This window comes from Cyclopterus lumpus, chromosome 24 (genome assembly GCF_009769545.1).
Source record: "Cyclopterus lumpus isolate fCycLum1 chromosome 24, fCycLum1.pri, whole genome shotgun sequence".
Taxonomy (NCBI): domain Eukaryota; kingdom Metazoa; phylum Chordata; class Actinopteri; order Perciformes; family Cyclopteridae; genus Cyclopterus; species Cyclopterus lumpus.
Window position 1 is genome coordinate 9,730,568 of NC_046989.1, and position 144,179 is coordinate 9,874,746.

At 39.6% G+C, this 144,179-nt stretch overlaps 7 protein-coding genes across 11 annotated transcripts in view; 5 read left to right on the forward strand and 2 right to left on the reverse strand.

The window, feature by feature from the left end:
* The first annotated feature begins 1,962 nt into the window (after window positions 1-1,962).
* Window positions 1,963-6,386, forward strand: rsph3 (radial spoke head 3). 2 transcript variants are annotated; one of them, XM_034528473.1, is made up of 8 exons: window positions 1,963-2,151; window positions 2,847-2,928; window positions 3,030-3,171; window positions 3,286-3,431; window positions 3,638-3,841; window positions 4,411-4,573; window positions 4,752-4,838; window positions 5,381-6,386. In XM_034528473.1, the coding sequence occupies exons 1-8, from the start codon at window positions 2,042-2,044 to the stop codon at window positions 5,434-5,436; spliced, it is 990 nt and encodes a 329-aa protein (XP_034384364.1). In that variant the 5' UTR covers window positions 1,963-2,041; the 3' UTR covers window positions 5,437-6,386. The 2 variants fall into 2 exon arrangements, with proteins under 2 accessions (XP_034384364.1, XP_034384365.1); XM_034528474.1 differs by having other exon boundaries at window positions 3,319-3,431.
* Window positions 6,387-7,592: 1,206 nt separating this feature from the next.
* Window positions 7,593-35,750, forward strand: ezrb (ezrin b). Of its 2 annotated transcripts, XM_034527326.1 has the most exons (14): window positions 7,593-7,757; window positions 9,259-9,362; window positions 15,295-15,378; window positions 21,013-21,108; window positions 23,217-23,491; window positions 24,645-24,728; window positions 24,822-24,968; window positions 27,594-27,690; window positions 28,198-28,361; window positions 29,634-29,764; window positions 31,452-31,612; window positions 32,658-32,750; window positions 33,120-33,359; window positions 33,690-35,750. In XM_034527326.1, the coding sequence occupies exons 2-14, from the start codon at window positions 9,351-9,353 to the stop codon at window positions 33,852-33,854; spliced, it is 1,749 nt and encodes a 582-aa protein (XP_034383217.1). In that variant the 5' UTR covers window positions 7,593-7,757; window positions 9,259-9,350; the 3' UTR covers window positions 33,855-35,750. The 2 variants fall into 2 exon arrangements, with proteins under 2 accessions (XP_034383217.1, XP_034383218.1); XM_034527327.1 differs by lacking the exons at window positions 7,593-7,757; window positions 9,259-9,362; window positions 21,013-21,108; window positions 23,217-23,491 and having other exon boundaries at window positions 15,320-15,378.
* A 174-nt stretch (window positions 35,751-35,924) lies between these two features.
* sytl3 (synaptotagmin-like 3) lies at window positions 35,925-47,954 on the reverse strand. Of its 2 annotated transcripts, none has more exons than XM_034527948.1 (14): window positions 47,881-47,954; window positions 45,523-45,789; window positions 44,788-45,003; window positions 43,853-43,920; window positions 43,296-43,347; window positions 43,134-43,200; window positions 42,966-43,038; window positions 42,473-42,600; window positions 42,105-42,227; window positions 41,657-41,829; window positions 41,469-41,565; window positions 41,217-41,387; window positions 40,021-40,102; window positions 35,925-35,974 (listed from the first exon to the last, which is right to left on the reverse strand). In XM_034527948.1, the coding sequence occupies exons 2-14, from the start codon at window positions 45,618-45,620 to the stop codon at window positions 35,937-35,939; spliced, it is 1,386 nt and encodes a 461-aa protein (XP_034383839.1). In that variant the 5' UTR covers window positions 45,621-45,789; window positions 47,881-47,954; the 3' UTR covers window positions 35,925-35,936. The 2 variants fall into 2 exon arrangements, with proteins under 2 accessions (XP_034383839.1, XP_034383840.1); XM_034527949.1 differs by lacking the exon at window positions 35,925-35,974 and adding exons at window positions 36,866-37,442; window positions 38,587-38,723 and having other exon boundaries at window positions 45,523-47,907.
* A 147-nt stretch (window positions 47,955-48,101) lies between these two features.
* enpp1 (ectonucleotide pyrophosphatase/phosphodiesterase 1) lies at window positions 48,102-73,699 on the reverse strand. The gene is made up of 23 exons (XM_034527652.1): window positions 73,395-73,699; window positions 69,716-69,788; window positions 66,436-66,499; window positions 65,227-65,324; window positions 65,065-65,144; window positions 64,170-64,289; window positions 62,923-63,032; window positions 62,758-62,823; window positions 62,585-62,657; window positions 62,175-62,283; window positions 61,122-61,253; window positions 60,974-61,005; window positions 60,712-60,839; window positions 59,304-59,373; window positions 58,310-58,397; window positions 56,866-57,050; window positions 56,350-56,389; window positions 56,112-56,272; window positions 54,561-54,696; window positions 53,788-53,862; window positions 52,818-52,950; window positions 52,233-52,377; window positions 48,102-49,157 (listed from the first exon to the last, which is right to left on the reverse strand). Exons 1-23 carry the CDS (start codon window positions 73,527-73,529, stop codon window positions 49,005-49,007), a joined length of 2,406 nt encoding a protein of 801 aa, XP_034383543.1. The 5' UTR covers window positions 73,530-73,699; the 3' UTR covers window positions 48,102-49,004.
* Window positions 73,700-84,021: 10,322 nt separating this feature from the next.
* On the forward strand, window positions 84,022-112,570 carry kcnk3a (potassium channel, subfamily K, member 3a). The gene is made up of 2 exons (XM_034527872.1): window positions 84,022-84,304; window positions 111,651-112,570. The coding sequence occupies exons 1-2, from the start codon at window positions 84,022-84,024 to the stop codon at window positions 112,568-112,570; spliced, it is 1,203 nt and encodes a 400-aa protein (XP_034383763.1).
* A 16,910-nt stretch (window positions 112,571-129,480) lies between these two features.
* On the forward strand, window positions 129,481-135,609 carry slc35f6 (solute carrier family 35 member F6). Its single transcript, XM_034528097.1, has 6 exons — window positions 129,481-129,713; window positions 131,571-131,643; window positions 132,534-132,705; window positions 132,970-133,185; window positions 133,414-133,524; window positions 133,983-135,609. The coding sequence occupies exons 1-6, from the start codon at window positions 129,637-129,639 to the stop codon at window positions 134,471-134,473; spliced, it is 1,140 nt and encodes a 379-aa protein (XP_034383988.1). The 5' UTR covers window positions 129,481-129,636; the 3' UTR covers window positions 134,474-135,609.
* Window positions 135,610-143,077: 7,468 nt separating this feature from the next.
* hlx1 (H2.0-like homeo box 1 (Drosophila)) overlaps window positions 143,078-144,179 on the forward strand; it is a 3,989-nt gene continuing 2,887 nt past the window's right edge. For both annotated transcript variants that reach the window (XM_034528366.1, XM_034528368.1), the window contains exon 1: window positions 143,078-143,706. In XM_034528366.1, coding sequence (XP_034384257.1) covers window positions 143,268-143,706 — 439 coding nt within the window. In that variant the 5' untranslated portion in view covers window positions 143,078-143,267. The remainder of the gene's footprint in view (window positions 143,707-144,179) is intronic.

Sequence of the window (144,179 nt, forward strand, 5' to 3'; positions counted from 1 at the left end):
GTTACCCCTTGCTGTTCCAAAGGCAGAGCAAGCGAGATAACTCAATGAGGATGGCTTTACACTATGACGTTGGTGCTTGTTCCTCGTCTACATTGTGTTTGATTACGAATGCCAGAAATATTTTTATATATTATATAAGTGTGGAAAAAATGAAAAGAAAAAGATTCTGTTGTAAGTCCATTTCTGCACTGAAAAGAGATCAATGTGTACCCTGCTGGTTGCGTAATCTTGTGGCTTACACTCAACACTAATGAGAGGAGGCTATAACAGTGGCAGGCTGAACAGTTTACCCTTTAATATTGCATAATGATTTGTGACAGCTGAAACATAAACAATAAACCATGCCGCGAGAAGAGCAAATCCCAGTCCTTCACGACACAGAAACCTACGCACTCGGTTGAACATACATTCATAATTCCTTTTGAAAAAAGATCAAAAACACATGATGTGGCTCCAACATGGTTTTCGCCTATATTTAGCTGTTTGTGTTGTGAATACAATAACATTTTCATAGAAATATTACATAATGATGCTTCACTTGGCACAATCATCATAGTAGCACTAGTAGTAGTAGTGTAGTCGTAATAGTGGTAGTGGTGTGGGCAATAATAATAGTATTAGCAATAGCAATAATGGTAGTAGTGGTGGTGGTACAAGAGTGCCAGTTCAGTCGTCACTTTGACCAAAGAGCTTTAACCTTTGTACTCACAAAAACAGTGGTGCCATATTTTTCTTTGAAGCTTTTAGACTTTCGTAGAGATGCAAATGCTTCCTGTGGTTAACATCATCTCGAGTTGAGTTTCTGCTTTCCTTTTCCAAATGCCTCATGCCGCCCACATTTCAGGGTTGCCTCTGAGCAAAACAAATGTTTTCAAGCGCGCTGTTTTGTTTTGCTTGAAAGTATAGAGAACATGTAGAGGTCGCAGGAGATTTCAAGCCTGCCCTGCAACTCACAATACTATTTTATCTTGTTACTTCTAACTATGTAATCACCCCTTAAAAAATCAGGAGAAAATGTACAAATTAAATACCAGTTCAAAAACTTTTAAACTCATGTATGAGTGACTTACAAAATGTACTTTGTTTTTCAGCTTTTGACTTGTCTGTACAGGAAATGGTCCTTGCATCAACATGTTATACTATGTGTTGAAACAGAACAAGAAAAGCCAAATCAAGCTTTATAATTATTACAATACTTCATATTGACAGTTCATTCTTGACATGGCATAAAAAAAGCCTCACCACAAAGTCCAATTAGCTCCATCCATCCATCCATCCATTTTCAATACCGCTTATCCTCATTAGGGTCGCGGGGGCACTGGAGCCTATCCCAGCTGACATAGGGCGAAGGCAGGGGACACCCTGGACAGGCCGCCAGTCCATCGAGGGCACATGTAGGGACATACAACCATTCACTCTCACATTCACACCTATGGGCAATTTAGAGATCAATTAACCTGCATCATGTCTTTGGACTGTGGGAGGAAGCCGGAGAGCGGCCCTCTTGCTGTGAGGCGACAGTGCTAGCCACTACACCACCGTGCAGCCCAGCCAATTAGCTCGTGATTATATAATGTCTTACACCAACATGAATGAGAAGTTCTCAATATATAAATAAATCTACACAGCCACAACAGGGTAAACTCCATCTGCAGAACAGAACAGCTTCTATGGCCCTTTTAGTTTGATTTAAAATAGATACTTTTATTATTATCATTAGTAGTAGTTGGATGAGTAATAGTAGCAGAAGTAGTTTAGGTAATTATAGAACGAGCAGTTGTAGAAACAGTAGTTGTAATAGGAACAGTTTTGGTAGTGTTAGTGGTAGAAGTAGTAATAATACAAATACTAGAAATACTACTAGTAGGAGCAGTTGTCGTATTAGCTCTTTATACCGTCTGTTTTTAAAGGAAGTGACGTACCGGCAGCTCCGTTAACGTTACACTTCCTGGAGACGGTTGCTACGGTGATTGTGTCTGTGTCGTGTAGTGTCGCCTTTAACGTTGACCTGCGGATTATCACAACTAACGTGACGGTAGAAATGGCCGTTGTCTCGCAAAGCCAAAGAGATCCGAACGGAAACTACATCTTCTCCAGTCGGCCCAGACCGGTGGAGACCCGCTCCAAGTTCAGAGAGCCTCCGTCTGACCAGTACGTGCTTCATCGTGCCTCTAAACAGCGACCATAACTAACACGAGCTACATCACACGTGCATCTAATTAAACATATTACGACAGTTCAGAGGGACATATGATATTGTATTAGAAAGTAAATAACGCTAATACCTTATTATGGAGCTATTAGCGAAGTTAAAGTTACCTCAACTAACGTTAGTTACATCATTAAAGTGGACATACGGTGGTTGTTTAGGTTAAATCAGTGATGCTTGGTGCTCAACAATAGTCAAAGTTGGTGGACAATGTTGTGACAATTGTTTTTGTTGCTTCTGTTTACATTCATTCTGCTGAAAGTGAAGGAAAAAAATGCATTTCTGTTTTTTTTAAATGTAATTAAATTCCAATAATATACTTTTATATAATATGTCACAATCTGCACAGTGAGTACTTCTACTTTTGATTATACAATTTTGAATGAGGTACTTTTACTTGTATTTTAGCATTTTTATACCGTAGTATCATTATTTTTCTTTAGATATTCCCTGTACTTCCTCCACCACTGTGTTACCAGACAGAAAGAAAATCCCTGAACAAATATCTCCAATGGCATTTTATTAAACTGTCTGATACAGCCCAGCATGGATCAGCATGTCCCCTCTGAAGCAAACAAGGTGAGCTACTAAATGAGTGGACTGTATGACTGCGCTGTGTTTTTTCTTCACAATGTAGGACACCCGGTACTTATGGAAACATTATGTATGACCGTCGTGTTGTCAGAGGAAACACTTATGCCCAACAGATCATACCAACTGTAAGTATGAAACAACCATCTTAATGTGTTTCATGTCTAGGATGTTTGCCTTTGTTTCTGCCATTTTATCTGAAATTTTTTTTATTTTCCACCTTTGACAGATGCCTCTGCCGGACCCCGTCGAGGTACAAAGACAACATGACAATAGGAGGAGAGCCATTGCTCGAAAACGCGCCAGGGAACAGTTAAGAACCAGGACGGCAGAGGCCCTGCAGGGCAGAAAACACATCGATGTACAAACAGGTACGGTATGTCTCTGGGCATCTTCAGAACGTCTGTACTATATTCAATTCATTATGAGTGTGTCAAACGTGCTGCTTTAAACAAAGGCTGTTTTGTAATGCTCTTGACCTTCAGAGCATTATCTCGAAGAATTGAGTGATGTTATAGTGGCTACAGATATCGAGTGCCAGACTGACGCTTTCCTGGACAGACCAGCAACCCCACTCTTCATACCTGCCAAATCTGGTAAAGATGTTGAAACCCAGATAGAGGAGGGAGAGGTAGGTAATCCAAGTGGGAGGTCTGGCCACACTTTACACACTTATATAGTTTAAGTAAAACGTAATAGACCTGTTTTCTTTAAAGAGGAAACTCCTCTGAGGCGCTTCTAAAAAAAAAAAAGCCCAGTTTATTGTTGTATAATGTCAAACCTATAATGTTTTCCATTTCACAATGTCAAACCACGAGTTACTTCTTTCCTCTGCAGTTGTTTGACTTCAACAGGGAGGTGCAGCCAGTGTTGGAGGTCCTGGTTGGTAAGACAATAGAACAGTGTCTCCTGGAGGTGATGGAGGAGGAGGAGCTGGCCTGTCTGAGGGCCCAGCAGAGGGCCTTCGAAGAGCTCCGAAATAATGAGCTGGCAGAGGTGTTGAGGCTTCAGGAGCAGGAGAGACGCCACAGGGAGGAGAAAGTATGTCACATTTAGAAAGTTCCTTTCAAATCACTTTATAGGAACTTTAACAAGCATTGTGACCCTACATAGCCACAGGGAGACAGGAACAGTTAAGTAATGTTCAACAAGAGAGTATTTTTTTATTAATGTGTTTTCCTTTCACTGGTGTAGGGTTGTGTTGGGAAAAGGTCATACGAGGTGTACCAATCAGAATTTAACAGCATAAGTATCAGACTTATAATACCAGTCGATTGGCTGTTTATGTTGCCAGGGTGACACAGGCTGTGGCTCGGTGAGCGGGTTGTCCTTCAATCCGATGGGCGTCTGTGTTGATGTGTCCTTGAGCTGTGTATGAATGGGTATGAACGATTAGATAGTTCTGATGAGCTTTGCATGGTAGCCTCTGCCGTCCTAAAACGCATCTGGCGCTGTGTGCTTTGGATTGGTTGTTAAAGAAGAGCGACCACACACCAAATGTTTAGGACAGCAGATGTAGCAGCATCAATGAAATGAAGAGTGGATCCTATGATCCAATGTGTGCTGGTTTAAAAAAAAGAATTAAAAAAAAATCTTTCTTCTGATTTCAGGAGCGTAGAATTGCCCAGCAGAAGGAGGTTCTGAAGAAAGAAAAAGAGATTGCTGAGAAGATTGCTGCACGGGCGTACACAAAGCAGTACTTTTCTGACCTCCTGCCGGCCGTCTTTACCTCACTGAGAAGCCACGGCTACTTTTACGACCCTGTGGAGAAAGGTCAGCCTTTGCTGCACTGCATTCCAGCATCAACTTCCATTCAAACGCAGCTTCCCACCTTACTGCATTGTATCAAATCTGGAGGGAGATCGGGACTAGTGATAAAAATAATCTTAATGCTACTCGGTACATGATTTTGATATGTGTGTGTCACCTTTTTTTGTTTGCTAATTTCCAGATATTGAGACAAATTTCATCCCATGGCTGATGGTTGAAGTTAATAACAGTTTGGAAAGGAGATACACAGCAAGACACCTCCTGGACAGTAAGGGAATACAATATATTATTCTCTATTTTCACTAGGTTAGATTTTTTGGCAAAGTACAAATCCTACGCAGCAACCAGCAGACTTCTCACTAGCAATAAAGCGCCATTACTCTGCAGTAGTATTTATTTTAGTGTACACTACCAGCACACAACTGTACACAAACGGTGTAAGCCTCAATCTATCACAACACAACATTTGATCGAAATGAGCAACAAAAATAAAATACCTACCTGTCCTCATAGTTTTGGATAAACCCAATATATGGGTCACCACACATTCTTATCCAATTAGTTACAATTAGTTATTACAGATATAAACGTAATCTTCTTATAAGTTGTTGGTCATCAACATGTTATCGAGGCTGAAGTTATTATCCCTGACAGCTGAAAGGTATTTCACAAATCTTCCTTTAGGGGTCATCAGGTCATAGACATTATTGGAGTGCCCTCTAGTGGTTCTTTTTAAACACAACAGACATCATTCATGTCAAACATATGGCCCAGAGAAACGTCCTCATCCTGTCTCTCTCTTTCCTTCAGATATCATCCACGATGTCGTGCAGAAGAGACTGGAGATGTGCAAAGAGACAAAATGACTCACTGAGCAAGGTCAAGGACATGAAGGCATTCTCAAAACTAACATGTTTTTTACTGACTAAACTACCGCACAAGTCATTTGTTTCAATCTTAAAATGTGTTATTATTAGTAATTATATATAATTATTATTATTATTCTAATGACAAGTAGGGAATTTGTGAAATAGATGAAAATTCAATGCAATGTTGTATTATCCTTTCCTATTAAGTTATTTGTTTATTTGAGATCTTTCTCACAGGACGCAAAGCCACCTCTTATTTTCTTCAACTAAATATCTAGATCATACAGCAGTGAGAAGTTCCAGTTATTGCAAAACCATTAAAACTGGGATGAAAAGATTAGGTATGCATTGCATGCAGAGATTTGTTGTAAGTCTACAATTTGCTGCCGATGAAAGATCTGACATTCTTAAACGCAAAAATGTTGCTGTTCCTTAGTTTATTTGCTGCAACTTTGAATGAACTTTATTGTCTTTTATTGACTTCATTTGTGTGAAGTACAAACATCCTTTTTCTTTCAGACATGCAGCATATTTGTCAATTTTACCAGATATCAGAAAAAAGTTCCTGGTAGTTTTCAAAACAACTAAACACAGCAAATCATACAAATACTTAAAAAGAAAGAATCAATGAAGGAGATACAGTATAAGTCAAACATAGTTGTTGTTGTTGTGTAAGTAGTTGTTGCTTATATAACCTGCTGTAAGCAAAAGGTTATATAAATGTTAACTATTTAGAGGATCATTCAAAGTGCCGTTCTGTGAATATTATCTATTTGCACCTGGCATTGCTCTGCAAACACTTCATTCAGTTGCTGTAACAGGCAAATTCGACAATGTTTTGCATCGCTCTCCCATGTCTGCTAAATTTAGCTCACCACGCAAACAAAACAAGTTTTTTTTTAAGTTGATGGCTGTTATTTCATCCTCATTTAAAAAATAAATCGTATTGTGACATTTTGTGTGTGTTTACTTATCTAATAAATTACTCTTCATCATAGCTATTATTTCTAAAATATCCAACAGATGTATTAAGGACATCCCCTAACATATTTTCTTTATTACAATGGGCTCACAAAGTTATTTATGATTTATGATGACAATGGAAGTGGTGACAATGGCTGTTGAGCTCGTACACCGTGGTCGTCACGTCACCTTGATTTCGTATTATGAGGAGAAGTAGGTCTATCCCCCGATATATACGGCTCTATTTTAATCCCGCCACCTCATTGGCCAGCTCACCTATAGCGCCACGCCTCCTCTTTTGGCACCACTTCCTGTGGGCGGATGACGAACACTTTCCCAGTTAACTACTGTGAAACCAAAATAAGTTAGTGCTGCATCAGAGCTCTGGTGACAGGTGACACCTCATTCTTTACAAAGGTGATGCATGATGTGTCAATGTATTTATCTGGGCTTGTGGATTCTATTAATAGTTAGTATTCAAATAATGGTATTGAGATTAATGTAGTTATCTCAGCTAAACTGACTTAAAAAACACAAACCATTTTCAGCCCAGTCGGCTAATTTAAAATATTCGAAAATCTGTGTGATTGATAGACATAGAATATAGTTTATGATATGATTTGATTGATGAAGAATGATATAGACTTTAGGCCGACATGTACTTTGCGTTTTAAATTTAAATCTTGAGATAAACTCCATAATAACAAAGAACACATAATACAATATAGTCTAATGATGAAGAATGTAATTATTAGATAATGATTTGATCCATTATTCATTTTAAGCTATAAAAATAAATTCAGATGACCATACAGATAGCTATTTGTTTACTGTCGGTAATACTACTAGTTGGGGTAATTATAAGCCAGATATCAGTGAAAATAGTAATATTTACAACGTTGTATGACTATTGTATGTTGATCATTAATGTATATTACACACAAACACATAGATAGTCCACATTTATTACCATAGATTAGCCATAGCTTTACAGAAGGTTTTCATGATAGCAATCTTGACCTCTTTGTGTTTCGGACTTTTTGTTTCCATGCCAAAGACCCCCTAAATATTATAGTTCTGATGTGGTTCTCGATTCAAAACTACGAAATCCCCTCCTACAGGCAGGGAAATGTCCAATTTAAAATGTGCCTCACTTAGCCCGGGACTTAATGTCCCCGGCAGGACCCCGGACCCGGGATTGAACCCGCGTTCCTCCAGTCTGTCGGGGCCAGACGCAACAGGATCGCCACAGCAGGCTGATGAGCGCCATGTTGCGCCGGTCTGGACAGAGGAAAGAGCAATCAGCTGCTCTGGGTTTCTGGCAGGGGGCTCATCGCTCACCCTCATCGGTTCCGGTAAGAACACCACCCCGCTGCCTCTACGGACCGCAGCTTGCGGCAAAGCGAGTGTGAAAACACACTTTTCATACTTTTTTTTCCGGCGCACTTTCTGCTTCTCTGCACAAAGCAGACACATCTCACAACAGGTGTCTGCGGGATTACAGTGAGGAGGACTGCCGCACAGAGGAAGCGCCTGCACAAAGGGCACCATTATTATTATTATTACAGCCGGGGGTTGAATCTGCGAACAGTCTTGAACGATTTTTTTAAATTGTGAAATATGATGTGTCCTCTGTCGTTGCTGATCAAAGAGGTGGAATTTCTCGTTTGCTGAGCTTCAATCGCTCCACTGTCGCTGTGGGTGTGTGCACCCATAACATATAGACGTAATAACCCTCCGGTGGGTATTATACAGTTGTTAGCAACGGAAGGCGTGAAAATAAAAGACACAAATAGGGCAGGGTGGGGACTCTAACTTTTATCATAGCTAGTGGGTGAGGCACTTTGAGTACCTTAACCTCCTTGGTGTGGAGGTGAGTCGACAGTGTCAAGGTAAAATAGAACTGCAGGTCCTCCGGTGTGAAACTTCAGAATAAAATCATTTAAAGTAAAGAGGCGGGGCTGAAACATACACAAGTAAAATAGATAGTGATACATAAATGATGCTTTATGGACATCATTTGTTTTTTCAGAGAGACACACAGTAAGTCTTTTATTATTGAACATGTATGCAAGTACTGTGGCCAAACTTTTTTCTATTGATTTGTAGATCAATTGATTAGTCAATCGACCGAAAACTATTTCTAATTTAATCATGTAAGTCATACATTGAGTAAAAATGTCTAAATAAATAATAATACAAATGTGTTTCTCTGTTAATAAATAAGTATCCTGGCATTTTGGACTGTTGATTGGACCAAACACAACATTTGAATTTCATTATGAGTTCCGAGAAGTCATATTTCAACCAAACAAGTCCAACTCTCTCTTGTTCCAGCTTCTAAAATGTTAGGACCGGCTCCTTTTCTCTGTTTTATATCAACTAAAATGTAATATCTTTGCCTTTTTACACAATAAGCAATTCAATATGTCTTTTTGAGCTCTGCTGTTACCTCAAGTTGATTAATAAAATGTATGTATTATACAACATTGAACATATTACTGTGTGATTCCCCCCTTGGATTAGTTGGTTTTATGTATCAAACATACTTTTTTATAGCAATGAAATTGTTACGGCTAAATTGAAAACGTTCAAGTTTAAAATCAAATATTGGCTGTGGTCAAGGTTCGGGTAAGAATCTCGGCAGGACTTGACTGGGCAGAAATGATCAAAAGGGAGAAGACTCTTATTCTGAAGGTGACCGGGTCGCTTCCCGTGATACGTGGGCTCGCGCTGTTAACTTGTGTGTGATTCACCCCGATGACTGTCGCCCGCAGGAGTGCCGAGCTGCTCTCACGCGGGTTTAAGTAACGCCGAAGTGTCTGAAACTCGTTTCTCTTCTTTCTCTTCTTTCAGGAAGGCGCACGGAGCACAGCTCTCTTCTTCGGAAACACTTTTTTTTTTAATTTAACAGCTCCTCGCACAGAGCAAGGAAAAGAACAGAGAAAATGCCCAAAGCGGTAAGTAGTCCTTTTGATTGATATATTTCCAGTCGCCACTTGTTTTATCACTTTATAGGTGGCCACGCTTCACTGAGACCAGACAGGTGACGTTAATGGAGGAACATCTGAAACTCAGTGTAATCTTCTGTTTGCCGACGGATTGTCATCTTTTCTCTCACAGTAATCAATTCAATGTAAAGAGCAATAAGTCACTTCTGTGTGTGGTAAACTGTAGAATATGTGACACAGTGAATGGAGGCACTGGTGCTGAGCGAGTCTTTAAATCAGATTTGATTTTTTTTCTGAGAGGTGATGGGTTAATTAAATCACCTTCTTGGAGTGACAGACGTTACAGTATAATGCCATCAGAGTAGTTTCTGTAACTTCCAGGCTGAGTTATGATCACTGTAAAACATTTGTCCATTTAATTACATGTATTTAACTTGTCATTCCTCTTTTAAACTCTCAGTCAATGAGCCAGGGACAACACACACATGAACTAAATATTTATAGGTTTAATCACAACCAGAACGGTGTGGTTTGTACAGTCTCAGTGAGGTCTGTGTTAAAGGGGAATCACATGCTCTGTCCCATATGATTTAGTGAACATCATCCATGATTTATATATCGAGACGTGGACAGTTAAATACTGTTTTAATGTGCTCACAGTCTTAGTCACAGGATCCGTATCATTGACGTCATTCTGTATAATGTTGTGCACTAGTGCAACATCATAATCAAAGGGGGTGGAACATGTATTGTTTATTTAGTTTGTGATGAATACAGGGCTCTCTCTCTTGGTCTCGATATTTTCCAGGCTGAAATGTGGGGCTGCGTCCCACTTAAATCGTTGTCTTGGAGTCTTGGAAAAAATGGCAAATTGTGACCAACAGTTAAGGGTATTAATGACTTTACATCAGTAAAAAGGCAAAACAAAAGACAAAAAGAGACATTATTTGATGAAGCTGCTCTATATTTGAACAGCTTTTGCCCACAAGTATTCTTGACTCATTTTGCCACACCCCAGCTATGACATATACTGTACAGAGGTATACCGTATTAAGGAAAATATGATGGAAATGTTCTGTACATGGATACTGTACTGTTCTGTACTTAAAAGGGAGAATAGAAAGTCCCGAAAATGCCCAAATTTAATAAGTTTGATAAGCCACAAAAGTAAAACAGGATTCAAATGTGAAAGATAAGACCAACAAAGAAGCATTAATTGCTGTTTAAATGCAGCTCAGATCCTGACAGAGTCCGCTCGCTGCTGGACAGAGCAGTGCAAAGGATGACAATGACTAAAGCCCTGGTTAGTGTCATAAAGTGTGTTGTTGGTTTGTTTAGAAAGGCCTCATGGTTGTCATGAGCGTCACCGTGGACATTACATCATTACTGTCTGATAGCAGCAGCACACCGAGTCCAGCTGCCACAAAACAGACGTTTTGGACATTAATGCCAGACTGTTTTCATTTCCATGATATCAAGAGAAGAATACAAGCCTTGCTTTTTTTTAAATGTTGTCCTCTGGTTTACTGTTCAATATGTGGCCCTGTGACTGACACAGCCTTTTCATCATAGCTTGAATAATACCACAGGACACTCGGTCCCAAAGTACATTTAAATGAAGGTGCTCCATTGATGCGGTTTCCACAAATATGCAACATCCTCTCAAATGAATCCCACAAATGCTGGGATTCCCTTTTAGTCATGGTGAGATATGTAAATAAGGGTTTAGGTTTTGTGTTCTGCAAAAAGTGTGTAATGAGATAAGTTTGAGTGTCAGTGGCTCAAGTCTGTAGCCGAAACGTATTACAAGTGTGGGGGGCAGGGAATGGTGAGACGACTCCCAAAGCTACAGTTTATTTTCAGTATCGATTAATCTGCTGATCATTTCCTTGATTAATTTGTCTTGTAGTCTATACATTGTAAAAAACAAACAAAAAATAAACAATTTCTCCAAGCCCACAGTGGTTTGGGTCTACGATTTACTTTGTCATATGACAAAAAAGCAGCAAATTATCAGAAATATTGTTGAGTGTTTGTTTGAAAAATGAACAATGAATCGATTGTCTCTTTCTCCTGACCTTCTCTCTCTGTCTTCAGGATGTATTGTTATCTAATACAATAAAATGCCCTCCAAATATCTGTAAAACAAAATTCCAGTGAGAACACATTTTAAATGTCGTAACCTTAAAATGAGGTTGAGTAGTTTTGAAAACCTATTACAAGTTTATGGACAAGATTAGGAAATTATTGGTAACGTAGCTGTTGTGCCGAAAAAGCAAAAATCAAAGAGGATAAAAATTGTACGATAACTGTGACTGAAGTATTTCAGCTCAGATAGATATCTGGCATGAAAATCAAACATTCCAACATTGTTTTGAAAACAGAAACTTTATGACAGAGGACCAAGACACAGAGCCGCAGGACGTTTGACCAGATTTGAGGAGTCGGTGAAGCTTATGTATTGGTGTTTGTGTTACTAATGTTTGACTCATCTGAATGACACATTGTCAGAAGTAAAGGACGGCATTCTCCTTGGCTCTCCCAGAATCCTGTTCCCTTGCCGTCACAGCCCAATGACATAAACCTCACAAGGCGTGAACACGATCAAAATGGATGGGTGTTTCCCTTCAATGTCCAGTCCCATTGTTAGTATTTGTTCCTTTTAAATAATTGATAACTCAATCATGCCTGAAAACGCCCTCAAGACCTGATTCACAAATCCAAACATGGCTACAAGTCCTATAACGCTCCTTCTTAAACGTCAGCACGTACGTATGACGGACACAACCTGTGAGAATACTCTCTCGACACAATACAGGACACAATGTTCTCTCTCTCATTAGTAGCCGTCGTTTATGGTTATTTTACTCTAAAAACATTTCAGTGGTGTCTCCATGGTGACTCCTGTTGCAAAAGGCTCTTGTAGAGCCATGCAGAGGGTTAGACATTGAATGGTCTTCACTGAACCTGTTCGTAGTTTAACTACCGAGGTGACGACCACCTCATTTTTTTAACGTGACCCGTAGAGTGTGAAGGAACGCTATCCAGGTCATGATCGTGTGCAACAGGCAAGGGCAGGTTAAGGAAGTAGGACATATTTGGCTTGATTGATTACTTATCAATCAGTCCCCTTTTTCTGTCAGTTGACTTATTGTTGCATTGATTAATTGTCTCAGCTCTAAATGTAAAGGTGTCCACTGGATTGTCTCAGGGAGGTAGATCTGGGATCTGTTGCGAGAGGTCCTTGATCTTTGCCTTGTTTTATTTCCTTGTGTCCCTTTTCTTTTGTATACATATATTTTGGACCTTGATGCTAAAGGGGAAAGGGTTAATGTGATGAAGTTTCTTTCTTTTATTGTGATCTGTTTTTTATAGAGTTTAGAAGATCGATATAGGAGATGGATAGCCTAGCTTCAGCATAAAGACTGGAAACAGAAGTAAACATTTTGTGTCCAAAGGTAACGAGGAACTGTTGAGCTCACTAATTTAAACACACGCTACGATCCCTTATGAATCGGCACATTGTCATCTTTAGTGTTTTTACAACTTAAATAAATGAGTTCAGGTTTTGTTTTGTCCGTTTTCGTTACCAGAGCCACGCTAGCTGCTTCCAGTCTATACCCTAAGATCGTCGACGGTTGGCTATAGCTATACTGTACACAGAGTATCTTCCATATAGACAGGAGATTGGTATCAATCTTCTCACCTGACTCTCTGCAATAACTACTATATAAATATGTTTTTTCTAATATATCAAAAAGTATTAAGAAGTAAGTGTTTCACCAAAAAAATCCATGAAATCCACTCTTGATCATGCTTCAATACCTAATACTATAATCTATGTTTACGCTTGAGTTACCTTTGAGCTTGTCCTACATGTTGTTTCTGTTTCTTGGAAACAAAATGTTGCACCTTCCACCAAGAGTGTAAACATGTGCATAAACTCAAGTTTGATTTGGGAACCCCTGTTCCTGTAGCTGAAATGATTGAGTCAGTTATTACTGTTATGACTTGTGAGGCGAGGGTTCATACGGTTAATATGAACGCCTGTGCTTTCCTCTGACTGAAGTTGCTCATTGTGGAACTCTGTGTCCTTGCCCGGTATATTTTTAGCATATGTGTCATATTTTCTTTACTGCTTTGAATGGCTTCAGTTATTGTGAGTTACCACTGGAGGACTTACTTTGAGATCAGATATCACTCACTCAGTGGTTTCTGTTGGTTTGTCAGCTCCATATATTCACATATTCCATTCTGTGCTGGTTATGGTATGTTTTTCTAGTTGCTCCATCTATAACTGCTGTAAATATAGACTGTGATGTTGAGAGAAGCATCCTAGATCTGTCAGAGCTGCTGATAGCAAATCATCAAATCACTTTTAAACAAGAGGGGATTGAAACAATCACAGATTGGAGCAGTTTCTGAACACTTCTTCATTTAGTTTTTGCTCACCCGGCTCCACTAGGCAGTAGCTGATGATAGCGAGGCCCTCCTGGGGCACTGCAGCTGAAAGGGGATCTTTGTTTTTGCTGTGTAAAGTAAATGCAGTGCTTCCCCTCCTTCCCCTGCGTTTTAGCTGTGACTTGAAGCCAGTATAAGCTTCCCTGTTGGAGTCAAAAGGTTCTACAGTGTATGCACATATGGCTCTACGGGACAGATACAAACTCTACGTGGCTCTGAGTTTTGGTGAAGCAAAGTTTGCCTCGCCGCAAAAAATGGGACATCCTTGAAAATCCAGTGTCTAGACTACTGTGTTCTCACAATATCCTGGACAGCACTGTGGTGAGGCGCTTTCCATCCACTGCTGTGATTGGATTTGTCCTCTCTGTTGGATTTAAGCCTGTCAGTTAGTTGCTCAGCCTGTGTAGCTTCATAGGAATCAGTGTAGCTCTGAATCACTCGACTCAACACTGCTGCAGGCCAGACATCCCTTTTCCAGTGGGCGTCATTGAATTTGTCCAGTGCTGCTCACAATGGGCCGGAGATGAAAGATGTCACTGGAGAGCTCTGTTATCAGTCTCTCTCTCTCTTCACTCTGTGTCCACTAACCTTTGTGTCGTTTTCACTGAGCATTAATAACTTCAGTCAATACATTGAGGGTCTTTTCATAACCCTCGCAAATACCAGAGACATTTGACATTGTACCCACAGAGGTGAGAGTCGCTATGTGCATTACCTCAAAGCAGCTATTGTAAATATTTGTGCATTGTTGCATGGCCTTTGTGTAAAATAGAAATAACTTTCGCTGATTACTAATCACACTTACAATACAGATTATTGTTTCCCTCCATTATGGGTCACAGTTTCTCATTACTCATGTCTCATTATTCCGTGGAACGCAACAGTCGTGCTATATGTAATGGGTTTGAAATCACACATTAATCACTGGGGTGGATCGCCTGCAAGTGCACAAGACATTCTCTGGAAGTCGACAATACATTCTCTGCTCATGAAGCAGGTTTCAGTTCGATGAACCACCTCTTTTTTTGTAGACACAGGCTACTCTGATCGATCATTAACCAGAGAACTGAAAGACATGCCTTTTTTCTGTGAATTTCTGCCTTATTTTACCCCACCTCTCTTCAGTTTATCCATTCTCCTTTTAGCTTGATAACTTATAAGGGAAGCTAGCGTTGGATATTGCGGTTCATAGCACTCGTATGTTCCTTAAAATCAAAAGTTAGAGAACTATCACTGAGAAAGCAGAGATAAACACATGGGCCCCATGTGTTTACTCTGCAAATACACCCCCTTACCAAACACACACACACACAGACACACACACACACACACAACACACACACACACACACACACACACACACACACACCAAAGCAGTGTTCTGCAGACTGGCATGCTTTACCACGTATAAGCCCTGAGCTATGAGTACCTCTGTGTTGCTCTGGTCCACTTCTGAACTCATGCTCATGTTTTCCCACAGGTCAATGTTCGCGTCATCACCATGGATGCTGAGCTGGAGTTTGCCATCCAGCACAGCACCACCGGCAAGCAGCTGTTTGACCAGGTACAGTGCAAATCAGTTCCTTGTTGACCTCCACCATCAGTATTGACTTATCAATGGGTTGTCGATATCACTTAAAAAAGGTTTGGGAAACAAAACGATGTGGACATAATGTACAATTGTTGTAATTAAGTCATATTTATAGAAACGGTCAATACAAGGCAGATAATCGTGGTCTAGCGGTGTTTATAAAGCAGATATACTTATGCAATGCATATGCATTACATTATTTGTAGAGTTTAAGGAACAGTTACACATTTTGGGAAAAGTGCATTTATGCTTTCTTGACGGTTAGCTGAGACGGTTCATACCACTCTCATGTCTGTATGAAGCTGCAGCCAGAATCTTGTCAGCTTAGCTTAGCTTAGCACAAAGACTGGAAACGAGAAAACCGTCCAAAGTTAAATATGTCCGCTTTGTATTCGCATCCTACATTTTTACAGCTCAGTAATTAACACACCTTGTTTGTTTAATCCCTACAAAAAACTAAAATATTGTGCTGTTATGTGCTGGACTATTTCTCAGACAAGATCATTTACCTCCATTTAGACTCCAGGAAGTTACTTCCCCCAGCCAAATAATAGTCCATAAAACAGCAAATTGTCATTTTGTCATTTTTGTTTGGACAGATTGAACAAACAAGTTATATTGTGTTAATCTGTGAGCTTTAGAGGTGCTGGTCGGTGGATCTAGTTACCTTTGGACAGAGACGGGCTAGCTGTTTACCTCTGTTTCCAGTCTTTATGCTAAGCTAAGCTAACCAATCATTTAATGCAGACATAACAGTGGTATCTATCTTTTCATTTAACTCTCAGCCAGGAAAGCACATTTCCCAAAGTGTGGTCATATTTGTTCAAAGTTGATCACAAATGAACTTATTTATACATCTGTGTTTTACGTCCAGCTATACTTTGCTGTTGCTTTATATCTCCACCTCCGCTGTTTCTGTTTCCAAACTTCTACAACCTTCATCATTGACGTCACTAACGGAGGTCTGTGGTAGGAAAGAAGAAAGTGTCTGCCCTCATTATCACCCCTCCAAAGCTCTTTCCATTCATTACCTCCAGGTCTGAAAAGTTATCTACTACAGACCAGATTACAGGAGCTTTTGGCTTCAAGTCTCCTTATCAGTCTCTGTCTTCGCGCTGAGGTTCAGGGATTATTGTAAATGGTTTACTGTCGGCAGAAATTGCAGCTTAATGTCGGTGAACATGGAGGACATGAGACATTTATTAAACTAACGATTAATAGCATTAGTGAAGAGTAAAAGGTACACAATGACGGAAACTATAAATGAATCCCTATGGTGTTGGGCACTTTTTTAGGAAATCTCACTCACATGTTCCTATTATATTTGTTTATTTAGAAAAATTATGTCTTAATCACAGGAAGTTAGGGTTAGGGAATTCTGTTTTAATTTGCATGTTTCCTCTTGTTGTACAACTCTATTGTGAAGCTCAGTACCTAAATGTAGATGACTTATCGTTAGTGTGAGCTATATGACAGCACCGGGGGAGGAAATGCATTGTTTTAACCACTTCCTGTATAACTTGTTTTTCAATGGCTAGTGTAGCCGACTGTGTGTATTGCGGCTGCATGTCAGGGGTTTTTAGTAATAAAAGACATTTGAAGAACAGTCCTGCTAAAATCCCTTGAGGTCAACTCGTATTACAGCCATATTCATATTTAGAATAACAGCCATATTCAGATGTGGATGTGTGATATTGATGTCACTGCTTGTGTATGGCTGTCTTTTGGCTAAGTCAGCACTTCTGACACTTATGTTTAATAAACCAGCGGAGGCCTCAAATTTACAGCTCTAAATGTGTCGTTTTGCTTTAGAAAGGCACAGCTGATCACCCAGATATTCGTCTTTGACATCTCCCTGTTGAAGGTGTTGGTGAATTCCTCCGCCTACTTGTTAGAATGGCTGTTAGTGAGCGGGGTGTGCCACAGATAATCACTCACTCAGTCAGTTCAGTGCACTATTCTAGTGCAAAGACACCATTTAGGTATTTGAGCATGGGAACTGTCTACAAAGCTTCACACCTCTGTCTAAAGTGACATTTAATCTGCCAGCAGCCTGATTTAGTTTTAAACGGGTGCTTTGTACTTGTGTCGTCACATCCGATTACTGCCTCTCGCATCGTTTTCAACAGGTTCTGTTGAAATGCTGAGTAGCAGCATTGAGCTCATTTCTCGGGTGAGTGTGAAGACTGGAGTGGCCCGTGTGGTCTGCACTGATCATAACCTTAGTCCCTATCATGCTGCTCCTAAAGAGAAACCTCTACCACTCCCCTACATACCCCCGCACAGTTTCACTCACATATGCTCATTTTCGTTTTGACTTAACCCTTAATTAGAAAGACTCCCAGCAGTCCTGGATTACAGTAGCTTTACTGGTTAGTTCCATCTGTCCTCGGTGTGTTTGCCATGATCATCTCCAGATGACATCTCCTCGATTCATACGGTCTCAAAAGCTTCCAGCTTCAGCTCATGATAACTGGTTTGGATTGGGTGAAAGCAGAAGGAGGGTTGATGTTAATCAGCTGAAAACTGTCTTGAACCGAAGTCTGAATAATCTGGCTGACGGGTTCAAAAAATTGCTAAATATGAAACTAGTTCACTTATACAGCCAACCCACACGTCGTAGGCACATTCAGAAATGGCTGCAAAGCTGTTCCAAATCCAGAGAGGGAACATCCTGTAGATGCATGATGGCTTTTCTTCTGTGCTGTAGCATAACTATTCTTAGATATTAAACTCTTTGGAAAACTCCCAGGTCCCTTTTCTATTCAGTCAGAATGACAGCAATAGACCCATTTGTTTTGGACCGGGACCCACTCCCTCTTCACCCCCACCAAACACGCCCCCTTATCCTTTGTGCTGGTCTCTGTTTGGGGTCTGCCTGGGTGTATCCCTCGCTTCCCCTCTCAAGTCACTGGAGGCTCCACGTTCGACCACCCAGAGGATGTAGTGAGTAATGCTGTTTCAGCCCAGTGGCATTCCTCTCTCTCACCACAGGGCCCGAGGTCCCATGAACCCTCTCTGTCTGTCAGATCGCTGCAGACTGAAGCCATGACACCTGTTCCCATGCAGTAATTAAATAGTTTATCGTCGCTACTGGTTTACTGTCACTTTCATTGAGAAACTGTTATTACATTATATTTTCTGTGGTATAGAAAAGGTCCCTAAAAGTAAAAAATGTAACTTACTAACCTAAATCTTACTTCAAATGAATATCTTAGTGTCGTCCGACATTGAAGCGACCTAGCAACTCATTAAAGTCGAGGCATTCTGCCAAAGCAACCTGCTGCGATGTCAGTTTACTAAACCTGCGTTCCCAGATTCAGATTTAATCCTCCTCTAATGAACTGTACTATTTTCGGTTACCTTTGCCAACAGGTGTTCATAACATGTACAGTGTGTTATTAAAGCTGGTTCATCTATTTGTCAAGTGAAATACAATGTTGTTAACGGTTAAAATTGTGATTTCCTGTCTGTGCAAAGGTTGCACTAAGCTGCTCTACTGGAGCGGATACCCTGAGAGAACGCTTCATTTAGATGTCTGAACGGTAGCCCGCTCTGTTTCCTTGCCTCTCACTCTGTGGACCCTAAAGCAAAACCACCATGAAAGGGCTGATTGTTTTCTGAGGCCTTTATGAGTTTCATTACAGGTGAGATGCAGCCGCTCTCATTTCAGGCCACCTTCCAGGGCTTGTTGTTGTTGTTGTTGCAATCCATCAGAAAAGATCCCTCAATGAAAGCCATTAACTTATCCTCCTAGGTCAGCCTGCCCTGTATCTTGTCGTCTCCTAAAAGATGTCAGTTTGAGTTTAATTTTAACCTTGGCTGGAGCTTATCATTGGGAATGAGTGCCAATGTGTTGCAACTTAACATCACGCCTGGTGAACGGGTGGAGAATTTGACAATGATGAATTCAAAAAGGAGCCGGCACAGAGTTTTTCTCACATACAACGTCACACACATAAAAAAACATGAATTCTACAAGTGCTGTTGGAAAATTGCTCTGCCACTCTGCCATAAAAGGCCTTTTTTCCCCTCAGAAGCTCAGTGGAAAATAGTTACTCCTTCTGCAGCACAAGTTATTATTCCAGAACTATGACTGTTTTTTTCACTTTTTGCCTCAGTTGCACAAAGATTGGTTGAAAACAATCTTCAAATTGCTAATCTGAGGACATTCCATCAGTGTGAAAATCAAACCAGACTCATAATCGTTCTTTTCAACGTTAATAATGAGGAGCTTTTGACAGAAAGTAGCAGCAGACTTGCTCCAGCCGTCTCAGTCGGTTCTTTGAGTCAGAGACAGGATGTTGGTCATGCAGCACGCCCTCGTTATACAGTATCACTCCTCCTCGCCAGTCAAACAATAGGATCACTTTGTGACCAGTCCTCGTTTTGCACATGTGTGCTGTGGAATATTGCAACAGCCAGAGAGATGTGAGCAAAGGGTTTCTTTGCCAGAAAGCACTCATAATTTAGTATTGTGTTGTTGAAAAATCAGTAGGTAGTTAGTAGGAATTACCCCAAGTAGCTGTAGCTTTTGATATTGCATCAAAAGACTCATTATTGTTTCCAGTTAGAGTGGAAATGATAAATGGATAACCCGATTAGCAGAAAAGTTATCTGCACTATTTTGATTATTGTTTTCGTGGCAAGCGTCATGATTTACTCATTTTCTCTGTCTTACATAAACCAGTACTACAAGGATTGGTTGAGCTTCAGAAACAAACATGTAGTGTTTTAGAGTGTACTTTTATTTTTCTTGGCAGTAGTTGACTGAATCGTTACCGTAGCCAGACTCAGGCCTGGGAATGTGTAATTCTATGAGGGTTGTTCAGCAGATTAGGTACCTGAGTATGTCACCTTAAGGTTAGATTCCTCAGGCCTTGCCAGCGTCTGTAAAGCCTTCAAAGGCCTTTTCATAACTTCTCGCTGTGCTGGAAAGAAACCATCAGTGATTCATTTAAATTTATTGGAAAAATTACCTCATTGATTTCTGAGGTGCGATCTCATCATCATCTCAAAGTTGCTTTTCCTTGAAGAGCCGTTCGTGCATTCTTTCGAGTAATGTTACCTTAATCTGGTCGAATGTAGTGAAGTGCCTGCATCGCCTTTCTTAGTTGATATTGTATCATATGTCTGCCACGACAAACTGTTTCCACTGTACGCTTCTTGCCTTCTGTCTGTGAAGAAGGTGATGGAAAATAATATTATCTGGAATATGTGTCTTGACTTTTTAAATTCATCTTTGTATCCAGGTGACGTGGAAAACTAACACGAAGGCTTCTCCATGTGTGTTTTTGAGAGACGAAACAATGAAGAAAATAAAAAAACATTGTTTGAATTTCTCCGGTTGCAGTTCATAAAATGTGAAGTTTTACTGCAACTCTTTGTCACATATCATAATAAATTGAGTACCTTTTGGACTTTTGGTGAGATAAAACAACAATGCCACCTCGGGCTTTGGGAAGTTGCGATTTCATAGATTACGTGAATAATGGCTTCCTCAGCAAAAAAAAAAAGAAATCAGCCGATTAATTTATGATGAACATAATTATGTGTTGCAGTCTTACTATATGTTAAGACTTTGTTGTTTCTTTCTTCTCTGTGCAGGTGGTGAAAACCGTCGGTATACGTGAAGTGTGGTACTTTGGACTTCAGTACATGGATGGCAAAGGTTACTACACTTGGCTAAAACTGGAAAAAAAGGTAAGACCCACCTTGAAAAACACATGTTTTTATTTGATAATTTTCAGATTCTTGAATTCTTTTTTTTTGTTGCATAAATAAATACACACATACATACATAGTCATTTCACTCAGTATCTGTCCCCCTCTCAAATTGTATAAACAATAAAGAAAGAATGCATTCTTTCTTTGAGCTCCAGTGTTTACTTTTCAGTCAATCAGTAGCCACCGTATTAACCTACGTATATTCTCAATGTTCTCTTGGGGTTCCACTTCCAACGTAGCAGCTTATTTTGTCTGGTTTCTGTCTTCTTGGGGGTCAGAGCTCATGAACGCTGCTGAGGGTGGATTATTTGACAAGAGCGTGAACTCTTCGTTAACCAGAACTGATTTGGTTCTTCTCTGTTGTCCCTGAGTAAACACAGGTTACTGTACCTTCACTAACTGTTTCTCCTGAGCGGCTCACAATCTAAACGTTAACGTTTTTATGCGAAAAGCAAATCAACCGAAGGAATGAAGTCAAGTCTGCAAATGAGCAGAACTCCAGATGTTTAAGTTTGTTTTCATATCACAATTTCTATATTATCTACTAACCCCTGCAGCCGTTTTAGACCAGTTAGTTCTGCACTAATAGTCTCTTGTAGAAAAGCTCCACTGATTTTAAACATCAAAGTCTATTTCTGGGTCTTGAGGAATGTTGTTAATATGTGAAATAATGTATAAGCTGCTTGAGGCTCCACAGGGTGCTGCGCAAAATCTGATAAACTGCGGCAAGTGATGTCACTTGAGTCAAAGTTTGAACTTTGTAAAATAACTCTGACCTGATCGACTCTGTAGCTCAATATTTGCTTAAAGCGAAAAGCTCGAGGCTACATTAGCCGCTACTGGCATAACAAATCGGAATCTCAATAAATAACTGGCGGTCAAGTTGCATTGTGGGTAACGTAGGCACTAGGTATTGACAAGGAGGACAAATGTGTGGAAGGAAAACAACAACATCTCTGATTGTGATGCATCATTTTTGCACTTTTTACTTTTAAACATGTTTTAAACATTGTGAGTTTGACAATGTGACAGGAGTGCAATGCTAACTTACTTATTTTTAAATGCACACATGATTACTAGCACTTATGGCTGCACTACTACAGACTGTATAACATATAATGGATAGATTAAGATCTAGTCTGATGTATGGTTTCCTGATTGAAACCAAACTAATCTATCTAGGAAACTTCAAAAGTTGCCTATTTGAAGTTTATAATCATAAACAACGGCTCCTGTGAGAGAGTGAATGGGCCTCAGGCAGCAGCAGTAAACTGTACACTGTGTGCTGACACCGCGCTGCAGCTGACCAGCACAAGGCCTCGCTTAAACTGGAATATTCCCTGCCCCATTCTCTCCATTAAGACTGCTTAGTTCCTGTTTTGAAATTAGAGGAAGAGGGTATTCTGTAAACATGTACTGTAGCTTGGAGTTATTTAACTGTATTTCCACTACATGAGAGCGGTAGATCCCCTTTCTGTCAGTGCCCTCGAACTGCGGAACTGTAAGCTGTTTCCTAATCTAGGAAATGGTTTTAAAAAGACATGATTTTTACTTATTTATGATTCATACTATATTAAAAAAGATTTTTAAACCATCAGAATTCCCAGATGATCACATCCTAGTCTTAATATTTACCCATTTAGACTTGATAATAAGACTTGTACTTGCAAGTACAATCACAATCCAGCTTGTTCAGCTGGTTCTCTTCTTTCCCAGAGTTAGATGACTAGATTGACGCCAGTGTCACGTCTGTATGTTGCTGGAGCCAGCAGCAGGTTAACTTAGCATAAAGACTGGATACAGGGCCAAACAGCTGGCCTGGCTCTGTCGAGGACCAGCTGCAAAGCAACAAGCGGAGAAGAGCGGAAAGGCACTGCTACCGGCAGCAAATAGCCGCGCTGTACACACACACACAAAAATGAGATGCGACTTGTTGGGGAGCTTCAGAAACAAGAAAGTGGTATAAATATTCTCATCTAATCATTGGCAAGATACTTTTAATTTGCCTATTTCCCAAGATGTCCGACTATTGTTTTACTGCTCACGCGGTACTGTGTGTTAACTATGTTGTAATTCTTCTCCAGGTGTCGTCCCAGGACGTGAAGAAGGAGAACCCGCTGCAGTTCAAGTTTCGGGCCAAGTTCTTCCCAGAGGATGTGTCTGAGGAGCTGATCCAGGACATCACCCAGAAGCTTTTCTTCCTGCAGGTGAAGGAGGGTATCCTGAGTGACGAGGTTTACTGTCCACCAGAGACCGCCGTGCTGCTCGCCTCCTACTCTGTTCAGGCCAAGTTTGGAGACCACAACAAAGAAGTAAACCAGCCTGGATACCTGCTGTCTGAACGCCTGCTGCCACACAGGTGAGATATGCCAGTAGCTGTGCAACAATAAGTTAAGCTTTCTGTTGTTGCAGAAAGCAAGATGCTATGTAGTGATAGCCTTGGCTTATTAGAGGAGGAAGATCTCCAATCTGGAAGACAAAGAAACAAACAAGCAGATTAAGTTTCATTTTTAAAAACATCTAAAACATTTGAATCCTTTGTGTGGGTGTTTGTGTGACATATTGGTCCATTGCCAGTGAATACATTTGTCAATTGAGCTTTCGAGGCATCCACAACCTAAACCACATTTAAGATATCAGAGTATCTCATTGTTTGCTTCAGAGCAATTAAGAGATTTAGATTGAGGTTTTATTAGATGATGTCACAGGCTTCAAAGACTCCAATGAACACTGTGCCAAGACGGTGGCTGTGTTCTTTGCATTTCTCACTGTTGAAGCAGGTGATTATTTGGGTGGTTGTGTCTGTGACTGGTGACAAGCATGTACAATTGTATCTCTTGTCATCGCCTGAAAAGGTCAGGAACATCCAATGAGTTTGAAGTGTTAAAAGAAACAGCAGCTCGAATATGCCATCAAGTACATGATGACGTCTCTTTTTAATTCCTGTGTGACCTGTGTCTCAGTCAGTGCTGTTGATTTGTGCTGCACAAATTAAAAAACGGTGTAGTTGGATATGAAAAAGAATACAGAAGTGTATGTGTTTATTGTAGACCCACCATCGGCTTAATAAAAAAGTCATACTTTTCAATATCAGATATTATTAACGCTGCCTTGCCAGAATTATGACCATGATCAGACTTTCTGTTCATTTGAGAGTGTATAATGAACGTAACACACAAAACAAGAATAACATGGGTTTATGGGTCTTTAGAATGGGTCATGAGGGTGTCCAAGGGTGCACACAATGCATCAATCTTGACTTTGAGTCGCAGTGTGCTGCTGGAATGCCAGCAGCACACACCCTATTGTGCCTTTCCTCTCAATCTGATGCACTGCAAGTCACAGTGGGGGAAACGCACGCTTACACAAAGCTGGACTTTGCACAATTCAATGCTTCCATGATAACGGAGACCATGATGTTATTCCTCAAACCAAAGCCAAAGATACTCGGCTGTCTTGTCTGCTCGTGGTCATGTAGCTGATCTTTGCTGCTTTCTTCTCCCTTTCTGCAGAGTTCAGGAGCAGCACAAGTTATCCAGAGAGCAGTGGGAGGAGAGGATTCAGGTGTGGCACGAGGAGCACCGTGGGATGTTGAAGTGAGTGTGTGTTTTTTATGTAATCTCCCTCAGTGATTTAATAAGAATACATTGAAAGACTAACTTGCTGTTGTCCTCTGTTGATTCTTGCAGGGAGGACGCGATGCTGGAGTACCTGAAGATCGCCCAAGACCTGGAAATGTACGGAGTTAACTACTTTGACATCAAGAACAAGAAAGGGACAGAGCTGTGGCTGGGAGTGGACGCCCTGGGACTCAACGTTTACGAGAAGGACGACAAGTAAGCACTGTATTTTGAAACAGCCCTGCTGTGTCTGTCCTGTCTGTTTCTGAATGAATGCTGTTACAGAAGCTGCCGCTCTGAGAGACAGAGTTAAACCAGCTGAGCCGGGTCTACCTCTGTACTTATTCACTATTCCTGTTTCTCTGCAGACAGTACGACAGGAATAACGAGCACTGACAAATGAATTCAGTCTTTGGGAGGAGTATCTCCAAAGACAGATTGCTTTTATGTGTCTTTATTATCTAAAATCTAAACTTTGGCCAGTTTGAACAGTTCTTATCTTGAGGTTTCTGGACACAAGGATTTCCGTCTATGCTGTATAGAATTGTGCTTGCATCATATATATGGAAATATATAGAATACATAATTTGTTCACACCACTGCTGATACAGATACAATTGCTACTCTACTAAGCTACTTATGGATAACAACTTACCCTTTGACGCATAAAGTAAACTTTTTGTGCCATTTATACTGACGATCATTTATATGAAAGCCTTTCGATACATTTACAGAACATATCTTCTTTATTTTATATTTATTTAATTTCCCCCCTAAATTAGGGCTGACTCTAACCCCAGACTTGTCCAGGTTCACGTCTGTAGTTAATCACCCCCCCATTTCTGTTTAGCCACAGACAGTAAGACAGAGAAGAGTAAATATTCCCCTTTTGTATTTGTTTGTTTTGATGACTCTTTCTTTGGCATCGTGCTTCACGGAAAACCTTCTTTTGAGGATCTGTGAAAGGGTGTTGCCAGGCTCTGGTTTATAGGGCAGGACAGTTTGGGAGGTAATCACCCTCTATTTGGTGAAATGAGTACTGAGATCTTCTGTGGCTGCTGGCCTTGTCTGTGGGGTTACTGGAGTTCTTGAAGTGTGTTAAAGGAGCACTTCATCCCAGGTGCCTCTGTGCTGGAAATCCTTCCACGTCACGTCTCTAATTGAACCTTTACTGGCTAATTCTTTGTCATGTATCAGAAGTCTAAATTATTTTGTTACTGTAACTGCTTTTTTTGGTAACGTTCATCCAGTCTCTCATGAGACAATAGTAAGTAAGTAACTGTAGTAACATTTAGAGGCTGCACCGGGTCCTTGTGTCCCCGTGAGAGTCGGTCTCTTTATGTGCTCCCTGGGATCAGGAGAGAAATGCCTCTCCTCCACGGTGCACTCTGCTGTAACCATGGCTACGCCGACTGGTTTTTCAAGCTGTGCGGCACTTAAGAATGTGAGGCTAACCTACAACACTGTCTCTCCAAAGAGGGCAGCTGGCCCACAATGCAGCAGTGCAGCCGAGGCTTTGCTCAGACACAGCCTGTTGCTGGTTTAACTCCTTCGGCTCTCCTGCTCTCCGAACCACAGCACTGCTCATTTTAAAGTACGAGGTTTCCTGGAGACAAGGTGTTGTCGTAGTTTTTGGAGTTAAAATGGAAAACATTTATAAATTTAAGCTTCACTGAGAGGATTGGCTGCTTTTAAAAAAAATATTGTGTGATAACTAAATATATTTGGGTTTTTGATGACACTTAGTATAGTTTTTAGTTATACTTTAGTTAGACTCAGTTGTAACCAGACTGAACCTGAAAATATTTGTGTTAATGGTCCCATTAACTGCTAATAATCCTGACTGGTTTATTCTCATACGTTAGTATGAGACTTACCAATGAAATCCAGCTACATTTTCACCAACCTTTCCCAAATCACTGCAAACTGCAACATTTCAAATACAGCATCACTACGACATACATTTCAACAAAGAAGGAATCCATTGAGAAAGCACGCCTCAATAACCAATACAAATAGTCAATCGCTGAGATAACTTCCACATTGTTCTCTCAATTCCATAAGCATGTGTCAGGGTGAGTAATTGAGTGCCATTCCTGTTTAGGCAGTACGGTTTCGCAGCAGAGTTTCGGATGGCTGCCTTTCTAGATTACCACACTATTGGCTTGTCAATGTTTACTGTGCTACTTTGTATTGTGCTGAATGAGATTGGCTTCCGTTCACTTTGTCTGGCACAATAGATCGGCAGGCCACACCCCAGATTCATCCCATACTCAAACACTGGATTCATAAATCCATCCCGAGAGTTTTATCAACACCACAGTATGAAGGATTTGTCTGAAATTGTCTGGTATTTGATTATGTCCACACAACACTTTAACTACATGCGTTACTATAATAAATAGAGCTACAACTAATTATCATAATCGATCAATTTAAGGTGCAACTTCTCGATGAATCAATTCATATTTTATTTTATATAATGTGAAAAATTAAACAATGAACCGGCAAACGGGTCAAAACCCAAAGATATTAAATTAGTTGTGCTATATGGAAAATGAATATAGTAAATGATCTCATTAGAGAAAAAAAAAGCAAGATATTTTCTAACATTTGCAATATTTTTCAAGCAGAAAGAATTTGTAATTAAATTAGTGTATAATTACACCAAAGCTTTTTGCCTCAGATTAATAAGATTAGCCTTTATTTGTAAAAATGTGTCTTGATAATACGGGTGACAGAGCAGTGGGTCGTGCCAGTTAACATCATTATTACATTGTGGCCATACAAGCAAGTGAGTATCACAGTCTAACGTCCGTGTACATGTGATCACTTCCTCAGACTGACCCCGAAGATTGGCTTCCCCTGGAGTGAGATCAGAAACATTTCCTTCAACGATAAGAAGTTCATCATCAAGCCCATTGACAAAAAATCTCCGGTGAGTAATACTTCTGCAGTTTTTCGTTCTCAGACACGCTGACACTTTGAAAATACTTCTCTGAAAAGTCTCCTTTAAAATCTCCTCCATTTTAAGAATGTTTCTCTTCAGATAAAATGAAGCTTTCAGCATATTAAGTTTCAGTGTGCGTCTATTCTTTAGCTCTCTTTGTACCTGTGGCATCATGTTTCTCTGTAGAGGGACATTAGACATATCCTCAGTCTGATCTAGCATACTAAATCAGCTGCCTTCCAAATAATGCTCATAGTGAAGGATTCCCAACACTCACAAAAGTAAGTGTTATATACGTTATCTCTGTAGCTCAGGCTATCCTATCTTTTACTGAGTGGAGCAGTCGCTACTGTTTGTTGCAGTGATCTGTATTAAAAGCCTCCCAGCATCTGATCAGTAATGCAAAATAACAGGCAGCTAAACACTTGATTCCATCTGATGTTTGATCACTTTTTCTCTCTTTCATATTACTCATGTCTGTTTCTTCTTCCCCAGGACTTTGTGTTTTATGCAGCAAGACTGAGGATAAATAAACGCATCCTGCAGCTGTGCATGGGCAACCACGAGCTGTACATGCGTCGCCGCAAGCCAGACACGATTGAGGTGCAGCAGATGAAGGCCCAGGCCCGAGAGGAGAAGCAACAGAGACAGATGGAGAGGTACCAGACCACTTTGACTAAAGGAAAAGTGTCCCACGATCACAAACACTATTCAAAATAATAGAAACTCTTCTTTTAACCCTTTAAGACTTTATAATCTATTTGACAAGGATAAATAATTCAGTATTATCTTATAGGGTTTTAGCTTATATTATATATATTATTTATATTATCATTCTTCAAATACCTGGTGTCAAATAATTAATTCTGAGAAAACTTACAGTTGTCTAAGATTTAGTTCACAATGTGCGCATTTATGTTGTGATAGTGAATCTTTATTTCAGTCTTTGAAAAATGTGTGTGTGCATATGTATGTATATGTCTATATATATTTATATGTATGTGATATGATATGTTGGACAAATTATTTTTCAAAATGGGTAAGGCTGCAAGAGTTTAAGGCTGCATCTACAATTATGTTCATTATTGATTAATCTATTCATTATTTGGTTTATAAAAAGTCAGATAATAGTTATGAACTGCCTGTCAAACCCAAGGTGACGTTTTGTCCAAACAATACTCCAAACACAAATATATTCAGTTTATAATCGTATAAAACAGAAAAAGGTGGTGCTCCATGAAGTATATATTAAGACCAGCAGTGCACTTCTGAGCACTTTGACCTTGAGTTCTTCTGTCTGAACCAGCTTTACCAATGGCAGGTCCTCTTCACATGTAATGCTGTTCAACATGTATATATAATGTAAATTCATGGGGCAATAACCCACCGTTCTCTTTTCAAGTATGGGAAATGTGCTTCCCAAATGATCTGAACTGAAAGTGGACGGATGTTGACGCTGGTCTCGGCTACAGCTGTCTGTCCCGTGCAGCTGTTCAAACATGGTGATGTAAAGCCGGGAGACAACCCAGTGAAGACCAGTGGGTGAACCATTTGGTCCCCAGCAGACTGAGTTAGGGTTCGGACACAGAAGGTCACAGTGACAGAGGCTGATGTCCAAACTAGTAACTAGATAGTTACTAGTCTCCTATGATGGCTGATTTTAACACAATTAAACCCTCAGGGAGATGTCTGGAGTATAAATTGGACAATGAGGGCCACCATTTCTTTTGGCCCTCCAAAAGAAATATTTGGCCTCTTGAAAACAGTGGTCAGCTGCAGCCCTAAAAACCTTTATAGAATCCCTGTTATTCACATCTTGCAGCTGTTACAGGATCTTATTGAAGCCATGTCAAGGCCTCGCTGACTGTCATTTGTCAGCCGTAACTATGCATCCACCATGTCAGCTAACGACGGCTGTGTCTTATCTGCAGGGGACAGCTGGAGAAAGAGAAGCTGAGGAGGGAGGCCATCGAGAGAGAGAAGGAGCAGATGGAGCGAGAGAAGCAGGATCTGGTGATGAGGCTCTATCAGTTTGAGGAGAAGACCAAGAAGGCGGAGAAAGGTGAGGGGTGTGTGTGTGTGTGTGTGTGTGTGTGTGAAAATAGTTTGAATATGAGCGTTCATGCGGGTAGGTGAACGCCAGGCTAACAGGCTAACACGGAAGAAGAAGTCGACTCTATTAAAGCATCTGTTATTTACTTTAGCAGTGATGTCATCCGTGTGTACAGTATGATACCTGATGGCTTGTGTATTTTGATTATATATTGTCCAAACCAGAAAAAAAACATTTGGGTTTTTACATCTAGTTAATGATTAACAAGTATTCTGCTCATAAATTAGTGCCAAATTATTGAGTGTTTGAATGTTGAATTCCAGTTAATTGTAGTTTCTCACCCTGAATAGTTACAGACATTTGCATATAAATAGACCGTTGTCTGTCTATCTTCTGTTCACTACGGTATCTCCATTTTAACACCAGGGATACCCCTCAGTAGAAGGATCAAATTGGGCATATTTAGTTTTTGTAATTACGATTTTCTTTCATCCGTGATAAGACTTGAGAAACACTCTGGTTTCTACATCACTGCACCCATGACGGAAAAAGTAATGTGCGCTAAAGCACACAATGCTCAGATGTTTTCGGGATCATGTAGCCTCTTTTCAAAATGAAACCATACATTTGTGATTTGTGAAGATTTACAAACAATGTGCTAGAAACCTGGCTTTAAATAGTATTGAAAATGTAATAATATTTAATAATGCCAGCCGTAGCCTTTACAATAGAGAGAAAAACACTTTGGGTTACTTAAGGTAATGCCCGGTTCTTTGATAACAGAGAGAGGCATTTCACCACCACATCCCTGCTGACGGGGATGTGACGTCACTGACAGACATCGGGAAACACAGAACGGCGTCATGGTTCTTGTTTTAAAAGAATTGTAGTTAAAAAAAACGGCTTTCCTTGACGTGCTAGTAAGGTAAAGATGTTTATTGTCATTGTAAAAACATACAACGAAATTAAGTTGACGACTCATCAGTCAGTACAGCAGTAACAGGTAAAAACATGTATAACAACATGTCTGGGTTTTAAAAGTCCTGAATCTTCTTCCTGATGGCAGTGGAACAAACAGAGAGTACCCCGGGTGTGTGATGTCTTTGTAGATGTTTCTGGCTTTCTTCTACACGGTGTCCAGGTCAGAGAGGGTAACTCCCATAATCCTCTGTGCGGTTCGAACCACCCGGGCCAGGTCCCTCCTGTTCTTTGCTGTGCAGCTGGAGCACCACACAGTAAAGCACTGGCAGGGGATGCTTTCTATCACACTTAACCAGAAGTTCAGGGGGCAGGCCAGCTTGTTTTCGCTTCCTCAGGAAGAAGAGCCTCTGCTGGGCTTTCTTCAGCAGGTGTGATGTGTTCAGGGCCCAAGTGAGGTTTTTAGTAATGTGGAGTCCCAGGAATTTGATGCTGTCCGCCCTCTCCACCTCCTCCCCACTTATGTAGAGTGGAGAGGATGTGGTCATCCTGGATCTCCTGAAGTCCACTATGACTTCCTTGGTCTTGGTGGTGTTCAGGACCAGGATGTTGTCCGAGCACCACTCAGCCAGATGTTGGACCTCCTGTCTGTAGTGTGTCTCATCATTGTTGGAGATGAGTCCCACCACAGTGGTGTCGTCGGCAAACTTCACTATTACTATTACTAGTACTGTAGCTGTGAGCTTTGTCTCATATCTCTTCCATGTCTTTATGGTAGATCTGCAGGACCAGCGCCAGAGAGCCATAATGCTGGACCAGGAGCGAAGGAGAGCCGAGGAGGAGGCGGCTCGTCTGGAGGCCGAACGCCAGGCAGCTCTGCTGGCTAAAGAGGAGCTTGCCCGCCATGCTGAGGACCAGCAGAAGAGTCAGGATCAGCTGGTCGGTATTTGTAACAAACGTGTGCAATTCTTTTGAAACTTTCAACCAGGTTGCAAATACTCTGTGGGTATATGATTAGCTTGGTGTAGTGTGTTGTAGGTATGTTAAGAAAACCTGTCTGGTTGTTTTCTCTTTTAATGAGAACATGTGCCTCACATGTCCATCAACGAAATCTTGACATTTTGTTTACAATATCAGATCAGTTAAAACATGCTCTTACTATATTCAGCTCCTTTATACTTGAACCCCATTAAGACGCTTGTGCAATGGATTAAGTCTGAAAAAGACATGTGAGAGTTGTGTCATCAACGTTTTAAATGTGTGAACTGCGCCCCTGTGTTTCACTGAGGGACCAGTTTGTCAGCTGAACACCTTTAACACAACAATGTAAAGCCATGTCACAGGCTGGAATGTGTGCAGTACTTTACAAGCTGAGCCTCCAGTTAGTTCAGTTCCAAACTGCTCACGTTGTTGTGATGATGACAAAAAATTCGCCACAACACCTGCCGGGTCTTGTTGGCTTTCAGCAGGCAGCTCTGCTCCAAGGAACTATTGAGTTGCCCTTTTATGATAGTCCTGTGATCATAAGTACAGTAACTTAGAGTAGCAATAGGACTTGATGCCTTTTTTAAGATGTTGAGAAGGTGTTTTTTGTGCCTGGCTGAGCGCAAAGAAAATGTGGCAAAGTTCAATAGATACAGACTTGATCAAGTTCAAGATTGAAGAAGGCGACTTAAACGTCCACTGAAGCTTTTGCACTGAAGAGACTGAAGAGAAAATTGTGGCAGATGAAAACATCATATCTGTGTGGACTATAACAAATCCTCAAATTAAGACATGAAACAAACATCAGGTTTTACAGGCGCTCCTTTAATTCCATTATCTCGTCGCGCCCTCTTCCTCGACTATGGTTAATGGTGCCTTAATGGAATCAACTCCTAATATTCGCATAATGAGATTACCTGATTTTAAAATAAATAATATGTTTGTATCCACGTATTAAGTCTGGACTCTTCAATAAGTGTCTGCTTTTGTTTTGTATCAGGCTGCAGAGCTGGCGGAGCACTCAGCCAAGATCAGCCTGCTGGAGGAGGCCAAGAGATGCAAGGAGGAGGAGGCCGAATCATGGCAGCTCAGGGTGAGAGCTTCAACTGAGGGTACCTGCGGTGTACAATGTACTGCACAATATATAAGTACATCACATTATACCTACAAGGACCGGCATTAGATTTGTTCAGACTCTTTCTCCGCTTTGACCAATTCTCTAATCTGCCAAAAGTTGTGCTAATAATCTTAAACCTAAAAAAAATAATATATATTTTTTTAAACGGAACCGCATGAGGTAGGGAGTTTATGTTTGTGTGTGTAATTAATATATTTTCGTGTATGTACTTTATATATTTTGTTACATTTAAATGTGAAAATAAAAAATAAATCAGATTTCCTACCACATTCAGAGACAAAGAAGAGTAAACTGACTCTGTGTGTTACAAATTCTTCATCCCAGGCCAGGGAGGCCCAGGACGATCTGTTAAAGACCAAGGAGGAGCTGCACCTGGTGATGACGGCGCCCCCCCCGCCTCCACCTCCCCCCATGTACGAACCCATGTACGACAACAGCGACAGCGAAGAGAACGCCAGCACAAACAGCGCCGACCTGCAGACTGACGACATCAATGACCACCGCATTGAGGAGGATCGCCTGACAGAGGCCGAGAAGAACGAGCGCGTCCAGAAACAGCTGAAGGTGAGGACAGTGCGATCTGCAGAGATAATTAAATCAACACCTCACACAGTCAATCGTGCAAAAGGTCCAGATGCATTATTCAATTCATTTTGGGTTATATGACCAATATCTTTCCTTCCAAAATGAACTTTTTTAGTAACGCGTAAACTACTGAGAGCCAGTTACATAGCGAGAAGTGAACGAGGCAGCAATGCACACAGTGAAGGGTCGCTAGAGTTACACGGCGGCAGTCCTATGGTGTGATTTTATGATATTGATAATATTTGTTTAAGAAGTTGTGTTTGCTCAAGGTTTCCTCTCATGCCTCCTCTCCTTTTTCTGCCCCCTCAGGCCCTGACCTCCGAGCTGGCTCATGCACGTGACGAATCCAAGAATACCCAGAACGACCTTCTTCACAGCGAGAACGTCCGGGCCGGCCGAGACAAATACAAGACCCTGCGACAGATCCGGCAGGGCAACACCAAGCAGAGGATCGATGAGTTTGAGTCCTTATAAAAAAAGCCCCTCACCTTTTCTGAATGGTCACTCCATCTCGGCCGTCACACACATGGACACACACAAACACGCTTAAAGTCATGTATAACACACATTTGTTGCAGACTAAACTGGAGCAGTATAAGCATCACGTACAGAAAGAGACGCTCCAGTTTTGAGCGTGCAGCGCTTTGCAAATCCCTCGAAGAAAACTTAGTGCCAAAACCTTTCTCTTTTTAGTGTTTCAGATCTTATTTGTGTATTTGATTGTGTGTCATTTGATCAAATTCAGACCAAATCATTATTGTTTTTATCCAGAGGTGTGATGAAGTAGTGGGACTAGCCTAATTTTATTATTATTACATGATGTGCACATATGATATGTAATCAAAGCCTCGCTTCTTTTAGATGTCTGTCAATCGTCGTGTAGGAAGAAAAGTAGAGTTTGTCGTTTATAGCGACAACTCGGAAAGGGGGAAAACAGTGAAAGCAAGAACATGTTTTTGTTTTACATTATATTTGAACACTTCCATTTATGTTTAATATTGCTATACAGTAGATTAAAATCATGCTTAGTTTGATATTTATGCTGTATATGGGACATTGAAAAGGGTATTTCATCTTGGTTTGTATATTTATCTACTAATGATAATAAAAACATTCAAAGATTTTATTTATTCACCATATATTTTCCTTTAGATCACTAAATTATAGAAATTAAGTGATCTAAAGGCTGCATGTTATTAAATCAGTTCAGGACCTCGGTACTTTTCAAGAGCTTTATTTTGCAGAGCAGTTCAGGGCACACTGAGTAATGTCTTTATCCTCAAAGTCACTGTGTTGACTGGGACGTTTAGGTTTGATATATTTTATTTCTCCGTGTCATGTTGCTGTTGAGTGGGAGACGGCCATGTGTGCTTTTAGCCTTTTAAGTGGCTTTTCTCTCTGGCTGCTCCTCTGCAGGAATCGGTGCTAGACAGTTTGTTTTCACTTTGTAGCCAAGCTGCTTCGTCACAAAATATATGTAAGCCTTTAATTCAGGGGGGGTCAAACTAATTTAAGTCAATGGGCCACATACAGCAAACTTGGATCTCCAGTGGGTCAACAACATCTCCAAATTTCTTTACATTTTTGATAACGTCCCTTATTAATGAGCAGTCCATCTACAAAACAGCCTGAGACGTCTCACTGACACCTGGGCTATGACTAAAGACAGCCTGCTGTTTACTGAAAACTTCCATCAAGTCTTCTCTGTTCTCAGTTGTCCTTGCAAGTTATTGTATTTTTCTCCGTGGTGAGTCTGATAGTGGGGCAGAATATTATATTCCTTTGCACTGAAAATGCCAAGCACAATGGCCTCCTATTTACCTGTACGGAGAAATTGGAAATTGGATCTGTTCCATTTTTCTTTGAAAACCCGACACTATGTGTGCACTTTTCTCCTTTCCGACAGACATTTTTCACCCGGGGCTCCCTCATGTAGCTACGCGTGACAGTGTTTCATGTAGCCAGTACGTAAGCACGTAGGATCTATAGCAGGGCATCCAGTATCGGGCCGGCTACTCGTATTAGGACAGCACGGCAGCGGTGGACAGAGAGGAATAGCAGTGCATTTAATTGTAAAGTGTTAAAATTGCAGAGATGTAACTCATTTCAATTTTCAAAGTCATCCTGTGGTCCGAATTGGACTCTTTGGCGGGCTGGTTCTGGCGCCCATGCCGTATGTTTGACACTCCTTCTTTAGTTTGAGGTGAACGTTGCAAAGAGCTTTCGTGTTGCAGCTCGGTCACAATGACGGACCCTGACAGTAGCACACCAACATCTCACTGACACTGTAATGGAAACACTTTGTATATGAACAGGATTTTATAATGAGGTGTCCAACATATTGCCAATAAAGACAATGATTATCCATAAGTGTGTTTTTACTTTATACTTTGACCAAAACACCCTGGTGCAGAGACGCCGTTCGGTTTTGGTATATTATATACTATATATATATATATATATATATATATATATATATATATATATGCATTTTATATTACTATATACTGCCCTCGATGGACTGGCGGCCTGTCCAGGGTGTCCCCTGCCTTCGCCCTATGTCAGCTGGGATAGGCTCCAGCGCCCCCGCGACCCTAATGAGGATAAGCGGTATTGAAAATGGATGGATGGATTACTATATACTACTAGGATTTTTAAAAATACTTATATATGACTCACTATAATATGATAAAATATATATATTTTTTAAACATACCGTACTATGACTTTGTAATGACATTTTTTGCTTTACAAGTCAGTCCTCAATAGGTTAGTAGACCCACGTGGACCAATCAGGCCACATTACAAAATGACATCACTCAAAACTAATGCAATCCAGTTTCAAACCTTTGGGGGACCCGGTCTGTGGAGTGAAGATCTAAAACACTTCATGTTGCTTTAACAGCAGGTAACAAGGCTTTTGTGTTCACTTACATTTCACTTGAGCTTTCTGGTAGTTTTACCTACATGCATAAGTCCACATAGACTATGCAGCATGTACACAACATGTGTGTAAAACACTTTTTATTCAAAATACTTTGTTGGTGCACCATCATGGAAGTATTTTTAATAAAAAAGTGTTGTCACTTGTGCCTCCACACATGTTGTGTACATGTAAGGATGATACAAAATGTGGGTTTTATGTGTTTTTACACTGAGCAGCTACAACAACTGTAGTTGCCATTGTTTAGGGGGCTGAGCAGCCCAGTTTACAGGCAGATCTTTACAACTCTGGGATAGTTCAGGGTGTGATATTAAAATATGCCAGTGATTTCTAAAAACAGATTTTATGACATGCGAGTGAAGAGAATAAGAAGTAATTCTATTACGAAGTCTCCACACTTATTCAATGACATACTGTACTATTACTTACATAAATAAGCCTAAATATAGCCTATAGTTAGCAATGTTATGATTATCTAATAAAACATGTTTTGTTAAGCATTTGTGTATATGAACGGTGCCATAAAGATAAAGTTCATTCATTTAGTCAATCATTCATTTATTCAAAATATAACGCATGTATTTCATGTCACATTCAGGGACCGCACGATGCATCCCCACATCCCCACATCCCCACATCCACACATCCCCGTTCGCCTCAGCTGTGCTTTGTGTTTCTTGATAAAACGCTAACAATCTAAACTAAGATGGTGAACATGGTGAACATTATACCTGCTAGTATCAGCTAGTTAGCATTCTCACTTTGAGCACGAGTCAAAATATTACTAAAATAAAATAAATAGTTTCTGCATAGTTATACACACTTTGTTAGTTTAAGAAAAGGGATAATAAAGTTTCAGACTTAAATACTTTTAATTATAAATTAATTTTGTTTGATAGATAAATAAATAACAAATATGTCTTTCTATGTTAAATGAATGAATGATGGCTTCCAGTTCATACAATATAAATACTGCAAGGTGCACATGTTGACGTGCCGAGTCTGTTGTCGGGCAGAGACGTTGAATGTCATCACGTTCTCCAGATGTTGATGTTGGTGAGAGGAAGCTGACCTCACTACACCTGTTGGGGTGTCCAACTCCAGTTGCCATGGTGACCCTGGAGAAGACAGGGTTAACAGAGAAATCCAGATCAATGACATCACTCCTGCTTTTCTGAAACCAGAGACGGACTATGTCTTTCACACCCTGCTTACACTGAGACAAGGAAGGCTTTGTTGTGAACAAGGAAGAGCTGAAGAGTGACTCTTCAGCTCTTCCTTGTCAAACCACTTTTTGTGAATTGGCTCCAGATGACATTTGTGAGACATACCATCTCAGTGTCTTCGAGTGATTTAATTTGCATGGATGTTTAGCTGCTTGACTCCTCTAAAAGAGCTTCACCCGAAGGAGAAATTAGATTTGAAATATATATTGGATGCTGCAGAGCAGTAGCCTCAGCTGGTAACACCTTCATCCCATCTTACTTTGCATTTATAAACAGATTAAAGATGAGCAATAAATTGTTTTTAACATGCTAAAATGTAGTTGTACAGTAAGAATGACATTTCTGTGTGAATATTGAAGCTGAAAAAGGCTCTTTGACAATGTGTACTTTTACTTTGAAGCAACAGGTGTATAAAGACTTAACACATTCTTCATATTTAAAAGGAATAGTTAAGATATTCTGGGCAATACTTGTTGAGAGTGAGATGAGAAGATTGATATCACCTGCAAAGTAAATACACAGCTGAAGCCAGTTAGCTTAGCTTAGCATAAACAGAAAGAAAGCGAATTGGTGTATTTCCCAAAACTATGCTTTTAATAATATGTGCTTGCAGACATGAACCATGAATCCAAATTAGTATTTTAAAGCTGCTGTAATATCACTTAGCTCTGCGCAAAAATGGTACAACAGAATAGAACTGCAACGTTCAATTGATTAGGCAATAAAAAGCAAATCGATAACATTTTTTTAAGCAAAAATGCCAAACATGTAATGGTTCGGGGTTTTTCTGCTTCTCTTGGTCTCAGATTAGAGTCATTTGAATATTTGAATATATAATGAGCTATAATTATTGCAATATATTCATTGTTTTTACATTTTATAAACAATATAGCAATTATTAATTAATCAAGACAACTTATGTCAGCTTACACCTAAGTTAAAGTGTGATATAAACGTATGTTATGTACACTTATGTCATGTGACATAGGTTGGCTAGAGTCACCAGAGTGATCGTAGGTGTGATAAAGGACGTTACCGGGGTCTGTCTGAGCCCCTCCTCAGGGGGCCCTCAAAGGCCCTCAGGGGCCACAGCTCTGGGATCAGAGAGCCTTCTCACCCTCAGAAATGAGCGTTGTCTGGATGAGCTCTCTGCCTGCTCCCAGAGTCAGACACCTAAACACGTAAAACATACACACACAGTTATATAAACACACGTTCATGCCTATTAAACACGGACACTTTATAATACATTCATAAACACACACCAGAACACACACAACACACCTTTCAGGTCTGCACACACTGAAACACACACACACAGAGAGAGAGCCACGTAGGGCCACAATGAGGCGTATTTACTCTCTGACGCATGTGTTCTGGCCTGTGTTTGCATTAATGGGAAGGTGTTTGGCACCTTTGATAAGGACAGTCAGTTGATCATTGCTATGTGGCACAGGGTTAGACCTATGAAAAGATATGTTCTTCTGACCTCTAGTGCTGGAACGTGGTGCCGACAGAAGTGTTAATAAGTAACCTAGCGCATTTACACTTACGGTACTTAAATACAATATTTAGGTACTTTTACTTTTGTACTTTGTACTGTATTTTATACTTTTACTCATCCTCATTTCAGAGGGAATTATTGTTCTTACTCGACCACATGTATCTAACAGCTGGAGTTATTAGTTACCTTGCAGATTAAGATTTTACAAACAAAACAAATGTAACATTTTTAAAATATGATACTGTACTACAAATTAAACTATTCAACAGTTTAAAGTAGTTCAAATGACTGCAGTAATTAGCATTAACATTCAACTCATATGATATACATAATAATATAACTCTCTGTAAGGGACCATTCTCCCTAACAAGTACTTTTACTTTAAGTGCATTTTTCTGTAAATACTGTTGTACTTTTGTGAAATAAAATCTTTAATGTAGAACTTTTACTTCTAACTGTAATTTTGCATAGCGGTTTTGCTACTTTTACTTAAGTACTAAAATATCTTTCATGAGTATGTCTACTACCACTGGTTTTGAACGTGTGTCTTTATCTGTAAAAGCTAATTTTATCGTTGTGAAGTGTTAAATGTCTACTCTTGAATTGTTGGATATCACTTATTCATCAGCTGATATATACTATGAGGTGTGGGATTCTTATTAGAAAAAAATATAATTGTTTGTGGGCGTATGAAAAGTTTAACCAGTTTCATTTGTAAAACCCAAAAAGACAAAAAGATGTATCGTGTGGTTTGAGAAAATACATTTTTAAATAAACCAAAAAGGCATTTTCTTTCACGAAAGGCGACATTATCTAGTGTTTTTGTGCATACCATGAACTACAATACCATCTATTTTCAAATTTAAACAAACATTTTCTTGAGTTTGAAAGCAGATATGTTATTACAACAATAATTTATTATTAAATCTTTTTTTTTTTTAAAGTAGCTGAGCTGTAGGAGCTCACCCTGGTTCTTGGAGCTGAACTTGACTCTGACCAGCAGATCTCCAACATCTTGCTCCACAGCGCCCCCCTCTGGACACTCAGCCTGGTGAACACAGAAATACAAGAAGAGAGACGGAAATAAACTCAAATGTAGCCTTGAAAAAAAACAATCCCTCAGAAAACGATGGACACATACTGTGTTCAATATTATAACAATAAAATACTGCTAATAATGATTAACAAATTGTAAAGTAATCCAATATCTTTCCAAATGTTATTGCATCCTGCTTCATTTCATCATAACAGAGTTTCTTGCTGGTCATTTGTAGTCGATATTCCTGCGTTTTGTATTTTAAAATGCCTGTTTTTCTTTTAGCTTCAGTCTGAATGAGCAGACAGTCGAGTGACGTTATTCCTTGTTTGTCTTGATCAACAAATGTGATGGGAAAAGGCGTTACGAATAAGCAAATGTAATGGTCATGAGGAAAAATGTAAAAATAAAAACTTTTGAAAAAGGACATTTTGATAAAGAAACAGCTGGAATCAAATAAAAATGACCTGCAATAAATAATGTTACCGTGACAAAAATAATAAAATAACTTTCTAGAATAATGAGTTAAAAGTTGTATTATTTGTTCATATGCTTTATTGATTTCATAATATTTTTTATGAAAGGAATAGTCAGACATTTTGACAAATGTTTTTATTTGCTTTTATTGAGAGAGCTTGATTGATACCAATCCCATATGTCTGTACGTTAAATATGAAACTACAGCCGGAAGCCACTTAATTTAGCTAAGCAGAAAGACTGGAAACACGGGGAAAGAGCTAGCCTGGCTCTGCCCATAGGAAACACATTGACCTATGCAATATTAATATCAATACACTCTGGACATTGCCATATTTATTCTGCCTGAGTGTATATATTATTGTATATATTATTCAGTTACCGTATTGTTTACTGTTTTATTTACTGCCTATTGTTATATTTGATCTTACTATGCCTTGTGTGCACTTTTCCCCTTTGCTGCTGTAATCCTATACATTTCCCCACTGTGGGACTAATACAGGATTATCTTATCTTATCTTACCAGAAAAATGTAGAAATCAAAATTTCTGATTCTACTATTTATTTAATATTGAACACGTTGGCTGTCAACGGAACCTTGAATGCGTTCCCCCTCAACTATACACCATCAGAGCTGAACCTGTTTTACCTTTGGACAAAGTGGGTACCAGTTGAAGCACTGGGAGTCTTTGTCCTCGAATCTCCAGCCGTCCAGCGGGACGAGGACCTCCCCGAGGAACACCTTCCTTCTCAGGGTTCCTGAATGCCACACAGACGCCTGCAGTCTCTTGCCAAACAGCAGGTTGCGCTCTATGTCATACTTTCAAGAATAAGACAGAGACCTCTGTTTAATTTGAGCATATGACACAAACAGCTGAAGTATAACAACTTTAATCTTTACCTTTAAAACTTCATTATAAACGGGATCCGTCGTGTTTTTCTTGACCGTCGTCTTCATTTTACCGCTCTTCCCCGGCCGCATGTAGAGTTTGACATATCTACACAAAGAAATAACACAATGCTGAGGTTCCCTCAACAAAATAAGGTCATACTGAACATGACGCAGAGAGTTATGTTTATTATCCTTACGGATGACACTTCTTCCTCTTGGTGTCTCCGTAGGAGAGATTTCTGCAGGCGCCGACAGTGATTTCCAGACAGGACGTGTCGGTGTTGAAGGCCAGAGCCAGTTCCAGCTCTCCTACTATGCTGATGCTCTCGATGAACCCGCAGTCTGTGCTGATGCTGCTGCTGCTGCTGCCCTGAAGGGGTGAACGGTACAATTAGATTTCTAAAAGGGCAGACAGACACTATCTGATGGACATTAACAGGAGGTCAGAACAGAAAAAGAGATTTGGTCTTTGAGCTCAGAGGTGTGATAACAAGTGACATAGTATGGGTATTCTTTAAAAAAATGGTTTAGTACTTAATGATATACTCAATTGACTTTCTTTTACACAAGTGTGATATTTCACAGCTCAGAGGATGTTGCTTGGGGACTTTTCTTTTGTTTATCTCATAATCAGCTTCCTCTTACCCTCTTTCCTCCAGAGTACTCAGAACCACAGGAAGTTTCTTCTTCCGCCCCGGTGGAGAAGCCTTCCTGGTCGCTGTCTTTGTTTTTCTTGAACAGGTTTGGAAGACTGGGTCCTTTGAAGAGCTGAAAAAAAGGAGGATTATTTATTTACTGATTTCCTCTAAGCACCAGTAGGGATCAATATAGTTCTTAGATTACTTTAAGGTCCTTTGATGGCCTTGTTCAGTGGTCTCATCGGCCTATTTGGCGAGGGATTTAGGCCGTGTTTGTTGCAACTGCCTGTTCTTAACAATATTTGTTGGCCAGTAAAGGAAGAAAGGCATCTTTAAGAGCTGAGTGCTGAATGATTTATTTTGCAGCTGACTTACATGACTAGATTTCTTGATGTCAGTGTCAGAGAGGCTCTTTTGGGTGCTGTAGTCGAAGCCCGACCCTCTCTGGTGGGTGTCAACTCTCAGCAGGTCTCCTCGCACATCGCTCTGAGACGTGGAAATCTCTGCATTGAGAAAAGAGAAGTCAAAGGCTATTCTCAGAGGGAAAAAACACAAACATCTATTTAGAGAAAGAAATTCTGTCCACTGCCTGGACAATTTTAATAGCTCCAAAAGTTCTGTTTGTGCAATGACTACAACAAGTGGTTGCTATCTGTGCCAATCATCTTGCAACATCTGATGGTGCAGTTAGGGTGATTAACTGGTACATTTCCACTGTGGTTATTACTGTGTGTATAATAACCACATCATATAGGAGGACGTGATGCTGATTCTTGTGAAAATGTCTCACCAAGATGCACGCAGGTGTTGTGTTGTTACTAATCAAAGTTGATCATAACTGATAAGAGAACATGATGCATGAACTTACTTTTAATGTGACTGGTGAAGTACATTATTAGATTTTCCATAGATTTGGTTAAAGTTTTTGAGTTTTTCAAATCCTGCAGATTAAAACACAGAATTAATTAAAGCTCAGTTCATATGTTTTACTCTTTTTTTACTATAATAATGGTGCTGGATACATTAAATTATTTACCCCAGATCTGCTCAGATACTGAAAATCCAAGTATGGTGGAGGAGTGGGAGGCACAACTGATATATAACTGGAAGATATGAGGACAAATTATTGTTTTGAACGTTTGAATGAGATACTTGTACATAAAACACAAAGTAACAAACATTTTAAGATTACCCGTACCTCAGCACGTTGTAGGTCTTTAATATTTTCTCCCCAACCATCTCATATGTGTCTGTAAAGAACATTGACATAATGAATAATGAATAAAACACACGTGAAAAACAAATGTTTACAAACTGTCAAAGAGAGTGGAAGACAATTCACACGGGGACATTAAATATAACTTCTCTGTAACTGTGAAGTCTGAAAGTCTTTAAATTCTCTTATGTATCCAACTTTGACACAATTAGCAATGATGTAAAGATTTTAAAAAAACATTTGAGCATTTAAATATCCTTATCGGTCCAAGACTTCCACACACAAAAAATATATATTATGTATGAATTTTACAAAATTGCTTCTTATAATAATTTACCACACTGTAAATACTAAATAATTCAGTAACTTGTCAACCCCAAATATAAAGCATATGGCTTCAACAAACACCAACCGGATCATCCATATTTTATGAACAAATATAGTTGAACTGGATAATATCAAGGGAGCATCAATAATTAATAACGATGAATTGACAAAAAGGAAACCTAAAGCAAATACACGCAGTATTGTAAACAAACCCGTGGTGGCTGGAAACTTCTTTGCCCTCTGCTCTAAGAACCACTCTCCAGACCTGAACTTCACGTCCCTGTGAAGAAGAAAAACACATGATTACATATTTACATTATTATCACTCATACTTACTTATTCATAGTAACTGACTAAATGATCATGTTATGGTTATGGTATCATTGCTGCCTCTTCTTACTTAAGTGTTCTTTCTATTAGAGATATTCTATGTCATTTGAGAAAGGGGACTGATTTATAAAGAAATATTAAACTTGCAATAACTTGTTGTTTTGGCCAGTTGGGGCAGCAGAAACAAGTTATAAACACAACATTAACTATATTATCGTTTTAAGTTGATATGGTTAACATATTAATAAACAGTTGCTTATTTACACCAGTAGCAGTTATGGAGCAACATTATCACTCATTTGAAGTTAAGATGATTCTGAGTATATTATTTACTTTCTTTTAGCTCTGTTTTTAGTCTCCACCAACACCTGATAACATGTCTGGCTCTTTAGCTGCTAAATGCTCCATTATGCTCACCAGTCTCTAACTGTGCCTGTCTGCTGTTTGGTGCCAGTGTATAGATTGTTTGTTGTTGTTGCTGAAAACAGCTGTTTACTACATTGGAAAAGCTGTGAGAGCAGTGAGACTGAACCAAAACATTCAAAGTGTTGGGCCAGACAGTTAAACAACAAGCTGAGCTACACAAATGAATAAAGCCATATGGAGCCTCAGCTTCAGGTAATATACTTCTCTGAGGGTTTCACATTTGATACATCGTTCTAATAAAAATATTGACTATATATCCACTCCAAAGAAAGCGAGTTTAAAGTGTAAATGAATACATTAAACACAGCAAAAGCCAGAAAGTGTGTTTCAGAGAAGTCAACTGACAACAGTCATTATGAGCGCCATTGAGTCACATATTGCTTTACGGCACCTGTAGGCGTGGCACACCGTGCACTTCCAGCCCGCCGCTCCCACGCCCACGCGGCACCTGCTGCAGATGCGGTGGCTGCAGCCGTGACACACCGCGCCGCAGTTCCACAGCTTCCCCAGCGGCCTCTGGCAGCGGGCGCAGGTCCGCTCGCTGTACTGCCGGGAGAAACTCTTTGCGCCTCTCCTGCGCAGCTCCTGGAGCTCATATCTCATCCTCCTGAGATGGAGGTGGAGGGAAGCATGTTCAAGATATTTTAGTGTCAAAGTGTCAACACTTATTTTCAGTTTATTTGCAAAAATCCTGTCTTTACAATTTGACATACCGACATAAGGCAAGGCAAGTTTATTTACAGAGCACAATTCATACACAAGGCAATTCAAAGTGCTTTACAGCTACATACAATTACAAAAAGGCAAATAAAATCATTCCATAAAAACATGAAAATAATAATATATTAATTATATTAAAAGCGAAGAGTGCATATAAAATACTTTCAGTTGTCAAATAGAACCGTTTTCAGCCTGGATTTAAACATTGTCAGAATTGAGGCCTGTCTCACATCTTTTGGTAGACTGTTCCAGATTTTACCATAAAACTGAAATAATATATACTGAAATGCTTTTGGTAACGAAAAAACTTTGTAATTTTCTCATGATGATTAATTGAAAGAAGGTAGTCCAGCCTCTCATCAGTGAGAAGTACTTATGAACATGGTAAAAAAAAAAAAAGACTCACCTTATCCTGTCCTCTTCAATAGTACGCAGCTGTTTGTCTCTCCGAAGAACATCCAGTACTCTTTCTCTCTCCAGAGCTTCAAGCGAACTTAAATCCATCTTTAGGAAACCAGTCTCAGTCTGATCATCTATACCACTCTCACAGGTCCTTCTCTCTGTCTCTCTCTGCTTCACAGTCTTGTTTTTGGTTCCTGTCTCCGCCTCCTGTCCTTTAACCCTCCCCTCCTCTGGACTCAGACCTCCTCTTTAGTCCTCTGGAGCTGAATGACTAAACATACAAATAAGTGAGATAGTGGTTGGAGATGATGCCCCTTTGATCCACGTCAGAGCCGGATATAGACCTCCCAAGAAGATAGTTGTACCAAACTGTGGAAAAACCCTCTTGTGATATTCTTTTCTCCCGAGGCGAGTTCAAAACTACAAGTTTGCGACCCGATGACGCAGACAGTTAATCTGATAAGAGTAACCTCAGACCCTCTACAATACAAGTTTGATGACATTTGAAACAATCTACACTACTTCTGGACAATATTTTATGCTCCAAATCCTGATTTGCTCAAACTGCTCATGTCCTCATGTTGACTTTTTATGCCAGCGTCACAAGGGTGTTTCCCCCTATTATTCAACCCCTCTCCTGGCAAATCCCCAGATTCCTCAGCTGCAAGAGGAGCAGTGATGCTTCACTGATGGCAGAGCTGCTCACCAAACCAAAGGCCAAGCCTTGCATTATTGATGGATGACGCACGTCTGTGTTCTAGTTTCCGCCTTTCCTTTTTTGCAGGTCACTACACTTCAATTCTTATTTGGCTTGATATCAATTTTAAAAAGAAAGTCGTCACCTGAAGCCTGACATTTTGTGAAAACAAAATTAGGTCTGTTTTTGTCAAATGTAAATCCAGACCTGGATACTTTAGATGTTAGTTTGACATTTTGGGATGCACAATATTAACATTTTTACCAGGAATTAGAAGAGAAAATTAAGCCCCACTCTCATATGTAAGAGTGGCATCAACCTTTCCTTTCCACTTGGCAAGAAAGCGAATAAACGTGTTTCCCAACATGTCAATCTACTCCTTTAATGTCTCATTGACGTCATAAGAGGGACTCATTCTCAAACATTTCAATTGGGACCACACGGCTTTCCCTTATAGCAGACAAGTGGAGCGTGGGGAGGCGAGAGGAAGCGGCCAGTTGAATAGCTGGATGCCAGCCTGTGTTGATAGATAAGACCCTGTCCTTGTTACTATCCAGAGCAGCCGGGAGGCTGGAGAAAACAATCAGCGTCAGCTGTAATTAGGCCTCATGGCTCACAGAGGGACACAGCTGTTATCTGTCCTCTGCCGACGTGCAGCATGCCTCTCAAGTTGTAAATATAAATGAGCGAAGATGTGAAATATGCTCACGAAGGAAGGCTGTGATGCAGTGGGCATTTTATTTAAGTTTCCTTTGAAGTAGCAATGGCTCTCAGTTTGACAGTTCGATCAGAGGTTTTCATTCTCTAGAAAATCATCATCGTCCCATCAGTGCAAGTCATTTCACACACTCCTGTGTATGCAGAGGACTGTGATAATACAGGCTGACCGGGGTTCAGTGGTGACTGGGTTCACATCCGAGAAGCGAGGGTGGGAGGCCATATCAGCTCATCACCGCAGTGACAGCAATAGACACCTGACTGATGATTACATTGGGACCCAAATACGGAGACTGAAAGCCGTGAGAAAGAAACAAACCAGTCACGAGGTCTCTGGTTCGTTTCCCACCCAGAGCGGTTGCTTCCTGGAAGACCTGTGTGAGCGGCTGCAGGCCTTGAGTCAGCTCTGGCAGCGCGTCTACGCTCACAACCAGACTCATCACCACAAGCAACTTCCAGTAGTTCTCCAGAGCTCATCACCAACATTTCCCGTCAGCTAAAGATGAAGCATTTTTTTTCATTTTCACTGTAGTGTTGAAAGACGTGTGCAATCACAGATTACACATGAAACAAATAAAGAGATCAAACAAGACCTCACGTATTCCTCTACATGCCCAGATGTATATGCATCAGTCCACATGTGACAGAACAATGCAGAATGTCAATACACCTCACACACCACAGAGAAGAGGGGCTTCCACTGAAACGCGGTTTACTCATTACAGCAACAGTCACTGTGGATTTTTCCTTTGACGCTAACTTAACTGTGAGCTGCGATTTCAGAACATTTGCTCAACACTTCCACGTCGTTGCTAAATCTCAACTGGCACATCACTTTGACTACAAAAACAAAAGGAAAGTCAAAAGGAAGGTAATCTCAAGTTTGTGACCTGAGAACTATCACGACAGAGTTAAAGTGTTGCAGAGCAAAGAGCTGCAAGATCTTACCTCCTGGCTGCACTGTGAAAGTGGTCAGTCGGAGGAAGTATACACAGAGGAACCCATCTAGAGCTCGGTTTCCTTCCTTTTTGAGTTCACGATACGGCTGAAATCTAGGGCGGGGTTATTTTTCACATTTTGTTAAGATTCTTTATGCAGAAAATGTTTTTGTGCAGCCTGGATCTCTTTGTGTATATTGGGTAAGGAATAAAGAATACAAGTCCACAAGGTCAGTGTAGAAGAGTTTTTATATGAAATTGTGTATTTGACCGTGGTTTCCACTTATGACAATAACAAAAACAAACCTGGAATACATGATGGAGATGACAAAATCATTTGAACTTTTCTCATTTTCTTCAAACTACCTGCTGACCTTTGTTGTAAAGAGCAAAGATAAAAAGACTGAACAGAAATTGTGTTGATCCCAGAAATAATTTCAGCTACACAAACACACGCACACACACACACACACACACACACACACATACACTGTCAAAACTGTATAATCATCTCCAAAATGGCATTAAGCAAAGATAAAAATTAACAAAATCACAAAATACTAAAAAACTACATTGTTGCTGGTGTATAAAGGAAATACAAAAATAACAGCCATGAACATACGATGACAACATCTGGCAGGCTTCCTTTTGTACAGCAAATTCGTGGGTGTTTTTAAGGCTGCTACAGGCAGCTGTCCAGATGTGTGCCAGCAGAATCAACTGTTTCCAGATTGTCATATGTTTATTGATGTGCCCCTGCCAATAAAAGCAACTATAAATAGATTTGTCTTTCATCAAAACAAGTTTCTTTTCCCTTTTATTTTGTTCCCATCTGAGGAAATACTTTGGAGCCACTCAGCAGAAGTAACGCCGTCTTTGGTTAAGAGCTGCGGAGCTCTCAAGCTATAAAATCATCCATAAAAATACATCCTCAAAAACAAATATACAGCTTTCACACATTGACTAATTATACATTTTGGGGGGAATCAGACATATCACAGAAAAAAAACAGATGGACTGGATTTTGGTTTGAACAGAGGGAACTTTTACAAGTTAGTGTGGACTGAGGCCTGCGGTGCAGACCAATATGGCTTCCATTGGAAATGAAAGCTTCATTTGATAATGTCTCAGATTTCACACAGTCTGTAGCAACGTCTTGAGCTGTAGTGTCTCTTCCACTGATAACCTGTCGTGGTAGAAGCTAAGTCCCGCCAGGAGCTCGATGTCTCGGACCCGCGCTGTGTGAAACTGCAGCCAATCTTCCACCCACTTCAAGTCTGACCCGCTCTGAGGGGGAAACAGAACAGAAAAAAAGAACAGAGTGTTTTTTCCACTGCAGGATCTGTCAGTAGGTTTCTACAGAGTAGGATATGTGGATATTGATAATGATTGCCTTAGTACTGCATTTATCTCATTGTTGGACTCGATTGGCTTCTGTCAGAGAGTACAGAAACCCACTCACTGCTTTGGCCACACCCTCGACCTTGTTCTTGCATATGGCATTGACATTGAGCATTTGGAGGTCTTCCCACAGAACCCTCTTCTGTCAGACCATTACCTCATAACTTTTGAGTTTATACTCCCGGAGTATACACCGTTAGTCAAATGTTTCTACACCAGATGTCTAACTGACAGTGCTGTAGCTAAATTTAAAGAAGCGATTCCTTCTGCATTTGATTCAATACCACGTCTCAATGTGACGGAGGACTCCTGTGCTAACTTTAGTCCGTCCCAGATTGATCATATTGTCGATAGTGCTACAGGCTCACTGAGAATAAGACAGTGAGGCAAAGAAGGTTTGCTCCCTGGTATAACCCTCAGACCCGCGACCTAAAGCAAACTTCACGAAAGCTCGAAAGTATATGGCGTTCCACCAATCTGGAAGAATCACGCTTAGTTTGGCGAGATAGCCTTGAAAAATATAAAAAGGCTCTCAGTAATGCCAGAGCAGCCTATTACTCATCAGTAATAGAGAAAAATAAGAACAACCCCAGGGTTCTCTTTAGCACTGTAGCCAGGCTGACAGAGAGTCACAGCTCTGTGGAGCCGTGTATTCCAATAGACCTCAGTAGTAATGACTTCATGAACTTCTTCAATGAAAAGATTTGAACTATTAGAGGCAAGATTGATGATCTCTTGCCCTCAACTACTGCCGATCTGTCATCAAGAGGAGTGGCCTTGGAAACGGCTGTATGCCCTGGTGTATATTTGGATAGCTCCTCCTCAACGGTTTCTACTTCTAAACCGCCTGTCTCTTGGACCCCATCCCAACGAGGCTGCTTAAAGACGTGTTGCCTTTAATTGGCACCTCTCTGCTGGATATTGTTAATGTGTCTTTGCTAACAGGCCATGTACCACATTCCTTCAAAGTAGCTGTAATTAAACCTCTCCTGAAAAAGCCCACTCTTAATCCAGAGGTGTTGGCTAACTACAGACCGATCTCTAACCTTCCCTTCCTCTCTAAGATCCTTGAGAAAGTAGTCGCAAATCAGTTGTGCGACTTCCTACATCAGAATAGTTTCAGTCAGGATTTAGAAAACACCACAGCACAGAGACAGCACTGGTGAAAATTACAAATGACCTCCTAATTGCATCAGATAAAGGACTCATCTCCGTACTGGTATTATTAGACCTTAGTGCTGCGTTCGACACCATTGATCATGACATCCTATTACAGAGACTGGATCAGTCGATTGGCATTTCAGGTACCGCACTAAGTTGGTTTAAATCCTATTTATCAGATCGATCTAAATTTGTATTTGTAAACGATGAAGCCTCAATGACCACCAACGTTAATCACGGAGTTCCACAAGGTTCTGTGCTTGGACCAATTTTATTTACCTTATATATGCTTCCTTTGGGCAATATTATCAGGAAACACTGCATAAACTTTCATTGCTATGCAGACGATACTCAATTATATCTATCGATCAAACCAGAGGAGACCAACCAGCTTGCTAAAATTCAAGAATGTCTTAAAGACATAAAAATATGGATGACCTGCAACTTCCTGACGTTAAACTCAGACAAAACTGAAGTTATTTTACTGGGCCCTGAACACCTCAGAGATCAATTATCTGGTGATGTGGTTTCTGTAGATGGCATTTCCCTGGCATCCAACACCACTGTAAAGAATCTCGGCGTTATCTTTGACCGAGACTTGTCCTTTAACTCCCACGTTAAGCAAATCTCAAGAATTGCATTTTTTCATCTACGTAACAGTTCAAAAATCAGGCACATCTTGTCTCAAAAAGATGCAGAAAAGCTGGTTCACGCGTTTGTTACTTCCAGACTAGATTACTGCAACTCCTTATTATCAGGCTGCTCTAATAAGTCTCTTAAATCCCTCAAGTTGATCCAGAATGCTGCAGCTCGTGTACTCACAAAAACTAAGAAAAGAGATCACATTACTCCTGTATTAGCTGCTCTGCACTGGCTCCCTGTAAAATCAAGAATCACATTTAAAATTCTTCTCCTCACCTACAAAACCTTGATTGGTGATGCACCATCATATCTTAAGGAGCTTGTAGTACCATATTGCCCCACTAGAGAGCTGCGCTCACTAAATGCGGGGCTACTTGTGGTTCCTAGAGTACTAAAAAGTAGGATGGGAGCAAGAGCCTTCAGTTATCAAGCTCCTCTTTTTTGGAACCAGCTTCCATTTTCAGTCCGGGAGGCAGACACAGTCACCTCATTCAAGAATAGACTTTAGACTTTCCTGTTTGATAGTGCTTATAGTTAGGGCTGAATCAGGTTTGCCCTGGTCGAGCCCCTTGATATACTACTATAGGCTTATAGGCTGCTGGGGGATGTTTTAGGATACAATGAGCACCTATCTCCTCTTCTCTCTCTCCTTATGGATGAATTTACATCTCTCCATTGCACCTTATTAACTCTGCTTCCTCCCCGGAGTCGTTGTGACTTCACGTCTCATAGGGTCCATTGGACCTGGAGGTGTCTGATGCCTGGTGAGCCGGCCTCCCGCGTTGCCCCCCCCCTCCCCCCTCTCTACCTCCTTCTGTTTCATGGATTGGAGTTCCATTCATACATTGTCATATTCATGTAATGTGTTTATGTAACTTTGTAAATGCTGTTCATTCTGTACACATGACATCTATTGCTTCTGTCCATCCGGGGAGAGGGATCCTCCTCTGTTGCTCTCCTGAAGGTTTCTTCCCTTTTTTCCCTGTCAAAGGTTATTTTTGGGGAGTTTTTCCTGATCCGATGTGAGGTCCTGGGACAGGGATGTCGTATGTGTACAGATTGTAAAGCCCTCTGAGGCAAATTTGTAATTTGTGATATTGGGCTATATAAAATAAACTGAATTGAATTAAATTGAGAGGAGTCAGTGGTGTAACTCACAGCACAGCTCTCAGTGTGGTCAGGTCTGTGGGGCAGGATGAAGGACTTGGCCTGCAGGGGACCCTCACAGTCAACAGGGCCCACGGTCGAGTTCCCACAGCTGGTCAGGATCAGGAAGAAATGTGTCGGGATGGGAGCTTCATTCCTGGAGACACACGAGATCGCAGGTTATTAAAAACGGCTGCCTCCTTTATAGAAAATATTAATTAGAACTCATGTGTGAGCTCCAGTGGTGCAATTGGTCAGTGCACGGTACTTATAAGATAAGTGCAGAGCCATGCCGAAGGTTGTGAGTTCAAGCCTCACCTGGAGCATTTATATCATTTGTCGAAGTATACAGTGTTAATGTGGTGGAAATTAATGTTCCGTTTCCTTGTGAGAAATCAAAAGTACTTTCTGCGGGCGACTGTGGTCCTGACGTCCTTTATGTCAGCTGTAATGTAATGTGTGCTTTTATATGAAGCTTAAGCGGAAGTTCAGTCAGGAAGACTCTCTTTACACTCCTTTTTATTCATAATCATCATCAAAGAGTCATCATTTTTGGATGCAGCCCTAATCGATTACCTGAATGTGTGTGCTGCTTACCCTGAGATTGCTCTGAGCGCATCAACGTTTCCATCATAGTCTTCATCAAATATAGGCCCACTCATGACGTTAACTCCGTTCAGCTGTTGTGAATATTTTGGAAGAAGGACATCATGGACATGGATCCAAACATCTGTGGGTAAGGAAATTACACACAAGAGCCTTTTAGTTTTCCAAAGTCGCCACACAACAGGTGTGGGCACAGGGGATGTGCCACCAGGGGGCAGCATCTCCTAGCTGATTCATACAAACATACACAACAGTACATGGAGTGGGTTTTCCTTCCAGTTGGACCTCATAGTGGTGAGAGATAGTTTCCATTTATAGTGTGGGTGGCCCCAGTGGAAACCCAGCAAGAGCTATGTTGTCTGAAACACTCAAATGTTCAATATATTAATCACCCAACACGATCTACAAGTCATGAAATCAGACCACCTTAAAAGTGAATCTTAATGTGAAGAAAACGTCAGTGCTTACAGGATGTGGCAGGAGGATTAACTCTGGAAATGTTCCTCCAAACAAAACCTCTGATTATGCTTTCGATAAAGAGCTTGACTAAATTAAAGTACAGTAGTCCCATATAATCACAGTGGTTAGATCTTTGGACTCATGGTGTGTCTATTTAAGAACCAAAAGTATAGCCTGTTCTTTGGAAAAAAGTATATTCGCAATAAAAATGGCTCACGAGAACAAACTAACCACACTACCTGCACTTGGAAAACAAGAGTGTTTAACTCACTAAGCAGAGCATGACATAATGTCTAGTATGATCCAGAGTATCTCTTCAGCTTACTCCTTAATTAAATTGTTCAGCTCTCATTCAGCTCAAAAGCTCCCATTCAGTTGGCAAATGAACCCTTCTGACAACTCTGGAATTCAATATTAACTTGTGCATCACCATAATTCTCATCTAGAGCTTTGGGTGCATCTAGAAACCAGGAGCAGATAGATATTTGGAAGATTGACTCACCTTTAAATGCAGGGAACATTGGTGCCATGTTGCTCGTGATTAGAGAGTCTGCCTCGGGTCCGTCGGCACTTAGATCTAAAGGAGAGAGAACGAGAAGGAAAGTAAAATATAATGTGTTTGCAATTTGGGTAAAGACTTAAAACATTAAGTGCATGTTATACAAGTCTGATGTGTGAAAAGAAGTAATAAAGAACTGGATGAGACAACAGACTCTTCACGTGTTGGTGGAGATAAATACAAAGAAGTAAAGTAATTTACAGCTGCAACTAACGTTTTTTTTCTTTAAGCAATAACCTGCCTGATTTTATGCAATATTTTTTTATATTAATGTTTTTTTCTCAATATGTCAGGAAATATTGGAAAATGACATTCATTTCCTGTCAATTGACTTATTGATTAAGCAAGTAATCGTCACAGCTCAATTCATTTCATTTAACTGCACAAATCTGAACCATGATGAAAATAAAATGTCTAATTTTGGTAAGTCCAGAGCTTTTACTTCTCTCTTTCAGGTAGTCACTTCCTTTTGTAGAGCTACCTGAAGCCTGAATTACTTAAAAAAATACAGTTAATCTACAGTGTCTCGATAAGGCGATAAGAGGGGATGGGACACTCTTTACTGTTGCAGACAAAAAGAACGGGTGCTTTTTTACATGAGAATGTGGCTCTGAAACACATGAACTTGAATTCAACACCCTGCTGGGGACAGTGTGGTATGACCCCAATACTTGACATAGTCTCTCACACACACACACACACACACACAAACTCACTGGGGGGGTGCAGCAGGCCGAAGGACAGAACGGGGTGGTTTCTGTGGCGTAGACACAGCTGGCTGGTGGCCGGTGGGATGCGCACGTCTGCACGAACACACTCCTCCATCTCTGGGCTGAGGGGTCGGACTCTGGTCTGAGAGAGAGGATCAAGTAGCGGTTGACAAATTGGAGCGGGACACTTGCGTGTTGCGCGAGATCACTTGGCTCGGTTTTGCTTTGTCAGTGTCAGCGAGGACACGGCTCTGTGTCTGTTTACAGAGCTTTCTAAAGACAATCTCAGCTCACTGCCCTCCCCTGTTCGTGGAAGAAAATTACATTTTTAATAAATACAATTTCCAAGAAGTTTCCCAGTAAGGACGATAAAACTTGGTGCTCATTGTAGCTAAACAGTAACACTGTTCAATTTGTAAAATTACAGTAAATCTCTCTTATTCCAATTAACTGCTAGAGTAACGTAAAGAAAGTCAGCAAACAGCTGTTCCTTTTGCTAAATGCTAACATCTGCATGGTAACAGCTTGCAATGAAAGTATTTACATTTTCTATGTTTGCCATCTTACTGAATCAATGCTCGTAGGTCAAGAGTTTTAACCAATTGATAGTACTAAATGAAAGGTCACGTGTTCACCTAATTTATTAGGATTCATACTCTCAGGATCATGAATGGACGAAAAAGAAAATCAAGGCAATCCATCCAATTGTTGTTGAGACATTTCACTCTGGACCGAAGTGGTGGACCAATTATACCATTCATAGAGTCAAGCTGCTAGCATGTCTTAAAATGTAAAAATAGTTCACAGGTTGAGCATACAATTCAAAACCAATAAGGAATTAATCGATATCCAGTGATAAATGAATATTTATGTGTCTTTAAATGGAGAATTTATTTCAAGGACATTCCCATTTCCACTCTAATTAGTATCAGTTTATATAGAGAAGTTATTTACAGTAAACCTATATAAAAATATAAGAAATATAAGAGACAGCATTGTATCCGATTACAGGCAGAAAAATTAAGCATAAAAAGACGTGCATATTTTCAAACATCCTATATTTGCAATAATAGAAATGTAGCATGGCTTCACACTTTTCATCGACCAATTGTGGGCAAATTAGCTTGAAGCTAGCGTCATATGAGGTTGCTAACTCTGACAAGCTGTGAAATTGAAGTTTTCCGTGGGTGTACAAGCAAAATACAGATTAAAAAAACAATCTAAACCACAAGTCTTTCAAGACATATTCAACTTGTACTGTGCCTGAATGAAAATACATCCTCAGTGGCTTCATTATTCAGACGGAATAGTACAAGAGTGTAAACTCTCCCTGGAATGTATCACTCTGCCTAAAGTCATGATTTACACTAAACCTCAACCGCATAATGAGAAAGACAAGAAGATTTTGAGCCAACATGAGCACAGAAGATGAGTAACAGCTGCTTAGGGAAAGGGTTCAGATATTTAGAAACAATCTCATGCCATGCCTCAACCACAGATGAAATACAGCCAGGATCACTCAACTGTAGAGGCTAAGTTTAGAGATAAAAGACTCACCAGAGGCTGGGTGGTGTACGACACCCACAGGGGCATGAGGCGGTCTTTGCTGTATCCGTTGAGGTAGTTGGATTGGTGGAGAAGACAAAAGGTGGCGCCTGGTTGGACGACTCGAGGGGTACCAAAGGGATGGTGTAGGCGACGTAAACTGGCTTTGACACCTAAAAAAGGGAAATGGATAAACATCACACCATGTTTTCTCAAAAGAACTTAAATAAAAATAAAAAACAATACTCACTGGAATTAGTTGTGATGAGATCTCTGTTCATATCGGTCTCCTAAAAATAAATGATTTTCAGTACACATTCAAATCAACACTTTCACCATTCAGTGTATAAAGCCTGTGAAGTTTTTAAATATCAGCATTGGAAAGCATCTGATTCTGACTATTTGTAAATTTGAAGTTAGTATAACTGTAACTGCTAATTTGACTTCTAGAGAAATGAATACTAATTTAAGTATTTTATTTCACTACATTTTAAATAATCTGCATCTGCATGCATGCTAACTTTGAATAAATTAAAATTCATCCTGACAGAATAATGAATGTGTGTATTTCTGTATTTCTACAGATAGAAATTGAGATATTTCCACCGGTTAAGTGAGTTTTGACCAATTGATAGTTTATCCTCCGTGTACATCAATATCCTCATCAGATTTCATAGTAATACATCCAAAAGTGTTCTGGAGCAAAGTAGTGGACTAATCTCACAGACACGCACTGCCATGACCTCAATAACTTGTTGGCACGTACCGCTGCCTTGTTCTGGGATGCACAGGAGCACTGCAGATCGTCAGCGGGGACAGGGCCACTGGCCTCACAGGGGGTGTCATGGGAGAGCTGTGCTGGGTGGACTGGCTGGTGGATGGGACTCTTCAGAAGGTGGTTCAGACTGCCATGGGTGCCATTGTTTGGAGCGGGACGAATACTGAGAAGATCTGGAGGAGAAAGAGAGAAAAACTGAACATTTTAAAATCACACACTGGACGTAACACAGCATGTCAGCATTAGTTTTTTTTACAACCTTTTCATGAATTCTGACATCTTTACTGACAGAAAAAATAATATGTCATCATACAGTAGAGGCACAAGGATTTGGTGACAACACTACGATGTTGAAACCAGTAACATGAGGGATCAGACCGATTTTAAACTACTATATTTAAGCTAAACAAAGCAAGAAAGTTGCCTTTATATAAGGTTTCTTCATCATTTTATTTTTGTAAGTCATACGAAACGGCCCGTAATTGAATCATATAATCTGAACAAATTACTTGGAAGGGAAAATGTGTACAATGAACATCATCTGTCTTTTGCTAATATAACAACTAGATGTTGGAGAGCTTCTGTACTCGGTCCTACTTTGACCTTAAGTACCTTACTTAAGTGTAGTGGTGAGCAAATACAGTTTGTTAAAGTCATCCATGTTTTGTGTGTTACTCTTTGGTTTAAACACCTGCGTTAAACTGTGGATTGTGTTAGTTCCTCTTTTTGATGAAATCTGGTTGATGCGGCTGCTTTTTATTTTCTGCTGCTCTTTTTTTGGAGGCACTAAACAAACTCCAAATTCGGTGGAGGGGATGTGCACCTGTTTCCTTTTCCGAACTGCGTTTAACTGTGTTTGAAGATTTCAGAAATTGGACGGCAAGCGATTCACCTCCAGAAACTGCTCAGAAACACAAGTTTTGTCAATATACCTAGAAAAGTCTCTGGATGGCGGAGGTCTCTAGTTTGTGGTTGTAAAGTTCCATGAGGCTGGATTATCCTCAAGGTCACAACAGGTCATTTCATACAGTGACGTCAAGTTTAAAACAAATGGTCTCACTCTGTGAAATGGCTGCTATGGGGATGAATATCATCACACATGATTGTACTTTAACTCATTTCACTCAGAAGGGTCTAAGTCTTGGAATTGCATAATTTGGGTATGACTGGAAAACTGTTTATGGTCCCCACTATGCAGTAATATTAAAATACACAATTCTTAGAATAGGCTGGGGAAAAAACACAATTAAACTGTATAAAAATATGTGGAATTGTTAGCATAAAGTGGGCATGTCTGTAAAGGAGAGACTCGTGGGTAAATATAGAACATTTTCATTCACATAGTCAGATGAAGTATTCATTTAAATACTAAGATAAAAGACTAAAGAAGTACAAGGTACAGCAAAAGGAAGATAAAGTACACTTCTCTTACCACACATGAGGTTATATATTTCAATGTTTTCAAAAGGAGGCACAACAGTGTTTTCCTTAAATCCTGGACCGTAGCCAATGAAGATTGCCTGAAAAAAGTAGATAAACATTAACATATTGACATTTATGCATTTACTTTATTTAGCCAGCATGAGAAAGTACAGAGTACTATACAAATAAAACCGTTGGCTCGCAAAGGGAAGTTTAATTTAAACTATTTATGTAAATAACACGATGTCAAACACGTGTAAATATTTGAAATGAACTAAAGTAGTAAAATGACCTTACACAACCTTGAAAACTATTGTTGGTTGGTTGGGGATATTTGCAGTTGAGTAAACTCACACTTTTCTCAGCTGTGTGTGGATATTTCTTTTATCAACTCACAGATCTTTTTCTTAGAAGAGTCAGCACCTTGTAAGCTAATTTAAGCAGGTCAAATTAAACCATGTACAGAAACATCCACGACGTCTTGTGATGATGAAGGTGGGCAGACACACACACATTTCCAAATTAAACCAACTCCATTCATAGAGGAGACTGTGAAAGTGGAGAGAAACGTTTTAAAAACACTGTAATTAGGAGTAGAGTTTTAGAGCTCCACGGTATTCTTGTGTTTGTCTTTCAGATTTTACTTTGGTGTCATTCACACAAATTAAAAACAGCAAATACAGAGATGTATCTTTTATTTAGACTCAACATTAACTCCTAAATACAGTGACAACGGTGGTCAATCTGCTGCATCCCTGTTGGATAAGGTCTTGTATAATAATACATCTTGTCATGTTCTCCTCTGTCACTTGTTCTTCAGTAAAATATCTTCATATTTTTTAATGTATCTCTGCTTTAAAGTTAAAAGTTAAAGCTCTAAAACATCCGACAAGTTAAAAACTACAAGTTTAGGCATTTCAGACCCTCTTGTTTTTCAGGATTCAGGATATTGTGATAAACGTGTATCATGACGGATGAACACATGCGTCTTTCCTTCCTCTGACCTGCATGTTGGCGAAGAGGTTGTCTGAGCCGTGGAATCCACCGGTGCAATACTTGAGTTCCTGTCGGTTCCTGTCGAGATAGAATAGAAACATTTTATCTGAGGAGTTCAAGTGAACACAAAGTCAGAGAGGAATAGAGGGTCAAAGTCATAACAACACTGATGGTTCTGTGTTTTCATCTTATATCCAATGTCAATGTCATGGTCAGCTAAAGAGCAAGCCATATTAAACTATATATTAAAGTGGACTGCATTCTTCAGCTTGAAACAATTTCCCATGATTACATGGTTGCTATCCATCAATCGAGTTGTACAACTCTTGTCCAACATAAATGCCTCATTCATTATAAATGATGACTAACTCTAATTACTGTAAATGCTTCAACTTCTGTGTGGCCGAAGAAAGCTTTTATCCCATCACCAGACATTTACATTCATAAACACACTCTGGTAACTTCCAGTGCATATAAACTGTTAACTCTGTGAGATGTGATGGCTTTGTATTTATATTATTTAATCTTTGTATTTTAGTCTCAGGTCCTGAGACTAAAATCCTTTGTTTTTCTAACTTTGTCCTTAAATTGCAAGATTGTAAATGATCATAGACATTAAATTAATGGAACACAAATAACCGGTTAGTTATTAAAAGTTAGATTTTTTCCTTGCCAATCAGTCAGAAAGCGTTTTTTGCTGACAGGCCCTTCTTGCCACTGGCTAGGAAGTTGGATACAGAGTATTACACTTTGAAAACCATAAAGGGACATTGTATTCTAAAAAATAAATCAGCTCTCCGACATTACATTTCAGCTTTTTTGGCTATTTTTATGCTATAGTTAGCCGTTTGGAGAATGCTCTTTTTATGTCTTTTTCAAGGGACAGAGGCAAACTGAATGTGTGTAAAACAATATAAGCTCAAAGGTCCACAGGCTAGCTTTTGAGTTTTCAACCACTTCTAATGTTCTTCTTCAGGGAATGGAGCTGACTCGAGGCTGGGACTCTCCGTGGGCGTGGCTTGAGTGATTTGTTTGGGCCGCAGCTGGGCCAGGTCATTTAAGCTCCCTGGGTCTGCATGACACATTGTTGAGATTTTGGATAAACTACAGTTACTCCCTTTTCTGTGTTGGTTTGAAGAGACATTTACGTGTGTTTTGGCAGAATCGTTATAGCAGCAGGTGTCACTTGATAACATGTAATAACATGCATTTGTATCTGGTCATATATAGAATACATTTCCAAGCTCAAACTTTGTTTGAAAAAATGACTGGATTTAATGTTGGCTTGAACTATCCCTGCGTCAGGTTTACGCCACTGCTTTCCAAAAGTTGTCCTCTTTTCAGATTCTTTACGCCATTGCTGAAAAAGTTTGATGACCTCACACAGTGAAATCTGAGGCCTGGTCGGTGACTTACAGTGCAGCCTGCCAGCCCTGCTTCATGTAGAGGTGTCCTCTCTCTATGCGTCTGTTGTTAGCAAAGTGCATCCTTTTGGGGAGGTTTTCTTTGAGGTACGGCCTCATTGGCTGGTCAGCGGTCCTGCACTTCAGAACAGACACGGCAGAGGGTCAACCCACAGCACAGGGGGCATGGGATTGTTTGATGTGAGGCCAAGCAAGCAGATAATCTTTCTTTCTTCTTATCAACACAAAAGTCACATTTGAAATACTTTGCATACCGACAGGTTCTTCACCAGACCCTCATAGTCAACTGAGGAGGGAAACACAGGGACAAGGTCAGCCACACTGGTTACAGACAAACTGACACTGAGTGATGCTGCAAAGCTGGGAGGAAGGGGAAGTCGGGTGTTATCGACAGCAACTTACAGGAATAGTAATCCTCTGGGAGGCGACTGGGTCTGATGCGAGCAGCCGCACCTTGGATGACAGCAAAGCCATCAGTTTTGTTCAAGTAGGTCGACACGTATGCTGCCTTTTCACAGGAAGCCTCCTCCATGCCTGTGCAAAATACATTCATTTGTCCTTGTTTTTTTAAGATTTGTGTTTGAATTTGTAAAGACTTGACACATCTAGCTATGATTGCATGAACTATGTGAAGTTGAGCACCAGAATCCATGATTCTACTTTATATGTGTATGATTTGTCTTGTTTTTTTTTGGCATGACTTGAATGTTCTGTCCCTGGAGGGACACAAAGGTTTATCTAGTCAGAAATGCACTTCCTTTGTCAGTTCCTCCGTTTAACGGCACATTTATACATTTGTATTTGTGTGATATGTGAGCACTGATAAGTCCTTCTTCTTTCTTGTCTTTGATGGCTTGCTGGAAACTAACAATAAAATGACTATCTTCTTTTGGAAATGATGTCTTTGATGAAGATAACTGAACCACGCATTCCTGCACATTTATATGTAATATACATAATTACAAGACTAAGCATATGGTCTCCAGATGTCCAGTGAAACTTCTTGTCACAGAACATCCTGAGAACAGTTTTTACCAGTTTACTCCCAGATAACACACCCATTTTTTCACTCAGATTTCCCTCTAACATGAAACTGTAGTTGGCTCATGTAACAGGTGCAGTGAAGAAGCATTTGAAGAAGACACTAAGTGTAAAACAATTCCTCACTGGCATACAGGCTTTAAAACGACACTACATCTCACTACTGTGTAAGCACGGATACCTGCAAGGGATGACCCGAGTTTATGTGTTAGCAAATGCACAGCTTTTTAAACAAAACACACAAAGAGAAAGACTAAAAGGGAAAGAAAATACATCTTACTCTGAATTGCTTAAGTTTGTAAAAAAAATGTAATTGTACATTTAAAAGAATGTATGGAATTGTATGGAGTTAAGGAGTAAAATGAGACAATACACTGTATCACAACATGTGTGCAGGCTGTGTCGTCATCTCACCGTGGTCTGATAGGATTATAATGTTAACACAGTGGTGCAGGTCTCTCTGTGTCAGGCCATCCATCAGCATGCCCATAATCTTGTCCACATTTTCCAAGGCCTGAAGGATCTGAAGGCACAACAGCATGTAAAGCTTTCACAGATCTGCAGCACGAGAACAGTCGTCAGGGAAACTGTAAGTCCATCCGATAAACAATAACTTGCTTCAGCAAATAAATAACAAGCAAATTCGATGGACTAAAATGACTTCGTCAGCATGGTTCATAACCTCAATTTTATCCAGCTATTGTTTCCAATGATGAAGTATGAGCTTCATACGGGTACTTGTTCGGTCTCGTCTGTTCTTGAAGGTAATTAACAACCAGCTGATAGTTGCATGTTTAATGTTTAATGTTTAGCGACAGACTAACCTGGCTGCTCGCTGGTCCATAACGATGTCCTGTTGAGTCAGGTTCTTCCAGATACAAAGTGTAGAAGTCAGGTCTAACATTACGAAGACAACAGTTTAGTGGGATGTTCAGTGGTGTTTGATGGTGACTCACAACATAATATTTTTTTAATGATAATACAGAACGTGTGATACCTTTCTCCCTGGGGTAAACTGAGCCATTCAAACAGTGTTGTCACTCTCTGCTTAAAATGAATGTTCCTGTTCATAAAAAAACCCATAATATTATCTAAGAGCATATTTAAACACCACTAATGTATGCTATTTATTGAATTTAGAACAAAACGGCATCCCTCTTACCTGTCATACGACTTGTATAAGTCTGGGAAAGAGCCGTTGATTCTTACATCTGAGCCAGGCCAGAAGAAGGTTCCTGCTTTTAGTTTCTGACGCATGGCAGTGATCCAGACCTGAGAAGAGGGGAGGGGAGGAAACGAGAGGGAAGGAGAGGAGAAAAGAAGAGGAGAGGAGATAAAAGAAGAGGAAAAGAATAGAAACGAGATGGAAGGTAAGGGAAGAACGGAAAAGGAAAGAAAAGGGGAAGAGTTAAGAGGAAAGGAGAGGATATGAAAAGAGAGGGGATACAATAAGTGGAGAGGAGATGAGGAGAGGAGAAGAGATGAAAAAAGAGGAGGTGGGACAAAAGAAAAGGACACGGTAGAGATGAAAGGAAAAGGACAGAAAAGGAGAAGACACAAGACGAAAGGAGAGGAGATGAAATAAGAGGGGACAAAAGAAAAGGAATAGAAAAGAAAAGAAAGAATGCAAAACAAGGAAAGATGAGTGTCATCTGAGTTCTTCAATAATTCAGAGAGACTAAACACAGACTAATGCCTCATTCGTTCATCTCAGTGCATCTCATCAGCCACAGTGTTCAGGCCATTAGGATTAAAGTGTAATCCCTCACAGCCCAGCCAAGACTGATGGAAATATAACTGCATATTTTGGTGTTGAATCAATACATATTATACTGATCTGCAGGTAGAAGTGTTTTGATTATGTAGCAGACTTGTAAACATGCTTTGGCAGATGCACTTTGTTGTATTGGTTCATTATGAAATAATGAATTCCAGGAGTCATCACTCATTTATTTCTCCTTGACTCCTGGAAAGTTATACGGCGGCTGCATGGATTATTTTAGATGAGCGTCCTGTCACACAGTTGAGGAATGAGATTTAAACTGGAACCACAACACGTCTAAACAAGCATAACTCTGCCCCAGCAGAATCCATAATTATATCAATAAACTTATTACTGCACGTGGGGGAACGGAATCTCAGCTATGAAAATCCGAGCACAGTGCTTCATAGCTTTTACTCAAGACAAGTGCCTCCTCCTGATGTCAGGCTTTCCACAACATTAGGGTGTGCTAACTTCTATATCTTACAGAATACTTTCTGGGTCAGAATCTCCATGATCTGCCCTGCTGTGGCCCTGATGAATGAAAAATAATTTTCCTAAAGGGGGTGTTATTAGGTTACAGTTTTGGACTGAAGAGTACATTTCCACCTTTGTACACAATATCAAAGTTGCACATATTTACTTACAGGCTCTCCTTGGTACCATTTTGGGTTGAATTTCTCCTCACTTTTCAAGCTGAAGAAAGTGTTTTGGGTCACATCGTACATCTTGTTGTCCACGATTCCATGAGACTCAGGATAAAGACCCTGTAGAGAAAAACAAGTCAGGGTAAGATTCAAAGTCATTATGTCCGCTCTCTTATTTATAACTGGTAACAACAGCTCAACCAAGAGAGGTAAAACCCGCTCTGTAAGCCCCTCAGTTCTGCTGCTGATCTTCTCCAAAAGCAAAGATAAGCCATTAAACCTCCGCTGTAACATCTGTGCTACTGTGAAGGAAAAGCACCAATTCTCACAATGCAAAATAAAAGTTGAATTTGCACATTCTACCCTCTATTTATTTGACAGCAGTAGTTATTTTAGTTTTTTTAAAAAGATAAGATAAGCTAATAAAATGCAATATATTGTTAAAGGTTAAAACAAATGGTTTCCAACCATTTTTGACTGGTGACCTCTTACAGAGAAAGCAGTTTCTACTCAGGGTTTTGTTTGTTGAGCCAGTAAGATGCAGCAGAACAATGTGGTGTTCCTTGTGCTAAGGTGCTACCTTGTGTAGTCTACTCAAACAAGGAGAAACAGTCATGGCGGCTAGTGATGGAGACAGAAAATGACGGGGAAGGCGCCTGTGGATGAAGCCACCCTTGAAACAGCTGTGGCACATTTAGAAACAGTCAATACAATTCAGTAAATATTTATATGTTTATATTAAAATAATGAATAAACAAATGTCAATTACCGTAGATGGTAATCTACGTGAGAAATAATGAAAAATAATACAAATTTGGTTATAATAATCATTAGCTTATAGTGAATGTCCAATAAACCAACCCCTGACTCAGTGACCTGACCAGAAAAGACTTACAGTCACAATGCTGTAATGGTTGGGGAAGGTCTTTGTGGGATAAACGGACCTCAAGTATGGCGTCGTTGTTCCGTCGTTTCCTGCAACACAGTAACGTTCAGTCCCACCGGGATGCTCAGTAAACCGTGACAAACTGTGGCGTCAACGATGTCCGTGACTTACGTAACTTGTTGATGATACGAAGGTGGCTGCTGTGATCTTCGAGGTACTGCGACCTGAAACCGTCCAAGGACACCAGGATGAGAGGTGGCCTGGAGAAGCTGTGTGGGAGGACAGAGAGGAAGAAAGATGCTTTAAGTGGACACTGAGGGGCTTTTGTGAATGGGACACAGAATAATTACTCAGCAGGAGACATGGATATGTTTGGCACCAGGAGTGTAGCAGCAGTGTTGTACAGTAGGTATGTGCAGAGAGTACAAATCAGCTCTTTGACTGAACAGGTCAGAGGAAAGTTAAATCACAGACCACACAAACACACAGAGGAGGAGAACAGGAAGAGACACACTCAGATCCTAAATCAAAGACCAAGAGATGTCTGTTGTTCCCCCGAAGCAAGGCATGGCCCTTTGTTGTCATTCATAAAACAAATATTCTATTGGAAAAGAACACGTGTCATGTAAAATATTATTAACCATTACAATAATCTTATTGGACCATGAAATCCGGAATTAATTAAAGATTGTACACATTAATTAATAAAGTTATAATAATACACAATAATTGTATATAACATTTTTTTACATGTGACGTTTTTTTTTCATTCAGCACTTTTGAGAAGAGCTTCCTCTTTGCGTGTTAAGTTTTCATGAAACAAAAGTGTGGTTAACCAATAGAAACAGCAGAGACAAACCAAAGACAATGAGTGACGTTGAGATGAAAATACAGACAACATTTCTTTTCTCAAAGATACTTTCAAACCAAAAATAGCTTCAATGGAGCCGCAGGTTTTCTTTTCCATCGTGTAATAAGACTGTCTGGGGTTACTCCCTTAGCAAAACAGAAACACACGCATGCCCATACACTCACATGCCCGGTTTCCATAGACACAGTTTTTTTTCTCCATAAAACCAACACCGTCATAAAAAGAATCATGTGTTTGGGTTACACACTGCTAAAAGACAGACAGTGACAGAAAAGCCTTTCTATTTTTCTCTGTGGTCACAGTTAAATTTCCACTGAGCACTACTGGGAACAATGGGCTCAACTCAGGAAAGATGTGGGAGTTACAGATGAAAAGCTTCATTCTCAGCACTAAAACATGCTGAAACAGGAGAGGAGCTGATGTAATCCTAACTAGGCAAGCTGAGATTTGAGGTATTGTATTCAATTAAAACCACATCAGTTCACACAGAACAAGCAGAACCAGATTACCCAGGTGGACACCGTGGCTGTTGAAGTTCCTCATCTGCGGCCTGCAACCAGAGCTCACCTTCAGCTGGAAAAATGGAGTGTTCAGTCAGTGAAAAGAAACACATATAGAGAGTGTATCTGTTCTGACCTGGAGTAACACACAATACTGAAAGACCAGGCTTAAAAAAGACTAGAACCAGACTGTTGGAAGATAAAGGGTGTTTATTTTCCCAGGATATTTTTCCGAATGAGATTCAAAATTTCTTTTGCAAGAAGTTAGGGCCAAGACGGCAGCATAAAAAGTTTCAAACAACATACAGCAAAACAGTTAAACAAAAGGAATAAAAAAGGTCAGATTGCTAAAACCTCTGATGTGAAAACGCGAATGCCGTTCGAGAGCCATGTTTGGTTTGTCCATTCTGGGCTACTGTAGAAACACGGAGGTGCAACATAGCCGACTCAGTAAAGAGGCTCACTATGTAAAAAACAAACAGCTTATTCTAAGATAACAAAAAACACAACAATTCTTATTTTCAGGTTATTATAAACTGAAGAAAATATGATATTCCATTTCTGCAACAAAAAAAAGATCTCTCTAAATGGTTCCTTGTGGCCTTTTACAAGTTCCCCTGTGTGGGTGTGGTTGGGCTCAGTTTGACAATCATATTTTGATTAAAAAAACAAACTCATCAGCTGTTAGAAAGGCAAAGACAAAAATATGTTGTGTAAAAAAAACTATTTTAAGAATTGGCAAAAGATATTGTCTATACATAGGATCCCATCAGAGAAAATATGTTTTCAAGGCCATTATTGCCAAATCAAATAGGATTATTGAGTGATTTTATTGCCACATAGTCATCCACAGATTCCTCCCAGAAAGAGACTGCATGTTTCCTCTGTGCCTTGTGGCCAGGGAAGTCTTTCCACTGCTTTTGGAACTAGAAGAGAGCACAACTCTGAGAACCATATGAATATGTTGCGTAAAAGCATAAATGGATAACACAGACTCCATGAACAAAGACTACACTCGTCACATGTTTTAATCAGATTTAGTGCTGGAGAGGATTGTTCTCATGCAACAAAACCTGGAGAAAAAAAAACGAGGTGTGACCACATCATATTTATCAATTGAGGTCATACATTCATGTAAAACAAGACACATCTTTGACTCATTTAATGTACATAATCTGAACTACAGCACCTAACACAGACACATTATTTTAAACCTGCAAACAGACAAACTATTTACACATCCAGCAGACACACCAACATTTGCATTTATCTGGAATCATGTTTCTGACAACATTACACATGTAAAGCCAATATTTACTCTTCTTTTAGCTCTCCACCGAGAAAATATCTGTCTCTCTAGCTGCCAAATACTCACTAGACGTTAAAAGTGTCAGCCGGCAGAGTCGGGTGGTGTTTGGTTATCACGTCACAAAATATCTTTTCTCTCTTTTGGTAAATCCTGAACGATATTTTTTGATAACTGAATTTTAACGGCTACCTAAATGTTTACAATCAACTGTGATTTAGGGTGGCTAGCTGACCCCACCTATCATATACAACACTACATGACCATTAGCTGTGTGAGGAGCTAGCACAGCATTATCATAGCAAGTGAGTTTAGATTTCACTGGACAAAACAGTTGTTTACATTTCCAAAGAATGAGGTTTGAATCCTACATCCAACCTCTATCCTCATCCTATAATCAGAACATTCCCACAGTATAAATACGATTCCTGTAAGCAGGAAGCTTTGGACCACCTCTTTCACCCTACCAACAACTGCCCTCCAGAAACAATCTGTCAAGTCTGCTGCTAACTGGACGCATGACAGAGGGAGTCTTAGCATGCCGGTGAGAAAGCCCCTCCTCGCTGGTTTGGACCACATACAGGGATGCTCCGTCTCAGGAGACGAGTTGCTGTGCTCTGTAATCCACGGGAAAACCCACTCTCAGCATTTTATACTACACACTGTGAGCCTCTAGGAAGAAGTAGAGTCCTGGGTTATTTTCATTTCCTTTAATCTGCGTCCAAAGGCCTCACCAAGAAAGCTGCGGAAAGATGTGCATTCCAACAAAGCTGCATGTATGTGAAAAGCAGCTAAATAAGAGCCTGGGTGAGTGCAGAGTCAAGATTTATTCTCCCCATATGGCTTTCATGGGAAATATAAGTTAAAGGGGAATGCCACAGCAGAGAGCACACCCCGCCCAGGCTGGCGACAGTTGCCCACAGTCACCACCGCTGCTGCCCCCGAAATGGAAGAGGCGTGTTTCGGCACAGCGGTTTGCAACAAAGAGCGTACTGCACCGCTGCCCCTACTAACCGGAGGGACTCTATAGCTGCAGAAGACATGCCAACCTCGGGTGAACATTCCTGTCTTGCTTAAATGTGTGTTTACGACGTGCTTTGCGACAGTGGGTAAAAAAAAACAACGCTTGGATTGCACCACCCTGACAGAAACACATCCTGTGACCAAATCAGAGTTTCAGTGGATGACATTCACCTCCGTATCTCTTTCCCCCGACTGGCTGCTTGGTAACATGACCCTCCTTTACTGCTGCTCTAAATACTTCCAGAGTTTCTGAGAGATATACAGCAGGCTCCATGTGTACACTTTCTGGGGGCCCAATCAGCAGGCTGTCCAAACTTACAACTTACAACTCACAACTTGTATTTCCACCGCCTTTTCCGAAATATAACCTGAGTGAGTTATTTCTGTCTGCCTCTCCTGTTGCAACTAACATATCTTCATTCACTCTCTGTGTGGTGTGAATGAAAGCCATGCATGGCTCACAGGAAGCTCAGTCAGAAAATATCATGTGCCAAGTGATATTTAAGTGAATGTTTTGAAGTGAACGTTTTGAGATTTGGGTATGAAGTCATATCTGTGAGAAAAGCAAACTATGTGAATGGGGCTCAACAGTTTGTAACTATTTCCTGGAGCAGCACTGCACACATGTTACACATTAAGGCCCATATTTGAGAAATAAGATAATCCTGACACAACAAGAAGACATTCAATAGCTCAACAACATCACCAACAATCAAGAATTAAGTACAACGGAATGCGTGTGACACACATTCACAATAAGGCCAAATTCAGAACAGTAAAACATCTACATTGGAGTAATAATTCTCTGTATTTTTTTGTATTTCTCACAAAAGATGATCTTGTGTATCCTTGTAGTCTAAAAAATAGCTTCATTGCATTTCTCAAATTAGACTAAATAACATTTGCTAAACCATTCAAATTTCAAAACAGATTCAAAAACATGGTCTCTTCAGTCCTTACCTTTTTCATCACTGCTCTTCCTCAGTGAAAACACCACGGCCAGAATGACCACCAGTAAGCACAGCAGCAACACCTGAAATCCAGAAAACGAATGTCACGATGTGTGTTGAAGTTCCCTAAGATTACAGTTCATAAATAACATGTAGCTGGACTGCCAGCAAACATGACCAAAGATGTTTAAATTTAACTTTAATAAAACTCCACAAAGTCAAGTACTTGTTGAATAATGATCAACAATATTCTTAAAATAATGTGCTATTGTTAAAATTCATAACCAACCAACATTTTACCTGATAGCTGTTAATAACTATAGCATTAAACATAATGGAAGTGAAAACTGAATAATTTAATTTAAAAGACACTGTGTTGAAAAGAGCTTATTCTACTGGCACTCTAGACACACTCCAGTTGCAGCAACAAGCCGTGTGACCATAATATAAACATGCTGCAACCGACTTCTGGCTCCTTGACAGAATCCTAACAACAGAAAGCTTGTGTTTAGTTTTTTTATCCACCCTCGCATTGTTGTTTAGGGATGGACAATGTCTTTTGTCTGGTCCACCACTTTAGTCCATACTGAAATATCTCAACAGCTAATGGATGATTTGCTGTAAATTCAGTATAAAAATTCATGTTCCCTGTCCCAGCCCTTCCCCACAGGATTAATCCTAAAACCTTTGGTGATCCTCTGACTCTTCCTCTTGCACCATGATAAGATTACAATCATGTTTCTTAGTGAACAAATTGGATTCCATGTTTCCCTCAGGATGTAATATCTCCCGATCTCTCATCTTGTCCCATCTTCACGTCAAAATTCCATTTAGTCCAACACTTGGGTTTGTGACTAAATACTTATGAACTAATGTGTTTCCAATAATCCTCAGCTAATGAGCTAATGAGAGATGCTGACCATCGCAAACATTACCCGGTAAACATCAGCACGTGAGCATCTTAGCATGCTGATGTTAGCATTTAGCTCAAAGCACCACTGTGGCTCACAGAGCTGGTAACAAGACGTTTAGTGTTATTGATTTGATTTGATTCATTCATTATTTTACTTTCAGTTAAGAGTTCATCTTTATGTAAGATGGAATAAGGGTCTGCAGCACTGAGCGAGTGTGGGACTGTTATTTATTTCTAGAACCCTGCCCAGTGTAAACCAATCATGTCCACCTTCCCCCCATACACCATCTACAACTGTCAAAATGTTGATCTTGGCCATCTGTAGTTGAAAAGTGAAAGAAGGACGTATGTCTAGCTGCTTCTTCATCAGAAGCTCGACTCTTGTCAGCCCAGAGATGGCTGCTCACTGGGGAGAAGGGTTTTTAACTCGAGGGGTGTTTCAAAGAGGTCTGCATCTGTGTATTTAGAGAGGTGGGTGTTCAGCGGCCGCAACACCTACACCCGGCCTGCAGCGGTTAACTCGGTTGTTTAATTAGTGTGGAGTTTGAAGGCAGTCCATTCAAAATGTGTTTAAGCAATTTTACCATATTGTGAACACTTTTTTTTTTCCAATGCAGAAAACCGTATCTTTGTGTTTTCAAGATAAGACGCATAAATCCAACAGACCACACTTGTCGGAGGATGTTGAACATTGTTGATATACACAGGGAAAACGTTATGTTGTGGCTTATTTTTCCTTGTTTTAAGTCAAAACAATAGATTATATATTTTCATGCTGCACTCATTCATGCCCTTTCATTTATTAATTCTAAAATCTGTAGTAGTGTGCAGTCAGTTTTACAAGCAGGATTGTGGGAACCATCACCCTTGAGTAATCCATGTAGTGTAATTCACATACACAAGAACGCCTAGATGGGTATGAAGATATGCTGGAGTCTGGGTATGTGCACTTATTTCCTCCACATTTAGATGGGGAGAGAGAGAGATAGAGAGAGAGAGACCTGCATTGGACAAGGCTCTTGGGAAAGACGTGGTTTTGGTGGGTTGTGAAAGTAAACAGGCTGTCTGGTGAAACCGTGTCTGACTACCTTCAGTTCTGTCTCTTTTTGTTTGCACAGTGAAGGCCTGATTAGACTGTGAATGAATCTACGACAGCAGAACAAAGTCCACATGATAAAAAAATGCATAAAACATTTCTTTGACGAGTCTGAAAAAGGGAATGCGTCGTCCTAATGTTGGAGTAAAAAGAGCCGTGCTTTCTGTCTCTAGTCCCGAGGTGTTGCAATCATCCATTCACAATATCTTAAACAACACTGCAGTGCATCAAATCCCAACATCATAATTAAAAACAGCTGTACACTGGCTGGTGTATGACAGGAAAGAGTATATTAGTGTCTAGACTTTGCCACATGTGTATTTAATCAGTGCCAAGCAGACGGCAGCAGAAGACACCGGAGCCTGCGAGCTGCAGTTTGCTAGTAAATAGTTTAAAAGGTGTCAACTGTCAGAGGATTTCTGACTGTACAGGTTATATTTTAGCGGATCAATCCTTTATTGTCATTCTTTTACTGTAAAATAATAAATACACCCCTGAACACAGCCAAATAAAGGCAGCATGCATTTTTCAAGCAGATTCTCATCTAGATCGAGACAGGAAATGAGAATACTGACTTTCAGCAGCAGCATAATAGTTTGTAATGCAAATTATCTCAAGTTGCATCTCTAAAACTTATCTTTTTCACTCCCCTAACATTCCTCTAAATTAATGAATGCATTGCTCTCAAACTGTCAGCTGAAACTTTACTCTTTTGGATCACAATCATTACCGTGGTCGTAAAGCTCCATTTCTGTTGAATAATAATAACTGTGATCTTCTACACCTGCAGAGACACTTCTGGCTTCTGTCCTTTTGCACTGGAGTGAAAACATTTGGTTTGCACATTCACACTGGCAGCACTGTGGAATACACGAAGAGTAAACAATGTAGACCTGCGACTGTGTTTGGATGCCTGGTGATTAATGACTCATTTAGTCTATGTCAAAATAAATGTGGAAAAGCCTCCCATCCAAACCAAAGCCATTACATTATCCGATTTAGGGGCGCCAGAGTCGATCCCAGAAGGCGAAGGCAGGGTACACCAGACTACTATTCAGGCTCACATTCACACCTACGGGCAAGAAAGAGTCCAATTATCCTGAGCTGCCAGTCTTTGGACTGTGGGAAGAAGCCGGAGAACCCAGAAGAAACCCACACTGACCAGGGGAGAACTGCAAACTCCACACAGAAGGACTGCCCAGAGCGGGATCCGAACCCGGGTCCCTCTTGCTGTGAGGCAACCCACTACAGCACCATGCAGCCCCCAAACCAAATCAACATCTTTAAGTGTCTTGTTTGGTATTACCAAAAATCCCAAACTGAAAGATTTGCAGTTTACAATCATATTTGACAAAGAAACGCAGCATTTTTTTAAATTAATTTAAGCAACTCGTTAATAAAAACTGTAATTGAGTTTATGGACACAGTTCAAGTTTATAGACACATTTTATGCTCCTACAGTAATACCAACACTCCTTTTATATATACAAATAGCACATATAGTACTATATTAAAGCTGCTTTTGACAATGAGGTAAACGGTGCAGCAAGACACATGTTTTACTGTAAGATTGTGAACGTGAATAACAACATGTGGCCTTCAGTTAGAGAATAGAGAAGAGTTAGATGGTTAGACATTGAGTAGGTAGGTCGGTAGAGGGAGTCGCCTCATCGCACGTACCCCAGTAATGATTTTACAGTGGTTATTCCTCTTCTCTCCCCGTGCAGTGGGTCTCCTTTGACTCTCCAGCTCTGGAGCCCCAGGCAAAGACGCAGGCTGCTCCGCCGAGGGGTCCTGTCCTTTGGTGACGTCCATACTGCTGAGCGCTGCGAGGAGCTCCTGCCGGTGGACAGGAGGGACTGAGGGGCAGGCAGAGCTTCCCCTGGTTGAGGAGCATGTGCTGTCGTGTGGGTTATGACCCCTCAAGTGTGGCACCGCCTTGTTTCTTGACGTCTCCAAGTTTACGGAGCAGCAATGTGATTGATCTGAGAGAGAGAGAGAGAGAGAGAGAGAGAGAGAGAGAGAGAGAGAGAGAAAGTGGTTGCGAGACTGATTTTTAAAAAGCACAGCTGACCTCAAACAGTCTACTATTTTTGGCTCAAGTGTCATTTTTTCCACTGAATTCTGCTCTTCGGTAACTTTAATCAACTTTAGACGAGCGTTTGAGCAACAATAGAAGACAAGAAAAGACAAACTTCATTCCGGATATTTCTGCTTCAAACGGGTTAATCGCTTCTGAGCTGCGGAATGTGAACAAAGTTAGTCAAAAACAGTCAAACAGCTGTTTAGGAACTTATATAAAAACGTACTGTGGAGCGACTGAATGCTGCCGCCATCTTGTGGTCAGACCGGGGTGGTGCGCTGCACGTCCGAATCGGTTTCACAGATCAATAAGTCTTGGACAGTTGAGTCGCATTAAAATGCCAATAAAGCACAATCTGAGAGAGAGACCGGATACATCAATTGTGAGGATACATCAGCAGATGTGCTTCCTGACCAGTTCTGCCAATTTAGATTAAAGTGAGTTCTCGCCCTCTAGAGCCTCTCAAGAGTGCCTTGTTCCTGGATGCCTCTAGCTGGGTAGCTTTTGACTTTTGTGCTGTTTTTCGTTTTATTTACTTTAATTAATGTAATTTATTTATTTACTTGATTATTTACTTATGAATACATTCCTAATGGGATTTCCATGAATTACTTCTGCTGCTAACTGTTGGCCTACAGTGAGTGAACACAAACCTTCCCTGAGAGTCACTTTTACCCAATGGTAATTTGTCAAAACAAGGCAACTCTTTATTATTTATTTCACCTTTCCCCCATGTCTACTAGTCTACTCAATACATCCTATGTGAATGTATATCTTATTTGTCTGCTGTTTCTTTCTAAATGTGATTTGTTTGTATATACGATCCATAAATCAGGAAACATCCATGTAAGAGGAACTCAGTTGGTGATATTTCACATGTCATTTTACATATTTGCATTATGTAGTAAGTTAGCAGTACAAAAGCATCCACAAGATGGTAATGTTGTGACACCATGAAAGTACCATTAAATTCCCTGTAGAGATATTTGCATGAAGCTTGAAGTGCTATTAATATAACATAATACGGCTCCTGTTCCCTGACAGCTTTAGCACAGCCATATTTCAGCTCTGTGAGGTCCAGGTTCCCTTCAGATGCAGTTGTGTCATGTGGTGTGATAATGGAGATCACATGTGGCTGGAACTCCTGACCTCTACCCTGTGCTCTCAACTCATAAACTGCCCAGGGTTAACTCTCTTTCTCTCCCTGTGAATGTGTGTGTCTGCATATCTGTCTGTAATATATATGTTTGTGTGCCTGGTTATGAAAATAAACCAGTTTTTTGTTATTATTATTACAAGGCTGTCCTTGCGTGTCTGTGTGTCTTCGTTTCTGGTTGCGGTTATAGTGACTGTGGGATACAGTTTGTGTGTGTGTGTGTGTGTCTATGTGTGTGTGTGTGTGTGTGGTGTGTGTGTGTGTGTGTGTGTGTGTGTGTGTGTGTGTGCTGCTCAGTGAACTGCATGAAGCTCAGCAGAGTGTCTCCCTACAGCTGTCCCCAACACAGCTGGACTTCCCAGTGTGACCTTTAATGTTGACCTACACATGTAGCACTCACTGTCCTCATCAAATCTTCATCCCGACTTCTTCAAAAGACAGTCTTTGCATAAGAATGTCATGAAAAGTGAAAAAGAATCGCCAGAACAAATATAAAAAAAGATATACTATATATGAGGGGATAAAACCCTCACAATGGCCCTACACAGATTCCCCCAAGGAGCTTCAAAGTAAAAAAACAACACAATTTCTCCCAACATGTTATGACATATATACTGTTTCATATATGTAGCATATTCTGCACCTGCTTGTTTCAGCACTGCTTGTTCCAGGCTGGCTTTTATTTACAGTAGTCCAGAAAAAGTCCATTATTAATTAAAGGACCCATAACAAACACATAGTGTTGAACCTTTTCTTTTATGGGCAACAAGTGACAGCAACAAGTGATGCAGATTTTAACAGTTCTACAGTCTTCCGTCTGCCTGGTGCTCTAAAGTCCTCTTGACTCAAAGCCCTCAAAGCCACCTTTGATGTAAAGTACAGTGGCTTGAACACAGAAGGAGCCACGACTTATGAATAATAGATTTCATCAGCTGACAGTGTTCCCCATGAGATTTACTGTAGGTGCTTGTAAATCTGTCATGCATTATTTATTAAACATGACACAATCCTCGGCACATTATATTGAAGGCTGCTGTCGTTTCAGACATGTCTGTCACTGGCTATCTGTCTGCCGGGATTTACAGTAAAGCTAAAGTTCTTTGTTCCATTTGCTTTTGTTATTGTCCTGAAATAATGAGCGCCTTTCAAAGTTAGATATACACTCACGCACCCACAACAGGAATACAAAATAGCGTTCTGTTTGTGTTGATTGTTTTCACAGTTTTTGACACTCAGTGAGATCTTGATTTCAGGATGTGTGACAGTGAAAGATACATGTTTTTGACAAATGCAAAGGTTTTGTTTTAGATTTGTTCTATTTGTTAAGAACAGCACAAATCTGACCTGCATGGTTTATACATACTATATTGTATACAGTTACTGTTCTGCATGATGGGAAAAGAAGTCCCAACAAAGCTTGTTCATGCCTACATCAGTCTGTTCAAGAACATTATGGGGGAGTGTATTCTGGTACTTTATTCCTGCTAATGATCTGTAAATATGCGGAGGTGGCGTGCAATTAAAAAAAGACAACACTGTGGATTTTGCCAAAATTGCTCTTTTAATAACTTTTAACTGAAAATGTACCTCAAGTTTTCCTCCTTGCTTCTCAGTTTAATTTGGAATGTGAATAGTTTGATGCCAAAATTAGATATAATTTTGTGTTTGTATCCTTTGTCGTGTATCAGTTTTTGGCATACAGTCTGGTTTGTGTTTCATGTTATTTAGAGTTTACTGACATATTATAATAATAGAGTATATCTATCTATCTATCTATCTATCTATCTATCTATCTATCTATCTATCTATCTATCTATCTATCTATATATATATCTATCTATCTATCTATCTATCTATCTATCTATCTATCTATCTATCTATCTGAGGTTGCTAAAAAATGGAGGGAGAGCAAGCTACCTTTAAATCTGACAGTGATGAAACACAAATGTGGTTGTCCTGAAACACATGTCAACAAGAAAGGGAGCAGATTCCCTTCAAACAATCAGGACACACTGTTTTGTTAAAGTATGAAAAGGTAAAAACTGCACACTGGTCAAGTGATATTATAGCACTTGAATTGCATTGTGTTTTTTGGTTTGAATATTCTTTGAATTGCATATTGTGTAGTGTGTAGTATGATACATATATACTGTTTAATGACAGAATAAAACTAAGCCTGTCTCTATTGAATTTTGTATTTTATCTTTCTATCTATTTTTGGAAATGTACCCCAGTATAGAGAGAGCAGCACGACACCACATTCCTGAGTGCAGTGACAGTTTGGGACGCATACCGGCAGACAGTGTTGCCCACATCTCTCCACATATAAATATCTGTGGAGAAGTTCTGGTCAGTGTCCGCTGCTGCAAACATTTTCAGGCCGGGAGTAAATTCTATCATGCGGTCTGCCAACCCTGATCAGGAGTAATACCTAACCGTTTTTGTTTTCTTGTTCCTGTTACAGCTTCTTCAGTCCTCTCGGTTCTCAACCTGTATTTGGTTCAAGCCAACTGCTTCCATCCCATCGGCCTTTCTGAAAGCAGCAGTAGCCTCAAGGTCACATGGGGGTTTTACTGCCTGGAATGAACTACACGCCTGACTGTGTGTAGCTACACCAGGCCATTTGTTGGAATAAAGTTTAAAGAGGTGTTTCTTTATTGTGAGCTCTGAATATTTTGTGATGCTTTTAAAAAAAGCTAAACTTGTTTGCCGTGAGAGTGCAATCAGTTGCAGATAGAAATCAAGCCAACAAATGTGGCTCACTCACATATTCCACTATGACCAGTGCAATGCATGTGGAATATCTTAGTAAAAGTTTCTGAAACGTAAAGAACACAGAAGAAAATTGACAGCCAGACTCTGGGATCAGAGGTCAATAAAAAAGAGAAATCCTATATAAATCCCTAATATGTTTCTCACCGAACTCTAACCCCCAAAAAACCCTAAAAGTCCTGCATTTGGCCCATTCGTCCACCACTACTCCCTTCACATATAGTATAATAGTAACTCAATCTACTAAATCCCTTTGGCTAGCTAACTATTGCTAAATGGGTGTAGATCGCCGATTAGCTGGAGTGTGACTCAATATTACATTCCACAACAGAAGTTTGTTTCTGTTGGATGGAGAGTGGGCTGCATGACAAGTATCTTTCAGAAGAAGCACTGCAGTGAAACAGCTGTACAATGTTTTCTGAAATTCAGCAACATTGTTGGAAACATTGACAAGTATATCCAACTTTACACCAACTTTAAAAGTCTTTAGAACTCTTTTCATTTAAAAAAAAAAAGTTGTTAATTTGATTATCTTGAAACTCAGATCCAGATCTTAGGTGTCAAAAAGCTGAAAAGGTAATGTGTTCATCACATGTATAAAATTATTGCGACTAATGTGTACTTTCAACACATAGAACTTTCCCTTTCCAAACTGAAACTTTATTTCAACCGTCATATACATACATGAAACATGACCTCCGCCTTTAGCCCATCCTAACCATTCAGGACCAGTGGGCCGCAGTCAAGCGCCCAGGGAGCAAGTTGATATATATATATATTTTTTTATATATATATATATATATATATATATATATATATATATATATATATATATATATATATACTAACAGCCGGAGATGAAAGTGTCAATGACGACTGGCTTCACCCATGCAATTCTCATATTATTTATATTTATAAATAGTCCTTGGTATTTTATGTACCATTGATCCATAACTCAGAGTACATCCGTGACCTCTCTCCCTTTAGGTATGATGAAGGTCATGCTGTCAATGTTCATTCCAGGTCTATGGGAGGAAAAAGTGGTGACAGGGCACGTAATCACAGCTGAAATATTCATATGGAGAGACACGTGTTATGTAATATCACAACAGCCATGTGACAGTGTTCATTAGAGGGGATGGTGTTATTGCAGGCAGCAGGGATGACAGAGACTGAGACAGACTGTGGATGACAGGTCACAAGTAGATGCATTCTTCTCTATGAAACAACTATGTCCTTGGAGCAGCAGAGGAGTGGACTCAAATGTGAGGATTTTCTCATTTTCTTTGTCTTATGTGCTAATAACAATATATCCGTGGATATTGGATTGTTAATCAGATCAAACAAGACATTTGAAGATGTCATCTTGGGCTTTGAAAAGCCACTTGCTCATTAATACTGGACATATTTACCCTGTAGTTTGCAATTGCACAGAAAGCAATTAAAGATTTTTTTTTAATTGTGCACTTTGGCTAATTGGCAACATTTAGTAAAATAATAATAACAACTTCAGTTTGAGTATGTAAATGGAAAAAAAAGTAAAATAAAAATCATACTCCATGCATACTACAATTTTTATTATTTAGTAACATTTTGATAGATAGTGGATACAGTAGAAAGAGTCTCCAGCTATGCTACAGTGTCAGATCTGCGAGGCTGCACATAAGTGCTTATAGGCTAAGCGCTACATCAGCATGGTGTAATGTTATAAAATATGGACATAGTCTCTGTAACGTGACACAAAGGTTTGTTTGTGAAGCTCAAACTGGGTGGCTCTGGCCGTCACCATCTTGGCAGTGGGCATTGCTTTCTTTTAATCTTTCACATTTTAAATAGGCATTTGCTTATTTGACAATATCTCTATTGATATCTATCCATCCACATTTCCCATTAGAATTAAATAAATATAATATAATAATATTAAATATTCAACAACTTTCTTGTATTTCGCCTTTTAGAAAAAGGCCCCATTACAATTAGTAAATACATTTTTTTACTGTTAGTATACAGTACATCACAGTATAAACTCAAGACTGTGATCCTATGATGTTAGCCATCCAGAGTTTGTCAGTTCTATCATTTCCCTAATTAGACCGAAAAGTATTTGTAACATCTCAGATACAGATAATCAATTCTGAAATTAGCCAACTTCATGCATAATAATTGTAAGTTTGACCCACAGTCACATGGTCAAGTGGCACAACTCAACTGTATCAAAATGTCCAAAGGTCTTACACATGAACCAGAACCAACCAGTCCGTTTACCACTCTCAATGCTCTCTTCCTTTCCCCGTAATATCTTCTTTACAGCACTTCACTGTCTGCCATCCTCTCATCCTGAGAAGCAGGTGTATCTCGCAAAGAAACAGATTCACCACTAATTGGAGGGATGTTTGGAATAATTGTCAAATGACAGCAGAAGCAGCGGCAGAGTCACAGAGGCAAATAATGTGGAAATGAAAGACTTTAATTGAATGTCAGCAGGAATCTGGAGGCCACATTGAACCTAGATGTAATGAGCTGTAAGCAGCTGAAGGGCACCCCTCTCAGGATGCGGAGGGTGGGGAGCAGACTGGGGGTGAGGGTGGGGGGGTGATGAGATGACCCCTGTCTCCCTGGAATTGCCTTAATGATGTTCTCATACCATGGATTTATGTAATGTACTCTCCAGTAATGTTTAGTCAGCCTTAAACACTCCAAGCCCTGCCAACGGTGCAAGACATGACATGAGACTGTGCGTGGGAGTGTTTGTACGTTGTATATGTCTGTGTGTACATGTACATACTGAATATGTTGGAGTTATTTTTTCCTGGGTGGTCTCATAATCAATATACATTGTTTCTACAGGAGCTAAGGGTTTTACTTTCAGTTTGCTATACTGGGGAAAGTGAACTAGGAATGTATAAACGGGACATTCATGTCACAATAGGATCGATCAATTGTCAGTGAAATGTTCAAAGATGCAGAATTATTTTGCAGAAAAAAATCTTTTTTTGTACATAGTATTTGAGGACGCACTGGCGTAATCACTAATTCAGCCAGCTCAGTTAGAGTCACACATGGTGCCTGGTGACCTACCTGTATCTATTGTTTCTCTCCTCCTATTACCTGACTGTCTTTGCATGTCACAGAGGACACATTTCATAAAACCGAATGAATCACAGCAAAAAACATAGTTTAGAGATGCACAACAGATATAGAATGACAATTATTATTATGTCTGCTGGGTTTTCCCATCTTCTTGACTCATGTAGTCTATATTATAATATAATAAGATTACAAAGGAATTTACTTTAATAACAAGTAAATACAACTTGTGCAGTGTCACATGATTTAAGGTGCATATACAGGAGATATAACATATCTCCACAGCACTCTGGAGATTCCCTCATTGAAAATGAATGTCTAGTTTTCAGACACCTATTTTAAAGACACATCACATGAATAAAACAACAATAACATCAATATCTAACCTCCTCCAATAACATCAATATCTAACCTCCTTAATTTTCCTCAGTCCCTATTGGGAACTAGTTATGCAACAGTGTACATTTTCGAGGTTTCAAATCTGAACACTCACTAGGTTCAAAGTACATCAAAGCTGTGACTTCAGTGTGGACTTACCAGGGTCTCCAACATTGCAGTAATGAGGGTCTAGGCTTGATCCCCAGCTCAAACTGCCGGGGGTCTGAACCTGCCACCGGAAAATTTGGTCTGATGGTCCAGTGGCTATGCACTCGTAAGGATGTATTGGTGATTACACAGTGGAGGATGCTCAATGAACTGACCGGCCGGTAGCTGATGCCCTGCAGACCAAGGACCAACACAAGTAACACACATGTAGGTCCTGGTTTCGCCTCAATGCTCCGGGGAAAGAACGATCACTTGAGAGTTGCATGGAGACAAAGTCACAGCTGGATTTGGTTTCTATTTCTAATCAGAACAAACTGCGAACAATGTGTTTCTTATAAAGTGGTTCCTTCTTTGAGGGTGGCTTGTTTATCATGAGATTAATAGCTTTGAGGGTGTTCCCACTGGAACTGGAAAAATTAACAGGAAGGTTTCTTGTTCTCAACAAATACAAATAAAATAACAAAGAATTAATTTTACCAAGACATATTGCTTTTGTATCTAAAGCCTTATATCTTATTTATCTGTACCATAGAGTTTTATTGTTGTCCAAAACTATCCAAAGACATCCATGAGCAGCATTGTTTCACTGTTCATGCATTATGATAAACATGGGTACTGGAGTTCATTTTAAGTTTATCCCACATACTCAATTCTGCTGAATACTTTCTCCAGCACCAAATCTGTTAATCCAGAGCTGAAAATAGTCCCTGACAAATGCACCTGTGTCTGTTTGAGTAACATTTTTTATTCAAAACTGCAGTATCCAGGAAATGACTGTCTATAGCAACCAATTAAATTGGGACTAGGAACCCTAGCCATTGGAATTGATGATTAAATCCCAAATAATTAAAATAACCAGTATTTTCCTGTAAAAACTAATGTATAATTGATACTAGTTCTACTATTTACACCCTATTTGATTTCCTAATTTACATGTGTATATATATGTATAAATTCTGTATACAATCAAAAGTCCTTTCTAGGGGTATTTATAATGCCTTACAAGGAGCATTTTATGAAAGGGCATATTTATTATCAAAGTGTCGTGGATTAATTGATGTATTGATCTGGCCGAGGCCTGCAGCACTCCTGTTAGTGAAGGGAGGATTTATGCGGGCTGGTTATTGAAGCTAGAGCTATTTTTGGCCTGGCTCACAGTGTGGAACGATTGAAGAGATTGGTCAAGATCTATCAGTCAAAGATGCAGTGCAAATGTCACAAGTTATGAATTTGATTTCCGTAAGGATGTGTGTAATACTAGATGTATTACTCAAAAGTAGTACATTAAAAAAATAAAAAAATAAAAAAAAATCTGGATGGATGGAAATAATGTCGATGACTGTGTGCAAAATAAATCATTTGTTTTGGAGGATAAATCTACAATAATGAGATTGACTTAACCTCTTCAAAGTGTCCTTGTCAAACAGAGTCTCCGTCTCTTACTGACATACAACGCATCAGGGAACCACTGACTGGAAACCAATGACACTGAAGGTCTTAATATTTGACCCCAGTTAGACTTTCACTTGACATTGTGTCTCTCTGCATCAAATCATCATCATCATGTGTTCCTCTTTCAGCTTAGACACACATGAGGTTCACTCCACACATTTAACACACATACAATATGGATTTGAGCTTTTTCACTCTCAAGTTTAAAAAAGTGCTTCTGGGTTTGCCCCGATGCACAGGGGAAAGATCAGTTCAAAGAGGGAACATTTAAGAGTTCCCAGTAGCCAAAAGTAACAGCTGGGTTCTGTATACATTTAGTGGTGAGTCATGTTGAGAGCATCCGTCATAGATGGAGAAGTTTTCTTTTTTCTTTAAAAAAAGTAAAAACTTCTCACAGCAGTGCATGTGAATGAATATCGGGGCTTTTTACCCCCAGCTGCTCTGCTCAAGTAGCTCAGTGGTCACCAAAACAAAGCTGCTATAGTCCGACATCACATAGGAATTCATATGATTATAAGTTTATGTTATATCCCTTGAGAAGGGACCTTCCTGACATGTGAAACTTTTTTGACCAAGTTGTGGCCAAGTTTTAGTCAGAACATATACATATCCATTGCATAGCTCAAGGTGGTACCTTAAAATGCCCTTTTATTGTGTAAAACATTTATTATTCATGAATGATTGTATAAAACAAGGGTACATAGCACATCCTCACATTTAAACGATTCATTGATGTATATATATATATATATAATAAAGTACAGATGCAAAGATAATAAGTAATAGCAATAATACATTTGTAATTTTTTTAATGGCGTCGTTATTGCCCCCCCCCCCCCCCCCCCCCCCCCCTCAGCACACTATAATGTGCATTTAGTTCACACAGTGGTGGATGGTAGTATTCAGATTAGTAGACGTAGAAATATTAAGTATGGCATGTAATTAAAATACTCAAGTACCTAAACATTTTACTTAATAGGCTACTTCGTAACAACCCAATCAATGGGGGGTCGGGAGGAGGATTCCGCCACCGGGAGGGAGGGCAGTAGGCAAGGTAGGCGTGGTGCTGAATGAACAGCTCCTCCGCTCATAAAGTAATCAGAGGGCTTCTCTGCTCCGTCAGAGCAGCCCAGCCATGAGCCAGCCGAGCTCCCCGTCCTCCAGACCCGTGCTGACACTCCGCCCGTCGCCCTGACACGCACCACACCACCATGAAGAGGCAAAACGTGAGGACCCTCGCCCTCATCATCTGCACCTTCACCTATCTGATAGTCGGCGCCGCGATCTTCGACGCGCTGGAATCCCGGGAGGAGACGACCAAGAGGAACGAGCTGGACCAGAAGAAAGCAAAGCTGCTCAAGACCTTCAACCTGTCCACGGAGGACTTCGACGAGCTGGAGAAGGTGGTGCTGGAACTGAAGCCGCACAAAGCCGGGGTGCAGTGGAAATTTGCCGGCTCATTTTACTTCGCCATCACTGTGATCACCACCATAGGTAAGACACTGATCATGTCTCCGAACTTTGGCTTTGATTTGACTGCAAACAAAAAAAAGTTGATAAATGCTGTCTATTCGGTTTCTGATTCATTTGAGGCCAGATTCATGACCCATATGAAACACGCTGTTGTGACATCACTTCAAGGCTAAATCCTAAAAGGAACATTGTAGCAGATACCACAAACATTTAAAATGATACTTATAGGATCCTTATATTACTATGAGTAATACAGATTGAGGATAATCCTGAACTCAGTACTAAGTGGCCCACAACAGGTGGAACGTGGTACAAATTCCCATATGCTTCAATCAGATATCCTTTCTTGAATATATTATTCACAAACAAATAGTATGGCATCTGAAAAGTAGCAATACTGCAATGTAAAATACTGCATTACAAATAAAAACACTGCATTGAAAAAAATTATTATTGCTATAAGTATAAAAATAAAAGTAAAATGGCAGCAGTGAGTGTTTTATTATTTATTTGCCAATATTGTTTTAATGCTATACATATCATGTTGCTGTTTTAGTTTGTTTGTTTAAAGTCTTGTATATGCCTTACTAGTTGATCAATAAATGTGCATCTTATTGTATAAGTTTTGTGTAAAATCTGAACCCGCAGTAGAACCTGCATGTAGCTATCTGACAAATGTTCCAAAATGTATAAAAAGTGGAAAAGTATAAATGTAAATACTCAAACAAAGTATACGTACCACTGATACTTCATTCAGTACAGTAGCTGAAGACAGAAAACATGCTTATAGATACATAACACAATATGATATGCTATAATGATAGCATATAGAGAAATACCATAAAATGGCATATTATTTATAAACTCAACAGGTGCACTCCTTTAGCTGTATTTTAATAATATATTATAAAACAATTACACCTAAAAGCCAGGAACGTGGTATTAAACTTTCTATTTAGGATCAGTATATGATTATAATAGCGACAGCAAAGAAGGTTAAAAATACCATAAATTAGATAATTATACATAATTAATTGAGTTAAGTTTTTCATATCAGCGTGAGGTTTGAAACCCTTTTATTGCAAAGTTAACATTGTGTGTATTGCTTCATGCAGACTCCACAGATATGACACCTTGTTTTATTTATTTAACCCAGACAATCATCATCAGAGCCTTTTATACTTGAGCATTTGAATGCATTGTAACATTGAAAGGGGTTGCATCAAAGTCAGATTTGCAGGACTATTAAGGACAAGCTTCTCCCCAAATACAAAATGTTGCTGCTCATAACTAAAGGTTATTTTTGGAGAAGATGCTCCAGGAAACATAAAACATGAGACATTCATTTGCCTCTTCTCATGTGCTTTTACTCATTATTCCTGCTCCAAAAGGTCCTGCAACACCACAAGGCTCCCAGCTCTTTGCTCCCTTTCTCAAACAGCCTTCAATCTGAGCCTGTTTGTTATTTAATTTCAACTTCACTCTGCTCTTTGCATAACACTAAGCATGGAGATACAACTCCAGGCTTGATTTATTCAGACATGTTTAATATAAGAAAAGTATTCTTCGTTTACCATTCTCCGTTTTAAGTTTCCACCTTTAAAGCAGCGATATGCAAGTATTGCTAGTATTAGTCCTCTGTGGCCACAGGTGGCAATTACAGGAATTAAATTTGGCTTAATTTATATTTAATACGTTGCTTTGAAGACATCATGTATATCTGTGACTTGCTAGAACAACAGGAGAAGTAGAAACACGGCCATGAAGACCGCATCTATCTGGAGTTTACTTGCATTAGCCATCATAAACTACTGGTTTATGATGGTCAACTAAGACTGAAGTGGTAAAACACTTAAGCATATTGACTTGAAAAATTCACCATTTTACTGCTTAGAAATTCAGCTATGTATTTGTAAGAGGAAGATTGTGTTTTTATTCTTATTAAAGTCTCACAGTCTCGCTTTAACACCTCATTTTCATCTCTTAAGAAGCTGTCCTTATCACCTCCATCTCAGTCTTCCTCCTATGTTTAGTGGCAGTCGTCAGTAGTGACCTGTGACTTGTAACCCTATCAGATGGAGGCACCTAATTGTCCACTAACCCGAGCCCGGGTGTCTGTAACCGTATTCTGTAATTGTGAGGCCAGAGGCTGCTACACACAGTGATTGGCGTTTCAGCCTGCCATCAAGTATTAATGACAACACCAGACCCTCGCTGTTCCGTTGTCCTCCTGACACACAACATTAACACTGTAGATACTGTACTGCACACTCAATGTCAAGAACCGTTTTTATTTGAAGCTTTTATTTGAAGCTAAATCTGAACTATAAATGTGATTCATTAATATTTTTCTCATGATAAAAGAGAGTATACAACTATGTATGTCACCAACCAAAGTATAAGAATAGACATGAGCCTCTCATTCCCCCCCCCCCCCCCCCCCAAGACCCGAGTGGTAGAGATGATGTGAAAACATAACATGTCATGATGTTCTCTGTATGAAAAATCAAGTAACACAGGTAACAAGTCAGTTTGAAATTCATATTGTTTATAACACATTGATAACACGTCGTTTCCTGGGAAGCTATGACCAAATATACACATTTCCTATTTCTAAAACGCACAACCCCCAGTGGAAACCAATTGACACATGACAAGATCTGGCCCAAGCATGCTCTCCTAATAACTTAACATAAGCGAAGGAGGGAGGAGAACTCACAATCTGTCATCACTTTCCACAGAGGAAAGGGGAGGCAGAGGGCAGGGTGTCTATTTACTCAAGTGTGGAGGAGGGGGAAGAGATGTGATGTTTGTGAGAAACATCACAAGGGGAAAATAAATGAGAAAGCACTTTCAAGATGGAGGGATTAGATAAAAGTCTGGGGCTCAGGAAGGTCTTCGCCTGGGTACAAGCTCAATGAAGCACCTCCAGGCATGCATATGTCGTCATCGCTACGTACGCTAATGACACACTGAATTCACCGCCCAGGCTTTCTGTTGAAAGTCAACTATAGACCCCATAGAGGACACATGACACACTGTCTTACACATAAGCCATGGCTGATATCTTCTTTGTGTTATGGGATGTGCTGTATGGCATCTGATAAGGGCAGGATCATGTTGTGTTATTCTTCTTGGGCGACTGGCTTTTTTTTTTTTTTCATCACACGTTGACACACATGTAATTCTGTGTAACTGACAATATCATAACACAGTATGTTTACAGAAGTCAAATTGCACTCACAAAACTAATTGTTTCACTTCGCTTATGTTCTTCCACCCCCAATTCAATGGAGGTGAATGGAAACTTGGAACTTGGAAATTACATACATGATCTCTGTCCAGAAACAGACTTCCTCATTAACATAATTGATTGGAACAACCTTCTTGCAAAAGAACTGTTGCAGAATATTGCATAGCACATTGGACGATTGTGCGCCTCACAATTAAAGTCAACGTTCAGTGCCTATGGAAGAAAGTAAGGGCGCAGTGGTCAGACTGCTGGATGGAGGAGTCTGATGTTAACTTTAAAGATTAGTTTAATAACTTTTCTTTAGTAACCTTATCATACTGTACCATTATTTACCTCACTAAACATCACCATATACCTTTAAAAATGATCTCCGTTTTTTATCGCTGTGTATAGCCAAGCCGCTTTCATTTAGTTTGTCCAGGATTTCTGTGAAATTCAATGGAGGGGGACAACATTTTGTTTCTGGCAAATTTTGGGAGTACTACTTTCTAGTCTTTAAAAAAAGCATGTGTTCTGTGGATTATCCAGATAATTAAGGACACTGATTGTCGATGATGACATTTTTCAATAATAGTAAGTCTTCAAAAGAAGACAACCAAAAGAGTTCGATATCACCAGGAGGATATGAGACACTATGTTTCTTCATAAATTGGGTGAACTAACCCTTTAACTACTAACTGATCTAGTTCATTGAAGTTGTACGGAATAAATCATGCAAAAGATTACTTTTTGGCTTCTGACCTTGTCTTTTATCTAATCTCTGAAGTCATTATCCTTCCTCTAAGGCTCATAAACAAATGCTTTGTTTGAGACAGGACCCTTTAAAGTCCCCATATGGTTGTGATTAGAGAAAAAATCCCTCCTGGATTTTTTATTATTGTGAATCACCTCTTGTTAAATACTTTATGTTCAAACATCATTTGGCATCTTGCAAGATTTGGTAGACATTACCTCAGTGTTTTCCATAGTTGTAGAGAGAGGAAGTAAGTACAAATGCATTCAGGGCATGCCAGCCATACGATTCGCTATAATCCCAACAGATAGCATCTGACTCTGTGAGGAGAATCTGCTGGTTGGTTTGCAGTCATCACTCCTACAAAAAGTGGCTTGGATCAGAGAGCTGAAGCCCTTCCAGCTCTGGTTTAGTTGCTCTGTCACCAGCAGTGCATCGGTTGTTGATGTACTGGAAAGCTACCAAGTGTGAATGTGCAGCAGCCTGTCGTTGAAAAAGCACAGCAAATCCTCTCTGGGTCAGTGCATCTAATGTTTCTATATGTGGACCTGCAATGAATAAAATATCTGATCATTTTTCTATTTTCACGTGGACTTTGATTTGGCACCTGACGTGAATCATTTACAGCTAACCCTGAATTATTAATGATAATTACTTACATTAGTATCATCCTTATTATTCAGTCAGCTTAAGTAAGTGGTTGAGTGCACCAATAATATAACTCTTGGCAGCCACACAGACTCCTATCATCTCCAGACAGACAGAGGGAGATGGATACTTTAGCACTTCTCAGAGAGCGTCTGCAGGGTGACAGTACGAATACATAGACAGCTGCATTGCACTCCAGTCATCTGATGATTTATTGGCATCATTAGTGAAACAATAGAGATGCTTCTATGGGGTTTCTCAGTATGAAGGTATGGGGTGAAAGTTTCATCGAAAGGTTTTATTTCAACATATAGAGATGTAAGCAGAATGAAGATCTTTCTGTAATCTGTCTGTAATCGAGGTGGATTGGAACAACATTTTGTCCAGATATTCATAGTTTCTAGAAGACAAATCCTCTACAATCTTTTGCAATCCTCTGACTTTCCATCTTGCGCCAGCATGAGGTTCACATTTGTGGTTCAGAGAGAAATGCCTCTAAACTAAGTGCATTTCTATGTCATTCATGCGCTCTGCAGGATTAATGGCAATCATTTTATTTGTATTTCATCATTTAACTTTCATCTTAACACCACAACATTTTAGTTGGTCCAAGTTTTTTGTTTATGAGCAAAAACCTGTAAAACGAATCACATCATTGCGCTAATAACATAGCAAATGACAGAGAGCTGGTTACCTTGTAGTTTAAAGCACCACTTTGCCTTACAGCCACACAGAGCCGCTTTAGGCTTTATTCTTGTTTTCTGAAGTTCCCAGTGCATTTTCTTTGTGTTGTTTCATGATAAAGACCAGAGCTCAGCTACATATTGAGGTTCTTCTATTCAGATGAACATGCCAGGAAATACCGTAGATGCTTTTCATAGTTATTTTTCTCACATGAAGAAGTGATTACAAAACAAGGGAAAGTACATGAACTTACAAACAGCTATGGGTTTAATACAAAATATGACAGACGACAAAAACAAAGGGTAACAAAAGCAATTCTTGGAACATCTTTAAGATCACCAGCACTCACACTGTTACCATTTGCATATATTAAGGCACATTTTGAAGTATTGCATTAGCATTGCAATATCTGAAAAGCTCATTTAAAATTCACCTTGACAATTGATTGAAAGCATGGCTACAGACACCTCGAAAAACTAAAAATGTTCAAAAATGTCGATAAAATAAAAATATAAATTGGAAGTGCCTCATGCAGCCTATCTGTTATCAACCAGAGCCGTTTCAGTTTTCAGCCTAATTGAATTGGGGAATTGATCCCGGCGCTACCGTGTAGCTGCTGCTGTGTTCAGCGATTTGGGAGATAAGGTAACCGTAAATCTCTCTGGTGCTTGCTTACAAGGACCCTAAAATCACCTTGCATAACCCAATGTGGTGCTTTGCAGTGAAACACATGCAGCTGTTGTTGTAAAAATTACAATTCTTCGACAAAGAAAAGAAGGATTGCTCTGTTTTGTTTTTAGAACTTACTTAACATACTTTAATTCCAAATTACAGAGGGCAAATTGTACATTACATTTATGTGCATGTTTACAATATGTTAATTAAGACAGAATAGTGGGCAGTCATTTAGTCACAGCTGCCGCGAGCTGATAGGATGACTAACAGTTCATTGACTCTTTGTGTGATTTGCCCCTCTGAGAGTTTGTGTCACTAAAGTTACAAGAAGATCACAAACTTCCAAATAAAGACAGCGATAAGTGTGCAGCTGGGTTAGCCACTGGTCATGGTAGGTGAAGGGGTAAGGTACGGAGGCATTGGCCCTTCACGTAGGTTTAAACAATGCTGAGCAAGTTGACATCCTGGCAAGTGTGGAAACTCAGAAATATCCGGGAAATTTAAATCTTCTGTAATGATTATACATGTCATAAGAGGTAAGATGTGCCAGGTCTGCTTCTCTCTGGGTGGAGTGCTCATCCACCGCTCATCATCCTTTGTGCTTCTTACCCTGTGGAATGACACATTTGTCATATGGCAACAATTACTTTATCTCAATTCTACTAAAAGTTATTATATCACATGACCATGAAATCTAGTTTGCACTTCCTTTTTGACACTGGGAAGGTAATGATCTGAAGGCCCCCAAAGTTCACGAATTGTTCAATATTTATGCAAATGTACCTCATTAAAAGCAATTTACATGTGATCATCGCTTTATGTAAAATGGCTAGGCTACTCTGAGACTATCTTTACAACTTTCGATTACATTTAAAAGGGAAAATTATTATTATTTTCCAATAACATTTTGTAATTTCAGACATTTTGTAAGTGTGCCATATTATCTGGATTTTAAATCCCACCACTGGATATTATAGCTCTCACAGATGGATCATGGTGTACAACGATGCCCTGAAAAAGAAAAGCCACATCTTCGTGCCACCTGGTCCGGTCAGAGGGGACAACTCAGGCCACGGACCCACGAGAAGGGGAAATGTAGAATGTCGGGTTGTAAGACACAGTGAGACGCAGGTGCTCCAAGTGTGTCGTTATTCTTTCCTTCACTTGAGAGAGGAACTGCGTCTTTGACTTCCCCAAGGGCTGAAATTGGGTTAAAAACGGAGAATGATGGGAAAACACGTTGAAAATGACTGAATGAAGTGAATGATTTTGAATGAAAATTATTAAATGCAATTTAATCGGCAATATATATCCTTATTTATGAATCATCTTGCAACCCCTAAGATGTATCTTGTGACTCCTTGAACTCATACTTTTTGTTTACCTTTTAGGAAAGTAAACATCATAGGTTGGGTTAAAAGAAGTACTTTTGTTACATAAACTTCTCATTTGGCTTTATTATTTAAAATATCTCAACATTGACTTATTGTTTCCGCCCATCCACACACACATACACCAACCTCCTCTCTACATGGACTTTGATTAAAAATATATTTATGTTGAACCTGGGAATTCACGCCATGAAGAAGTATCCTGATGGACTTTCCATTGGCATCGTTTCCACGGTGCCGGCACGTCACTCCGTGCCACGACCACGTAATGCGTTGTTAACATGTCACGGCCATTTCACGTATCTCTGTGAGATCAGATTGGACAGATGTGCTGCCTGTACTTGCAACATGTACTGGTTACCTTAACCAGTACATGTTGCGAGTACAGGCAGCACATCTGACCAACTGGCCAACATCCCATACATTTGCACTGTGGTTCTTTTTGTCGACACCTTATACCAGACAATAATTATGATGATGAATGCAACTTTTAAATGTCGTTAATTTGTTCAACATTGTTCACTCGAGTTTCTGAGTTTACAAAGTTGACCTGAATGAGCAATACACTTAAACGAAGATGGCAGTGCTCCAGTAAAGTGTATTTTAATGGGATCTTTGTTTTTGTTATCATATTTATTGTGTTGGAGTCACTAAGTAGGATAAATATTACAGCGCTACCAGGGTAAGTAAAACAAACCGACACCTCCATCAGCGAACCGTTTTATAAATAATTAGACACAAACAACAAATCCCTGTGTGTGTCAAAGTATTTAATGGACCTTGCATGTTATTTCCAGCACTTGCAATATTCAGTCTCTTTAATTAAAAGCGCCTGAACAATATTGCTTGGATTTTAGCATCAAAGGCCACAACTTCACTGAGCTGTGGGTCCACAGTGAGTGCTCAGAGAGAAATGTAAAAACATCCACAGCTATTATTGGCTGAGAGAGCTTGTTGCTGTTCTGGATCTGAAGGAGTAACGTCTGAGAAAGTTGACAGAAGTGACTCTCATTGCTGCTGCTGCTCCGTTCACATGACCAGCGAATGTTTACCTATTGTACGTCTGCTTTATGCTCCGCTGCCTCAATGGAAAGTTGAACGCATGCCTGACTCACTAAACAAAACATGACATTGTATTTATTAGACTTCATAATCCAGCGGGGGCTGACTGGAGGTTAACCAAATAAAATAGTACACAGCAGTGAGATCTCAAACTCTTTCACTTGAAGTTTTCTACTGATTATTTTCCAAAGTATAAATATACACTGAATGACATGTCTCTGGTATACTGTGGCAAACTGACTCCTGTGAGGTTTATTTGACTAGAAATTAGAACCCCTTTCTCTATTTGTCTCTGAATAACCTATAATCTCATATCCTGGAATATTAAATTATGTGGCTACAGTATCTACAACACAGAGCTTTTAGTGTTGGCTGGACACAGTCAGTCGATTAATGTCCTCATTATTCCAGTTTGAAATTTGAGATGAACTGAGAAGTGTCTCAGTGATTTTCTGTGGTATTTTCTGAGGCCCATTTGTTTCCCACTGATGGTGTCGTCTTTATCACTAAACTATAGTTTATTTCTTTGAAAAAAGCTAAACAATTGCACAAAAAACAGATAGGAACTGTTGTTCTTAGCAAACATTACCGAAACCCAAGTAAATACTGCTTTTGTTTGGGGACTATTTTTAGCAGTGGATTAACACACATGTGGTGCTCTGCTGAGTATTTACAGGAGCAGGGCACTGTATGTGGGATCAAATCCAATTAAAGTAGAGTGCCCATGTGCATAGGAAGGTGTTGCATGTTTTAGTGGAGGTCTAAGATCAATTCACTGTTGGTAATTTTAATAGACTGGAAGGTATTTCAATGGTCTACATTTGTGTGCTCAATCTAAAAGTGTTGTCCATGAACAGTAACAAAGATCCTAAGTGACTGAACCACAAAGGAAAAGGAGACTGTCTGGCTGTGAAAGTGTCATGGGGCTGTGTCTGATTTAGGCTGTGTCACTGTGTTTATTCTCTTGACCTGAAAAGGAAAGGTATTGGAGACTTGTTCTGTGTGCAGACAGTCCAGCGGGGAAGTGATTCCAGGAACAATGCTGCTAACAACTTATTGTTGCTCTTTGCTTCTGCAGCAGAGTACTCTGCAGAGAGAGAAGCTTTACAAGAGTCAGGATTCGATCAAACCTTTCGTTCAGTGTTGCTTGTTCGGAAGGTTTTCCACCAAAATGGGACACGTCTCCTTTGATTTGGCAGGTTGTGATCATTTGGTCTGAATAAGCCCCTTGCTCACTTGAACAAGTGGACTTTCAGGTAACCGAAGCGTGTGCAAATTCATCTTTATTCATGTTTTATTCAGACAAGGCAAACCTCAATGATCACAGAATAAAAACAAAGCGCAAACCAGGACAAACTATTCCGACGAGGGTATGAAGTGCAGGTGGAGAGATCTGCGGAGAAGCCCATGAAGGGAATGAGGTGATAATGAAGGAGTAAAGCACTGGGAACAGACCAGGATTAACGAGGCTGGTTCAGAGAAGGTGTTTTTATTTTGGCAAAGGAGGAAAAGCCAGTAAAGGAACGCAAACACAGCAAACAGAAAACCTTGAAACAAACTAAATCGAGTAAAACAATTGCGCTACCAGAATGGATAAAGTTGGGTCAAGTGGGTGCATCTAATAAAAAACCTGATCTGAGCATCACAGGGAGTGGGAACTGATCAGAATTCCCATATGTTACTATGTTTGGTCAAATGAATAGCCTAATGGTTTTCTACCAATCGATTGGCTGAATAGGTCAAAATTAGTTAACCAACATTTTCTTTGGTTGACGAGAGCCCTTGTATGTAAAGGTCACCACAGTAATCCCTGTGAGACATAGTAACATTGTATTTGTTATTTTCTTCTGTTTGAGGCTCTGAATGTTTCATTTCAGTCAAATCTGGCAACACTGCCTACAGGTCTCTAATTAAACTCACAATTTGGACTCTCAACAATTTGTCTTCACAGAGATTAAGTCTCTCAGATATTTCATGTTTTTGTCATTGACTATGCAAGCATTAATCTAAAACATCCATGCAAACCTTTCATATGAACTGACTGAAAGGACGTGCATTGTGCATTCATACACAAATGTGGGCGAAGGCAACAACAAAAGCAATGAGACTTCTCAATGATGCTTCGAAGTCACAATGTTATGGCCCTCACTGAGCCGCAAATTGTCTGTTTATTTCCTTGAGAAATGTCTGAATGCTGAAGGGATTTTGCAACACAAAGCTCATTATGTGTATATTGGTATGCATACGGTGTGTATCTGTGTGTCCTTGTATGTTTTACTGCATTTGAACTCTTTTTACCCCCTTCAATAAGCCTTGGAGCTACTGTATAGAGCTAGTAGTGATATATTTATAATCACACAGCACACTAACACACACAAACAGCTCAGCGTAAGACATGTTTCTGAGAACCAATATCTGAAAAATGATCACCGTAAAAATAACACACAAACAATGGCCTGCTGATTAAAATTACAAATTCAATCATAATAGCAGTTAAAGCTGTATTGAAGGGAAAAAAAAGCTAAATAAATAGCATCTGCTGCAATAAAAAGACGATACACAGCTAGTCACACAACCACACCAGAGAAACTCTCCCCGAGGAACTCACAATGTCATGAAACACAGCTCTCACACACATTTCTCTCAGGCAGGAGGGGGGTTTATACCAGTGTTGATTATGTGCCCAGAGCACAAAGAGATGGTGGAGGAGCCTCAGTAGCCTTTTCTGTCTCACTACATACATAAGCCAAAAGAAAAATCTTTCCACATCAAGCATGTAGGTTCCTCAGCGGTGTGGAAAGCGTCTAAAACACTGAGGTGAGAGGCGAGGAGCTAATACTGCATGTTTATGGTTCACGCACAAAACAGAGCGCGTTCATTGCTGTCCTTATCATAACAACCTGAAGTGATTTTTCCCACAACTCACTGGCTCCTGATGGCTCCAACCTTCTCCTTGTGTTAACCCGGGTGCTGTATTTGCTTTACACTACTCCCACTGGCTGGGAGCAGTGGAATGATTTGGTCGCACAGTGCCGAGCCACTATAGCTCGCCTGGCATATACAGTATATACTGTCTCCCAGGGGAATATGTTTTTCAATTTGTTTCCAGCATCTGCTTAATCTCTCAACAAGCCAACCTGGATGAAGTGGACTGTCACACACTGGGGCCTAATGATAATAACAATAACAGTGATAGGTGAGTTGTGTTTACCCCCGAGGGCTGCTATCGGAGTGCAAGCTTATATGAGTACACATTTAAAATCCATTAAAAAAAAACACAAGCACCCTGTGACAACCTTGGGCTGCTAAACTATTTGCTGTGGAATAATCCAAAAATCACAGCTGTCAGTGTGAGGTGTCTGCTACTCCTTCACATGCTGGTTGTGTGGTGGAAAACAGTGCTCGAGTATTTATTGTTCATGGCAATTTGCTCTGGTGAGTACTGAAGCAATCTGATTGGTCAAAGATGGATTTCGAGCAACTGTGTTGAACAATAATGAGCCGTGTTCTTTTTTTCTTTTGTTCACCTAGTCGTTTTTATAGGAACCACAAAAGAAAAGACTTCAGAAAGAATCATCACAGTATTCCCAGAAACTTTGTTGTAACTTGCAATTCACGCTGAAGGGAGTAGTGTTACTTTACGATGAAGCAGAGCAGAAAGGTTGGCTATATGCCGCAGGAAGTGCAGTTTGAGTCCATGCATTTGTCTCATTTTATTTTTTATATTTTACAAATCTGGAAAGTTAATGGCAACTATTTTATCTTTTGTTGTGACAATTGTGAGGTTCACAGTATAAATACAGCGTGAATGTTACAGAGTAGCAAGTAAACAGGGTTTGAACTCTCACCTCACATTTTGTATTTGTTTCACGAGCACTGCTGTCATTTTTATAGAAACCAGTGAAACAATGTTAAGAAAGAAAATGTGTGCTGTTATTCTCATATTTAAACTATTACCGTGTCTCCCCTCTCACTATGAAGGCTGACTCTTCACCTCGCCACTGAGTGTGGCCAATTAGAACAGCAATAACAAATGTTTGCCTTCTGCCATTTTGAGATAACACGTTGTATAAACTAGACTCAACCCCAAAGGGTGTGGAGGTGGGGGTTGGTGCATTCGGGTTTCATGCAGAGGGCTGAAGTTGCATCACGGTCCAGCAACGTTGCTTTTTTATTAACCAGAACCAAAACCTTTTCCTTGACCTTTACCAAGTGTTTTACTTTCCTTGAACTTAACTTATTAATAATTTATTTCAACCCTGTCTCCAACAAAAGTATGTTCTTGTACAACTAAATTGCATTTTTAATTACGCTTTCGGGGAAGCGACACAAAGAGCGGTCTCTTGGGTGAAATTATTGTCTGGCGATAGGGTTGCAATGAATCTCATTTGTGATGGTGTTGGTAAAGTGATTTTTAAATACCATCAGTATGGTGAAGAATGTCCTCTCGGGCACAGAAAGTCGATTCATCTTTGCCCAACGTTGGTTCACTATGTCTGTTCCTAATAACATGTAATCCACTAAGAAATTGGCTTTTTACTGTGAAAACTGTTAAGGAGACAGTCAATATGTGTTCCTCTTTCAAATATTTGTCATATTCAAATGAAAAAGCTTCTGAGTAATACTATGTATTTATGTTTAGTACACAAACGAGACAGCGTCTCCCACTTTGGAGTAAACCAAAGACAAAGCAGGGAGCTTTTGAACTCCTTCTTTGGTGTTTGAACAAAAGACATTTACACTAGCTTGCCAGTAATCCTACCGGCAATCATTGCAGCATTAAAGAGTCATGATATTCATGGTCTTTGGTTACTGCACTCTGTGTAACCCTTCAGTAAGAAGACAAAACAGTAAATGTCCTCTAGTTTTAAAATGAAAAGAAGCAAATGTATGAAATATAACCCACTGTAGTCTTCATACAGCACACACGCTTGTGTTTTTGCCTCAGAGAAACTAAAAACAGCAAATAATAACTGCTGTGTGACTCAAGATGAGTTTCAACGCTATCCTTTGTTGAATTCATATTAGACACATTGTTACTGTGTCATGATCTAATGAATCAGTGGGGCAGTCTGGCTGTTTGGGCTCCTAATGAATATCAGGCTGGAACATTGAGTGAAGTGACATTTGTGTGTCCTTAGGTTTTATCCCCTAGACAGTCTGAGTTTGTCACATAAGAAATACCACTGAATAACTGAAAGTTAAGACACCCTTTGGAACAAAAGAAGCCAATTACAAACATTTTCCTGACACTTCGGTATGCACAAGATTCATGATTATAAATGTTACTTGACCTGCTTGGTATTTAAGTGAAATAAATTAAAATGACAATGGCACTGATGTACTAAACCTTATCCGTCTACTTCTCCAAGTAGGTTAAAACAAATACTAGTGGTGTATTTGTAGATACTGTGTGACCCAGTCTGGTACGGTGAACCTACAGATGGAGCGGAGGTGGAGCTGACGCGGCCTGTCTGTCTGCTCCCGCCATATGGGCAGCCTGAGGCACTGGTTACCTCTCTAAGGTGACAAGGAGACGCGACACACAGTTAAAACTGGATGGTTCGGACAAAGTTATAACACTTTACATGGTTTGATTAGGAGTTTGTCCACATGTGCAGCAAATGTTAGCGTGTAAACTGATGCACTGGCAAGAAACAATTGACTTCAAGGTCACATCAACAAGGATGAACAGTCACTCTCTGCTTGTAATGGGGATTAAAACTGTTATCTTACAAATACACAGAATTGCATGTAAGCACCTGACATTGTCTTTACCTCTTACCATTGTAACACTTTACTTAAAGGGGCAATGTGTAATTTCTGGCCATCTGCTTCAAACAAATAGGGGGCAGCATTTCATCCTAATATTGGGTCTATACAATCTAAATTTCAGTACTCAGATATGAAAAAAATAGCCAACCACTAACTAACAGCAGGGCAAGAATATGCAACATTTGACAAATGCACTGAAACTATGAATCAAATCAATGCTTTATAATCTTAAGATCTTTACATTAGCCATGCGTGGGTTTGTGCCACTAATATGGAGCTGTACGGTCTGTGCATGCTTGATAGTTTGTTTAAACTACTTTGCCAGGAAGAGAGCGGGTTGCTCTGGAGACAGACCTCCAGTTAGACGCTGCGACTCAGATTCAGCTACTACAAACCCCAGCGCTGGTAGTCACAGCGGGTTGATGTTGCTGGGTCTAAACTGTGCTGTGTCATCAGTTGGGGGTTTGGGGCGTCCAGGTCCATGATCAGATTCCCGGTGCTAGGTCCAAAACTGGATGCGACATTTGCTCACTATCGTCTCTCAAGGTAAGTTGTGTTACAAGAGAGTTCTGTTACAACAGAACGGGCCGCAGCTAGTCAGTTAGCATGCTCCTTTCAGTAGATACCTCCGCAACACAATACATAGACGCCTTTGACTGTCACCTCTTCACATTCTGTTAGCCCATTTTGCTAAATATTTAAAACTAAAATTCTGGCCAGCTCTTACACATTGCATCTTTAGAGTGTGCATGCAAGTTTTAGGAATTACAGCAAAAGCACAGCGAATGTAATAGATATGATGCGCTTGAAAAATAAACATGTTGCTATTGAAGCTCTGTGTGCCTCCATTTCAATCAAGGCATTAAGAACATGCTGTTAAAGACAGCTGAGGCTCTCTTGCATTAAGTCCACTAGCGTTCATAGTGTGCTATTTTATCACTTTTGCAGCAGAAAAAATTAAATAATCTGAAAATAAACAACAGACAATGTTTTGTTCAGTACAGAGAAGGATCAGCAGTCCAGTTAGGGAGTTCATGTAACACCTTAATAGGATCTATTACTTGTTCATTGCATCTGGTCATTAAGCCAGCTGCCAGCATTAGCCTCATGCATGACGTGACATATGATATCTTTACAATGTGGCAACAGAACCAGTCAGGAAGCTCAGCCAGGACATTGATGGGCACTCAGTTCACCAGTAGAAAGCCATTGTCGAAGAACCACACAAAGTCTTTGTGAGAGTGTTGATGTATATTGCAAAGCACACTTTCCTCATATGGCTTTCTGCATATGTGTATCTTCAGTGAGAGTTTAATATCAGCCTCCTTTTCTGTTACTTACAATGTATGTAAGCCATTGGACTCAACTACTCATATTGAAGTTAAAACAAAAACTCAATGAATGTTTTTTAGTCAAACCGGGAATGTGTAGAGTTAAAGAGTTAAAGCATTTAAAGTGATTGGTTTCAATAAATATGATTTGTCTTTTAAAAATGTCCATGTTTCTTAAACTTGTTTGCTATATTGCACGATAAAAACATCTAAATGTAACGTTTTTAATTGTAAAATTAAACCTGAAATATATTTTAGCTAATAAGTTTTTAACAGTAGGCTACAGCTAGCCAGGCTCCGCTCAAAGGTTAAAAATAAATAATAAATCCACCTACCAGCACCTCTCATTTAATAATGGTATCATGCTTCTCAATTAACTGCCTGGACGAAATTTCCCAAAATATCTTTTTAATTTCTTTTTATTGTAAATACATCACAGAAATGAACATTTCTTTGATACAAATATAATAAATGTATTGTGATAGATATAGGCCTTTGTGCTGAGTGGCATAAAATACAGGCAAAGCACAAACTGTCACAACCGAGGGCTGAAATGCTAAAAACATGCTTGCACCTAAAAACATCAGATTGCAGCATGTCAAATGATTGTTTAGTTGTTGTTTAGTTAATAATTAAACTGAAAGGACAGCCTATTTAGTTATTAGCAATCTACTGTAGTTATCTAAATGTATAGCACTTGCAAGTTGCTAATATAATATGGCATAGCTTTCTGATTTACCTACATGTCCCTGTGACACAAGTGGTGCACTGTCAAAATGCTTTAGCTTGACTTACTAATTAGGCTAATTAGACTCAAATTGACATTCTGACAGAACGCTTCTACACTTAGCGTTAGTGTTAGAATGACAGGTTTCCCATACTCCCCGCAGATGTCTCACGTCTAATGGCCTTTATCCTGTATATATATATATATATATATATATATATATATATATATATATATATATATATATATATAACTTCTGTGCATCCAACTAAACAGCAGCATTTAGGAATTTTTAGAAAGTGTTTTTCTAACAGACGAAAAAGACAAGAATCCACCTTCATGCAATACAAAGTTAAGATAAGATAATATACTCCTTTATTAGTTAATATTAAAGTTAATGTTCTCCTCTCCAGCGTTAAGTGTGCTCTATCTCTCTGCAGTTGTGAAAGAATGAAAAAGAAGCCCGTTCTCTTTGCTGGACAAAGCATGTCATGTACACACTGTTTTCTAATTCTCCTCAAACATTGGCATTGCAGTTTATTGTTATTCAACAATGGGTTGATAAATTTGTCTCTCTATGGGCTCTAGTCTAAAACAACAACATAAGAATGACAAAGATACCCTGCGATATGTACAGGATGTAATTTCTGTTTGCATTTTTCAATCAAAATGTTTTGTGCTATCCGGCACTGATGTTTATCATTGTGCCTCTGTGTGTTGTTCTCATTTAATCCAGTGTTTTCCATATTGTCTTTCTTTTTGCTGTGTAAACTGATCTGTGTGTGTTATCTGGTGCCTCCCCTTTAGCCAACACATGTCAGTTTAGGACAGCATCTGCTCCCCGAGAGCAGCTGAGCGAGCTGAACTGGGGCCAGAGCGTGCACGCACATCAGAGGAATCAGGTGTCAGAGGCAGGTGACTGTGCTGTGGAGGCTGCAAAGAAAGAGCAAATACATCTCTTTTAGATTGATGGTACAGAGAAATATATAGAGAAAGGAGGGTGGGAAGTCAGAACTGGAAGGATGTGGGTGAGGGAAAAGAAGCAGTAGAGATAGCAAGAGAAGCAGCATCTATTTTTAAAAAGAGCATTCAACTGAATAAAACATTATGGGGCTGCAGTCCAAATGACCAGAAAAAGGCAGGTGCGAAATAATCATGTCAAATTATAGCAGCCATGTGACACATTACAACATATTTCCACATGTAATGTATACTATGCCAGACCCCAAAGACCCCCCCCCAGTGTGTCAGGAATAACAACCATAAAATGTTGATTATGCTCAACAGTATCAGCTGTCTCTTCACCGTCTCGTGTGCAAAAACAAAACGCTTGTTTGGCGTGCAGATGGATCAGAGGCAGTTAAATAGTGTGTGAACCACAGTTGGCCCAATTCCTAGCCTTGATGTAAGTGTGTCTCTGCTCTTTTTATAATCCACAGAAAATGATCCTCATCATCCTCACCATCATCATCAGCAGTGACATATGTGACTAATTATGCCCACTGTAGTCTAAGCAAGTGCTTCCCGAATGTGTTGTCTCACGTACTCCGACGGCCCTTTCAGATGAACTCCTTCATCAACATGGATGTCCCTAATGTGTTCATGGTGATTGATTTTGAACTGAATGATTATTTTCAGTCAATTACACCGTACTCTCTATATTTAATTCAGTTTGGTCAAGTTAGCATAGCTACAGTGAAAGAGTGAAAGTTGAACCATTTCTAACATGTACCCAATAAATTTGCCAATATAAAACATTTGTCTATTTGCTATTTCAACGCTTTCCATTACCGGTTGGATACTATAAACCAGGGTATGCTTTAGGGCGTGGCTACCTTGTGATTGACAGGTCGGTACCACAACGGTCTGGTGGTTATCTGTGTTTTTCGTCTGACAACATGTGTTTTCAGTTCATAAGAGTTCATTGTAACATTAAGGTTGCCTGAAAAGGTCTTCGATTGTACTTACCTCTACCCTTTTGTTTCACTTCTGGTGGCAAAAAACTAAAAAGGTTTACGGCCACAATGTCAAACTCAATGCTTCAAAACAGAAAGTCCTCAAGCCAATCGGTTTGTCTATAACTACGTCCATTTCTTATATGCATGTCCCTCTTATAGTACGTCACCTAACTTAGTTAGTGGCAGACCCGCATATCCTGCCTGACAGTTATGTGGGTTATATGCCTATTCAAACTAAGTGCGTTACTTTTTGTTGGTAGCCGAAGTACAAACTGGGAACGAGAACAACCTGAAATATACCAATGCATCCATTAGTTTTAAATATGTATTTGAATTATCTATAACTTTTAGCCGTCTACTTGAACCATTACATTTTTACTATTTCAATTTCTCTGCTCTCTTGCTAACTCACATGTTAATAGCAGTGGTGTGTTCGGTTGTTAAGCTACATTAATGTGGATCTATTTTTTTCAAATAGTAATTTTATTCTCCATTTGCTGGAGAAATGAAGCCACTCCACAATCTTTCCACATACCCCCTCAGGGTACAAGTATCTCTGAATGGGAATCACTGCCCATGCTCATTATGGAGTTGGTCGTCAGATAATAGGACACATTGGCTCAGTAATCCTGTTGTTATTCTGTGTATCTCTGCTCGTTTTAACATCATGTTATTATCATTCTTGGCAGTTAAGGGACACTATATGTTGCCCTCGTGCTAGCTGTTTACAACAGGGGTTTTAGCATCTATTCCCAGAAGAAACTATTTCAAATTCCAGTATTATATTATACAACATGTTATCGCTTTCTCTCTGTTCTGTGCCCACAGAGGCACTCCTTTAAAGCCGATAGCCCAAATGGAGCACTTGAAACTGATACTTCTGTTATTTGAGTCGTCCTCCTAAAAGCCTGGAAAGAAATTGGATTTCCTACATAAGCGATGACTACAAATTAAAGACTTCCTACCATTTAGATTTAAATGTTATCCTCGCTGTCCTCTCCTACCCTTTCCTCCTCCTCCTCCTCCCTCCGCTCCCTCGTTGTGTATAGTATCTGTGTATGTGAACCCCGTTTTGCTCCAGCTGTGTTGTGAGCTTTAAAACAAGTCCATATCAACTGTGTATCAGGTACATAAATCATGTGATTTATTTAATTAGCTAACCCCCCCAAGGATCTCACACTCTGCATGGAATGCCTGGCTTACTGACCTCATGGAAAACTACGGCCTGCCAAGGTTTCCTCTCATATCCCCTAAAAAGGAACCTAAGGAGTTCTTTTAGAAATCGACCCTGATAGGGATTTTTTTCTCACAGTGAAAGTAAAACACAAGACTAAGATGGTCTGACACACAAAGACACAGAGTGTTGCTTTTGTTGGAAGTGCTCCTTCAGATAACGTGTAAATAAATGTTGTGGGTGAATTGCATGTGATGATTTTTACGACACAGGTACATTCAGGGAAAAGGGTTACAGCTCTCTGATGGCTGGTCGCTTTGGACTTCAGGCTTGCGATGCCTTAATGTTTGGGCCTCAGCTGTGAGCTGGACGAGAGCACATGCTCCCAGGCCCGATGTGGAGCCCACGCAGGGGTAACTGAGTTAAAGTGAACCCAGACAGACACTTTGCCAATGCGCTGTCTCCTCTGGTGTTACATCGGATTGCATGAGATGAATACATCCCATATCCCCCGCTTGTTCTCTCTCTCTTGTACTGTCTAGACAGGCTTGTCGTTCACTGTCGGAGCTTATAATGAAAGTTTGATTAGAGTGATTATTCTTACTATTTTATAGTCTGCTGACAGCAACAACTTAGTAATGTCAAGTTGACACAGCTGACATCATCGCAAGTACTGAATATAACAAAAGTATATCCCTGATCGGTTAAAAAGTATAGTGCACAGTCATTTAAAGCAGCTACCTTTAATTGAAGTATCATAATTGTGAACATGATGAATGAACTGCATTTATGTAACCTTTTGCCTTATTCACGCATTCACACAGACACACACTCACAAACTGACAACAGTCAGCTGCCATGCGAGGCCTAGCCTTTAGCAGGTTAGGCCTGCTTTTGGACCCCTTACCCTGAACCCGGGCAAGCAATCGCTCCAAACTGGCCCACACTCCAAAAGGGTGTTGGGAATAATCACTAAAGTCTTTCGGTAGCTAAATCGAGAGTAGCATGAGGTTGTTTTCGTGCAGCAAAAACTACTGAACCAGAAAAGATGTGAGCGATTCATACCTGCAATCTTGGTGGGATGGGACGTACAAAAGTGGTTGAAGTAACAATCTTCTTTTTGACCCTTTCCTTTTTTTTCGTGTCACTGGTCAGTCCTGTATGTTGTCTGCTATCCCACAATGCTTAGCGAAGCAAATCGTTCATGTCACATTGAAAATAGGGGCACACTTTCCATCAGTCTTTACTATTAGGGAGAAGGTTGGGGTTGAGTTTAGCGTCAATAAGAGTTTCTTTTAACTATGTCCACGATCTTTCTCTCACTTTAGCCAATTTGTTTTAGTCATATAAACTGAACCAGACCTACATATAGAGGTAGCCGATGAGGAAGAAGGTCATATGAATGATTTTCAGTGTTTATTTTAATGTTAAATATGAAAGTCTGGTGTATCGAGGCCTAATAATAATGTTTTTATTGTTTCAGGACAACTAAACTTGATTAATTGATGGCACTAACATATAGGCCATATCGTACTATTCAGCACCTCTGCTGCCTCACTAAGTAATGCAGCATTGAAATGATTGAATTAGCCAAAAAGGCTTCTTTATAATCCATTGAAAAAAAATGGCTCTTTTTTTTTGGAATTACAATTGCACTCATTGACTCATTGAAATAATATTGTTTCCCCAATAAAGCATATTCCTTAAGTTCTCACAGACATTACACAGCAGCTGTCAGCAAGGCCTTGTGGGTCAAAAGCCGGACGGAGTAATGGACAGAGGCGGGAGAACCGGAGTTTGTGTTTGAGAGCCTGAATAAACAATCGCGGGGTCGTCTGGAGTTTGAGGTGTCTGTGAGAGGGAATTGATGGGGGTGAGGGCTTTTATATTTGAGATAGAGATGTGACATCATTTGTGGGAATTACAGAATCATAGTCGACGTTTGATTAAACATCTTTTGGTGTTATCTGTGGAAACTCCTAATGCTAACAAGTGGACGAGAGTTAAAGCGTGTCGGGTCGTGTAATGACGTCTTTGGCCAGACGCAGCTGGGGATGAAAGGGAGCCGTGGAGACGGCATGCTGGGAAGCAGAGTGGGCCTGTGCCGAACGGATGACATGATGCGGGTTTATTTGCACGGTTGTACAGAACATTCCTCAATCTGCGCAGCGTTTTAGGGATGGCGTAAACGCAGATAAAAGTGACGTCACGCCGGGATTGCTGCTCGGGCCACCTGTACAGTGAATAACTAGGCCGGCCATATACGGCTGAATATTTGGATTCTGCGTGACACCTCTGAGCACACTTCAGCAATGCAGAAGGAATTTGTTTACTAGCCACTACAGTGATACACACTGACAGTCATCTCCTCTTAATAGAGCCGTAAATTAACTACTGCAGGTACTCGGCTTCAGTTTTTACTGAACTGCTGATGTGGGAACTTTCAGAAGTCTCTGCTTGTATTTTAAATTTTAAATTTAAACGTTATCAAACCCTGTTGATTAATCACTAATCAATTCTAAATCGAGTCTAATCTATAGTTCACATCACCCCAGTCCTACTGGCTGCCCATACAGCAAAGAATCCAGTTCAAGATTCTCCTCATCAAAGCCCTTCACAACCCTGAACCCCTTCATACCTTTCTGACCTCCTGCACCGACACGCTCCCAACCCGCAACCTCAGATCTGCCAACCCCAACCTCCTTACCCCCCTCAATTTCCACTTTTGACTACCTTACGTTTTGGATTTTAGTTTGATTTACTAGCTTAGATCTCTTTAAGCAGTGTTCATACAAGAAATAACTTAAATAATCAACATGAGAGTCCATCAAAATCTTGAAACGATCATCAGTCGCCTTCGGTTATCACCGTGCACTCACAGCAGTAGGCTTTACGAGCAGCAGCAGATGCTTTGTGTAAAGCAAACTGTTTCTCCGCAATTTGTTATATGCTGGATCATAAAATCTTGTCATTCCACACCGTGTGACAGCATCATATACATTTATATCAGCTTGATCAGCTCTTCACCGAAGCTTTATGATGTTCACTATTATAATCATTTGGAAATATTCTATATACATTGCTCTTCATTTATACAAATTTCCCCAGAATTCACATATATTTGGTAAACCAAACCTCATTCATTTAAGCAAACAACAATTTTTTCCCCAAAGTAATTAAGCACATGAGATGCTATCCGATCTTTACACAAAGACAACAGTATCCAGTCGGCTACTGTTTTCACCTCTGCCTCTCAGTCTGGAGTGAAACTCTGCACCACACACACACTCAACACACACACACACACACACACACACACACACACACACACACACACACACACTGATGAGTGTATTATACAGCGTGACACTGGTTGGTCTCCAGGGTGCAGAGTTGTCTGAGGGCATTATAAGTCACCACTGAACCCCAGAGAGCAACGCTACCACCAGCATTTCTGTTGCTGAGTCCACTTCCCGAAATCTCCTCTGTGGAGACTTTTTGTTCAATGTTTTGTAACATGCTATGTTTCATAACGTGATTTGTGATCCCGATTTGTAATCCCTCTGGTGTGCACACATTCATATTTATCGTTGTATTTTTGCAATCTGAAAACACATAATTCACCTTTGTGTTTTCTGTTTGTATGCTGATTTATATTTTTACTCACAAATGGGTTTCAACAAGCGTCTCCTTTTTTTTTTTACAAATTCATGATAAATTAGCCCTGATATAGAGAAGCTTGCCCCATAAGCTGAGGTGATGAGCTTGATGAATAGGTTGTGCTCCTCATCTTGTTGGCGAGAACATATTGTGCCTGATAATCAATGGAAATGTAATTGAGTGACAGAGACCTGGAGCCCTGACAGGCCCATTATGCCATTCTTTGATGTATTTTCAAAGCCTGCCTCAATAATCAGTATAATGAAGACTTTGGATGCAGTGGGTGATGCTGTGTTTTAGAGGTAGATACCATGAGGAAGAAACAATACACAATGAACTGTCATCTTTGGAGGCAAACTAGCACTCACAGCATCGAAACAGCCAGCATCAATGATATTATTTGCATTTTGATGAGCAGTGTCGGAAAATAACATTGAATTAGAAAATCTGAATAAAGGTGAATGTGGCACATCACTGAATAAAGATGTTTGTCCATCTGTTGAGATGAATGAGAGAGTTCACAATTGTGAAATTATAGGCGAAAAGATACATTAAAGACTTTGAATCTAAAATCTTCAAACTGTATTGGCAGCGTTTTAGAATGGCAAAGCATGGGAATATTTCAGCTCTCTGTGAAATGGTTTTAAAGCATTTAACATAGTCGGTTGCTAGAGGCTTTTATCTAAAGGATTGGCTGTAAATTATAATTCTGTAATGAGAGGCAGCAGCCAGGAGGAAATTATGGTTTAGAGTATGGTGCACCTGTGTTATGTGGAAGCCCAAGCCTCGCCTGCTTGTCAGTTTAGGTCTTTCAAAAGCTCTTATTGCCTTTCAATGTTGTGCAATTTTGTATATTTCCTTTCAAATGATAATTACAGAAATTAGGTTATGAGACAATCAGCCTCGGGTTGCAGCAAAGTCTTTGATTTTTCCTTTTATGTGTTGCAACAATTCTTACACAAATTGAGAAGCGGAGCTAAATTTAGAGGGAATTACTGTTTCCTGATAGCCTGTAATTTCCCAGATGTCTCCTCTATGTGTTTCCCCCGTCTATCCATGAAATATGTGCAACGTATTGAGCATATTAATGCTTCAGCTTCAGCCTGTGCAAGGGTCATGGGGTTCTCCAGATGTCAATCAAACCTCTTTGGGCCATTGTTTATTTCACCTTTCAGAGTGGTGAGGCTGCACTTTTCCTCTGCCAGTGGCAATGACTGTAATCCGTGTAAACAGAGCGAGTGGCTCTGATGGCCTTCTCCTGCGTGCCAGTACAAGCCGTGGAGACGCCCTGTCTCATGATAACTTTGTCACTGCTGCGGGGGAGGAGAGAGGAGAAGAGGGGAGGAAGAGCTTGTCATGCGGGCCTCTGCACTCTCACACATGGCGGCAGGGAGCGCTGTGCTTGTCGCCTCCAGCTCCTGCGTCTGCTGTTGACGAGCACCGCTGTCACTCCAGTCGTCCCTACATCTCGATAAGCTGCTCCCTGCTGCTGACAGCTACTGACAGGCATGCAGCTCATCCTGTGTGCTCACCTGAACACAATGTGCTGCTCTCTTTGTAATGAATGAGTGGTCAACGAGTGGATTTACCTTATTTACTTACAGGTATGGACTTACACAATATTACGTACTTCTTAGAGTGAGACAAGAGTAACATTTTAAATGAGAAATAACACAATCTTCCTCTAAACATTTTAAAATACACTCAGGAGTTTTGCTTCTACACTTGACCCACACTGTGTCTGATATGACCAGTAGGTTAAGGTAGCCATAATGAACCAATGTTGTTGATAATGCTGTGCAACGGACATTATTGAGTCAGTTTTCTGTCTACAACTCCTCTGTCTGCCCAGTCGAAATGTTGACATTGTACGAATCTGCAAACCATGGCGATGTTGGGCGACACACATCGCAGTGAGCGACTGTTATTGAAAGTTATGTGGTATAATAGTGAGAATTACAAGTGAGAAAGTGCACAAAGACTGGGATGGAGGAGTGATAATATCAGTCAAACACAGGACTTTCACAGAGCAGGCAGCTGTCTGTGTCCCATGTAAAATGCTTGTTATGTTGAATATCCACTTATATGGTTGTCATTTATTTACACTACTTACGTTGTTATTGTTGTTACGTTACTTTGTACAATTGTTTAACAAAGTAACCATGTGACGTTGGGCGTTTTGCCACGCATGATACGAGTCTGATATAATGCGTTATAAAACGTCCAATGTAGCCTGTGTTTTGCAGAAATGTACAATGCCAAAAACAAAAGTCTGGCAGCTGTGTTGCTTATGTACTTTGGCATTAAACATTATGCTATGTTGTTGTTGTTGTTGTTGGTTGACGAATTGAACATATTATACAACAGTGTTTTCCACCTACGGGTACTTGTACCCCTGGAGGAAGTGCTTCTGCAGTTGCAGCATAGGGGTTATTAAAAAAGTGTGGAATAGGTTAACTCATTGAAAAGATAGGAATATCAAATTATATAAATTAGTAAGCAAGAAGAGATGTTAAAACCATAAGCTAAAAGTAATACATGCATGTTATGTCAAATAATGTTACAAATAAGTATTTAGAAGTAATTTATAAAGTAGTTATATGTAATGCATAAATGGTCTGCTCACTAAAAGTAACAAACTATGGAAGCAGCTAACGCAGTTGACAGTTATCAAATGATGATTGCTTGAAATAGATAAAAGTATTGACTTTTAACTAGAAATCATTAGCTAAATAATTAGATACCGTTTCTTAAAAGTAATACAAACTATTTGAGGTGAATAGAAGTAACAGATACATCATTAAAAGTATTGACCAAACAGTTGATATAATTATCCTAATAGTAGGTCTAAGCTAAAAGTAAATTATTTTCATTACACAATTAAAATAGAAACTTTACCTAATGGATAAATGGTTCAAATGAAAAGTCTACCAAGTCTCCTTGTCAAAGTGGTTTTAATAAATCAACTACTAGTAATTAGAACAGAGGACTCTTCAGTCATTTCTCTGTCATCAGAAAATGGGATGAGTGTCCTTGTAGAAATGAGATTAAATATAGGCAATGCTTCTATGAAGCTAAATGTCTTGTTGCTCAGGTCAGGTTTTTCCTTGCACAAAGAGATACATCAGTAATAATTGCTCTCATTTTGGCGGCCCAACTGGGAAAGCTTTAAACAGATTTGACACCAGACAGACAGATGGCTCAACCGCACGGATCAGTGTGACAATAAAACCTGGGCCCAAAGAATTAAATCAACCCCTGGAGTAATTACATTCAAACTATTGGTCAACCTTTTCCTTTTACTGTTCCCATTGTTATCTGGGACATTATCTGTTGGCTCCTGTGCGCAACAGGTCAACATGTGGGGAATAGATCTCAGCCGGTAATGATGTTGCATGCAAAGGGTGCCGTGTGGGACAATAGGAGTGAGAGGATGACGTTATGAGACAAAAGGTTGGCGCTTAACCTGAAATGTGCCAGAAGGAAGCACAAATTCATCCTGAAATTCATGAGCTCTACAGTTTGAGTGCATACAGAATCACTCAGAGTCAGTATGAGTCATTCCGTGTCTGAAATTGGCTGGTGGCTCGACAGTATTCTCCACCCGGCCATTTGAGTCACTGACAACACAATAAATCTATATTGAAATGGTTTATTAGCCAGTCCCGGTTTAATGGGAAATACATTACTGAAAAGCTCATTCTTCAAACTTTGGCATGTTCTGCATAAAGCTGTTTAACTAACTCAGAATTTGGATATTCTTTTTTGGGGCTGAAGACTCAGTGGAGCGCACACAGACCACACTGCTGACTCATTATATTCCGCTACGGAGCTCTTATAATCCAAAGATCCAAAGAACTTCAGGACAAAGAGTGATTTGACTAAATAAACAAACACAAAAAGGTCCAATATTTGCGACGTATTGTCCTGTTGGTTTGATCTGGAAAGATGTAGGAAACCAATTAGGTGTAAATGTACTCATTAGCTGAAGTCACTGCAGAGACAATTGGCAATTAATTATTCAGGCCCTTTCTCCCATACAAAACATCAATACTTGGCCATTCCCGCCACACTGCTGTTCATTCTCATCTTCAATTTCATCCTGCCTTTGTGAAATGAAGAGTCTTTGAATCTATAGGATATGCTGCTCAAAGAATACAAATTGTTCATATGTGACTACTCTGAGTTTGACGTTCCAAGCCTCCAGCCTTCTTTTCTCAGACCTCTGTCCGCTGCTCTGCAGATTGAATTAGTTCTGCCCTAGTAACCCTGCTCCTTCCTCCTTCTCTCCCTCAGGATACGGCCATGCAGCCCCGAGCACAAACGGAGGGAAGGTGTTCTGCATGCTTTACGCCCTCCTGGGCATCCCTCTCACCTTGGTCATGTTCCAGAGCGTGGGTGAGCGTATCAACACCTTCGTCAGGTACCTGCTCCACCGCCTAAAGAAGTGCCTCGGCATGAGGCGCACTGAGGTCTCCATGGTCAACATGGTGATCATCGGCTTCATATCCTGCATGAGCACGCTGTGTGTGGGGGCAGTGGCCTTCTCATACTTTGAGGGATGGAGCTTCTTTCACGCTTACTACTACTGCTTCATCACGCTCACCACCATCGGTTTCGGGGACTATGTAGCGCTGCAGAGTAAGCAAGCTCTGCAGACCAAGCCGGAGTACGTGGCCTTCAGCTTCATCTACATCCTGACGGGCCTGGCTGTGATCGGAGCCTTCCTCAACTTAGCAGTGCTGCGGTTCATGACCATGAACGCCGAGGACGAGAAGAGGGATGCCGAGCAGAGGGCTCTCCTCGCCCACAACGGTCAGGCGGGCGGACACATCCACTGTTCTGCAGACCAGGCCTCCTCCTCCTCCACGCCATCTGGCTGCGGCGGAGGAAATGCTGTTGGAGGTAGTGGTGGAGGGGCGGCAAGTCGGAGTCTACGTAATGTTTATGCTGAAGTGCTCCACTTTCAGTCTATGTGCTCCTGCCTTTGGTACAAGAGTAGAGAGAAGCTGCAATACTCCATACCCATGATCATCCCACGTGACCTCTCCAGCTCAGACACCTACATGGAGCAGGGAGAGGCTTTTTCCAATCCCCTGCACTCTAACGGCTGCGTGTGCAGCCTGCAACACAACTCGGGCATCAGCTCGGTTTCCACTGGTCTACACAGCATCAACAACTACAGAAGACTCAATAAACGTAGAAGCTCCATCTAAACCTGGAGAATTGTGTGCTTTAAGGTCAAGTCCCGCTAAGGGACCCTTCTACTGTGGTAATGAATTAGCTGCGGACATCACAGGGACACAACTCCAGTCCTAAGGAGATGTTTCCTTCTTTCTGGCACTGAAGACCCTGGTGCTGCAGCTAGAATTTAACCTCCATTAGCGAAGCACAAACCATTTAGGACAAACATCATTCCCGATGTCACTGATAATGCTAATGGTTGTTTATGAAGCATTCATTACACAAACTCTGGAACTGTTTCCGAAAAAACACGTGCAGCTTCCTCTGCACCTCTGAATTCTAATATTAACTATCATAATATTGAATTCAGTATTTTTTCTTTGCTCATAACATAGCATTTCATGTTCTAATATGAAAAGGGACAGAGTACACTGTGAGACATGTTTTTAAGAGGGATTGTGCATTATGTCCCGAAATGAAGAAATATTTTATTGAATACTCTTAAATACACTTTTTCCAAAAGGAGTCTTGGGTTGTAAGTATTATACTCACTGCAGTGAAATGAAATGTTGTATATATTTGGACACTTCACTAGTTCCGTCGGTGGTATTGAAGGAAAGCTTATTTTTTCAGTGAAAGATTTAAAACATATTCTCAGTGTCTTCTCCTGTGTGTCTTCTTTTCCTCCACAAGAAAACACATAAACACATTTAAATGACAGATGGAAAGTGAAGGATGGGACACTTGTAGCTGTTGTGGGAATCAAACTTGTAACAATGTCTCCAACCGCTTGGGCCTCCCTGCCGACCCTTTCAGACCTCATCACTATGAATCAGTTTTGCATAGTGTCTTCCTGCACATCAAACTATTTGATGTACCTGTTGCTCATCATATGTTTTCATATAGCACAACTATATTCCGATAGTTTAACTTAGAGCATAAAAGGTCACTTTGTGCAAAGTAGAGAGTCGTATCTTATTCACTGCTGCACCTTAGAAGACAGTTGCATATGCTTTTGGGCATTCAGCGCACTATTTCATTTTTTTATTTAATGGAAACATTATGTTTTGTTATGTGATTGTTACACTCTAATTCATTCTTTCTTGTGTTATCAGTCTTCAATGTTTGACTCGATACTCTGTGTTATTATTGATTGAGAATAATTCACCTCACTTATAAATGGCCTCAGAGTTTGCACCTCATGCACTTCGGGGGGACTTTGCTTCAGCTCCACCTAAACAAACTTGATTCAGCCAAATGAGGTCTTTATGCAGTGTTCATTTGTGTCCTTGTTTTGGTCCTTTTCTTGCATAATCTTTATTATTTCTTGTTTTCACATTAATTTCAGTCACATGTTCAGCTTTTCTTTTTATACTGGAACAGTCTTATCAACATTGATATTTGTGTTCAGCCCTCATGAACTGAAAGAGGGACTGCATTTGGCTCTGTGTGTGGTTATACATTTACCATATGTTTTTTTTCTTCAGTCATAATAAAATATGATTTAAATTAAAACAACAGTTTAGTCACTTGAGTGTCAACTGATCTAATTACTGTTATCTTGTTATTATTGGTGAGACATACATTTATTTAATTGTGCCCATTGTTTTTTTATATTATTAGTGTTAACTCCTGAAGGTGTATTGAATGTGTCTGTTAATCATTCACTTTGTTGAGACATCTACTGTAATGAGTGTTTCAAATAGAGTCGATGAAAACTATATAAAAATTCAGGAGACATAAGAATGAGAATGACATTTGGCAAAATGCTTGTTGCACACGTAACGAGTGTTAGGAACACATTCAGCTTTCTTCCTGCTAATGCCTTAGGTCTTGTTGCCGGTATCCTCAGTTTCTCAGTTCGGCAGCTTATCATAACTCAGTTCTGGGTTCTTCACCCGGCATCTCATCACATAGCGGCTTTTAGGCATTTTTTTTTGCATGGCACCTTCAACACAAAGGCAATGAAGAGCTCTGAATAGTTGTAATATTGCCTCTGTGGAAGTCAACAGGAGAAAACAACAACTTTTCACAAATGAAATAAAGAATTTCTTTTCATTTCATGGGACGGAGTAAACTTGCAGAATTACATTATAAAAACATGCATTTGTATCACACTGTGATACACACAGTCAGATCTTTTAGAAAACATTGTGCGTCCTGTTTATGTCAAAGGAGTCATCATTTTTCACTGATCTTGTGCCTTATTTGTTTTCGCCGGACACGTTTGTGCTTCTGTTTCTACTTCCTGTTTCCATTCAATATTGGTTTTGTGCTCATGTAAAGCACAGGAAGTTGCTTTTTAATTTAAAAAACATCCTGTATTAATGAAATGTAAACATTTTAGGGAAATGAAGTAAAACATACACCTACCGGGTGGCCTGTTCGGACACTGTTGCAGCAAAACTCACGATGTCATCGCTGCTTTCATCATGACTAACTTTTCAGCGAGGCTTTGGTGCTACATTGCATAACCAAAGTTAGGACGAGGTGACTCTAAGTTTACTGACCCCTGTTATGATGTTTATTATATAACTGTCACATTCTCACCTGTATAGCTGCAAACCATGAACTCTTCCACTCCACTTACAAGGAGAAGCGATCCGCTGAGACCTCGATGTCCTTACCTTTCATCCCTCACCAAGCGAGGCCTGAGGCCTGACGTGCTCTCCAGTTCATCTTCTGCATAATCTGGTGTTCTGATTCATACGACGCCAACACACATATGATCAAGAAGGAGTTACAAACATATAATTTATACACTATAGATGTTTGACATATATGGTAATCAATGACTTGAGACTGGGTATCTCTTGGTGCTTGATTAGATTTGTCCATGTCTTACATGGCCAACATTCTGGGATTATGTATTTCAGGCTCTAATTTTGGATGATAGAGTTCCTCAGGGAAACTTGTTTGACCCAATCCCATTTTCTTAATAGACCTACAGTGTATTGTATAAGATTTTCAATCACCACTATTATAAAGATGAACAACAATTGTGTATCCCAGTTTCTTCAGTCGAGCCCAATGATATTCTGTTACATGTTTTGTCCTGCACACATTCTCAATCAAAGTGTAAACATACAGTATGACTAAAAAGGACACTCCTCTATGCTTCAAACCTGAATCTGAGAGCGGTTTGGCAACATGATTTATTGAATAAAAAGACAATAATTTAATTGAAACAAGATGTACATAATTAAAAGGTGTCATAACTTACCAATTACTGAGGTTAAGAGTTGAAAGTCCCCCAGTGCAGCCATCTCTCCCTTTTGATAGCCACCAAATAACCATAATAATAATCATCATATAACTCTATTGGACAAACATTGATTAAAAGTGTTATAAAATCTCTCAATGGGTATTTGTTGTGCACTTCAATGGAAGTTTTTCCTTCTTTACTAAATTCCCCAAAATAATACTAAAAAACATCATGACGCATGTTTTTAATGGTTTTGTTCGTTTAATCTCTAATTTATTTAGTATTTTGGTTCTGCACTATTTAGCTAGGTTTTGTAGCGCCATCCAAACACACTTCTTTAGAGCTATGTAATATGAGAAAACTAAAGAAAATGCATGGATCTATGAGTTCAAGGACACAAATTACATCTGACAGGCCGCAGTCCCTCATGCTTGGTCAGCCAAGCATGATCAAATAAACTGAAGAGATGTTCTATCTTAAGTAATGCTCATGTTAAACTAAAAGAAGAGGTTTATGGCACATTAATATGAATTGCAAAGACATGTGTATATGTTGCCTGTCTTCTTATGGCATATCAGATACAAGTAAATATTCTTAGAGGTGACAAATAATTGTAAAAATAACAGTAAAAAGAGCATGTCTCTCCAACAGAAAATAAAGCAATTTCACCAAGGAACCAGCGTTACCTTGTTAGAGTAGAACAGTGAGTAATGATCATGTTGTCAGATCCAGGCATTGATTTTTAGGGAAGAAGCCTCACAAGTGATTGTAACTTAACAGGAAGGTAAAACGGGGGCTGGCAGGGAAATAAACACTACACTCCTCAGAAAAAATCTAAGTGCTTGAAATGATGTGAATTCTCCTTCATGAAATCCTCCTTTATTCCTAGAAGCTTTTCCTGTACAATCTTTTGTCTCCTAAGATTGGCAACTTGTGGAATCCACAGTCATTATTCCACAAAATAATCTCTGGATGAGTCCTTTTCAGAGTCAGCAGAGCATATTCACAAGAATAAATGAAAGTGGAGAGGATGACAGTGGTTGTTTAGTGGATGATGGGTTTCTAATCTTTCTAGAGCCTCCACCTCTGAAAGTCCAGTATGCAGTTCCTCTCACACCTCAATCCCATTGCATTGCATTAAGCCAAATCATTTTTCACAGGAAACTGAAAATACTACCAGGACTTTTATTTCAGGAGGGGATGCCATTAATGGCCTGCTCCACTCTCTGTTGTTAATCACATAGAGAGGAAATGTCTTTCTATGTGCTCTAATGTCTCTCCTGAAGAAAGAAGGATGGCAGGCATTACCAACCGATGTGTCAAAATGATGCTTTCCCCCATCACTATTTGTTTTGTTGAGATTGACACGCAAAGAAATACTTTCTGTAAATGTCACACTAATTGTTGCCACGTATGAAAAAAAGAATTCAACAAACTTATTTTTGTTTCTTTAAAATGTTTTTTTCTCTTTGTTGTACTTTATTTCTTGCAATTCTTCTGACTCACATAAACGTAACATTTTTAGATGTTGAAAAAGAGGAAAAGAGAGAACACTATCAAGGCTGTCAACACTTCATTTTATTATAAATCATTGATGACATGTTTTGGCCACAGGCCTTCCTCAGAGCATAGACCAGGTACTTATTTACATCATATATTTGTATTGGTTTATTTAGTTTTTAAGATTCTCCCTTGACCTTTGAAATGGCAGCTTGATTAAATTCTATACTTAGGTCATACGTCGGTCATATGATAACTAAACCATCTCCATGACAAGTAAGAAACCCCATCCAAAGAGGGAGGGCACAAGGTGTGATTGAAAGCTTCGGAAAAAGCACGTACGTGAACTATTCCTTTAACTTATATAGTAGTAGTAGTAGTAGTAGTTTATTCTACATTGGTCAGTTGTGATAGAAGGGTTAGTTTGGGTTAGTTACTGTTCAGCATTACAAATGTAATCAAGCTCAGACAGTTGTCTCATGTTGGCACTAAATGTTCCTGAAATCAGTTCTAAAGAGTAGATGCTGCAATCTCACATACCATTTACAAAAGAGATGAAGCCAAAAGGTCCCTTTACTTAGGTCTATAGGTTGTTTTTCTATTCTATTCAGTTCAGATAAAGTTACAGTTACATTTAAAGTTACAGTTACATTTTAAGTTAGTTACATTTACAGTTAAAGTTAGTTACATTTAAAGTTACATTTAAAGTTAGTTACATTTACAATTACATTTAAAGTTACGGTTACATTTATAGTTAGTTACATTTACAATTACATTTAAAGTTACGGTTACATTTAAAGTTACATTTAAAGTTACAGTTACAGTTACATTTTAAGTTAGATACATTTACAATTACATTTAAAGTGATAATTGAAAGCGCAAAGCACAGTATGTTCTTTTGCTCTGCGTTGGATAGTAGCTATAAACTAGAACATTTCGGCGGCCATACATCTCCTCCTCTGCCTCAGTCCAAACAAAGCTCTCTGGGTACGGAGCGTCTCCAGTATATGCCAGATTTATTTAATTACATTTAAAGTTAGTTACATTCATAGTTACATTTAAAGTTAGTTACATTTAAAGTTAGTTACATTTAATGTTACAGTTACAATTAAAGTTACATTTTATAGTTACATTTATCGTTACATTTAAAGTTACATTTAAAGTTACATTTATAGTTAGTTACATTTATAGTTACATTTAAATTTACAGTTACATATAAAGTTACATTTAAAGTTAGTTACATTTATAGTTACATTTAAAGTGAGTTACATTTAAAGTTACACTTACATTTAAAGTTACACTTACATTAATAGTTACATTTAAAGTTAGTTACATTTAAAGTTACATTTAAAGTTAGTTACATTTACATTTAAAGTTACAGTTACATTTAAAGTTAGTTACATTTACATTTAAAGTTACAGTTACATTTAAAGTTACAGTTAAAGTTACAGTTAAAGTTACATTTAAAGTTACTGTGGCGGCCCCCGCGATTGCAAGTGGCGGTTACCGCACGTGGTTAACCTGGCCGGGGACAAGGGAAAGAATAGGAGTATATATCAGTGGGGAAACCACAGGTGTAGGGCATTAGAAATCAAGGAGGCAGAGGAGTGGCTGAGGGCAGGTGAAAGGAATTAGTAATTAACAGACACAGAACTAACAGGGTTACAATATCCATTACAACTAAAATATATCATGACAATTTGGATGGGGGATGGGTTTATTTAGTCAATTAGGCAACATGTGCACACACATTTTCACTGGGGATTATTTAACTAGTTGATCACATTTAATTCAATTAGAGATTAGAGAATAAGTTACTCCATTTTCTCCAGATAACACCTGGAGCTTTTCTCTCCATGTCAGCAGTTGAATTGTTGGGATGTTTGTCTTAATGGATCATTCTCTCTTATTTAACTTCTTTCTGTTTTTGTGTTATCTATGAAATGTGAGAGCAATCACAGGAGGAATGCAGATGCTTTACATGTGCTGTACAAATCAAGTGCTACACAGATAGGGTTTAATGACATAACTTAAAAGAATTCAAATAAAATAGATGTCAGACCACACTGATCTTGTTCCATTTCACCCCTGAATCAATTGGACACATTGGTTTGAAGCATCTGGCTTCCACGTTTCAGATCGGCTGCACTGACGTCATTTTAACTAATGTAAAGAGAAAATGGCATCAAGCAACAGGGATACTGTGCAGGGTCTTGTGTGATGGTCTGACATTAATGGTGTTACATAACTGCGACCTCCGGCTCTGCAGACACGACTCCTCTTCCCCCCACCACCACCACCTCCCATCTCCTCTGTAATTATTCTGCTTGCATGGCTCCAGACTTGAACCCAGCTTTGTGGCCAAACAGGCTGCTGGCACTTCGCGAGATGTTCTTCTGATCAGTTGATGCCGTCAGCTCATACGAGAACAAACGGGAACACTAGTGAGATCATGCAGAATCAGACCAGGAGCCACGTTACTGATTTCACTGCCATCCCTGATGTGCTGCAGAGGGAACTGTAAAGCCGTGAGACCGATGAGCTCCAGTCTGTGTCCAACATGAAGCAGCTAAATCATAAGTGTCACTTTCCCTGAGCCAGAAGCACATTTAAAATCACTATGTTTGATTTTCCTTAAAAACAACAACAAACAAGCAAACATATCCTCCTATAGCTCCACCATGAAGAAATGAATGATCTTCACTTAGCAGACAAAGCACCTCTATATTTTGTCTTACCAACTAACCCTTAACAAAAACTAACCCTTAACAAAAAAAATCTGTCTTGAACTGGTCACAACTGACAACAAGTGACAAGGGGATGCAAGCTTCATTTAAATGGGTCAAAGGCCAAAACCTAAAACTAGAGGCCTGGATGTATATATGTTCTGCTTGTAATGCATTAATGACAAATAACACGGATAGATTTTCTTGAGTAACAATATATATTTTGTTAAAATATGTTAGCACCCGTCATATTGTAGTAAAGCTTTATCTAAATGTGTATGGTGAAGTGAATTTATCAACGACTTTCTGTTTAGAGCAAAATCTCCCTCCAGCGTCAACGAGGTTGTCCTGGAGAGCCTCTGAATGCAACTGCAAATTATTAAGTTGTCTTCAAAGACTAAAAGTGTGTACAAACCAGGAAACAACCAATTAAACGGTTAAAGGAGTGAGTGCGCTGCTGCTCTCTGTTCTCCGCATTCACTCGTCTTTTATTTATAAGATAAACTGTGTTACTTTTTCCGTCTGTAAATGCTCTGCCATGTAAGACATGCTTTGTCTCAGCAGACCAAACCTGGTGGAGGAAAAGCTGTGGAAAAATATACGTACAGGTCATCATGTGAAACCTTTGCTCATCTGGTGTTGGATCATCAGAGGGTCTGTGTCAGATCAGAAGTAATACGCATCTAACGTGGAGGTTTGCCAGGTTGATTTGATAGAGCTGCACTGCAGAGGGAAAATAATCAAAAGAGAGGATCACAGCCATCAGACATCAAGAAAGCTGCACGTCCTGCAGTAACACAAGTAGAGTTCAGAGGCCTTACAGTCATTCAAACATTCAGTATTTCCATCCATGATTGAAGCTGTAAAGGAAGAATTTAAATAATTGAAGTTCACTGTGATTTACATCATTGATTTACATCATTGAATATCTTTTTCTTACTGTAATATATTGAATTTTCTTCCTACCTATTCCTTCGGCTACTCTTTCTTTCCCCAACGTGGCAATGCATTGAATTCAAACTGAAAAAGCAACACCATCTTTTCCCAGTGCAGTCAGAGCTTCAGGAAGACTGTCATATAATGTCAACCCTGTAGGCTCAACTCTGCTTTGACAGCCACAAGAGAAATAGGTCATTGTGTTTGTGTTTCATTCTTTATTTTACGACATTCAACATAGAATTTGTGCTCAAATGTCCAGAAGTGTGCATCCTTCATATTCAATACAAGTCGAGCAATAAATAGAAGCCGCTGTGTGTTTTGGCAGATCCCAAAGCTTGACAGTAAATTACTGGTGAGCATATAGTCTAGGTTTCTGACTCCTTACTCCTAGCCTAAGGTGTATGTAAATGATTGAAATAGGTATCACATCGCAGCCGCCATGGCGCCTTTTTATCTAGAAAGAAGCGCTGAGAGCCTTGGAAATGTTTCTGACTTCAGCATGGATTAAGATCAAATCTGCAGTGCTGCTCCTGTGTCACTTGTGATTAGGTGTCCTCCAGGAAGATCCGCAGGAAGATTTGCCGGGCTTTCCGTACCCCCGCACACCCTGGTGATGTCGCGATGCTCCTCGACTGTTAGGTAATCAGATATGAGATATGAGCTGAAGTGATTAATGTGAAATCCATACACAAAAAGCAAAGTGACATTCTGCAGAATCTAATGTTGAGGGATTAATGATGGTATCAACACTATTGATAATCATCTGTTTTTTGTGCTCACGATCACAATGATCTTATCCAAACAATATTTGTCAAAGACCAAAACCATTAACAGAGTGTTGATATAATGAAGGCTCCATTAAAAATCCATACTGAGATATAACGGACAGTCAGAGTTTCATCTTCTCAATCTTTAGCAAATATTTCAGTTGGTGGCAACTGTGGTACAATCTCAAAATAGCCCTAATGAAGCTTCCTGTAATAAGAAATAGCAATCCAAAATAATTTGCATTAAAAGCAACCTAATATCAATTTAAAAAAATCACACTCATCCCTCCAAATCAAAACATTGGCGAGAGGTTTCTTCTAATTGTGCTGTTTATTTTACAGGGGAAATGTATTTGAATCAACAGTGACAGTTAAAATGTAAATGTGCTCTTTAAATGAGCTCAACAGCAAATGTACAGTCATACTCCCACTACAACGTAAATGAGACACAAAAGATAATTTACAAAAAGAAACTGAAACAAAACATGTTAAGCAGTAAAAGCTAAATATGGAAATTATTGTGCTGGAGCTTATGTTTCACTCCTTTTTTTTTAAAGCAAGACTCAGCCCAACTTTAATTATGTTTTCTTTGGACCATAACTTAATAATTGGTATAACTCTGTATAATGTATCAATAAGAGGATTTAAAAGCTTTTAAATGATGGACCCAACTTAAATAGTTCACATCTTAAGGAAACATACATTTTCCCTACATGAAACATTAACAAGCTCACAAAATATTCCAGCCATTCTTTATGTATGAAAGCGGAGATTGCTGCTGTTGGTAAGCTCTATAGTTTTATTCATTAGAGAATGTGGTTTTATGTGCAAGATGATATTTATTACTTTTAAGTCTTGGTTGCTGGTCAGTTAAGGACCCTAAAATGTGTTTGAGTTCAAATCACCCGTAGATTGAAAATGTGAAGAACTGGCAAACATAAAAGGTTGATCTCTTTTTTAAATAAATCTCACAAAGGAATGATGAAAGAAAGCATGAAAATGGGGAAATAAATAAATAAAATACCTTGGCATGCTCTCCCAGAACAGTCAGACACAGAAGTTTTGTTTGTCGTTGTTTTTTTAAATGGCCATACTGCCTAACTATAACCACACTATTTACAATAATATTGAGTGGGCTCAATGTGAAAGGAAAGTAAATAACAAACCGGTAATCCCCAGGTGGATTTTCACATTTTAAGAATTCTGTACTAAAAACAAACTACTTAATAATGACTCTGCCCTGCGTGTTTGATGGCCTCTTCTCCCCACTCAGGGGCTACAGAGAGGCTACTAGAACATTGAGCACCACTGGAGAGCAATTGCGTAACCAATGACAGCCCTCAGCAGCTGATGTAGAATGACAGCGACAGTTAGTGTCCTGGTGTGCTGCTGATACACTGGATAATACAGAGAAGACAAGTGGACAGGGGGGACAGCGGGTCGTAGGTCAGGAGTGTCTGCGTCAGAGAGGTTGTCATATTTTAAGATACACAGCATAACAAATTTGTTTTATTAACATTTTGCAAAGCCAACAGGAAAGTTGCAGTGTAAAATATAAGGTTGCAACCTGCAGGTTGTGTCAATGAAGGAAGAAAAAAACATGCAATTTAGCTTTTTTATTAGTTTTCTTTCCAAAAGAGACTGATTGTAATAATTTAAATCTAAGCAGTCTTGGTTTTGGGAGGTTAGGGGGATCTACAGTCCAGCAGTCACAGTTACATCTCACCCTCACACGAGGAGACTCTGTCCTTGTGTTATTGTGGCCAAATATGGACTCCAGCTCCTGACCTCACCAGTGTTGCTGCGAGCGCTGCTGTGTCATGGAACAATGGTGAATAATATCTCAATCAACTGAATCTCAAACCTCCTAAAAATCTATATATATTTTGGTTATAGATTTCCATTCCTAATTTGACTATAATTTCTGAATGAACTCCTGGCTCCTGTTCTTTCTCTTGCACGTAATAATTTATAAATTGGTAAGAATGATATTTAAACAATAGCTGTGCCTGGAAGTTTTGCTTTGCATTTCCAGAGTTCATGGTAGATGTTGTTTATTCTGTTCTGGTATTAATAGTTCATGCAATAAATACATCAAATCATGCTGTAAATCAATATATAAACAATGCCAGTACGGGTGAGCCACCTTTTCAATAGGAAAGGCCTTAATGCAGTCACAGGATGAATGTTACATCTGAAAGTGACCATACAACTGACAGTTTCTGATTTTTCATAAATTCTGATAAAATGACAAAAGTCCAACTTTATTGACTAGTATCTTTAAACTTATTTTAGTTGTGAACATCACTTTATCGTTTACTTTGATTTTACAGGTCTTGTGTAACCTTTGTAGATACAATCAATGCACACATTAATTATTGTATTACTATTACATTAGTAAGTGACAGATAATGCATATGGGGATCATGTGGTTGTGATAAGAGTGAAATATCTTGTGATGCCAGCTGTTCTTCATTTGAAGGACAACATTTTAACGGTTGTTGGTTGAATCAAGTATTTTTTTTTTTATTAGGTCGGTCCCGTTGAGATACAATGACCTCTTTTTCAAGGGAAGCCTGGCTAAGACAGCAGCATAGAACAATTGCAACAGTCACAAGACACAACAGAAATCACATAACACAGATAAAATACATTAAAAAAAGATAAGGCAACAGGACTAAAGCTCCGGATTCACACCAAAAACAAGAACAAGTGCGGTACAAAGCCACTCCAATTTCTCTTCAAAGTTTCAAGGTTGATGAGCTCCTTTAACTTTAGAGTTTTTTGCAGTGCATTCCAAGCAGCAGGTGCAGCAAACTTAAAACAGTGCTTACCAAATTCAGAGTGGACTTTGGGCATAATTAATAAATAAAACTCATTGGAACTTAAGCAATAATTGCTCTGGGATTTAAAGATGTAGTTACATAAGTAGTGGGGGAGCAGTAATCATTTTGTGAAATGGAACAGTAAGGATTTTCCATCAAGCAAAGTAAACAAAACAATCTCTATTTACTTTCTCCATATGAAATAATAGATCTTCTCCTCTTTAATAAAAAATGCAAATTACATTTTCTAATCAAATCATTGTTGTTGTTTTTTTTTGCCTGACTGAGGTATGATGTTCAGTTGTGTGTGTGTGTGTGAGTGTGTGTGTGTGCGTGTGTGTGTGTGTGTGTGTTTGTGTGTGCGTGCGTCAAACATCAAAAACTAAAAATGTCAAACTCTCCGAATCTCAAAAACAAATTGTCATTGCACGTTAATTTCAAATTGCAAATTTCTAAATTTCCAGCATTGACAAATGATCAATAAATCCATGTAAGCCCAGGTGGTCGTTTTTTATATTACTTTGCAATGTCTTCAATGTCTTCAGTCTGCAGGCTGATCACCTGACTCTGCAGGTGATCGAGGAGCTGATCATGTGACCTCCACATTCTCATTACATATTCTATAGTAAACTTGCCTGGTTAAGCCGTTGTAATGGAGCATCTACATGTTTCACTTGAAACTGGCCCATGTTGATTGAAGTCAATGGATTAGTGAATGGAGATAAGTATAAGGCATTTTAATTATTCATCTCCACAGTTTAAGGTGTTTCTAAGAACCTCAAATATTTTAGTTTCTGTCTTGTATTTTGAGCAGATCATACCGTGCCTCATTAGGTTTTATTCATGAATTATATTATAAGCAAAACGATTCCATGAAATGAACCAGATAGTATTTAAGACACCCTAATCTGCTTAAGGAACAGCTGTTTTTTAAGACTGTGTTAAGAAGTTGATGTTTGAATGTTTTGAACACATTTTTAAATTGAACTACATAAAACAATCAACTCTCAACGGTCAAAAATGTGATTATAGTTGAATTGTTCACATTTGAAAGATAAGTAAAGCAGTTTTGGATTCTAAGAATGAAAATAACTCTGTAATACAGCATTCTCAGTCATGTATCGTAAAATTTTTACAATAAAGAGTGAGTCAAGTGAGTTACAAGTACTTTAATTATGGCAGATTATGCAAAACCTCTCAGTGAACACATTGCTGTCGTCAGGTGAACAGTCCTGCATTTTGCTCTGGACGCAGCAGATGCACATGTTGTACAACAGCACGATGTCACAGGTTTACATCTATGCAAAGTATGCTCAGGTGAGCATTGCTGAGCGGTGATCATGAAAAATGATGCCATCAGAAAGGTGAACAGTTCTCACATGGAGCGTTTTAACCCTCTGTGAGCAGCCTCATGTCATCAGGTGAGCTGCGTGGACATATAAAGTGCTGACCCACAACCTTTCCCTCCTGCAGGTCCAAACTCACCCCACAGGAGGTTGGCTGTCAATCAAATGTTTCCGGGCTATTCAGCGTGAAATGATAATGCTCCTGGGCACTCATATTTTTTTCATGGTGGCCACAGATTCTTCAAGGGCACGTTTAAAGAATTAAAAGGTTCATTGAAGATGACATTGAGCAAATGATCTGCCGCAAATGCATTTTATTAAATAGTTACTCTCGCATTGAGTAGCTTATCCTGATATGACAGGTGGACGATACCACAATGGTATTCATACAGACTCATTTTATAACTATAAGCGACTAAAATGTGTAAGGTGGAGAATCCTGTCATGGTTTTAGAGGTTAATACATCATAAATAGCCTATGTCTGATTACACTTTCATTAACACCAAATGATTTGCCAAACATTAGGCCTTTGTTTTTCCTATTCTTTGCCAATCACACATCCATGTAAACGCACAACTTTATTTAATGGGAAATAAAACAATGTTTACAGCAAAGAGCGCACTAAGAAAAGCATTTATGTGTCCAGAACATGATGTAACTTTTGAATATCGACCCTATTGACACAAGCTTTACTAAACACAATTCTTGGTGGAATCAATACTTTAGGTATCGATCTGCCCTCCGCGGTCATTGGGTCTCTTTGTCTTTTTTGTTTGTTTTAGAAATCTAAAGACCACATTCTTCTTCTATGTGACACACATGAAATCTATAGTAAGAAGACAGTCCCAGGTGTTTGCATTCATATAAGCACTTGAACAGAGTTATGATAGAATAGTTAAGTGGCTTTGCTTGTGTCCGCACTGAGAGGAGAGAGGAGACGTTTCACAAAGAGTCACAGAGCCGACAGCTCCTTGATCTCATCTGTGAGACTTTCTATTGTACCAGTAAGTTTTTATTGGGCAATCACCTGTTTGCAGTAACTTTACTGTTATGATGTGGAACAGAAAACCAGCTTTACCCTGATTCTGCTCAACAGCATTACTGCTCTACTGGAATTGTGGTAATGATACTCTAAATGTGTTATGACATATTTTACTGTAACTGTTTTATGGTACAATACAGAAAATATATTTTGTAGTATTATATTTTAACCTTTAACATATTTAAAAATACGTTGGGGTATGATACTGTAACTGTTTCATAGTGTGATACTGTTAAGAAGTATTATACTATAAATTGATATTGCCTACTACTATACTCTATTCACTAATAATTATTACTGCAAATGTAAATGCTGGTTTACTGTATCTAAGGTAATATATTAAATGCATTTTGTGTTAGCTTAGTTTAAAGAAAAAGAGAGGCAATATGAGCGCTCAGGAATTGGTCAGCAGTGTTATGTGCAGCTGCAGGTAACTGGACCTAAACGCCGTCAACACTCGAAGAGGCAACTTTATTGCTCAACAGGATTTAACAGGATTCAAAAACAAACAAAACAGGCTCACACACATGATCTTCAATGATCTAGACAAGACGAACCGACAAAGGGGAATGACACGAACAGGACTTAAATACAGAGGGCTGGTGCAGGTGATTGGACACAGGAGGAAACAATCAGGGACAGGGCAGACAATCACAGGGACAGGAAGTGCAGAGAAACAGAGGACACGAGAGACAAGGACTTCAAAATAAAACAGGAAACACGACACAACACTACAGATCCTGACAAGCAGGGGGTAAGAAACATGTTTAAATCAACAGGGAGGCTAAGAAAATTAAGTTGAAGTGACAATTTTCCTGACACATAGTAGCTTTGATACTATACTTGTGAGACAACTGGAAATAAAGGAAATATTTAAGCCCAAGCAGTCATTGTAATGGTCGTGCTGTGGTTGTAAAATAACCAATGGTCATGGAAGTATCAATATTATATGAGGTTGATGATAGTAGTTATTGTTACCTGTTTGCAAGGCTTCACATGACCACAAGCAACATGAGAAGTAAACAGTACCATGATGGACTGTCAAACTGCATCAGTATTACAGGTTAATAGTTGTAGCCAATATGATGATGTCAGCACAGCAGTAAAATGTGTTTTGTAAAAGAAGCAGCCGAAAAAGCTGTGTAATGTCACTAACAGAACATTATAAGACGAGTGGTAAAAGCATGAGTAACTCCAGAAAAAAAATCAGTTAGACTGGAGTGATGAAAGAGATGGGCCAGGGCTGGCTTTATGTAAGATGTTCCCACAGCTGTTTATATCTAAAGAAGACAGCCTGCACTAAATTAATGACCATCTTCACTAAAGCCAGAATATATCAAAAGTCGTATTAAATCAAACACAAGTCGCTGTCTTTGAAGCATTGAGATGTATTGCTAAAAACAATAAAAACAACTCCTGTATATTATTAATTTGTTATAAATAACAAATTAGTGATCTTTAATGCAGCTGATGGTCAGTAAAGGAAAACAATAAGAACTTTGCATCATGAGTTGTGTCAGATGGGAGATTTACTCTATCGTGACATGTGGTGTGGATGAGTGGATTAGATGAAGTGTGTACAGTAGGCCATGCATGTGCACACATACTTAACAACGATGTATTTGTGTATGTTATATTAGTCTGTATTCTTATATTTTATTTTGTATTTAAATTATATTCAGTTGTAGGTTTGTGTAGGTTTTAATAAGCCTAAAACTGACATCATAAGCACGAGGCATCCAAGTGGAAAAGGGAGTGCATGTTCTAATTTTAAAGTGAGGCCATGGGGAGAAAATGACTGTGGTCCCACTTTCTTATCCTAGACCGTCTTTCCGGTCTTTGACGCCCCCTGCTGTTTGTCCACGATGCCGATTCTTTTAAGGTCCCCTCGTAAACTCCTTTTATTGTTCTCGGAAATAAAAACTACTTAAGTAGATCTACATGAGATGGCAAATAATGACGACACAAACAATATTACACAGTATTTCATGGCACCATCCTTTAATAGAACTATTGCCAGTGTGATGAGACTGCAGAAGTAAATGATGACAACTACATCAGGTATAAACTTATACTGTGTTCAAAATATGTTGCATACAGTTTACATTCAGGTCAGGAATTAACTTCATACCTCAGCTATTTGTTATTTTGTTATTTCATTATATATTGAATTCACAAATAGCTAGGCGACATAGTAATATACATGCTTATTAAACTAGCAATATAGACAAGTTCGGATCCTCTAGTTTAATAAAATGATCATTAATTTATTTCACAGAGTTTTGCTTTATTTTATAAACTTATTCAAACATTGTGTATTTTTGTAAAACAAATGAAGCACTAACATTTATAAATTAGCAAGTTGTAGATAGGTTGTAAATAAAATAATTGTGTGTGCACCCTTATGATATTTGGAGAACTTGATTGTTGTATGAATGTAGGTTTTTTTCAAAACTAGAGGCCTTGATTAGCTGAATCTACAGTTTTACATCCATGATTTGGCCATTAAAATAGATTAATCATCAATCATTCCTTTAATCTTCCCTGATCGATTGGGCCATTTCCTGCAGGACTTGAACGCAGCGTGTCGTTTGCGTAGTAGTCAGCTGACTCCGAGTTTTCACGTGATCTTCACAGCCGTAGGAGATCCCACGGAGGAGTGTGGGAATAAAAACCCGGATCTCTTCAAACAAAAAGCCACTCGGTGCTCCCCTGTCCCGGTTCGTTAGTCCCGTTCACCGTGCAGCATGGCGTGGACTAAATACCAACTGTTCCTCGCGGGGCTGATGCTCACAACCGGCTCCCTCAACACGCTGTCCGCAAAGTGAGTACCTTTTATTTCTGCGTTTCCCCACTGGAGGCATGTGATTGTAGTTAAAGCTCAAGCCACTGTTCAGTATTATCGTGGTGTCCACTGGTCGCTGCTATTGCCGTAAGCAGGTTAACAGCTGATCAATAACACGCGATCTATCGGATCGTCACGTAAACATCCGCATGGAGCGTGAGGTCCGAGCTGCGGAAAGCGTGTGTGACGTATGATTAGCTATCTGTGCTTAACAAACATGCTTTAACTTCGGCATTCATGATCGGTCAGAGGTGACGCGATAGCCTCGTGCAGCCTTAGTGGGTCACAAGTAAATGCAAATGACGAGGATACACTTCTCTATAAACTATAACTTTCATTATCATGTGGTCTTCAAAACATCAGAAAATAGTACACAAAAATGCAAATTACATAACATCTTGATATTAACAAGGATTTAAAACAGGAAAGCAGAACATTGTCACATTTGAGAAGCAGGAAACAGCTGATTCCCTTGAAAAATGACTTATTGATCAATTCTGGTGATTGTTAGTTTTCTGTTGACTGAGTGGAAGGAATCCACCATCATATGTCATATCTTTTAAGGGACTACAACTACCAACTATTTTCAATAACAATTAACCTGCAGATAATTTTTTCAAAGAATTTCATAGACCAATAGTTAAAAATCTTCACATTTAAGAAGCTGGAAAGTAATATTATTTTTTCTGGATAGATACCTCAAATGATGTATGGCTAATACATGCTAATACATGTACTCTCTCGTTATTGTCACGATAGGAAGAGGTTTTCTCTTTTAGTGAAACTAGACATTCAGCTTTTTTAGCTTCCCCAATAATCTGTAATGTCAGCTCCCTGCTGTCGGCCACACTTCTGTCCTTTTGTGGCCTTTGTCAGCGAAACAAAACCTAAAAATGTTGACTGAATCACGGTGTGTGTTCATGTCTCAGACAAGCAAGCTATGTCATGTTGCTCAGAGAAGAATCAGCAACTAACAGTTTCAGTTTCACTGCGGTCACCTGACACCGGCCTCCCACAGCACCCTGGGTTTAAAGCCCCTCAGCTGACATCAGATACAGCATGAAGAGTGATAGTTTTGGTGCAAGTTCCCTCTTTCTTGTCAACAAACATGCACCGCTTTCAAGATGCTCAACCCAAACAGAGTGGCCAGGAATAAACAGGGATAGTCATAGTAGGATCAAGTTTCCTGCTTGAGCTCAGGCGTTGTTGCGTTTGAAGAAATTGTAGCGTCATCACCATTTTCCCTTGCCTTGCATTTTAAAGCAAACATGACGCTCACATGCTAGTCATGCTTCCTCTGTCTGTCTGATTGTATAAGTCAGTAGGTTGTGTAGATTTAAGCACTCATTAACTTTGCAAAATGTTCTGTATGAGGGCACACAATGTACTCTTGTTCCCAGTGGTATTTATGAGTTGGTTGTCAGTCAAACGCCGGCGTAATATTAAAGGATACCAAATAAGGAACAAACAAAACTCAGTTCTACACTCTCAAAGTTATTGTCGACCAATTGGTTACTTGTTTGTTCACAAAATGTCAGAAATAGTGGAAATTACCTCCTTATAATTTACCACAGCCTAGGTTTATGTATTCCGATTGCTTGTTTTTATCTGACCTGACATAAAACAATTAAAAAAACATATTCAGTTATTATTATACATGAGAGAAAGGCAGCGAGTCGTCACATTTTAGAAGCTGGCGCCAGCAAAAGTTTAATTTAAAAAGACAAACAATGAATTGATTATCAAAATTATCTTTCACACTTGATTGTTTTCCATTATATTTGGTTGTGTGAAATATCAATTATAAAGTTGTAATAACGGCTTCTTTTCTTGCAGATGGGCTGACATGTTCTCTGCGAAGGGTTGCCATGATGATCCTCCACATCTATTTTCTCATCCGTTTGTTCAGGTACTGTGACAGATTTATGTAGCACCTTATTTTCACTCCACACACATTGGACAAAGAAGGCTCTCCTGTCACCATCCTGCTCATTTCATATCACCATGTGTTCTGGTTATTCAATCAGTACATGTTTTTTATTGAATAACCACATTGTAACGCCTGTTGTATACTCACTCCTGTGTGAATTAAACACTTGGCAAATAAAAACACTGATTATTTTCTAATTGTATTAAGAATTTTAGTGCAAAATGAACAAATAAAAGAATAGATAAATAATTTCAGCTATACGCTGCATATGTTTATGTGAATGCACACAATAGCGCTTATACAACTTGGTGTGTACCACCTGGATAGTCTAATACATACAGCACATATTGATAACTACTCCAAAAGGTATTTGTATTACACACCAGGCCCCCAGCAGTGAATACACTGAACTGAAATGCACTTGTCAGAAAGTAATTATGAAACTTGCACATGTCACAACTTTATTTGAAAATGCATACTCTTAACTTGTAAGTAGATTTCATAAACATCATATGAAATAAGGTGCATTAAATAAAGTTGTCACTATTGTTGGGTCCTTCCCATACTGTGTAACAGTGTAGTGCCCGGGATTTACGGATATATATATATATATAATTTCTTTAGAAATATCACAAAATATAATTGTTCCATTGGAAAATGTCCAGACACTTTTGTGTGTCACTTATAATAAGTGGAACATATTTAAGACCCACTTGAAAATGAGATGATGCGTCTGAAATAAAACGATACATTTCTTCAGTCTTTTGCCAAAAGTCAAATCCCATGAGTAATTATTGTCTCAACTGCCGTTTCCCTAAAGTCTAATTAGTTTGCCCGCTCTGTGTCTTCCTCCCACTCTCCCTGTCCAGGCGGTGGGAATGTTTCTGGGCGAGCTCAGCTGTATCGCAGTCTTCTACATGTTACTTTGCCATGACAGACGGCGCCCCGAGCCCAAGATGAACCCCGGCCAGAGCTTCAACCCTCTCCTCTTCTTCCCTCCCGCCATGTGTGACATGTTGGCCACATCCATCATGTATGTTGGTAAGTGACCTTTTCAAAACCTTTTTATGCTCAATGTTCAGAAAACTGCTTTTGCTCACAAGCTTGTTTAAAGTTGATTTCTATTCTGCCCTTCAAAGTTCAAATGTAATGACTTGAGTCCCAAACAGAATGATCTCCTTCAAGATATTGTGTGTAATGCAGCCACCACCTTTCAGTGTTATTGAGAAGCATGAATTGTTTATGTATGCGTCTGAAAGGAAAGAGGAAGAAAATCAACTTTTAAAGTGTATTTCTTTTTTGCAGCTCTCAACATGACCAGTGCCTCCAGCTTCCAGATGCTGCGTGGAGCGGTCATCATCTTCACTGGTCTGCTTTCTGTGGCGTTCCTGGGGCGACGCCTGGCACCCAGTCAGTGGTTCGGCATCCTCACCACCATCCTGGGCCTGGTGATAGTGGGCCTCGCAGACTTCTTCAGCGGGAACAAACAAGACGCGCACAAACTCAGCGACATCCTCACCGGTGAGGGGCATTTAAGTTCTGGGCTTTATTATCTGCAGTAATCCACTCTGTGTTCAATCCATTGTGTTTACAGGGTAACAGCAAGAAAGGTACATGCACAAATGCTTTCTAATGATGCAGTAGAAGATACTTCAACAAGAATCGTGAAGAGTTAAAATCTCAAATCACCCTCAACCTTCGTTCCTAAAAGCAGTAAATGAAACGCCACTCCTCTCTTCTGTCCTGCAGGAGACCTTCTGATCATCTTGGCTCAGATCATTGTTTCAGTGCAGATGGTCCTGGAGGAAAAGTTTGTCTACAAACATGATGTCCATCCTCTTCGGGCTGTTGGTATTGAAGGTACAGCAGTTGTTCATCTGCAGTTACATGCAACATTGTTTTAGGAACACCAAAGGTAACAAGTAGAAAAAGCCAAAATCTTGACTTTCCAATGTTAACAGAATAAATATTGAGGAATGCAAAAGGTCAAATAACGACAGATGGACTAGTTTCATCATTGTTTTCCAACCTTTTATTTAAGTGGAAGAAATATCTTTCTATAATTGTTTTTTCACAAGATGAAGCTTTTGCCACACTTCTCTGCACTTTGAGTGGTTTTTTTTGCACCGTGAGCCAAACAAGGGTCACGGGTTGCAAATAAAGTCCAGCTTATTTTTCCGAGCAAATACAGAAAGATAAATCGTTCTTTGGTTCAACCGGTCACACGCGTAGGCGAAGGGCAAGACTTTATTTTGACTAGTTGCAGAGGTTGTGAACTCCTGTTATAGGTCATATTTAATTCTGTTCTCTATTTCCAGGTTTCTTTGGGTTCTTCGTCCTGTCGCTGCTTCTCATCCCGATGTATTTCATCCATGTTGGCGAGTTCAGCGGCAACCCTCGGCATGTCCTAGAGGACGCGCTAGACGCCTTCTGTCAGATCGGGCACAACCCTCTCATCTTGCTGGCTCTGCTGGGCAACACAGTCAGCATCGCCTTCTTCAATTTTGCCGGGATCAGCGTCACCAAAGAGATCAGCGCCACCACCCGCATGGTGCTGGACAGCCTGCGTACGCTGGTCATCTGGGCGGTGAGCCTGGCGCTGGGCTGGGAGCAGTTTCATGGCCTGCAGGTGCTGGGCTTCCTGGTGCTCCTGGTGGGTACAGCGCTCTACAATGGACTGCACCGCCCCCTGCTGGCCAGGATACCGTGGTGCGCTGCAAGGATGAACACAGAGGAGGCGGAGGAAAGCCCAGAAGAAAGAGAGAGGCTGCTGGGTGATGGCAGGGTGCAGACCGGGGACGAGAGCTAAAACCTGAGACGTCCTGGTCCTCTGGACTGTCGGTCACAGACATTGCACCTTTCGTGTAGTGATAGTCTTTTTTTTTTTTTTTTTTTTTAAATATGGTCCTTTTTCACACCTCAGATTTTATAGGACCTCACACAATGTTATAATATGTGGGAGTGTGCAAGCTCTTTCAAAGGAATAGTTTGGCACATCCATCTTCTCTGACTCTGGGAAGAACAGAAAAAAGATCCCAAATTGTTCAACTGTTCTTTCAGAGAAGCAGAGGTCAGTCTGAAGTCACTTTTGTATAACAATAGTTTTTTTTTTTTTTTTAATGGAATTCATTTGTTATGAAAAAAAAGAATAATGTATAATAGGCAGTATCAGTATTTGCTTCTGACCCTCTCGCATATTTATTTATCCTTAAATGCAGGATAACTATCGCTCCGCCTGCCTTGACCTTTACGAAGGTCATGGAGGTATCAAAATGTTCTAATTAATACAAGAGCTATCCGCACTCTTAAAATCTATGCAGAGTACATACAGCTAAGTGTGCGGATATCAGTTTATCCGTAAACAAAAAACTTGAACTGACACTTTTTTTGTTATGTCACTAAAGCACAGGTTTATGAGTGACTGCCACACAAGATGAAAATTAGTCCTTTGAAGATTTATGCTGATTTTCTTGAATCGACGAGTCACGTTGTTTCTGACAGTTTTATGATTTATTTTTTTTCAATGTTGCTGACTGCTGTGTGATTGTGCCAAAGTATATATTATGCCAACAGAGACATGTGTGACAGCATTTCAAAATGTGTTTTGTAATCAAGCTGTATAGTCATCTCCATCTCAGTTTATTGAAAACAGAATGTGTGCAGAAAAGCAGTTTTAAAAGAAAATGTGTGTATATTTGGTGATCTTAAATTTGAGTTTGTTTTTACTAATGAGCATGTATCAAAAATATCTGAGCTCCTACACAGAGTGATATACACTTGTTATTGTAAGTCCTGCTTCGCCTTCTCTGTTTAGTAGTTTATGGCTGTATCATATGCAAAAAAGGGACTGTTATTAAATCACACTTGTTGAATCTGCATTAGTATATTTACTCAGGTCTTTGTTGACCTGCCGACAACGATCAATTAATGTAATGTAATGTAATGTAATGACAAAAAGAGGGATTAAAAAAAAAAAAAAAAACGCTTAAACAACCCACAGAGCCTGAAAATATGTTTGTGCTGCATGATCAGATACAATATTGCGTTTGTGGATTTATTAACTTTTTTTGATCCACCGATAGTTCATCTTCAACCATTTTTAATGAGCAATTTATTGTCAGAGTTGTTAACCCAAGCAAATGTAACAAGTATTTGGTTTTGAGCTTCTGAAAAGGGAAAAGTTGCTGCTTTTCTTCACTTTATAGTGTTCTAAATGTAATAGCTATATGTTATTGTATATATTAAATGATCTTTAACTTGAAATAACAGTTTATTTTCGTTGCAGCCACTGGCTCAGATGAGATGAAATTATGAAAAGTAGCATCTCAGCTCAGTGAGCAGCCAGTTAAGGGACCAGTGTCCCCAGTCCCTCACCAGCAGCTGACACCTGCCTTCACTTCCTGAGTCAACCCAACTTCCTCCCTAAAGACTGGTCTTGTGCTTTAATGGAGGTCAAAGGTTGAACACAGGAATCCCTCGAGAACTACACACATGAACCCTGTCCAGCTCCCATAACAGGGGTAAAGGAAAATTAGTTAATTGACACATGAACACACTGATTAAGGTAATGTCATTATAATAGTCCAAATAGTCTATTTATATTTGATAGGCTGTTGTAAACAGTGTCTACATTCATGACAGACCATTTTAAAATTAATAAAAATGAATGTCTTAGTCTCATGTTGTATGTCACACGGTAAAATATTATTTTTAATTAAATAATCAGTGGCGTGTTGGTTGTAGAAGAGAACGTTTATGGTTTCTTGTTAGATAATTCATTTCTAAATTATCTTTTATTTTATTGTTTGTTTTTACTTGGTTTCACTAGCCCCAAATCAACGTGTGCGGGCGAACACACGCACGCACACACGTCGCGTGTCACGGCAATGCACACCATGACCGCTAGATGGCAGCCTTTTGCTGAGAAGAAATGAAACGCAGCTCTTTATGTGTCTGTTTGTGGTTACGGGCTGCTGCTACCTTGTGAATGGATGAGAGAAGAAATATGTTACATTATGTTTTTTACATACCTCAATATCCAAACAGCACAGTGACGCAATTATACATTGATAATTATGTGAATGGCTATGAATACAGTATTGGGTTTCTTTGTAAGCACAAATAGATGCAACGATACGGAAGGAAATATGATGAGGAAATATCTTCCAGGATGTATATGGGAAAGAATGGAAACACTAAACGCTAAAATAATACGATAGATAGATAAATAGATAGATAGAGAGAGAGAGAGAGAGAGAGAGAGGTGCTGTCTTAAATATAATTGATATCACGTTTTCCGGGGATCTACTTTGCACCTTCTCGGTTTCTCGGTATCTTTCCACCGTTGCGGATTGATTTGGCCGAGATGTGAACCATTAAAGCAGCCGGGTGAGATGCTCTGCTCTGCATCAGACCGCTGCAGCCTGACTGTCCTTAATTCATCATCCGAAACATTTCCATACGAGGTCATTTTAATTCTGAAAATTGTTTCAAAACATATCAACATATCTGACACAGTATATGTTTTTGTTGTCGTTGTTTTTTGTAGCGGTTATTGCTCCTCGTGCTCGCCGCCCCGCTGGAGGAGCAGCAGCAGCAGCAGCAGGCCTAATGGTTTGTTATTATGACCTTTTGTATTTCCATTAGTTTCTCCTGCTGCAGCATTGAGCTCACAGAGCTGCTTACAGTACGTGATTTAACCGTGTGTACGTTTGCACACTGGAGCTGAAGATGGCCCTGAACCTGCCGCACAAGAGGCGCTTTTAATCTGCCCTTGTGTAAACACGTGGCTTTGCTCAAAGGCACCGAGTCACCATCCCATTTAAAAGCTTCCATTAAAGCCGCTCCTTCAGCTTGTTTACAGCAGAGGGCAGGCCGGGTGAGTGTGATTAGTCTACCACTCCAGTGTCCAGCTAATGACACTTAATGTTTTTAACTCCGACTGAGCACAGCTCAGAGCCAAAAGCACGCAACCACAAAAGGAAGCACAGGGCAGCAATACACGATCTATCTGATATAATATGTCTACCTGCAATAGTGGAGTTGAGTCATCAGTGGGTTATAGCAGTGCACAAGTACAAAAGTATCGGCATCAAAATGTAGCCGAACTTAAAGTATACTCATAATGCAGAATGGCTCATTTCAGAATAGCGCACGATAACGTCTTATTTGATATATTAATGCATCACAATTTATTTTTAAATTTAAAATACTCCCCTCTGAATTGTACAACCTGGAGTCTCGATCAACAGTCAACCCCAGATCATTTCAATAAAAATGAACACATATTAAAACTTGAACATTGTAGAATGTCTTCTTCTGTCTGCAGCTGCTGCAGTCGCTCCACATGAAGAGAAACAAAAGCAGTGGTGAAATGTAAATTGTAAACTTTACTCCACTACATTTTAGAGGGAAATGTTGGCTTTTTTTATTATTAATGTGCTTTTACTCCTTTACATTTTCTTTGGCAGCTTCCTTTTCACAACAAATATAAACTTGTAAAATCTATTAAATACATTACATCATAAAATATTCAAGCAGTGGTTTATTTGTTTTACTTGTCACCTCTATACAGTAATTAATGTATCACATAGTCTTGTTAAAATGTAACAGTTTGAGGTGAAATCATCCCACATTTCCCATAAAAAGATCAAAGAAGAAAGAAAAGTGCAAAAATGTAGCCAAACTTTTGTTTTATTTTTTATTTCTCCTCCTATTAATCATCCTGACCCTCCAGATTTATTTTGGGTACATAAATTAAAAGTATCTCCACCTAAACCACATCAGTAACATGCTGTCATCTATAATCAGTAACTGAGACCATTGTTCTGCAGTATTGGTACTTATACTTTTGCATTTGTAATTACATGTATCTTATGATATCATCGTCACAGTTTAAAATTCAACAAAATGTGTGTTCATCTCTCAAACTGACATGTATTCACTTTCATATGATTCAATTATTTTTTGTTGATTGTAGATCAAATTATTTAGTAGTTTGTTCCAATCAAAAGTAAAACTACTTGTAGAAAAAAGCCCAGAACTAGAAGAGAGAACATTTTGTCACTGGGGGGAGCTGCTTGTACATTTACTGCCTTCATGCTCATAAGGTTTTATGTATTCTGGTTATAGTCACAACCTGTGGAGAGAACAAAATATGCATTTATCATGCATAAGATTGAGACAAGAAGTACTTGACTTGAGTACTATATGCTACTCCATTTCAGTTGGAAATATTGTACTTTCTACCACACTATTTCTGTGTATGAGGATTAAAGATAGTTGCACACTTCTATACTCCAAGGTTATGTGTGAATATCTATAGCTTTTAAATGGTATCTCTCTCATTTATTTCATTTCTTATTTTGTTTGAATTCAAATAGCTATTTATCTGTGTGGTTACCTTATATGCAATGTATTGTTTCCGCTTAAACTAATAATATAAACCAATAATGTCTTTAAAATGTCTTCCACTTCGAGCATAATGCTGCTTACAGTGTGACATAATATCAATTGAATACTAAAATATACAATTACTACAGTTTTGAATGCAGGACTTGTATTTGTGTGGTATACTTTTACTTAAGATCTGAATACTTGTTCCACTGCTGTCTGTTGAGCAAAGATGAGATAAAGGAACACAGTATGTTTCTAATTTAATGACATTGTACTGCTTATAGGACACAAAGACATTCATGTGTCATGCAAAACACACAAAGCAGATCACAACAGGACAATGTAGTCAAATTAAAACTCATTTGAGTTCATCTCCACCTCAGAGATAGTTCAGTGTTTGAAATATGTTGTCTGTGTTCGGGATCACATGAACGGGGACAGTCTTGTTTTGACTTTATAAACACATCCCTGAGTTCTTTTTTTCCTCCTCTGTGGAGATGGTGGCCGGGTGCCATACAGAAGGCTGTGTACAATGGCCCAGGTCCCATTAAATCTGCGAAGGTTCCTTCCTGAGGCAAACATTGCCAGAAATAGTAATCTTGGCTTGGAGCTACAGTCTTACAGAGGGGGAGCAATAATTCTCAGTGTAATAATGGAAATCATTTAATTCTGTCCTGCAGCCTGTGATCCAGCAGGGCTTCAGTCCGAGGTGCTCATTCAGTCTTCCTCCACCTGATAAGGCTTCCTGAAAAACACACAGCTAGCAATCAGCCGACAACAATGGGCTCCGTCCGATGCTTTAAACTTCAGGCGGTCGGCAGTGCACAGCAGCACGGCTTTGTTTTCTACACAGTGGGCATGTGACTCATAAAAGCTTTGACTTTTCATTTTCATGTTGTTTGTTTAAATTGCACGGCAGAGTGAATCTGTGAAGTAGCTCCTCTGAGCATTTGATTAATCAGCTGACATTTGTACTCATTGTTAACCTTTTAACAGAGAGGTAAAGCTTTCATATCTCTTTCCCAACAAATATGTTTTGATCTCTATTAAACGCTACATTTTATAAGATTCTAGAAGTGGTTTATTTAAGTAAAAGTACACTAGCAATATAAAAAATACTCCATTACAAGTAAAAGTATTGCATTCAAAAGTACAGACATTAAGTAAAAGTACTCATTCTGCAGAAGAATGTCCTCTTTCACACAGATATATTGTTGTATATGAGATTATAAAATTATTAATATCTTGTTGAGGTGAAGCTACTTTTAAATCATTTATACACATAGTTTAGTCCTGTAGTTTGTTCTTTAGTATAATGTAGATGTGAGGTCACTTAATTAATCATTAATCTACTGAGAAGATTAAATATTAGGAAATAAAATAAACTGCGCTTTGCTCTAATCCTTGATTTTCTGCTAAATATAAGTATAGTTTGACCTATTTTGGGTCTTAATCTCTTAATGAGTCCATAGAACTTCACTGTGGAAATGGTTTCTTTAATCTTTTAACATATATATGCGTATGTATACATATCATGTTTTTTTATGTAAAATCTTAATCTTTAAATGTTTTGCTCTGACATGGAGTGAAAATATATAAAGTAGTGTTAAAAAAGTATCTTGGAACTGTACGAAACTTGAGTCAATGTACTTTCTACTGGAATATAATGTGTGACTGTGTTTATGTATGAAGGCTGAAAAATAAAAAAAATTGACTGACGGAAAAAACAAATTTACGACTGAGTTTTCTATTGTTGAAGACAGATTCAAGCCCAGAGTGTTTGCAGTCTCTTAAACAGAGACAGGAGCCGCTGGCACTGTAATCCCAGCTGCCATCATTACAGCTGCTCTAGGAAAGTAAATAAGGTTGAATAATAGTATTCAGCAGGACTCTTGCTATGTCATATCTCAGGTTGTACAGGTGATTTATTATATTTCATTTTCATACCTGAACTTCTACAATAAACAATTCTTCAATGATATGAAATCAGAAGTGATCACAGGTTTAATATTGTGTGCATTAAAAAACTACACTTTGTGCTGCAGGTTAATGTTTATTATTTCTCTACTCTCTAATCATCGTACTCTTTTTGTATAAAGCACACATACATAATATAAAAACAATGAAAATATAACTATAACATTATGCAGTCTTCATGTGATACTGACCCCAAAAGGAACATCAGCAGCGATTTTTATTTTTAAATATTTTTATGTAATTCCTTTAGTTTTAATGTAGATTATAACATTTTAAATATGAGAGAATGCAACATTGACAGGAAACAATATGTCTGCTTTATTTTGTCAGGGTAAAATCGAAAATGTGGAGAGGCACACACACTAAATCTATTTGTTATACAAATCGTGTGTGTTTGTGCGTGTGTGTGTGTGTGTGTGTGTGTGTGTGTGTGTGTGTGTGTGTGTACAAAAAACAGTATAGTTTTGTTGTGTTTCTTTCCTCCAAATATGTTTTTTTTGCACAAATAGGTGCAAGCCTTAAAGGAAATAATAGGACGTGTGCAACTGCTATTTGTAAAATTGAATGTAATACATATTGTGGTCACAATGCACCGTGTGTTGTGTGGCGTGCATGCCTTTCTCTATAGTAAAACAATTTAAAATATGTGTCCTTCGTTCATGATTGCAAACAGCAAATGATCTCTTGAATTATGGATTCATATCATTCTGTATCGGAACAGGTCTTTGCATTGAATGAGTCCCAGCTGGTCTCTCAACCACAGAGCCCGAGTGTAAAGGCTGATCGGAGGCCTGTCTGTGTGTGTGTGTGTGTGTGTGTGCGTGTGTGTGTGTGTGTGTGTGTGTGTGTGTGTGTGTGTGTGTGTGTGTGCGTGTGCGTGTGTGTGTGTGCGTGCGTGCGTGTGCATGTGCGTGTGTAACGCTTCCCACTAAAGAGTTCATCGGCACCTGAAATAACTCGAGGCGTGCTGCGTCTGCTACATCCTCTTCCCTGGATTGTTTTGACTGCATGATGGAGGGCAAACGTTATTGTCTATTTCTAATTTTAACCCGGAAAAGTGTCACTCGAAAACAGCATGATAGCAGGCAGTCAGGGTCATCGGCGCTTCCGGCCGCATGAATCAGAGCTTAAATGAATGCGGGCTTCAGAAGCCATTGTTTCAACTCATGCGAGAGAAGCAGGCGATCGGAGCGTTGTGTGTGTGTGTGTGTGGGGGGGGGGGGGGCACGTGTGAATCTTGAGGGGCCTCAAGGATGAAGTATCGCCTCTGAAGTTAATTGTGTTTTGAGGGGAATCGGTTTCCTCTGTTTATTATGAGCATGGGGACGGATTTGCGTCACCGTGCAACTTGCAGGTCGAGATAAAGTTGCACAAATATTGAAAATGGGAAGTTCTAACAGTCATTATAAAAGTCCCCCCCTCTGCTCCGGAAGAAATAAGGATTTCTGCTGTATCCTAAAATACTAAAACAGGTTCTATTTCGGGGGCAAATCTAGCAGGAATATCCGCTCATTTAACACGAATCACAGCCCATCAAAAACAGGATGAGTGGCGCTAATAGAGCCTCTCCTGGGCTCGGGGTCATGTCGATTGTTTACAGTTAATTATTATCATTCCTATTTTATATAATCGCATGGCATGTTTTTTCGATTTGCTTTATTACTCTTTTTACAGAGCATGTATATATTTTGTGTTTAAAACGGACAGTTTCTTTCTAAAAAAAAAAACATTTCCAATCCACTGCTGGTAATCTTGCCTCTGGAGTGAGATGTTATTTATTTTCATAAAGAAAGAAAAAAAAAATGAACACGAGAGGTAATGGGTGTAATGTGTTTGGGCGCGGTGATGTGTGGGGGTTCTTTTTAAGTGATCAATCCATCATCTCAGGATCAAAATTGCTCTTTAGTGTCCCCAGTCATGTGTGTGTGTGTGTGTGTGTGTGTGGGGGGGGGGGGTTGGTTTACGCATCATCCTCATTTGGAAGGGCGTGATGTGAGCGACTGCAAAACATCCATTGGCTCAGAAAGCAACCAATCAGTGTCAGCCAAGGAACTTCAGAGTGGAGCAGCAGGGTTTGGATTTCAGAGTTGGGAGAGCGACTTTGGCACTGACACAAAGTGGACGGTCAACTATCCCCCTAAAACGCCGTACCCGCTTCTTCTTCTTTTTTTTCATGCCTGCCCGTTTATACCCTCTTCTGAGAAACAATAAGACGCATTAGAGGCTGCGGGATGTACACAGCCGGGCTCAACCCGTTTTACGCGTCAAACTTTAGCCTCTGGTCTGCGTACTGCGCGGGGGGCTTCGCGGTGGATACGATGAAGAAACCCTCGTTTTGCATCGCAGACATTTTGCAGGCAGGAGATGCCGAGAACATCCCAGGATCGTCGGCGCTCATGGTGCATATGGGACACCACCACCGCGCGCCGCACGGACACTCCGGCAGCTCGCCGCTGCGCCCTTCTCCCGTCGCGCCCGAGCCGTACGGCGCGAGGGTGAGTCCGGCGTCTCCTTACAACAGACACGGACTACAGCTGACATCAGTCTCCAGAACGGCATTTAACTCCCAACAAGCACCCCCGCCTTCAAGCAAGGACCTCAAATTCGGAATTGATCGGATATTGTCGACAGACTTTGATCAGAGAGGCAAAGAGAAGTCGTCATTAAGAGGTGAGAAAAGAGATTTTTAAGTACACGCTGAATTTACAAACAGATGTGTGGTGTTTATAGAGAAGCTTTCTGTCATATCAGCTAAACTGAACACTATATAGGGATTTGTTTTATGGCCTCAAAGTTATTATTTTTTTAATGATACGTTTAAGTACCACAAGAGAAAAAAATAATGTACAAACTTTAGAAACAACAAACTGGAAGCAATATTGTAAAGTCAGAACCAGTTAATAACATACTTGTTCACAGAGCAGTAAGAGCCCAAATAGCCTCATAACATGCACTTTAAGGAGCCCTGCGGGGAAATCCTCTGCTCTATTTCCCCCTAGCCAGAGAGGTCAGAGGTCATGATCAGCTACAAGACATTTTAGCAGTCACACTTGAACCCAGGATTTGACTTTGTCTGATGGTCTCTCTAAATACTAGACCATCTTGCCCCCCAGGTTGCCAGTGTGACTCTTTGTTTCCTGACT

What these genes read in the sequence shown, in the direction of transcription:
- rsph3 (XM_034528473.1), top strand. Translation starts at nt 2,042, where the DNA reads ATGGCCGTTGTCTCGCAAAGCCAAAGAGATCCGAACGGAAACTACATC. An exon ending in AGAGAGCCTCCGTCTGACCA is followed by an intron (nt 2,152 to 2,846) that starts GTACGTGCTTCA and finishes TTCACAATGTAG; the next exon opens with GACACCCGGTACTTATGGAA. An exon ending in TTACGACCCTGTGGAGAAAG is followed by an intron (nt 4,574 to 4,751) that starts GTCAGCCTTTGC and finishes GCTAATTTCCAG; the next exon opens with ATATTGAGACAAATTTCATC.
- ezrb (XM_034527326.1), top strand. An exon ending in GAGCACCGTGGGATGTTGAA is followed by an intron (nt 24,729 to 24,821) that starts GTGAGTGTGTGT and finishes TGATTCTTGCAG; the next exon opens with GGAGGACGCGATGCTGGAGT. An exon ending in CCGAATCATGGCAGCTCAGG is followed by an intron (nt 32,751 to 33,119) that starts GTGAGAGCTTCA and finishes TCTTCATCCCAG; the next exon opens with GCCAGGGAGGCCCAGGACGA.
- sytl3 (XM_034527948.1), bottom strand. Translation starts at nt 45,620, where the DNA reads ATGGATTTAAGTTCGCTTGAAGCTCTGGAGAGAGAAAGAGTACTGGAT. An exon ending in ATTGAAGAGGACAGGATAAG is followed by an intron (nt 45,004 to 45,522) that starts GTGAGTCTTTTT and finishes CCTCCATCTCAG; the next exon opens with GAGGATGAGATATGAGCTCC. An exon ending in TTTATAATGAAGTTTTAAAG is followed by an intron (nt 41,388 to 41,468) that starts GTAAAGATTAAA and finishes TATTCTTGAAAG; the next exon opens with TATGACATAGAGCGCAACCT.
- enpp1 (XM_034527652.1), bottom strand. Translation starts at nt 73,529, where the DNA reads ATGGACGTCACCAAAGGACAGGACCCCTCGGCGGAGCAGCCTGCGTCT. An exon ending in TATAATCCTATCAGACCACG is followed by an intron (nt 61,254 to 62,174) that starts GTGAGATGACGA and finishes TATTTTGCACAG; the next exon opens with GCATGGAGGAGGCTTCCTGT. An exon ending in ACCACACTGAGAGCTGTGCT is followed by an intron (nt 49,158 to 52,232) that starts GTGAGTTACACC and finishes TTTCCCCCTCAG; the next exon opens with AGCGGGTCAGACTTGAAGTG.
- kcnk3a (XM_034527872.1), top strand. Translation starts at nt 84,022, where the DNA reads ATGAAGAGGCAAAACGTGAGGACCCTCGCCCTCATCATCTGCACCTTC. An exon ending in CACTGTGATCACCACCATAG is followed by an intron (nt 84,305 to 111,650) that starts GTAAGACACTGA and finishes TCTCTCCCTCAG; the next exon opens with GATACGGCCATGCAGCCCCG.
- slc35f6 (XM_034528097.1), top strand. Translation starts at nt 129,637, where the DNA reads ATGGCGTGGACTAAATACCAACTGTTCCTCGCGGGGCTGATGCTCACA. An exon ending in TTTCTCATCCGTTTGTTCAG is followed by an intron (nt 131,644 to 132,533) that starts GTACTGTGACAG and finishes CTCCCTGTCCAG; the next exon opens with GCGGTGGGAATGTTTCTGGG. An exon ending in CACATCCATCATGTATGTTG is followed by an intron (nt 132,706 to 132,969) that starts GTAAGTGACCTT and finishes TCTTTTTTGCAG; the next exon opens with CTCTCAACATGACCAGTGCC.